The sequence below is a fragment of the Myotis myotis genome, unplaced genomic scaffold (assembly GCF_014108235.1).
Source record: "Myotis myotis isolate mMyoMyo1 unplaced genomic scaffold, mMyoMyo1.p scaffold_m19_p_5, whole genome shotgun sequence".
Taxonomy (NCBI): domain Eukaryota; kingdom Metazoa; phylum Chordata; class Mammalia; order Chiroptera; family Vespertilionidae; genus Myotis; species Myotis myotis.
In genome coordinates this window covers 9,909,870-10,022,253 of record NW_023416357.1, presented here as the reverse complement: position 1 = coordinate 10,022,253, position 112,384 = coordinate 9,909,870, and the positions used below count along the sequence as shown (strand labels likewise).

General features: G+C 46.9%; 4 protein-coding genes across 9 annotated transcripts; 2 read left to right on the top strand and 2 right to left on the bottom strand.

Annotated features, from left to right (window-relative positions):
* The first annotated feature begins 5,229 nt into the window (after nt 1-5,229).
* On the top strand, nt 5,230-21,959 carry HMGCS1 (3-hydroxy-3-methylglutaryl-CoA synthase 1). The gene is made up of 11 exons (XM_036309019.1): nt 5,230-5,370; nt 10,503-10,561; nt 11,895-12,352; nt 13,052-13,177; nt 13,678-13,842; nt 15,362-15,527; nt 16,336-16,506; nt 17,180-17,286; nt 18,875-19,000; nt 19,219-19,382; nt 20,266-21,959. The coding sequence occupies exons 3-11, from the start codon at nt 11,905-11,907 to the stop codon at nt 20,353-20,355; spliced, it is 1,563 nt and encodes a 520-aa protein (XP_036164912.1). The 5' UTR covers nt 5,230-5,370; nt 10,503-10,561; nt 11,895-11,904; the 3' UTR covers nt 20,356-21,959.
* Nucleotides 21,960-28,288: 6,329 nt separating this feature from the next.
* NIM1K (NIM1 serine/threonine protein kinase) lies at nt 28,289-63,554 on the bottom strand. 2 transcript variants are annotated; one of them, XM_036309886.1, is made up of 4 exons: nt 63,405-63,554; nt 43,170-44,065; nt 31,624-31,892; nt 28,289-29,153 (listed from the first exon to the last, which is right to left on the bottom strand). In XM_036309886.1, exons 2-4 carry the CDS (start codon nt 43,465-43,467, stop codon nt 28,404-28,406), a joined length of 1,317 nt encoding a protein of 438 aa, XP_036165779.1. In that variant the 5' UTR covers nt 43,468-44,065; nt 63,405-63,554; the 3' UTR covers nt 28,289-28,403. The 2 variants fall into 2 exon arrangements, with proteins under 2 accessions (XP_036165779.1, XP_036165780.1); XM_036309887.1 differs by lacking the exon at nt 63,405-63,554 and having other exon boundaries at nt 43,170-44,194.
* A 6,858-nt stretch (nt 63,555-70,412) lies between these two features.
* On the bottom strand, nt 70,413-96,031 carry ZNF131 (zinc finger protein 131). 5 transcript variants are annotated; one of them, XM_036308512.1, is made up of 7 exons: nt 95,815-96,031; nt 94,805-94,943; nt 93,767-93,868; nt 85,195-85,339; nt 79,572-80,254; nt 73,152-73,282; nt 70,717-72,565 (listed from the first exon to the last, which is right to left on the bottom strand). In XM_036308512.1, the coding sequence occupies exons 2-7, from the start codon at nt 94,926-94,928 to the stop codon at nt 71,879-71,881; spliced, it is 1,872 nt and encodes a 623-aa protein (XP_036164405.1). In that variant the 5' UTR covers nt 94,929-94,943; nt 95,815-96,031; the 3' UTR covers nt 70,717-71,878. The 5 variants fall into 5 exon arrangements, with proteins under 5 accessions (XP_036164407.1, XP_036164405.1, XP_036164404.1 ...); XM_036308511.1 differs by lacking the exon at nt 95,815-96,031 and adding an exon at nt 95,446-95,714; XM_036308513.1 differs by lacking the exon at nt 95,815-96,031 and adding an exon at nt 95,152-95,376.
* Nucleotides 96,032-104,661: 8,630 nt separating this feature from the next.
* LOC118655933 (porimin-like) lies at nt 104,662-109,794 on the top strand. Its single transcript, XM_036308516.1, is given in 3 exon segments — nt 104,662-104,857; nt 108,144-108,377; nt 108,380-109,794. Coding segments are annotated over 3 exon segments (948 nt in total). The 3' UTR covers nt 108,898-109,794.
* Nucleotides 109,795-112,384: the final 2,590 nt, after the last annotated feature.

Sequence of the window (112,384 nt, the reverse complement as noted above, 5' to 3'; positions counted from 1 at the left end):
GATTGGCTCCTTCGCATCCTTCAAGTGTCATTAAGCCAGAGAGATCTTTCCTCACCACCCCGTGCACTTATCCACCCCACAGTCATTTTCTCTCTCATTCCTCATTGTATTATCACTGCCTGAAGATACCACAACTGGCTACTTTTCTCACATAGTGTGTAGTTTTCTTCCACCAAGCTTCCCTGGATCAGAAATCGTGCCTGTCTTGTGTACCACACAGATCTCCTGAGCCCAGAACAGTGCCTGGTACACAGTAGTGCTCAATCCAGATTTCAGCATGTACTACATGAATGAAGATCACATGCTCTGGAAAGCCTTGACTGCTAGGCTGGGTTAGATAACCCTCCTGTGAGCTTCCTTTGTCCTTTGGGCATGTTTCTTTGTGTAGCACTTGAATTATAGCTAATTTTGCTATTTAAAAAGTGCCTTTTGCCCTAGCTGGTTTGGCTCCCTGGATAGAGGGTTGGCCTACGGACTGAAGGGTCTCCGGTTTGAATTCGGTCAAGAGCATGTACCTTGGTTGCAGGCTCCTAGCCCTGGTCAGGGCATGCAGGAGGCCACCAATTGATGTGTCTCTCTCACCTTGGTGTTTCTCTCTCTCTCCTTCTCCCTTCCACTCTCTCTAAAAAAATAATGGGAAAACTATCGTTGGGTGAGGATTTAAAAAATAAATAGATAAAATAAAAACTGTCTTTCATGCATCCTCCCTCAGTAGTAACCCTTTCAGGGGTGAGAGATGGGCAAGAGGAGGAATGAGAGGGAAAACCCTAGAGGGAAGCAGTGTTGGAAACCACTGGATTGTTGGGGAGGGAGTGCTAAATCAGAGGGGTTTTCAATCAAGTTCCCATTCAGAACTTTCCAGGGAGGTGAGTTCTGGAGAGAGGAAGATACCTCCCTGGGGCCCACCAGACCACTTTGGAGTGGAGCACATGTCAATGTGCAGGCAGGCCCCGCAGCTCCCAGGTTGTGTGGAAGGATTACAGAAGCTCCGTGTCATGCAGAGGAAAGAAGAGATCTGAAACTCTGGTTGGCAGGGTTTGTGGGCTTTTGCTGCAAACAGGGCTGAGTGAGCCTACAGCTGAGGGCGGACTCCTGGGCAGGGCATCAGATGAAAGCTGTGAAGCCTTAGGATTTGGCAGCACTGGGACAGCCAAGACGGAGCCTGGTCAGCAAAGGGAGGCTAGTACCAGAACCCACAAGTAGGGCTGAGCCCCCTCCTCTGATGTAACAAAAACCCAGTAAAAGCTCATAAAACCCAATGCCACCTTGCCAAGTGAAAGGTTTCAGGAGAAATAGCCCTGACAGGGAATTCAACCTGAGTTGATCAATATTGGGGCAAAATAAAGCTGTTTACACCTGAACAGATGACCATACCTTTACTGACAAATTTGAAGGGTCCTCCCAACCCTCCCTCTCCTACTCTTTAGTGAGTCAGAGGCTGGAAACCCAGCCCTTTGCTATATTTCCTTTTCTCTCCTCCACTCTTTAGACTCTGAACTCTTTAAAGGACAGAATCTGTCTTCCAGTTGTCCGGCACAAATGGAAGCTGCTTATGTTGTTTTACGTTTTCTAGCAGCCACATTCCAAAACTAAAAAGAAACTAAAAATAAACAGGTGAAATTAATTTTGAAAATATAGTTTATTGAACCCACTATAACAAAAATATTATCATTCCATGTAATCAACATAAAAATTATTAACAGGATACTTCCTTCCTGCCCGCCCCCACCCCCCAGTCTTTAAAATCTGGTGTGTATTTTACAGTCTTAGCACACCTCACTTTCAAATTCCAAAAAGCACCTGTAGCTAGGGTTTGCCTCACTCATCTAGCACAATCCCCGCCACAGAGGAGGTAAAAAAGTAAATATTGATTCAATGGCTGCATTTCTAATACTAAATGTTATCATTACATGTTCCTACCTCCTGAGAAGCATTTGTTCCTTTCAAAATAGGGCAGATTAGCGCTGTCCCTCTCAGGAGCTCACCCCCGCCTTTCCCATCCCCTCCCCACCCCACCCCCAGGTGTGTTACCTTTGCTTTCCCTTTTCCTGAGTGCCAAGGGCCCTTCTTTTGCTTCTGTAACTTGTTTCCTGAGCCTATTCGGCTCAGCTGGCTCACTTCTACTACCTTTGTGACTTTCTGAATAAGCTTTCTTTTATAATTTGAAAACACACACACACACAGTAGGGCAGAACAATAAATCATGCTTTGCCTTGGATGCATAGCATCTACAGGGCTTGATCAATACGACTTGGCATTACATTTAGAAACAGTACAATAAAACATACACCTTACCATGCCTAAAAAATGCGCATTCCAGTGCAACGTTGACTTCACTATGCTTGTGTCAAATTGCAGCTAAAAACCAAACAAATGTGTAGCCCCTCCCAAAATAAATATATTTTGTACTTTGTCCTCAATTGCATGGCCATATCTAATATTTGTGGAGCCTGGTATAATCTCTTATATTTCACAGAGGCTTGCTTTTAAAATTCAATTGATATGTTCTGTATTTAATCACAAACCAATTTTGTTATTCATTGTTCAGTGTTATCCAATGACCAATAACCATGTTCACTTTGCTTAATTGAAGATTAATTTGATCAAAAGGACAGTCTGTGCCTCGAGGGAATTTCCTGTTGTACGAGATGATCACCCTCATGACTGGCTAATCATTTCCCATGTGTACTCCTGACGTTGGAACTATTTGCTCTCCCTTTCTAAGGACAAGGCTGTATCCTCCTTCTTGTGTTTGTCTTTAACTGCCTTTCAATGCATTCCAACATGCCAAGAATGTTTAATTCCTCTCTCAAAATTGCTGCTGATCACAACCAGGCTGTGTTTCTCCCTTTATCACCTAGTTACTACAGGAAGGTGTGCAATGGCATTGATTCTGGAACAAATAGGCAATATTGTGGAGAGAAAACCATTATTGAATGGTCCTCTCCCCCAAATAACTTAACGTTACTACTTCATAGTGGTTCCATTGTCCATGTTGTTAACCTAAAAAACCATTGAAACCTGTAAAGAATTTTTGTGAGTTTATTTGAGCCAAACTGTCGACATATGAAGGGAAGCAGAACCTCAATGAATTGAGATAATGCTCTGGAGAATGGCGGGTTACATCTGTATTTATACATTTGCAATCAAAGGAAAGGGACATAGGTGGGTTACATGAAATCCATTGGTGATAGGCTAGAGAGGCAGGAGAAAACAAAGTGGGGAAACCTCTGGGATTGGATAAAAAGTAAAATGATAGACATATACTTAGGTGGAACAATTAACATGATAATAATGAAGGAATTTGTGGTATCTGTCCTGGCATATTAGATTGTGCCCCAAGGGGTCCAGAAAAAGGGAAGTTACAAGTTACCCAGACATTTCAATGGTATGTTATAGATGCAACAAGACAGATAGGCTCAGTTTAGGTAAAGGTTGACCTTGTCAGTAAAGATATCAGCCTAGGACGTAACTACCCACCGTAATTGCTCTTAAAGTTTAATTTCAGACCATCCTTTGTTACCCTAGGTCTCTGAGTTTGCAAGACCACCATGCAGGCCTTCCCTGAGCTTGTCAGGTTAGCATGTGGTCCCTTTCGTCCACAATGTATTTTGCTACCTTGCTGCTGAGAATGTCTCTTACTAGGTTAGAATCTCTAGCAGATAATAAATTTTCACATAGCAGTAGTTACACGATGCATCAGTGACCCCTTATCAACAGTTTCCCAACTCAAGTGTGAGAGATACAAACAACTCTCATGGTCCTCCACCAAAGCTAAGTATTAGAGCGTTCCTATCTGAGGAGGAGAGGAGGCAGAGTCTACCAGGGGTGGGCAAACTTTTTGACTCGAGGGCCACAATGAGTTCTTAAACTGGACCGGAGGGCCGGAACAAAAGCATGGATGGAGTGTTTGTGTGAACTAATATAAATTCAAAGTAAACATCATTACATAAAAGGGTACGGTCTTTTCCGGCCCGCAGGCTGTAGTTTGCCCACAGCTGGCTCTACCACCAGGCCAGAGTGGTGAGGGATTACGAATCATCCGCACACCAGGTGGCTGAGCCTGGATGGTTCCAGCACCCAGTGAAGGGAGTCAGCGGCTTTTAAAGGACTTTTGGCGGGATCTTTCTGGGCAGAGACTTCTTTATGCATACCCAGAGTGGAGAGAATGGAATGTGGTCACCACAAGTGAAAAGTGGTCTTCAGCAAAGGGAATGCCCATAGTGAAATGACCTTAAAGCCACTTAGGGGGTGGGGTGCAAGTTTAAGGCCCTAAGGTCCTCCTTTGGAGTCTCCTAAATAGTACTCCAGTGATTTCCTCAGTTGCAATTGTTCCTCTCTGTTTTCTGGGAGAGTTAGTCCCTATCCTGTGGATTCCCTACGCTGAGAATTATGGGGTGTCTTCCTTTTTTCAACAACCTTTTATTTGGCACCTACCACATATCAAACTCAGAAGAAACAGTGGGGAACAGGCCCCATGGAGCCCTTCCTCGGAGTGCCTGGGCTGGCAGAAATCCCAGACCCCGAACCACACCTCCCTGCACAGCCCTCGCTCTCCTCGCTGCTGCCTAACCTAACCCCACACTGTCTTCTTAGGCTTAGTTGGGAAGAACTGTCCCAATAGCATCTCTTAATAAGTCAGGATAGTTTTGAAAGAGGTGACAATATTGGGTATTTACAAATAGACTATTTACAGATTTATAAATTCTGGGTGGCATCTTCTGCTCCCACTTGTAAGGCAGGCGCACTTGGCTGCTCTGGAAACTAGAAAAACGTTAAGCTCGAATTCAAAATCGAGTTTTCAGAAATCGTACAGGTGAAGCCTCGCTCTGGTTGCTAGGCAACCTGACGGACTCTCCAGCGAGGACCAACTTGCCTCCCACACTGGACCATCTCTCCCCAGTGGTGGGACGCGGAGGCCCCATTGGCCCCCGTCTCCTCTCACTCGGCTCCAATTGGCCGCCGAACCTCTCACTCCGCTCCCGTTGGCTCTCGCCGTCTGGCGCCGCGCTCTCATTGGCAGGCCGGTTCTCGGGCCACTCGACGTCACTCTCTCACCCCATTTCCTCTGCCCTCCGACTCGGACACCGCCCCTCCTCCCGCCCTTCCAGCCACGAGGGAAAAACCCGAGCGAGCGCCCGCTTCTACCTTCCTTCTGATTGGTAGAAGCCCGGATGGGGGGCGGGCACTGCCGGGCTCGTCTGCCGGCTGCGATTGGCTGCTTGAGCCACTGCCCCGCCTCCCACCGCCTCCCGGCGCTGCCGGAGTCGGGCGGGTGGGCGGCTATAAAGCCGGTGGCGAGGGGAGTCGCCGCGCCCTGCGCCTTCGTGGCTCGCTCCCTTTGCCGCTCCGCCGCCCGGTCACCTCTGGGTGAGTGCCCCGCACGGAGGGCCGTCGCTGGACGGCGGAGGGGCCGCGGGCGGGGTGAGGGCCGGCGGAGGCGGAGGCGGTGCCCTTGACTAGGCCCGAAGAAGGCCGGCTCGGTCCGGCTCGGGGCAGAGGGGGACCTGGCCGCCGAGAGTCAGGGCCGAGCGAGGCTCCCTGCCGGGCATCTGGGCCCCCCCACCCCCCGGGGCGGGCGTGGGGCGGAGCCGGGGGCTCTGGGGTGGGCTGGTGAGTTGCGGAGGGGAGCGGGCGAGAGGGCGTTGAAGGTTATGGGTTCGAGGGACACAGTTGGCCAGGAGTCGGAGGTGCCAGGGCAGGGGCCGGGCGTGGGCATCTGCCGGGGACGCGACCGGAGCTGGGTTGCCAGGGCGCTCCTGCCGCCTTCAGTGAAGGGGACGCCCGGGGACGGGGAAGCTCACCCGCGGGCTGTGGCTTGGCAGGGGGTGTGTCCTGCCACCCCAGGGGCAGTTGCTGGGAGGAAGGGGAGTGGGCAGCATCCCCAGCCGAGCGCAGGGGCAGGACGGCATCGCAGCCGCGAGGAACCTGGCCGAGGGCTGGCGCTCTTGGCTGCTGCTCACGGCGCTTGCTTCAGAGACCAGATTCCTGCCTCCCACCTTCCGCCTCTGTCATTTTTATGCCCATTTGAAAAACAGGGTTTCCCCGTACCTCCCCCCTGCCGGCAGCTTCAGGACCGGCCTGACCTGCCAGGACGATGTGATGGGCCAGGCACCCACAGGGCCTGCACACACCAGAGGTTTTGGGTTAAGTCAAGGACATTCCCAAAGCAAGTCCATGGAGCCTTTGCAAACGCATGTCCTGCCGCGGCCCCCGGTAGAGAGGGGGTGGCTCAGGGCCACGCGGGGGAAGGGGTTTGAACCACAGGTAGAGAGAGGCTGCCCCTGCTTGGCGTGCTTGCCTGTGGCCTGGGCCTTCGGGCTCCTCGGGCCTCTCCGGGGCTCGGGATGCTCTGGGCAGCCTGCTGCAGCCGGGCCAGGTCTGCTGCCGCTGAGCACCAGCGGCTCCGTTTCAGGGACAGACAGGTCAAGAGAAAGGATAGCGAGATAAATGACCAAATCAAGACGAATGGAGGGGCTCACGCAGCTACCCGACTTTTCCTTCTGAGATGGAGCGCGGACCTGTATTGCACAGATTCTGTCAGGAGGCGGATTGAAAGCCCTTAACACGGACCTGTGCCCAGTGGGTCTTTGCAGCTTGAGACACCTAAGCAGTCTGTGTTCATTCTCTGATCAAAACCTTATTTTTAAAATTTCAGTTATTTTCGTATGGACAGGAAGAGCAGGAAGAGCATGTTTTACGGGAGGGTGGACTAAGACATTCTTTTTGTTTTGTTTGTCCTTTGTAGGTTTCTCTCTTCTAAGTTTGTCCCATTTTCAGTTCTAGTTTAGTTCAGTTCCATGCTACCTTAGTCTGTAACTCCAGTTCTCAGAGGGTGTTTGCCTTTGGGGAGAGTTAAATGGATGTGACGTTTGAGGCCATAGACGGCCATATCATCTGCTAGGCTAATTCTGGCGCTTGCTTTTGATCTTGTTTACTTAAATATTCCTCCAGAATGCTTTCACACCTTGTTTCTCTTCACTGGGATTGGTTTTGAGAATTTTTGGTCAGTATTTTAGATAGCTTTTCTCACAGGAAATGCAGAACCCTGATGTTGATGTGACGTGTTTCCTTGGTACCCTAGAATTATTTAAAATCATAATCCAGTGGAACTGAATGTGGGGAGACACAAGTTGGTTGTGGAGGGAGGAGCTTGATGGGCTATATGTCAGAATCACTATTTAGTTTCGTTTAGAAAGGGATATCAAGGCTTATAATTTTAGGTCGGGTTCCTAAAGAACCAAGTATAGAAGGGTGTGATATTTCTGTGTTTCTCAAGAAGGTGATATAGATTGAAAAGGTTGAGAAATGTGTCACCCAATCTAATGGGAGGAGGGCAGGACTCGTTCTTAATCACCTATTCATCCCAGTGCTTGACATGTGTGATGCTCACTAGCTGTCTATCAGCTGAGTATAGCTAGTTAGAGCAGTAGAGGAGAAGCTAATCTTCCAAGCTCACAGTCTTCTCTGCAGGGTTTGTGCTTGGGGATGTGTGCATGTGGAAATGATTGTAAGACTAACAAATGTTCTCGTCTGATTCTGTTTCGATTCCTTTCATTTTTCGGGTTAGGATCTGGGAACAGTGGAAACCTACCATTTGCTTTGAACAACAACAGTAGAGAGCTAATTTTCTGAACACTCTTTGGTGCTGCCGCTCGCCTTAAAAGTGATAGCAAAAAGAACTTACTAGTGAGGGCAGCTACAAGTACTGAATCTACAAGATTTGTCCTGTAATTGCTTTAACTCCAGATTCAGCCCCTTAAAAAATGGCAGTTGAATGCCCTTTACTCCAAGGTCTCAAAGGGATTTCAAAAGAATAAAAATACAGTCCTTCCCCCAAGAGGAGTCTAGGAACCCAGGTGGGATAGGAGGACCTCTTTAGTTTTCTTTTGAGGGTAGAATATGGAGACTTTGGTGTGAAAGACGTGCCTGCTGCAGGAGTGCAGGGCCCTGATTAGAAAACTCTAGGAAACTTTCCTAGAAGAGGAATCTTACAAGAAGGTATTGAAATATGAGTATACTCTCTGATAGCAGACCAGTAACTGAGGTGGGGGGCTAGGGGGGTCGGCAGGGGTATCCATGTTTTATACTTAGAGAACCAGCCAGAGTGTACGCGCAGGAAGGCTTTCTTCACAGCAGTCTTGTTTGCTTGCTCCTGTGGTGGAAAGGCAGCTTATTCTCAATTGCCTGGATTCCTCTCCTGTAATAGTGAGCAGGTCGCCAGGTGACTGCTTATAGTTTATCTTGTACCCAAATGTGTCCTGAATTTCTCTGACCACCTGTTGGAATCAAGCTACAGGGGAGCCAGGAGGAAATTCAGAACAACTGACTAAACCCCAGAAAAAACATGGTTTTAGGAACATGGTTGTAGGAACTAGGCAGCCTCATCATTTTAATCTTTGCCAAACTCATTGCCTCAGGAGTTTGCAAACACCCTTTGTGGTAACCTGCCCAGCCGCTTGTGATTCATTAACCACGTCCTGACCCTGAGCCATGCTGCTCGGCTCTGGCACTTGCTCTGAAAACACCTTCTAGGAGAAGTCTGTCGGAGACTTCGGCAGGGCTGTTGCAGGCAGAACAGAACCTGGCTAGCGATGACAGAAGAGGATGGAAGCCTAATCCCTTTCCCGTGGACTCTTCCCCACAGTGGCATTTACTGCCTCCATTTGTGCTCCAGGCCTCCTTCTCCAGGGAGCCCAGCGGCGCTGCACTCTGTTTCTTTGCCTCTAGTGCCTGCTCCCCGCCTCTTTCTCTCTACTCCCATTCCCCTCCTCTCTTTCCCCTTTCCTCTTCCACCTCTCCCAACATTCATGCCCAGTTTATTTAGTTATTGTTATCTTTTGAATTTTTATAAGAGTTTATCTGAGCCAAACTGGCGACATATACTGAGGACCAAGATCTCATATGCTCTCCTTCTTCCCCAGTTTGAATAATTAAAATTGAAAGAAGGAATATCAGCAGTTAGGGGAAATTTCCTTGGCATAAATAGTGTCGAATGCATTTGTGTACATGGCTTCAAGAAGAAGTATTACTGCCCTAACCGGTTTGGCTCGGTGGATAGAGAGTCGGCCTGCGGACTGAAGGGTCCCGGGTTCGATTCTGGTCAAGGGCATGTATCTGGGTTGCGTGCACATCCCCAGTAGTGGGTGTGTGGGAGGCAGCTGATGTTTCTCTCTCATCGATGTTTCTAACTCTCTATCCCTCTCCCTTCCTCTCTAAAAAATCAATAAAATATATTTTTTTTAAAAAAGAAATATTACTACTATTTAAGTGGTCTCAACATACAGAGGGAATCATGCTTCCCCCCACCAGTGAGAACTGGTCTGCATGGTCTGCTTAATTTGCAGACTACACAGCATGAGATGAGAGAATAAAGAACAAAAAATAGGTTATTTTTTCAAAGTGTGTATTTAATACTTTAATCAAAGAGGTTTTGTGGAATTTTAGAGAGAGGAAGAGAGAGAGAAACATCAACATCTATATGAGAGAAACATCGATCAGCTGCCTCCCACATGTGCCCTGACCTGGGGATTGAACCTGCCACCTTTTAGTGCACGGAGGTGACGCTCCAGCCAACTGAGCCACACTGGCCAGGGCAGGATTGATTGATTTTGGGAGGTGAGGTTAAACGTAATGAAGTAAACGGTACGAAGTCTGTGAAGAGCTCTTAAATGATCTGATGTGAAGAAAGTAAAGCTTTACTAAATAGCATCTCATTGTAGCCTCTGGGCCAATGCCAAGTTGGCCAGTACTTAGAGAGCAAAGGAAGCTGTTACACAGGAACTGTTGTCTCAAGTAACAACCCTACAGCACACGTGGACTAAAGGAAGTGCTGCAGGTCATCATCCCATTTTCTTTCCACTCTGTTTATTTATTTAAAATAATCATTGTTGAAAGTATTACAAATGTCTCCCTTCTTCCCCCATTGACCCTCTCTGACCTGCCCCTGCCTCCCACCCCCACCCCGTCTTCACTACCCTATTATCTGTGTCCTTAGTTTTTGCATATTTGCATACAAGGTCTTTGGTTGATTACCTCACACCTCCCTCCCCTTCTCTTTGAGATTCTGCACTGTTTCTACTCATTTTAAATGTTGATAAATTTTGATGTTCCTTGGCCTTGAAGTGTCAAATGCTTGTCTTTTCAATACAAGCACTAAGGGGAAATCACTCTAAAAGGTTGGGGCAAATGAATGTGGCTGAATGCCGCAGAGTTGAAAACTAGAAGCATGAGTGAGTAAATGAGGATAATTACATCTTGCTAGAAAGATAAGTATTTTGTTTGAAAAATCCTGAGGTCTGAACCTGCCCCTATAAGAGCTAATACAATAAAGGGGGAAAGGTTTATCTATAAGCGTTAGGTAACATTTTTCCTAAGCAAGGTCAAATTCTGTACTACATTATGTAATTGGATAAGGAAATGTTTAACTCACTTTGAAGTTGTTCTTTGAATTCATGTGGTAATTTATGACTTTAAACGAAGTTCTTATTTGAAATTCCTAGTGCCTGAAGGAGGAAACAGTGACAGACCTGGAGACTGAAGTTCTTTGTCGCTCACACAGGTATGGCACCCTGTCCTGCTGCTAAGGAGTGTCCTCTCGAAAGGAAGGGGGAATTTAATTTTTACCCCAGGGCAGATAACCATTCCTTTGTGCCACACAGTCTCAAACCCTGTACAGGGTTACACCCTAGCTTGAAATACTAGTTAATGCTAATTTTGTGTTTAATGGACTAATGTAAAAATCTTTCGCTGGGAGGGTTGAGCCTTTGCTTTAGAACAGACTTGAGTCTTGTTGGTACTTTCTTGTTGGAAGATAGCTTTAAAGGTTTCCAGAGCTGTGGTGAAAGTGTACCTTTCCTTCCTCTTTAAAGAAATTTAGTCCAGCCAGTGTTGCTCAGTGGTTGAATGTCAATGTATGAACCAGAAGGTCATGGTTCGGTTCCTGGTCAGGGCACATGTTGGGGTTGCAGGCTCGATCCCCAATGGGGGGTATGCAGGAGGCAGCCGATGAGTGATTCTCATTGATGTTTCTGTCTCTCCTTCCCTCTCCCTTTCTCTTTAAAATCACTAAAATATATATATTTGTAAAAGAGCCTGGCTGGCATGGCTCACTGGTTGAGCATTGACCTATCAACGAGGAAATCACATTTCTGTTTCCAGTCAGAGCACATGCTCAGGTTGCAGGCTTGATCCCTGATCTGGGTGCCTGTGGGAGGCAGCCAATGGTATGCTCTTACATCGATTTTTTTTTTCTTTCTCTCCCTCTCTCAACTCAATAAAAACACTTTTTATTGTTAATCCTCACGCAAGGATATTTTTCCATTGATTTTTAGGGAGAGTGGAAGGGGGAGAGAGAGAGAAATATCACATAGTTCTTTACAACATGGAAGAATCTTATTTGAGTTTCCTTTATTTCTAATAATCATACTTTAAATCTAAAGATGTATAGTTTTGGCCCTAACTGGTTTGGCTCAGTGGATAGAGCATCGGCCTGCGGACTCAAGGGTCCCGGGTTCGATTCTGGTCGGGAGCATGTACCTTGGTTGCGGGCACATCTCCAGTCAGGGGTGTGCAGCAGGCAGCTGATCGATGTTTCTCTCTCATCGATGTTTCTAGCTCTCTATCCCTCTCTGTTAAAAAATCAATAAAATATATTAAAGATGTCTAATTTTGAATAAAGTGCAAGCTTTTCTGAAAGATGATAATTTTGAATAATAGTACTTCATTCTTACTATAATTGCTATATTTAAAATTGACTGCCCTAAGTAAAGTATGATGAACTTAAAAGTAAACTAATATTTTAGGTGATAGTTGAACTCTTAATGACGATTTCTCAAATTTGAACTTAACAGTTTAGAACCTGAAATAATGTTCTTCTCTTCTTCTCCCTGAAGCTCTCGCACCATGCCTGGGTCACTTCCTTTGAATGCAGAAGCCTCCTGGCCAAAAGATGTGGGCATTGTTGCCCTTGAGATCTATTTTCCTTCTCAATATGTTGATCAAGCCGAGTTGGAAAAATACGATGGTGTAGATGCTGGAAAGTATACTATTGGCTTGGGCCAGGCCAGGATGGGCTTCTGCACGGATAGAGAAGATATCAACTCTCTTTGCATGACTGTGGTTCAGAACCTCATGGAGAGAAATGGCCTTTCTTATGATTGCATTGGGCGGCTGGAAGTCGGAACAGAGACAATCATCGACAAATCCAAGTCAGTGAAGACCAATTTGATGCAGCTCTTTGAGGAGTCTGGGAACACAGATGTAGAAGGAATAGATACCACAAACGCCTGCTACGGAGGCACGGCCGCTGTCTTCAATGCTGTGAACTGGATCGAGTCCAGCTCCTGGGATGGTGCGTTAGGTCTCTATTCCAAAGAAACAATCTCTGAGGATGAATAGGCCCAGATGACCTTTTTTAAAAAAATTTTTTAAATATATTTTTATTGATTTCAGAGAGGAAGGCGGAAAGAGAGAGAATCATTGATAGGCTGCCTCCTGCACACCCCATACTGGGGATCGAGCCCGCAATCCGGGCATGTGCCCTTGACTGGAATCGAACCCATGGCCCAGATGACCTTTTAATTAATGCCATATGCAAACGTTACCACTTACGCTTGTTGGCATATGTTCAGGAAGATAGCTAAGACTTGTAGCATATCTGCATTATGAATCTGTTATCTTTATCATGTAGGATATTACCTTATCAAAACTTAGACCATTTTTTTTTAATCCTCACCCCAAGGATATGTACTTTTTATTGATTTTAGAGAGAGAGGGAAACATTGATGTGAAAGAGAAACATCAGTTGGTTGCTTCCTGTACATGCCCTGACTGAGGATTGAATTCTCAACCTAGGTATGTGTCCTGGCTGGGAATTGAACCAGAAACCTTTTGGTGTACGGGACAATGCTCTAACCAACTGAGCCACCCGGCCAGGGCCCATTTTCCAAAGATGGGGAAAGCATATTCTGGGGGAAATGTAACACTTCAGTTTCCACGTGTAATATTTACAGTATGGATCACCTTCTTTTGCACTGACGATGTTTTTCAGGACGGTACGCCCTGGTAGTTGCAGGAGATATTGCCGTGTATGCCACAGGAAATGCTCGGCCTACAGGTGGCGTCGGAGCCATTGCTCTGCTCATTGGGCCAAATGCTCCTTTAATTTTTGAACGAGGTGAGTGGGAATGTTTTTTGTTTTTTTTAAAATTAGCACAGTATGCTGAGAAATTTGAAAATAGAAGCTAGTGCTTACTGAGTGGTCATTCACAGCAGACACTACTTGCTAAGTGCTTTCTTTGTATTATCATATTTAGTCTTCATAGCAGTTGTGTGAGATGAGCAATGTCATGCCCATTGTGCAGAGAAGTAAAATGGGTTTAAGGAATAACTTAAAGGAAGCACTTGCCCGTAGTCACACAGCAAGTGGCAAGCTTTATTTCAGTTTAGTAAAGCAATCGATGTCTCCCAGTTAGATTTATGAAGCTTGCATGAAAATGTATAGCCAAGGAGGCCTATTGTGGATACAGTTGTTTCAGTTACTATTGGCTCCACCTTGTCATGCTTATGCTGCAAGAGGCGAGAGCTGACTAGTTAAGGAGGGCCCAGTAATGCTTGCTAGCATGCTGACATCAAGAAGCAGAAATCCATGGACATCTTCCTTTTTGGTTCTAATAGGACTTCGTGGGACACACATGCAACATGCCTATGACTTTTACAAGCCTGACATGCTTTCCGAATATCCCGTCGTGGATGGGAGACTCTCCATCCAGTGCTACCTCAGTGCATTAGACCGCTGCTACTCTGTCTACCGCAAAAAGATCCGTGCCCAGTGGCAGAAAGGTGGGTTTCCGCCGCTCTCCTCAGCTTGGTCTGTGTAGACAACCGTCTGGGTGTCTTCAGTGAGAAACTGCTCATGGGCATGCCTCATCAATCAGAGTCCTTTAACCATGTCTTCCTCACCCGCCAGGTGGCATTTCCTGTAGTTTTGGGGAATGTGTAATTTAGGAAAAGAGGTAAGCTTTGGCAATGAGATATCTCTGCACAAGTACTTAGGCCGACTTATCCCCAGTAAGAAAACTAAAAAGTAGGGTAAAAGAAAGTAGCTTGAATTTTGTTCATCTTTTGTGAAAGGCCCTTCCACGGGTTTTCGTTTGTGACTGTGCCCAGAGAAAGCTGTAAGAAGGTCAATTTCTCCCCCCATTTGTACTTGACCTGTGGGTTCATATTGGCTTTTTTATGTCATCATTAATCTCCATCTTTAACCCTGAAAAGGTTCTTTTTTTCTCCCCAGTGGTATACTTTTTAATAGTTTTCAGAATCTAGGCTGAATAGCTTTTTTAAAGCTGCGTAGCTTTTTAGAAGGAAAGTAATGATGATATAAGCTCGGGCACTTGCTTTGAGACCCTTGGTGAGCCACAGGCAGTCTGTGTCTTTGATGACCACTCAAAAGGGTGGCAGACTTCGCAGAGTAACTTGATTACAGTGTGGAGGAAGATGGTCACGTCACGGCACATTGTCTACGAAACAACATTCTGTCAGTCAGAACTTCAGCAGGACACAGCACAGTCTTAGGTATTAATTCAGGCACTGCTTTCTGACCAGTACAGACTGCCTAAAAACCGGGCATGTATTTTGACTAGGGAAAGAAATAGACATAGCTGCTTATTTCTTCTCCTGGATACAGCATATCTTTTCCAGGAGGAGACAGGCTCAGCCAAAGGAGTTCTGAGGTACGGAAAAGGGCAGTATTGAGTCAGTGCTGTTACAACGCACAGTATTATCAGATAAAATATACTTTTCCCATAGTCCAGCTTGGCTTTATGAGGTTGTGAGAGAGGGTTAGAAGTATATTCAGACACCTGATGGATCTGGACAAGCAGCATTGCTGCAGTCTGTAAAATGGGCACTGCTGAGCAGCCTGTATTGAAGGCTACGGTGATTCTATGACTGTTAGGACACGCAGTGAGAAATACACTTTACATCCTTTGTGTGTGCTGAACCCAAAGAAAAGTGTCATGAAATTGCTTATCCATGCTGTGAATTATGCATCTTATTTTCTATTTAATTTTTTTAAACTATAATTTTTTAAGATAAAAAACTCCTAGCCCTGACCCACTAACTTGATTACGCAATCCACTAATGGGTTTTGACTGTTACCTCTGAAAACCAGTAATATGGTAGTGTATATTCTATCTCTGACTGTCTTTTTGATAAGCATTTTAAACCACACAGGTATTTCATTGTACAGTATATTTTTGTTTGTGATTTAAAGATATAAAAACATCCTAGCCCTGTTCAAAAATAAAACTTCAAAAGTCAATTACATGAATTTCATAATGTCTTTGGATTTCTTTTTCAGAAGGAAATGATAGAGATTTTACCTTGAACGATTTCAGCTTCATGATCTTCCACTCACCATACTGTAAACTGGTTCAGAAATCTCTGGCTCGTATGATGCTGAATGACTTCCTGAATGACCAGAACAGAGATAAAAATAGCATCTATGGTGGCCTGGAAGCCTTTGGGTAAGGGGAATGTTAGGGTTTTTTCCTCCTATATGAGAGCATTTCTTATACCTATCTGTTAAACTATTATTTGTACAGTCCTGAAATTTTTAGAGTCCAAAGGATATTAGAAGTAATCTAGTCTAACCTATTTGTGTCATCAATGAAGAAACTGAGTCCCAGAGAAGTGGTGGCTTACCTACAGGAATTGTTGAGTCATTTCTACTCAGCTTTTCTGATTTCCCCCTTTTGGCACCCTCTGTCATCAGCATGATAATGTGGCCTACCAGCACCTATACTTACAACAGCCTCTTCACTCTCTTCCTGCCTCTCCCCAGCCCTGGGCTCCAGATTCATCTGCTCACTGTCACGGTCAGAGTCGGCCTCCCTGCCATAGCTTCCACACTGTTCAGGCTCACTGCCAACCTCCTTCCACTTTTCCTCACCTACCCCTTCTCCATCTGATGAAATTCTACTCACTTTTTAAGACTTGGCTCCTGTAATACAATGATTCTCCTAACTCAATAGACATTATTATGGACTCAAAATAGTATATTCTTTTTGGTGACAGCAACACTTTAGTGTGTGTATTAACCCGTTAGAAGCAAGTTGTCTTAACTTGGTTATTAAAAACTTTGAGAAAAAGGATTATCTGTTTACAACTGTTAAATCTTCCATATCAATTAGCATGCTACTACCTGGCCTTTAACAAATGGAATCATAAAGAACAGAATCATACACACTTGGAGATGAGAATAGTAATTGGGTACACTAATACAATAAACATGGAGTCTTTGAACACTAAAGCTGTCTTTTACAAATCTTTCAGGGATGTTAAATTAGAAGATACTTACTTTGATAGAGATGTGGAAAAGGCATTTATGAAGGCTAGTTCTGACCTCTTCAATCAGAAAACGAAGGCATCTTTGCTCGTATCCAATCAGAATGGAAACATGTACACGTCATCCGTGTATGGCTCCCTTGCCTCTGTTCTGGCCCAGTAAGTATCACTTTCCGCTACTAACTCCCCTTATTCAGGGAATGTTAGGATTCTAAGACCAGCTTCGGTGCCACGTCACGGAAATTGTACTTCCAGGCTCTCTAGCCTATTGTCCATTGACTTAAAGAATATATGGGGTGAGGCTACCATTATTCCATAGTATTTCATGTCAACATGGCTTTAAAAAAAACCCACATATTTTTATTGATTTTAGAACAGGAGAGGGATAGAGAGACAGAAACATCAATGATGAGAGAATCATGGATTAGTTTCTTCCTGCAAACCCCCCACTGGGGATCAGGCCCACAACCCAGGAATATGCCCTGATTGGGCAAACCATGACCTCCTGGTTCATAGGTCAACACTCAGCCACTGAGCCACACCAACTAGGCACACTGGCTTTTCTGGCTCCTGTTCTCATGGTTTTATTATTCCTGACCAGCAGTTGAACCAGAAATGCCCGGTTGACAAGGTGACTTATTTTATGGTAAAATAACTTTCATAAGCCCCCTCCTCCTCGAAGAGATGAACAGCTTGGTTCGGTGGGCTAGCTGTCAAGTCAAGCTTTAGGTTAGGTCCCTCAGGCTATAGGACGAGTTCCTAGTCCAGCTCAGAGCTTTCTGCACACTGTTGTTTCACATCAGTTAAGTTTCCTGGCTCCTCCCCTGCACAGGTACTCGCCTCAGCAGCTGGCAGGGAAGAGGATTGGCGTGTTCTCCTATGGCTCTGGCTTGGCTGCCACCCTGTACTCCCTTAAAGTTACCCAAGATGCCACCCCAGGTAAACACCAAGTCTTTCAACAAGAATATGTGGGAGCCTGTTCTGGGCAGGTTGTCCAACAGCTTCTCAAGCACGCTCCGTCTGTCCCGCAGGGCGTCTGTCCCACAGGGCGTTGCTGCATTTCAGTGTCAGTATTTCTTCCCACACAGCTGGGTTTTACTCTCATCTAGGAATCTGCCTTACCTGGGTGAAGGGCAGCTCTGTCTGCCTGAGGATAGCTTCTCTCCACCCTTCCAAATCAGGAAAAAATGCCAGTTTAAACATTTTATGGTGGAGTGTTTTGATTTTTCCTTTTTTTGGCAAATAACTTTACCTTTCATCTCGTGTTCTCAACATGTAGTTGGGGGAAAGGAAGCATATCTACTTAAGGCAGGCAGCTTTTTGAGTGTTTAATGATTGAGTCTGATCACATGAGTGAATAACAAATCATTTCTTACTGTTCACTAATATTTAAGTTATCTAGTTTTCCTAACTTTATGGTCTTGGCTACTTTTAAGGAAACTTCTGTGCCTTCTCTGTGGTAGAAGGAGCAAAAACAGAATGATGGTAGACTTGGCACTGCTTTAAAAACTGCCTCTATACAAGTTATTTATAGTCTCAACCTCACCTGTTTAAAAACTTGTGCACTGGCTGACACTGAACAGGTATCTAGTCAGAGGTCATAAAAACTGTGTCAGATAGATACCATCTTATCTTTAAATATCTATATACACTAGAGGCCCGGTGCACGAATTTGTGCACCAGTGGGGTCCCTCAGCCTGGCCTGCAGGATCGGGTCAAAACCAGCTCTCTGACATCCCCCTAGGGGTTCTAGATTGTGAGAGGGTGCAGGCCAGGCCAAGAGATCCCACTGGGTATCCTACAGGAATTGTTGAGTCATTTCTACTCAGATTTTCTGATTTCCCCCTTTTGGCGCCCTCTGCCATAATAATGTGGCCCACCAGCACCCGTATTTACAACAGCCGGGGCCAAGGAGAGACTCGGGATGTTGGCCAGCTGGGGAGGGACTGTGTGTCCGCCTGTCTTGCTCAGTCCCTATTGGCCGGACCCCAGCAGCAAGCTAACCTACCAGTCAGAGCGTCTGCCTCCTGGTGGTCAGTGCACATCATAGCAACCAGTTGACTGTCTGTCCCCTAGTGATTAGTGGACGTCATAGCAAGCGGTTGAGCGGCCTTAGCATATCATTAGCATATTATTCTTTGATTGGTTGAACAGCCGACCAGACAACCAGACACTTAGCATATTAGGCTTTTATTATATAGGATAGTTTTTTAGAATTGATTTTTAGAGAGAAAGAGAAACATTAATGTGAGTAACTGCTTGGTTGCCTCCTGTATGCACCCCAACCACAACCTGGGTCTGTGCCCTGACCAGGAATCAAACCCATGACCCTTTGGTGCACAGGATGATGCCCCAGCCAACTGAGCCACACTGGCTGGGGCGGTAGATACCATCTTATCTTTAAACGATAGCCAGTAGTTATAACAAGCAGTGAAAGTGGGTTTTTTTAACATTTGGCAACATTTTGCTTAGGCTTTCGGGCATGCTATTTTTAATCTTTTAATGTTGGAATTCTTTACTATTTTAGGTTCTGCTCTTGATAAAATCACAGCAAGTCTATGTGACCTTAAATCGAGGCTCGACTCAAGGACGTGTGTGGCACCAGCTGCTTTTTCAGAAAGCATGAAACTCAGAGAGGACACTCATCACCTGGGTAAAATATTCTGTTGTTAATATACACACATATACACCCCAAAGCCTGTAACAACATGAAACATACCACATAAAGATACGGTTATCCACAGATCTAGGCTGTATTCAGTACAAACCTGATGTTGGTGAAAATTGTAGGAAAATACGCAACTCTTCAGTTTATTACCAGGTAAGTTGTGTACCATAACTAATTGTTCACATTCTCCGCCTTTCCTTCAGGCAACTACATTCCCCAGAGTTCCATAGATTCCCTTTTTGAAGGAACATGGTACCTGGTTCGAGTGGATGAAAAGCACAGGAGAACTTACGCCCGGCGACCCTCTCCAAATGCCAACACTTTGAATGAAGGAGTAGGACTTGTGCATTCAAGCACAGCCACTGAGGTACAGGGAGCGTGTGGTGGTTGGTTGTGGGCTTTGGTGGGGGACATTTACATCCCCAGATTGCTGGGCGTGGGGGGCCTACCTGTGGGAATATCAGAAAGAGAGATTCAGAGCGGGCTTGGGGCTTGGGTTCCAGCTGTGCCCTTTCCCAGTTTTATAAAGTCCTTGCATTTAAATGGTTATCATTTTCAAGTTTTAATAATACCAGAATTGAGGGGAAGACGGGTCTAGAGAGAGGCTCATTTGTGACACATCTTGGGAGAGCACATAAGGATAGGGTGTTGCGGCCCTCACCTCTCTTCTCTTGGGCCGTTGACAAAGTGGTCTCCAAAGTTGCCAGGTGGTGGCAATAATAGCTGTGCTTTGAATTCCTACTGTGCTCGGTACTTTATTTTCATTTTCTAATTTAATCCTTATCAAAATGGCCTTTTGGTTAATGATACTATGCCCATTTTAGAGATGAGGGTGTAAGAAGTTAAATGGCTTGACGAGGATCATTGCCAGGTTCAAATTGAGGACTTTATAACCTTGCAGTTATTTATTACATCTCCTCAGCACGAACTTGGTGAACATAATCTTGCTTCTTGCTATTATACAAGTTAGGTAGCAGGTCAACCTTCCGGCGTTTGGGTTGTGAATGGGAAATGTAACAAGTACAGGCCGTGGCTGGTGGGTCTCTGGCCTCCCCCTCTCTTGCTGTGTTGATAGTTGCATGAGTTCACCATAAGGTAAAGAATGGTGTTCCGTTCCCGCTGTGAACAGTTATATAGAATATATTTAGCATAAACCTCCAAGGTTGCCTCTGCTTTTCTACTGGAACCTGCATTAGCACCATGACTCAAAGCAGCAGTGACCTGAGGCGGCTTCTCCCATTGATTTGTAGCACATTCCAAGTCCTGCGAAGAAAGTGCCACGGCTCCCGGGGACGGCAGCAGAGCCAGAAGCAGCTGTCATCAGCAACGGGGAGCATTAACTGCCGTGCCATGCGGGGAAGGCCCGTGTGGGCGGGTGGGGTGGGCATGTATGGGAACGGTTGGGAATGGGATGTCTGGGACAATATTAAAGGATTACATGTTGCTTAAAATTTTGTGACTGACATGGAGCCTGGAAAACTATCGTGTTCTTGGGAAAGTCTCTGCTCAGTTTGCTAATTCGCTTCCTATTGAGTCTCGCTGATGCTTGCTGTACTCCATGATGTTAAGGGCTCTGCAAAACTTCATACCTCTCCGGCCATTCGTATGCATGAAGCTTAGTTTTTAAATGTGGTTTGATGAGTCGTTTGTTTCTGGCAGAAAGGAGCAGAGGTACTGGTCTTCGATTTTAATTTTTTTGAATGGATAAGAATTTTATACTTTGAACAAACAAGATTACTGAAAGTACCTGTGGTTTTTGATAAAAAGTTTCTAGTTTAAGGAATGTGCTCTTACATGTGATATACACAAACCCTGTTTGAAAATGGCAAGACAAACGTTGTTTTTCTAAACTCTGTACATTCTGGAGAGAAGAGTTGGAAACTGGAATGTGGCTTTAAATCCAGGCAGCAGTGGCGAGTGATTGCAGGGCCTGAGCGGAGAGGCTGGCCCTGAGCAGGCCTGGGAGGGCGGCCTGGTGTGTTTCAGCTCTGAGTGTGGCTCTAGGTCTGCCCTGAATCCGTTCATGCTGGACGAGGCGGAAAAACACTGAGATGTTACTGGAACTTGTGTATGAGGAAGCTTGTTGCTGCAGTCCTTCTGTGTACCCTATTTTGAAGAATAAACAAAACATTTTTCTGGCTGCCTTTTAAAAATTTTAAAAAGGAAGGATAGGGCAAGGCGCTAGTTACTCTGATGCGTCAGTGTTATAAATGCAACCGAAAGACTGTGTAAGTATTCTTTTCCTTTTTTAAAAAAAATCTGTTTAATGAAAATAAAAAGGTAAAACCCAAGTTTTTACATAGTTTAATCAGCCAAAATGAGTATTCCGCTTAGATCTGGAAGTAGGATCTATAAAGCATTTTCTCAGACTTCCACCTTAAGAAAACTATCACAAGGTCCGAATAAGACTGGCTAGACAGTTCTGTAGATATTTTTGGTGCTGAACTATGACATGAGCCTTATAGATTGTAAAATAGAGCTAGTTGGAACTAATGTACAGAATTCAATTTTTAAAACTTTATTTGCTGTTAAATTCTGTGAAGTCTCAGTTATCTAAAATAAACGTACACAAATATGAAATGTAATGTTTCACATTGCAAGGTAATATGTAATGTAGTGTTTGTAAAATACTCTTGTCTAATATTAACTAGTGGTACTTTGATTTGTACAGTCATACTTTGTTAAAATGACTTCATTGTAACATCCAGATTAATAATGGAAGTTCAGATTTAAAGATCGATGGGAAAGTGGTGCATGCAATACTTCCACAAGTATTGGGAGTTCGGTATGTTTTGAAAAGAGTAACTTTTGGTGTCAGAAAAAGGGTTGTCTCAAAGTCCATTGCCAGCAATGGGCAGGCCCAGTAATATGGCACAGAATTAACTGTACACCTTATTGACAGTGAGGTGAATAACTTTGAATAAAGTTTTCGAGAAATATGGCAGATATTTGCGTCTTCTTTTTCTCTCCTAAACTAACATTTAGGCAAGAAATCAGCTGATAATCTGATAATCTATCTTTAAATATGGGCACTTTGCCCTAGCTGGTTTAGCTCAGTGGATAGAGCGTTGGACTTTGGACTGAAGGGTCCCAGGTTCGATTCCAGTCAAGGGCATATGCCCGGGTTGGGGGCGTGCAGGAGGCAGCCGATCAATGGTTCTCTCTCATCATTGATGTTTCTATCTCTCCCTCTCCCTTCCTCTCTGAAATCAATAAAAATATATTAAAATAAATGAATGAATGAATGAATAAATATGGGCACTTGTGTTACTTAAATTTATTCATTCACCAATTCATTCATCATTCAATAAACATTCCAAAATGTGATATAAACAAGGCACTCACTTAAGTCAGAAATAAAATTTATAAGATATATGGTCTTGCCTTCAAGGGACTCTCCCTCTAGTGTGGAGTGATTTATACTGATAATTTATTATTACACTTTAGACAAAGAAAGGAAGTCCCAGGTTGGGTGATGAGCATGTATGAAGTTTGCTATAATTTCTTTTAAATATATTTTTATTGATTTCAGAGAGGAAGGGAGAGGGAAAGAGAGATAGAAACATCAATGATTAGAGAGAATCATTGATTGGCTGCCTCCTGCATGCCCCACACTGGGGATCGAGCCCGCAACCCGGGCATGTGCCCTTGACTGGAATGGAACCCAGGACCCTTCAGTCCGCAGGCCGATGCTCTATCCACTGTACCAAACCAGTGAGGGCTATAAATTTTTTTAAAAATAGGTTTTTATTGATTTCGGAGAGAGAAACATCAGTGGTGAGAGAATCTTTGATGGGCTGCCTCCTGCATGCCTCCTATTGGGGATTGAGCCTGCAACCCATGATCGAAATCGAACCGTGACCTCCTGGTTCATGGGTCAGTGCCCAACCACTCACCCACACCGACTGGGCTTGCTATAAATTTTTATATAGAGAGTTACTTTGTGTTCCTTGAAACAATTTAAGATTAAGAGTTAGCAATTAAGGATTCAGAGCAAATTCTATAGCTCAGCGACAGCTTCCAGCCCAAGAGTCACGTGTATATGTCCCTGGTGCTCCCGGGGGTTTTACAGAGAACTTCTGCATTGGCAGTAATTGGACTAGGTAGTGAGTCCTATCAACTCTTTTGGATTGTATGAATTAGGGAGTACACCTAATTTTATGGCACTGATTAGCTCATTTTATCATGTCATGTCTATATTCAATACTTTCCCTCTGGGTCATTCAGAAAAAGGCCAGTGTTCTGTTCTCTAAGGTCACTTTTGCAAATTCTAGAACCCTAGGGAATATGGTTTTAAGAGTCCTTACCCTTCTCAAATGAATTTGTGTACTTTCCCCCTCACCTCTGGGTTTTTGTTTATTATGAACACTGATAATTCTGAGATTTTAAACACTAGGAGAAACTCAAATAGATGCAAGCAACCACTTTGGTCCTCTTGTAACTTAGTTGAAATACTTTCTCTTGTCCTGCTGTTTGAAATGGCCTAAGAAACAATGAAGTGGAAATCAACAGAACAAGGAATGTAGCATGATCTTTTTAAAAAATATATTTTTATTGATTTCAGAGAGGAAGGGAGAGAGAGAGAAACACCAATGATAAAAGAATCATTGATCAGTTGCCTCCTGCACCCCTGGGGATCAAGCCCACAACATGGGCAAGTGCCCTGACCAGGAATTGGACCATGACCTCCTGGTTCGTAGGTTGATTCTCAACCACTGAGCCACACCGGCCAGGTGTAACATGATTCTTAAGTAAATTAGAGCTATGTAATCTTGACACAAACATGAACACTTCCTTTAAAATTTCTAGCAACTGCTCTTAATTGAACATAGGCTCCTCATTTTATTCCCTCTAATTGGTGGTGGAAGAAAATAGTTGACCTGTGATCCTTCCCCCCCCCCCCCCCCAAATTGTAAAGATAGTAATTTGATGCCGGAGATTATGAATACCAATCCTCAGGAAGTTTCTAGATCATCAGGGCTCTAGGTTATAATTTTTTTAAAAAAATGCATTTGTATTTAAATGTTTACAAGTAAAAAAAACAAGGAAATCTTATTTGTCCTATTCCATCTTTGTGTAGGCAATAATAGTAAGAGTTACTGAATTTTGCGAAAGCTCCCAACCCACCTTAGCAAAGTCTTGTTGGTCTTCAGGGTCCAGCTCAAGTTGCTTCCATTCTGAGAGCTGCCTGGGCTACCTTACTTGGTAGTGAGCACTTTTCACCCCGGAGGGCATCACGTTCCTTACTCAGGCTTGTAAACTCCCACGGGATCTGGTCCCTGCCAGCACCACACTCAGTCCCACACTCATCTTGCCTTTCCTCCATTCCTCAAACATGCCAAGGTACTCCAGCCTTCCAGCCTTTGATCTATGCATCTGAAACCTTGGGCCCCACTCAGACCTCTGCCCTGTGGTCTTCACCAGGGTCTCAGAGAATATGAGAGCACCTCCCTTTGGATTCCTGCTACATACTCCCCTTTTTGGCCCCACTGTGATGTGGGATCCCCACAGAACTCACTTGGTACACAAAATTTCACCTCCCGGAAGGGCAGAGCGGTCAAGTTCCCCTGGGGTCACTTGCTGGTGACCAATGGCGGACACTCACTGGTGGGTAAATGCTTTTTCCTTCCATCCCCTGGGCAGACAGTTCTGAGCAGCACTCAGATCCTGCAGATCAACGACCAGTGTCCTGTGGCCGATCCAGCAACACATCTTATGCTGGCTTTCCTTCTCTTCGTTGTACTCCTGTGTGTCCCGCACCCTGGGTCATTTCCCAAATAAATGACTTGCCTGCCAGCTTCTGTCTCAGGCTCTGCTGTTTTGGAGAATTCAGGCTACGACCATTGATACCCGGAACAGTCATAAAATGGACCCTCGGGATGGGAGGTTGGAGCTGGTTCACTCACCAACCATGCAAACCATCCCATTCGGTGTGTAGTTGACAGAGTGATGGCCCCACCCCCAAAGATGACCATCTCTGGCCCCTGAGAATGTTACCCTGCATGGTGAAAGCAGATATTAAGGTTAAGGACTGGGAGATGGGAGATTTCCCTAATGGTCCGGATAACCCAAACCTAATCACATGGGGCCTTAAAAGCAGGACTCTTCTGGGCTGTAGCCTGGTGGCCATGGGAGGATGGGCAGTCAGGGAGATGCATGTTGCTGGCTTTGAGGATGGAGGAAGGAAATCACCAGACAGGGAATGTGAGATGCTTCTAGAAGCAGGAAAAAGCCAGGAAATGGGTTCTCCCTGGAGCCTCCAGAAAGCCCAGACCTCAAACATTTCAGCGCAATGAGGCTCATGCTGGGCTTCCATCCTACAGAACTGTCAGGTAATACATTTGTGTTGTTTCTCGCCACCAAGACATCACGGCATCAGGGGAACCGAAGGCACCGCTGGTGGGCAGGGTGCAGTCACCCTGCAGACAGGGGCAGCAGGTTACTGTCACTACAGATGCAGGTGGGCCAGAGCCGGATCATGTAGCACCTGTGGCACTTGACCAGTACAGGGCGATGATAAAGGCCGGGTTTGGCCAGCTTTCATTAACTGCTTTGGAAGCCTGGGGAAAAAACTAAATAAGATGCTTTTAAGTCAGCCAACCATCAAGTCTACTGTGAAAGTCTGAGGGCCTTGGATTACCGCAGAGGAAAAGCACCTGTGAGGCCCAGGGCCTAGTAGGGAGGGTGGCTGAGCTGCACAGGAGGGACTTGACCACCCTCTTTATCAAAGTCAGGGACTTGATAGGAAGAGAGTGGGAGACTAGGGTCTAAGTAACAAAAGGGAGGATGAGCCTGAAAATGTTGAAAACTGGCTCCCCACACGCGGGTCTTCCTTGTCTGAAGACCCCGCTGAGGTCTAGGGAGGCAGATGCCTGCCTACAAGTTGCTGCTTGACCTTCTCGAGATGCTCTTCCAATACCTTTGTTCTCCAAACGGAGAGCTGGGCCGGTCCCCACGCATCCCCCGCAGAGAACTACAACCCTGTCCCGGAGGAGGTAGCTTAGACACTGAAGGAGCTGCGGAACCTGGCGGAGGCGCACTGTCAGGAGCCAAGGGGGAAGGTGGGGGAGCGGGGGAGGATCCTGAGGGCATTGGGCCAGGGGTGGGGGTGGAGGACAAATATGAGGCAGGATAAAGGGCAGATTATAATCATGGGAGCATTTAACCATGACTTGGAGTGAAGGGCGCCTGAGCTGGTCCTTATGTCCTGCGGGGACGGCTGTCGAGGTTGGCCATGAGCTTGGCTCACAGTGAATGAGGTGCACAGAGTAGAGCTGCCATGGCGTAGTGTTCAGGGCAGGGACAGGAAGTTCCAGCAGGTGTGAATGTCAGAATGGACTTATTACGTGAGACTGGAGAACCACCTGTTTCCCAGGAGCACGTTCCCTTCACTGAGGCAATGAGAGTGCGCAGCACCTGTTCGAACATCAGGGATTGATGGGGAAATGCTGCGTGGAGCCGGGCACGCTTTTGCTAACGGGACAGTGGGATTCCAGCATGGCAGAGGCCATGTGGTGTAGTATATACATGTCAGGCAAGGTTGACATAATTGAATGGACATAAGGCTGGAGTGGAAATCAGGGTGTCTTGCCCTGCAGGGGCTTGTGACAGTGGCTAACAGATCATAGAGTTCTGAGTGACAGCTGGCTGGAATGTTAGTTACTTGACTTGCAAAACCAAACAGAGAAAGAAAGGAGGCAAGTCGGTGAGCAGAGCCTGGGGTAGCCGGTCACCATGAGAGAATCATGGCCCCAGGGGTAAGTTGATTGACAGGTCCCGTGCAGTGGGAGAGGCCAAGTCTCTCTGCTGCCACACGTGTATGCAACATATACACCCAAAATTTTGGGGGACTGTTGGATAAAAGTCTACGCTGGAACGATACCAGGGAACAGATGATCAAAGACAGTTCACGTTTCTCTGGGATGGACATCGATTGTCATTTACTCTGTTGCCCCCAGGTGGTGACCAGTCTCCTGCTCTGTGTCAATAGAGTCTGAAAGGACCTTGACATTCTGCAGAACATCATGCCTGCCCACTGTATCAAGGTGGATCTAGCATCTGAAAGTGGCAGGTAGAGAACCAAGATGTTGGTGTAGGCAAACACCTGTGCTCAATGCCTCCCACAACCACATCAGAATTACTACTGAAATACAGAACCACCATCATTCAGAACCACCTGAAAGGTGGCTGAATGGAAGTCCTACAACTAGAGAAGTAAAGAAGAAAGCACAGGAAGGGAGGAGGCATGGAACGGGCTGGTCCGACACCCACGTTTGCCATTATTTTAATCAGGAGAGAGATCTTCCCTGTCCCTGTGGAGGCCACCCGTGAGGAGCAAGGGGTCCCAGTCCCACACCAGCCCCCAGCCCAGGATTCCAGAGTTGGGAAGAGAAGGCCCAAAACTACGGGCTGTAAAAACCAGGAGGGCTGTGGCTGAGAGATAGGGAGACTGCTGGAGACCAACTTATAGGGCCAGTCCACAAACTTACTCAGACTCCCAGCACCAGGGAGGCTTTGGGGGACCCAGACACATATGGGGAGGAACTGGATTGTCTGGCATCAGGGCAGCTTTCTCCCAGATGGGTGTTTGCAGGGGTCATTGTTCCCCCATTGCTGGGACTTCCCCTGTCACAGGGCTGACTGGCAGGCACCTTATCTGAGTCTCCATCAGCATGGAGCACACTGCGTGGCCCTGAGGTTTCCGAGACCCCACCCCATCCAATTTTCAGTCCCACCCAAGCTGTTTGTGCAGCTTTTCCATATGAATGGCCAGTCCTGACTCAGGCTTCAGACTTTGCTAAAATCTCTTAAACAAGCTGCAGCTGGAACAGCTTGCCCCACACCTATCAATAAAAGGTCCAAGTCCCAGCACTAGGCACTAGCACCAGCCTGCCTTGCTTCATAGCTGGGCCTCGCCTGGGCACCTCCAACCCCAATACAAATAACAAATAGCCATCTGAAGATCCCTCTGTAGCTCCTGCCAGGTGGCCCCAGGCAGTGGCTGACTTTGCACTTCCCTGGAGGCCCTAGAACCAGTACACCCGGTGGACAGCTTCAGACCATACCAGATTACAACTCTACACACCCACAAGCAACACACTCAAGGGGCAGACTCAGTGAGCTAAGCCCCACTGAAGCAAGTCTTGCTCCATAGGGGTGTCTCCTACACAGCAGCTCTTCCATTGTAGACACAGCTGGCATTTTGGAACAAGAGGAGATTGTAAATCAAGCCAGAATCTGAGTTAATACACTTCTTTGGGGGGAAAGAATGTATACCTTAAATTTAAATTTATTTAGAAATTATAAAAATGTCCCCACCAAGTTGACCGTGAAAAAGTTTAAAAGCAGCAACAATGACCTTGGTTAATTACCACCAGTCTGACGCAATTTATAAAATTGAGCACAATTTGGATGTGTGTCTTATGCCTCTGTAGGCACGGGGCCCTTTCTTTAGGTCCCGTTCTTTAGGGTCTGGTAGTATCATTACTGGGACATTCTCCAAAGCCTTCTTCCTTTGGACCCGATGCAGAATGATGCGATAGACCCCGGTGATGGAGCTGCGGGCATCTCGCCCTTGGTTGTTCCGAATATGCTCTTCTGTGATACCCAAATGTTCTAAGGTGCTTTTGACCTCATTTTCTTCCTCTTTGAGGGTGCTGGTTTCTGACAAATGTCTGGGGTCAAGCTGGAAAGGTTCCAGAGGGGTGGGGTATGGCACCCCTTGCATCCACTCATGGTTCATGATGGAGTCGATCCCGTACCGCTCAGAGGGTATGGGCTGGAGGACTCCCCGGATGAGGCGGAGGCAGGGCTCCGACATGTGGGGAGGCACGTTGTACGTGCCCTCGAGGATGCTCTTCTTCAGCTTGGCCACGGTCTCTGCCCGAAATGGCATGGTGCCAGTCACCATGAAGTAGAGAAGCACCCCCAAGGCCCAGATGTCCACATACACGCCCACGTAGTGCTCGTCTCGGAAGAGTTCGGGCGCAGCGTAGGGAGGGGACCCACAGAACGTGTTCAGCATCTCCCCTTTTCTACTCACTGTGCTGAACCCGAAATCGCCCACCTTCACGCAGGTGTTGCTGGTGTAGAACACGTTTTCTGCTTTCAGGTCTCTGTGGATAATTTGGTTTTCGTGCTGTGGGAGGAGACAGAGGGGAAAACGGTCATTTCCAGAGTGAAATACCAGCAGGAAACATGCATCAGCAGCTCTGACACAGTGAGATGGCGTAATACCGGAAATTCAGTGGAGATTAACCACGTCAGCAAACCTGGAGAGCTGCCCTGCCATGACCTTTAGCCAAACAACACCCACAGGCCCCCTAGGGATGAAAGGCTTCATTTTCCTGTGGGGTGAGGTTGGAGTCTGTCCCCCACGTGTGAACTCGGGAATCAGAGCCAGAAATAAGACCCAAATCCTACTGAACTACTATTCCAGAACATGTTGAGACAATAGTCCTTTGTTTTGAGGTCATAGATGGGTTTTTCTGGCTGAGCAATCTCTTGACTAGGGTCAACCCCAAGGAGGCCTGGAGCCCTCCCAGCTTTCCCACCACACTCCGCCAGGAGGCTCCTCCATCGCACAGAAGTCAGTAGAAGGGAGGAGGTGCCAGCAGCAGGAGTGTGTGGGTTGAGCCCAGGCCCGACACCCACCCTGGCGTTCTGAATCCGGACAACCTTCACCTGCTCAGTCCCAACGACTCCTGGGATGTGCTTTACTATCCCTCTTGCCGATGGGCCTCCTGGGTAAGCATCCAGGCTTTGGAGCCTGACAGCTTGGCTGTAGGTTCAACGATACCAGCTGTGTCAGTTCGCTACCTTGTAAAATGGGATAGGGATGGGCACCTCATGGGGCGTTGGGAGAACTGTAAATCCGCTGCGTCTGTCCCGCTTGGCAGGGTGCTGGTGCAGAGTAAATACCCTCCATGGAATTTGGAACCCTGTCTGCGATTCATCCTCTGGAGACCAGGGCGCCGGGAGGAACGTCAGGGCTCCGAGCTCCGGAGGACTCGGTCTGCACCCTCTACTCCTGGGTCTTCCGGTCTCTTCTCCAAGGAGGACGTGGGAGACTCCTTTCCCAACTGCTCTGTCGTGTGATGTGTCTGGCTTGTTCCTTGGCCCGGGAAGGTGCACCACAGCACAGGCCACTTAATGACTGGCTAAAGCGCCCGCCGCCACTGGGACCAGGCTCTTCTCCCGGCTCACTCCTTCCTCCCCCGTTCCTCCTGTCTGCTCTCTTGGGTCCCCCAGGTCACTAGTTCCCTGCTGATCATTTGGCCAGGAGGTCACTGACCCCACAACAGCCAGGCAAAGGAATGACCTAGAAACAGCCTCTCAACTAAGACCCCAGACAAGTGTCTCTTGTCTGCCCACTGGACTGAGACCTGGGTAAAGAGGGCAGCCGAACATCTGTGCTGATATTTGTGAAAGTGGTGGTCGGGTCTGCAGTCAGTTCCTCCTGCGCCCAGCAATTCAGCCAGGGCTACAAAGGGCACCGAAGCGCAGCTCTTCAAAGATCTAGGCGTAGCTCAGGAATTGAGTGTTGATCTACTAGTACAGCGGTTCTCAACCTGTGGGTCGCGACCCCTTTGGGGGTCGAACGACCCTTTCACACGGGTCGTCTAAGACCATCAGAAAACACATATTGAATATATAATTACTTATTGTTTTTGTGATTAATCACTATGCTTTAATTATGTTCAATTTGTAACAATGAAAATACATCCTGCATATCAGATATTTACATGAAGATAGCAAAATTACAGTTATGAAGTAGCAACAAAAATAATTTTATGGTTGTGGGTCACCACAACATGAGGAACTGTATTAAAGGGTCGCGGCATTAGGAAGGTTGAGAACTACTGCACTAGTATGAACCAGGGGGCACATCCCCAGGTTTTGGGCTTGATCCCCAGTAGGGGGCGTGCAAGAGCTAGCCAGTCAGTGATTCTCTCTCATTGTTGATGTTTTTGTCTCTCTCCCTTCCTCTCTGAAATCAATTAAAAATATATATATTTTATTAAAAAGATCTAGGGAATGTGCTTTGGGAGTCCAGGTTTAGCTACAAAAAGAATCAGGGACTAAAATAGGACACCAAAGTCTGAGCACAGAGGCAACAAGAGGTAGAGGAGTTCACGGAAGTTGAGAAAGATGGGTGGGAGCTGCTGTGATATTGAAGGGAGTTTCAGAGAGACGGGCCTGAGCTGGGTCATGAAGGGTGGATGGGAGTTGGAATGTGAGACGTGTTGATAGAGGAGAAGGCATCCTCAACACAGAGTTAGGAAGGCAAGGCCAAGAAAGAGCGAGGAGCTCTGGCTAGAGGAAGATGGGGTTGGAGAGAGAGGTGTGACCAGAGTGGGTGAGTGTCATCGAGCTGCTCAGAGTGACTCCTGCTAACTTCCAGAAGCCAGGAGGCCGCGCTGTCACTGGAGATTCCTGGGTGATCCTTCAGAGGCAAGGAGAATGAGCACAGCCAGGCTTCTGACCAGCAGAGAAGGGGCTACTGTCTGCCCTGTGAGACAGCCCTCGGGGCTGCTGCATGATGGTAAACGGAAGCCGCACGCTCTCACTGTGGGTAGAATGAGAGCAGACTCTCCTCGCCCACTCACCATGTGCTTCACAGCAGACACAATCTGGGAGAAGATGAACTTGCTTTCTGGTTCCGAGAGCTTCCCTTCGGTGCTAATTTTCCCGAAGAGCTCCCCGCCCCCCGCGTACTCCATCACCAAGTGGAGCTTGGACAGGGTCTCCACGACTTCGTAAAGGCGGATGATGTTGGGGTGGTGCAGTTTCTCCATGCTGGAGATTTCACGGGAGAGCAGCCGCTGGGTTTTCTGGTCTAACTTGGTCTTGTCCAGGATTTTAATGGCCACCTTTTCTGGAAAAAAAGAAAAGAATGTGCCAGTGTTCGCAGGCTCATAGAAATTTAGAACTGGCTCGGCTGCAGCGGCTCGTGGTTGAGCGTCGAGCTATGAACCAGGAGGTCCGGTTCGGTTCCTGCCTGGCGGCATTGTGGGCTTGATCCCGGATCGTGCAAGAGGCAGCCAATGAATGGTTCTCTCTCATCGTTGATGTTTCTATCTCTCTCTCTTCCTCTGTGAAATCAGTAAAGATATATTTTTTTAAAAAAAAGAAATTTAGAACCCAGAGGGACTTAGATCAGCCCCTTTATTTTATGAGACAGAGGTTAAATGGCTGTCCCCAAGCTCACAGAGCTCATCCCTGATCTTCCCTGCACAGGGCCTGATGCCAACTCCTGCCTCCCAAGGACGTTGTAGTTGATGATCTTTACCCAGTTTTCTGGATGACATTAAAGGTCCTTTGCTTCGCCAAGAAAGCCCCCCTTAATCAGACCCACTCACCTCCTCAGCCTCACCATCCATCACCCCTGTCCACCGTCCTCACCACCTTTTCACCATACTCACCTCCTGTCCACCATCCTCCCCTCCTGTCCACCATCCTCCCCTCCTGTCCACCATCCTCCCCTCCTGTCCTCCATCCTCACCACCTTTTCACCATCCTCACCTCCTGTTCACCATCCTCACCATCTTTTCACCATCCTCCCCTCCTGTGCACCATCCTCCCCTCCTGTCCACCATCCTCCCCTCCTGTCCACCATCCTCCCCTCCTGTCCACCATCCTCACCACCTTTTCACAATCCTCACCTCCTGTCCACCATCCTCCCCTCCTGTCCACCATCCTCACCACCTTTTCACAATCCTCACCTCCTGTCCACCATCCTCACCTCCTGTCCACCATCTTCACCACCTTTTCACCATCCTCCCCTCCTGTCCACCATCCTCCCTTCCTGTCCACCATCCTCCCCTCCTATCCACCATCCTCCCCTCCTGTCCACCATCCTCACCTTCTGTCCACCATCCTCCCCTCCTGTCCACCATCCTCCCCTCCTGTCCACCATCCTCACCTCCTACCCACCATCCTCCCATCCTGTCCACCATCCTCACCTCTTGTCCACCATCTTCACCACCTTTTCACCATCCTCCCCTCCTGTCCACCATCCTCCCCTCCTGTCCACCATCTTCACCACCTTTTCACCATCCTCCCCTCCTGTCCACCATCCTCCCCTCCTGTCCACCATCCTCACCTCCTGTCCACCATCCTCACCTTCTGTCCACCATCCTCCCCTCCTGTCCACCATCCTCCCCTCCTGTCCACCATCCTCACCTCCTATCCACCATCCTCCCCTCCTGTCCACCATCCTCACCTCTTGTCCACCATCTTCACCACCTTTTCACCATCCTCCCCTCCTGTCCACCATCCTCCCCTCCTGTCCACCACCTTCACCACCTTTTCACCATCCTCCCCTCCTATCCACCATCCTCCCCTCCTGTCCACCATTCTCACCACCTTTTCACCATACTCCCCTCCTGTCCACCATCCTCACCACCTTTTCACCATCCTCCCCTCCTGTCCACCATCCTCACCACCTTTTCACCATCCTCCCCTCCTGTCCACCATCCTCCCTTCCTGTCCACCATCCTCCCCTCCTGTCCACCATCCTCCCCTCCTGTCCACCATCCTCACCTCCTGTCCACCATCCTCACCACCTTTTCACCATCCTCCCCTCCTGTCCACCATCCTCCCCTCCTGTCCACCATCCTCACCTCCTGTCCACCATCCTCACCACCTTTTCACCATCCTCTCCTCCTGTCCACCATCCTCCCCTCCTGTCCACCATCTTCCCCTCCTTTCCACCATCCTCCCCTCCTGTCCACCATCCTCCCTTCCTGTCCACCATCCTCCCCTCCTGTCCACCATCCTCCCCTCCTGTCCACCATCCTCCACACCTGTCCACCATCCATCATCCCTGACCACCATCCTCACCTCCTGTCCACCATCCTCACCTCCTGTCCACCATCCATCACCCCTGTCCACCATCCTCCCCTCCTGTCCACCATACTCACCTCCTTTTCACCATCCATCACCCCTGTCCACCATCCTCACCTCCTGTCCACCATCCTCCCCTCCTGTCCACCATCCATCACCCCTGTCCACCATCCTCACCTCCTGTCCACCATCCTCACCTCCTTTTCACCATCCATCACCCCTGTCCACCATCCTCACCTCCTGTCCACCATCCTCCCCTCCTGTCCACCATCCATCACCCCTGTCCACCATCCTCACCTCCTGTCCACCATCCTCACCTCCTTTTCACCATCCATCACCCCTGTCCACCATCCTCCCCTCCTGTCCACCATCCTCCCCTCCTGTCCACCATCTTCCCCTCCTTTCCACCATCCTCCCCTCCTGTCCACCATCCTCCCTTCCTGTCCACCATCCTCCCCTCCTGTCCACCATCCTCCCCTCCTGTCCACCATCCTCACCTCCTGTCCACCATCCTCACCTTCTGTCCACCATCCTCCCCTCCTGTCCACCATCCTCCCCTCCTGTCCACCATCTTCCCCTCCTTTCCACCATCCTCCCCTCCTGTCCACCATCCTCCCTTCCTGTCCACCATCCTCCCCTCCTGTCCACCATCCTCACCTCCTGTCCACCATCCTCACCTTCTGTCCACCATCCATCACCCCTGTCCACCATCCTCCCCTCCTGTCCACCATCCTCACCTCCTGTCCACCATCCTCACCTCCTGTCCACCATCCATCACCCCTGTCCACCATCCTCCCCTCCTGTCCACCATCCTTACCTCCTTTTCACCATCCTCACCTCCTTTTCACCATCCATCACCCCTGTCCACCATCCTCACCTCCTGTCCACCATCCTCCCCTCCTGTCCACCATCCATCACCCCTGTCCACCATCCTCACCTCCTGTCCACCATCCTCACCTCCTTTTCACCATCCATCACCCCTGTCCACCATCCTCACCTCCTGTCCACCATCCTCACCTCCTTTTCACCATCCATCACCCCTGTCTACCATCCTCACCTCCTGTCCATCATCCTCACCTCTGTCCACCATTCATCATCCCTGTCCCCTCCCTCACCTCCTGTCCATCAGCCTCACCTCCCATCCACAACTTGACTCCAACTCTTACAGAACCTTTTGTTGTTCCTTGAAAAGGGATGAAACTCGTATGCCTGGAAGCTTTCCTCTGCCTGGCTCATTTATCTGGCGCATGACCCCTTTCCTGTCCGTCACGCAATTTACTCCTGACGGTCTCTCAAGGCCAGCCTCCAAACCACCCTCCTCCAGGAGGCCTTCCATGACTCCCATTCTATGAAGATCTCTGTGCCCCGATTCTGTGTCTCTCTGTACTGTAATCTCAGCTCGCTGACCTGTAAATGTTGACTTCTGGTTGGTCTCCTCCTCCTGCCCCGTGCGTGTGTGGGCTGTGTGCTATCTGGCTTTGTCAGTGCCTGGACACACCAGTACTTAGTGTGTGGGGGAGGATTAATTGGTACAATGGTCCTAAACTATTATACCAATTCATGGTAGTTTGATATTAATGAATTGAGATGTGAAAAATGGTTGTACCCTTTGACCCAGCCATTTCACTTCTCAATTAATCTTAAGGAAATGATCTGACATCTGAACAAGGGTACATGTGTGCCTAAGAAGACTTCTGTGATATTGGGAACAGCTTAAGAGTCCAGCAAGAGATGGTTAAACTACAGTGTGGTTCAGTGACCTATATCATGGTATGCTGTGCAGCTATCAACATAATGACATGAAAAGATGTGTAATAAGCATGTCTAACATAGCATAGTCAATACTATGAGCAGTGGTCTCCTCAACTCCAAACCTGCTCCTCCTACAGTCTTCTCAGTTTCAGTAAATGGAAATGCTATTTTTGCCATTGTGCAGACAAGAGCCTTGAGCATTTGGCTCTTCTTATCATGCCATTTTCAGTCTATCAGCAAATCCTGTTATGTCTACTTTCTAAATAGCCCTCACCGGTTTGGCTCAGTGGATAGAGCGTCGGCCTGCAGACTGAAGGGTCCCAGGTTCGATTCTGGTCAAGGGCATGTACCTTGGTTTCGGGCACATCCCCAGTAGGGGGTGTGCAGGAGGCAGCTGATCGATGTTTCTCTCTCATCGATGTTTCTAACTCTCTATCCCTCTCCCTTCCTCTCTGTAAAAAATTCAATAAAATATATTTTAAAAAATAAAATAAAATAAATCGAGCCAGCACCCAACCACTCCTCGGCATCGCAGGGTACTGTCCTGGTCCAAGGTACCATTCTCTCTTGCCTGGATTATTGCAGTAGGCTCCTAACTGATCTCTCCTTTTCTGCCTTTGACCCCTTGCAATCTATCTTCAACAGAGATGATCCTCTTAAAGCAGCGGTTCTCAACCTGTGGGTCGTGATCCCTTTGGCGGTCGAACGACCCTTTCACAGGGGTCACCTGAGATCATCCTGCATATCAGATATTTACATTACAATTCATAACAGTAACAACATTACAGTTATGAAGTAGCAACGAAAATAATTTTATGGTTGGGTCACAACATGAGGAACTGTATTTAAAGGGCCAGAAGGTTGAAAACCACTGTCTTAAAGCAAAAGGCAGATCATCTCTTGTCTCTGCTCCTGCCAAGGCTCTGGTTTCACTCATAGGAAAAGCCAAAGTCCTTATGAGGACATATTGGCCCCTCATGATCTGGTCCCTGCTATTCTCTATTCTCATCCCCCTTGGCTGTTTCTAGAGTACAACAGTCACACTCCTGGCCTGGCGCTTTGATACTTGCTATTCTCTCTGCCTGACCACTTTCCCTCATATGCATCCATGACCAGATCCCTTATTTTTTCTTTCTGTTCAATGATCACCTCCCTCAGTAAGGCTGTCCCTGGCCAACTTACCTCTAAAGCTGCAGCCCTCGGTGCTCCTTCTCATCACTACATAACACAATGATATTTGACTGACTGGCTTCTGTCTGTCTCTCCCCACTAGACCATAAGCTCCATACACCAGAGATTATTGTCTATTTTGTTCATTTCGGTATCCCCAGTCCCTAGAAGAGAACCTGTTACCCCATAGATGCTCAACAAATATTTGTTGAATGAATGATCTCATGCAGTCCTGACAAGAACACAGGGAAAGCATTAGCCTAACAGTATGCACACAATTTTGGGTCTTGCTTTTTCATTTATTGTTGGTCCAATGCATCTTCCACATTGCCACTCACTCTTCATTGTCATGATTGTTAATGGCTCCGTAACTTCACATCCAATGTGTATGTTTTAGTTTACTTGACTATTCCTAATGTTGTTGGATTATAGAAATGATTCCAAGTCCTTTGCACTATAAATAACGCCACAATGAACATTTTTTTGGGTTATTGTATTTCAAATGTTGGGCTTGTTTTTAGGATGGATTCACAAGTCACTTACTATTTTTAAAATAAGAACACATGATTTTTAATTGCTGGGTTTTTTCTTAATGTTTTCAAGAGGAGGGATCACTTTTAAAAAATCAATGGGTCTTCTGTATTAAGCTTTAGTAGAGACTGAGTTAGTTCCCTGTTGGGTCCTCCTAGGAGATTACAGTGTAGAGAACCTCCCAGAGAGTACTGCCCTGCATTGCTCCCTCTAATATCTCTTCCCCACCAATACTACATTTTCATGAGAAGTTAGTATGCCAACAATTCAGCAAACATTTGTTGAATGCTTATCCTATATAATAAAAGGCTAATATGCAAATAGACTGAATGGTGGAATGACCAGTTGCTATGATGTGCACTGACTACCGGGGGGCAGATGCTCAATGCAGGAGCTGCCCCCTGGTGGTCAGTGCACTCCCACAGGGTGAGTGCCATTCAGCCAGAAGCAGGGCTCACGGCTAGCGAGCGCAGCAGTGGTGGAGGGAGCCTCTCACGCCTCCATGGCAGTGCTTAGGCCTGTGAGGAGCGGGCCTAAGCCATCAGTTGGACATCCCTTGAGGGCTCCCAGACTGCGAGAGGGTGCAGGCAGGGCTGAGAGACACACCACCCTATCCCCCCCGCCGAGTGCACGAATTTCATGCACTGGGCCTCTAGTTACTTATAATGCATGTGGGGGAACTCCAAGGATCAATATGATACAAGATCTGGCACCAAGGAGCTTGTGACCAGGATACCCAAGACTTTTAGCATACCATGGATTTGTTAAGCTCCAAATCTTGATTTTTCATCCAGACGTTCCCTTGCGCTCCAAGATGGCTCCTGGACTGATTACTTCATGAATTCCACGTGCCTCCAAGTCAGTGCCTCCAAATCTTTACTGTCAAACCCATTTGTTCTCCTGTGTTCGCTACTGACTGCTAACTATCAAAGCCAGGGACCTGGGAGTCCTCCCCAATTCCTCCTGCCCCTTGTCTCCCTCATCCTCCCCCCTCCAGTCAACAACAAGGTTCTCCAATATTCTAAAACTTTTCTCAGATGCATCCCCTTTGCTCCAATCTCATTGCCACTTCCTGAGTTGGGATGGACATCATCATTCATCTGGACCATTAAAGTAACATTTTATTCTGACTTCCCTGAGTCTTGTCACACCCCAACTTCAAGTTCACCTTCCTCACTGAAATCAAATTCTATTCATCCCTTGTATTAACTGCTTGCTTTAAGCTCTTCAATGGCTCCCTGATACAAAAATGGCAAAATCCAGATACGCACGAAGGCTCTCCATGATCTAGCCCTGCCTGCATCGCCCAGTGCATCGCCCACATTGGTGGTGCATCGCAGGCTCCAGCCTCACCGAGCTGCTTTCAAACCTACAAATACTCGCCAGACCGGCTCACGCCTCCATGAGCTTGACAGCTTCTCTCTGCCTGGAATCCCCTTATCCCTGTGACTTGGATAATTTCTCCTCAGACCTCAACACCCAATCCCAGCCTTTCCTGGTCAACTGACCCTTTCCTGACACCCTCAGGGACAGCTGAGCACACCCTTTGTACCTTACCGGGTGACATCACTTACTGATTGTTTCCTGTCTGTCTCCATTACATAGTGTGGGTCTCTATCAGGCTAGAATGTACCTCATTCATCTCTGTTAAAGGCCCAGAGTGAAGTGAGGGTACGGGAGAGTTTATTATATTTTTGAAAAGAGGAATAAGTGAACTGATAAATAAATAAATTGAGAGAGAGGAGAAGAAAGCGTTCAGGAAACTTGAGACTAGAGTAGCGAGAGGAAGACCAGGGGAGAAGAGGCCAGGAAGGGCACACAGGGAAAGGGACAGACACCGCCGCCTCCTTCACTGTTCTCTGTGGCAACAGATGGGACATAAAATATTCAGAAGCCGAGCGCATCATCTCTTTTGAGAAATTTCTAATCAGCCTCATTCTAATCATGATGGCTTCAGGCACCCTATCAGCTTGCAAGGCCCGGGGGAACCTGAGCTGTTCGCCACAAAAATAAACCCCGGCCAGCAGGGGCCTGGATTGGAGCCTTTTTCTAGAGATTAGAGCAGCTGGCACCGGTTTAAAAACCACTCACTGTCCTAGGAGCTGGCCCACGGGAGCCCTCGGCTATCCCAGGAAAGTCGCCCTTATTTATCTCATCGAGCCCGTGTCCACGCTTCTTAGGACACCCGCAACGACCCAGCCAAGTCGGCTTTGTATGGGGACCATACTGATAGGAATGGCAACCCATATTGCCTACTCTGGCGTGGCCTGGCTGTGGGACAGGCATTGAAATTCCCAGCAAGTCTTCCCAAAACACTCGTCAATGAGTCACCTTCCTCTTTTAGACGTACAGCTTTTATTTATTTATTTTTATATTTTATTGATTTTATACAGGAAGGGAGAGGGAGATAGAAACATCAATGATGAGAGAGAATCATTGATTGGCTGCCTCCTGCACGCCCCCCACTGGGGATCGAGCCTGCAACCCAGGCATGTGCCCTTGGCTGGAATCAAACCTGGGACCCTTCAGTCCCCAGGCAGACGCTCTATCCACTGAGCCAAACCAGCTAGGGCTAGACGTACAGCTTTTAGAGGAACGTTCCCCCTTTCTTTTCATTCCCGTCCACTCAGAGTAGCCAAACGTCCCCTCTCCATTGACAGCCACGGTCTTTTCGCCCTGACTCTCTTTGTCCTCTTTTCATCCTCCTGCCGGAGATTGTTTCCCAGCGCCTGAACAGCCACCTGTCCTCATCGCCTCGCAGGCCTCTGCACCCAGGTTTCCCTTCCTGCCCCCCTTTCAGTCCCACTCATTCTCATTTTCCTACTCTTTCCTCCGCTCGCTCGGGGGGCGGGGGCTCGCTGATGGGTAGAAGCCCAGGAGAGAGGTGGGGCGTGGTGCCAGGACTAGGGCGTAAGAGTTGGGAGGTGAGGCTGGGATTCCTTTCTTCTGTTGCATCGGCCTAATGTGCTCAGTTAGCTGCTGGTACATTCTCTGGCTTGTTTGAACTTGCTGTTGATCTGATTTCCGCACTGCCTGTGCTTTTGACCTTCCTCCCCTTTGGCACATGGATCCCGTAACCATCGGGTGACTTGCACCTTTGACAAGAGGGCTGGTTAGCAGTGAGGATCTCATGCCAGTGAGGCCACCCAAGTGCCCAACTGCACCGCAGGAAAATGCCGTGCTCTCCGCAACTCAGGGACAAGAATGAACTTAATTTAGTGATACCACAGACACCTGAGGAGTCCAAGAAGGAAGTCATGTATAAATGCCAGTTGTTGCTTCTCTTTCTCCGGTCCAGCCCACGCTGGAGCCTGTCTACGGAATCAGATGCCGTCTTGTGGCTCCTGTCTCTATGGTGGACATGCCCTGTCACTCTGCTCACCTTCACAGACACACCTGTCTGGACCTTGGGCTCTGTTGAGAGAGTCATGGGGCCGCAGGACCTTAAGGCTGCTGCTAACTTGACACGGGATGCCCTTGACCCCAAGTTGGCCCATCATCGACTGGTTAGTGAGCAATCAGACAGGGGCGGGCAAAAGCAGGTTAACAATAGTAATAAATAATACAATAATCTACACTAATAAAAGACAAAGATGCTAATTGACCGTACCTTCTCTACGCCCTAAGCCACACCCACCAGCCAATCAGAGTGGCTGTATGCAAATTAACCCAACCAAGATGGCAGCCGGCAGCCACAGAGCTGGAGCAAACAGGAGGCTTGGTTGCCCTGGCGATGGAGGAAGCCAAGCTTCCCCTCTGCCCTGAGCCGGCTATGGCCTCTGCTCATGGCAACAAAGTTTCAATTATAGAAGCTAAATAAATCCCAGATACCTGCTTCCAGCCAGCCTCCACTGGGAGCTTGGGTGGCTGGGGGCCATGGCCAGCCTGCAAACAGCCATCAGCCCCTCACCCACGATGGCCACACCCTCATGGGATGAGGGTCCCCGCTGGGGGGCGTAGCCAGCCCGAAAATGGCCCTCAGCCCCTCACCCAGACTGGCCAGGCACCCCAGCAGGACTCCCCCCCACCCTGAAGGGGGTGTGGCCAGCCTGAAAACAGCCCTCAGCCCCTCACCCAGGCTGGCCAGGCACCCCAGTGGGGACCCCTACACTGAAGGGGCTGTGGCCAGCCTGCAAACAGCCATCAGCCCGTTACCCAGGCTGGCCAGGCACTCCTATATAATAAAAGGATAATATGCAAATTGACCCTAACAGCAGAATGACTAGGAATGACTGGTCACTATGACACACACTGACCACCAGGGGGCAGATGCTCAATGCAGGGGCTGCCAGTACAGCAGTGGTGGTGGGAGCCTCTCCAATCCCCCCAGGGAGTGGGCCTAAGCCAGCAGGTGGTCATCCCCCGAGGGGTCCCAGACTGTGAGAGGGCACAGGCCAGGTTGAGGGATGCCCCCCCACCCCCAAGTGCACAAATTTTTGTGCACTGAGCCTCTAGTGTATGAATAATAATACAAGAATAAACTCTGTGATTCACGTACTATAAACCTACTTTTGCCCATCCCTGTATTCTCTCTCTTTAAAATCTGAGCTGAAATAGAATGAAACATGTGGATGGAGATGGACAAGAAAGCTGAGAGCATTCAGTATGTGGCAGTGGGACACGCAACCATCATTCTTGGCCTTGTGCCTTCTGACAACAGGGCAGAGCAGCTCGGGCTGGGGCCTAGGAGAGACCATGTCAGGGCGGATTCTCGGGGAGAGGGCAGAGCAAGCCCATGGGCTTAGGAAGTTGTAAATTGTACCGATCGCAAGGGTTCCTTTTCTGTGTTGTAACTCCCTTTGATCATGTCCAGGCTTCAGCTCAGCAAGAGGTAAGCGGGGAAGAGCCCACACAGCCCGGCTCTCCTCAGGGTCCCCCCGCCCATCCCCCCTCCCCCCCCCCTCCCCAGGCCAGCGTGCTGGGCACTGCTGCTCTAGGACCCAGCGCGACTGGTACCCAGCAGGGGTGGGCCTTTGTTAGACAGCAAGGAACCCAGCAGCAATGAGGAGGGTGCAGAGCGGACAGTACGGAGGGGGCCAGCAGGGAGTGAGCAGTGGTGGTCCTGAGAGCAAAGCCCTTTTCCCCAAATATAACACAAGTAGCAGCCTCGGGTCAGGAGGGGAGACTGGAGGTCTCCGGGCCGTTCTGCGACATTGGTACTGACGCACAGATACAAACGGGAGGCATAAACAAAAGCTTGGACTGTGAGTTGCCTTGGAACCAAGCCACACTCCATGTCAGCAGGACAGAGTCCCCACAGGGTTTTTTTGTTAATCCTCACCTGCAAGTATTTTTCCATCGCTTTTTCAGAGAGAATGGAAGGGCCAAAGGGAGGGAGGGAGGGAGAGAGAGAGAGAGAGAGAGAGAGAGAGAGAGAGAGAGAGAGAAACATCGTGAAAGAGACACATCGACTGGTTGCCTCCTGCACTCATCCTTGAGGGGAGCGGACCGGCAGGGAGTGAACCCACAACCCAGGTACATGCCCTTGCCCAAGAATCAAACCTGTGAACCTCCATCACGTGGGCAGAGTCTGTAACCACTGGGAACACCGGCAGGGGCCCCACAGTGTTTGAGCGAATTCATTCGCATGGTGTAGGGGGAGAGAGAGTGTTTGGGGTCAGAATCATCTAAGGTTGAACTGCTGAGGCCACATGTAACTTCTGTGGGTCTCAGTGTCCCTATCTATAAAGCGGAAACAAAAACATTGTCCTCACCCCCTTACCGTGAAAATTAACTGAAATAACAGAGGGCAGGGCTCAGGTGACAACGTGTCACTGGCTTCCTGGCCCTGGGCTCCTGGCCCCGCCCCGCACTGGGTCCCGCCCCCACGGGGCGCCTGGGGCACAGGTCCTACCTTTGGTCAGGGAGTGAATCCCCAGCTTGACTTGGCTGAAGTTCCCGCTGCCGATTTCCCCGCGGATGCGGTAGAAGCCGATCCGCTTCCCCAGCGTGATCTCTCTCACCACCTTCTCGTCCTGGGACATGTCCCGGGTCAGCTTCTCGAAGGGAGTCAGCTGGCGCGCCTGCCCCTCGGCCTCCTCCTGGCTGCACTCCGTGGGGCAGCCACTCTCCACGCTGTCCCGCCGGTCCCACCGGGCGCAGTGCGGGCTCACCAGGCCGCCGCCATCCACGCACACTGCTGTCATCGTCATGGCACCGCAGCAGCTCCCGTCTCCATCTCAGCCAGGAGGCGCGGCGAGCGGCAGGTTGGGAGGCGCAGAAGAGGCCCCTTGGGTGGGCGAGGGGCGTTAGGGACCGCCAGGGCCCCAGCCCATCAGAGCCGGCCTGCAGGAGGCAGCGGAGCCCGCAGAGCTTCCCCGGAGGCCCTCACCTTCCTGTGCTGGACTTCCAGCTCTCACTGTGCAGGGGGGCGCACGTCCTTGCACCGCTGTCACCCCCTGTCCGGCTGCAGGAACTTCCTGGCCGCAGTGCAGCCTGATGCTCTGTGCTAGGCGCTGACCCTTTGAGGGTCAGAGGATCTATCACTGTGGAGGCCCCGGGGCCCCGGCTGCTGGCGCTCAGCTCTGACCTCCCTCATTTCACGAGGCTCTTGCCGGCAGGTCGCAGGGCCCGAGACCTAATCATCTGGAGCCCCAGAAAGAAGAAAGCTGCCAACAGCCTTCCGGCCGGGGCGGGCGGGCAGGCGAGTGGAGGATTAAGTCCTGCTATGTCACTTTAGCCGGCCTTTATTTAGATGAGCCTTCCCCTAAGCCGCGAGCTGTCTCAAAAATTTGGCAGGTGCTGTTCGCCCTAAGAACAGAGAGAGAGAAAATGTATTAGCGAGGCGAATGAACTGCACAGGGTAGGTGACGAGTAGGGGGTCTGCTCTGTAAGCGCTGACCTGAGAGCACTATGCGAATTTCAGCTCTGATGCAGGCCAGCGGTAAATGCCCGATTACATGTGACTTAGCAAGAGGAAAAGGTATGTGCACCCGCTCCTCTGGCCTCCTTTCAGAAAAGCCCTCACAGCCGGCAAGCACTTCTAGCAAAACAGGTTTTCTATTTTGTGATGTTTAGGAAAATATGCATGTTGCTTTGGGTTGCTTTATTTTATTTTATTTTTAAAAATATTTTTAAAATTGATTTTAGAGAAGAAGGGAGAGGGAGAGAGAGATAGAAACATCAGTGATGAGAGGGAGTCATTGATAGGCTGCCTCCTGCACGCTCCACACTGGGGGATGGAGCCCACAACCTGGGCATGTGCCCTGATCGGAACCGAACTGTGATCTCCTGGTTGACAGGCTGACACTCAACCACTGAGCCACACCAGCCGGGAGCTTTGAGTTGCTTTAAAACCAGATTTTTAAAATTATAATAGGATAGTCATGATGATAAAGATTTTCTGTTAACATCCGTTTTCAAAAGCTCTTACATTGATTCAAATAAAAATGTTATGCTTCCAATGTGGTCTCAGTTGTTAGGTTCTCCTACAACATTTTCTATGTTTTTTGCTCCTACTCGTTCTTCCTGTTGTCATTCTATGCCAAAGGCTAAATGTCCTCCTCGTCTTATTTCCTGGATATTTTTGGTCAGGTGTCCGCCTTCCGGCCCAGCGGCTCATTTTGAAGGTGCAGGAGCAGAGGGTGGAAATCCGTGGCATCCTCCGTGAGAGGAAGCACTGCCCGCTAGACCGCCCTCCTGACCTGCTTTCCTGCGCCCTCCGGGAGGAAAGACTCACTTCCTCCCTGAGCCCCCAGGGCACTTGGTGCATTTCCCACAATGTCTCGTCTCCATGAAGGTGGGGACTGTAGGCCCTGCTGCCCCCTGTCTCCCTCTGCTCAGCACGGGGCCTGCAGACAGAAAGTGCCGCTAACTGGGTGTGGAACTTGATTTTTGGATTTGGGCATTGCCTTGGAAACGTGAATCTCCACTTCTGTTGATGACATCACATTGCTACAGGTGAGTACAGGACTGCCTAAGGCACCTGCCCCTCATACTCCCGTCTCCCAGAGCTTGGCACCGTGCCAGGCACTTAGTCAATAAAGGTTCATGATGAAGGGATGCATTAACTTAGAATTCACTGACCGTTACATTAGGCAGGATTTAGTAGAGGCAAGTACCTTTATGTATCAACTAATGACACGCTCCCAGCATTGGCTTGAATTCTTTCAGAAGGCTGATTTCAGTCCCCATTCTCCCCGCCACCCACCCCCCACCCCGGCCGGGGCCACCTTCTACTCCATCAGGATTCCCGGCCCCACTTCTGCGCAGGTGAAAGCCAAGTTGGAATCCCACCTCCACAGTGAGAATTGCTACAGGACTGAATGCAAGAGACAGAAAAGCCAAGTGCCCCCCAACCTTGCCTCTTCCAAAGGCTCAGGTGTCCCCAGGCACCCCGGGCTCACGTCTCCTGGAACCTGGTCTCTGGCCCCCATGTGGTGCTTGCCCAGGACTTTCCTCTGCTCCCCTCCCCTCCCCCTCCTGACTTGGGCTCTGTATCTTCAACTCCATTCAGGCCTGCGACTGAGAATCAGGTTTTGGATTTGCTGATTAACTTCAGATTCCAATTGCACACGGAGGGGTCAGACTCAGCTGCCAAGTGTGGTCGGATTACATGCACCCGCAAATTACATTTCCTGCACAATGGCTCTGAAAAAATCCCGTCTTGCCTTAATGACCAGGAGACAGACAGTTAATCTGGCCGATGAGAAGGAGGATTTTACAATTTTAAAACATTGCTGTGGGTTTGTATTGAGGAAGATTTATAAGTTGAGACAGGTTGCCAGCCAACTGGGGGAAAATTGAACCTCTACCTCCTGCCAAGAAAAATGCCAACTAGATCACCTAAATAAAAGCAAATTAAATGAAACCATAAAATACTAGGGAAAAACCCCCGATTTTTTCATGACCGCGGAGGTCATAAAAGAGATCATTAAATTTGACTACATAAAATGGTAACTTTCTGTTTTCCAAAAGAAAGCACTAATGAAACAAGATCAATGGTAAAGTGGTAGGAACGCTTTCCAGCATGTGTGATAGACAAAGGGCTAATTTCCTAGATAAAGAATTTTCACAAATCGATAAGCAAAAACAATATCTTAAAAATTATAAAGAATGTGAGCAGACATTTCACAGAAAGTATAGGTGACTCTATACTATATAAAAAGATGCTCAATCTCAATTGCAAAAAAAAAATACACATAAATCAGGGAGCAAATCCATAAATTAGACACTGAAATTAGATTTTTCTACAAATAAAGTTGGAAACTACAAAAAAATGTGATAATGCACTGGTCACAGAGGGTTTGGGGAAACTCGTTGTTCCTAAGAGTCAGAATTCCTACAGCTGCCTGGAGGGCCATGGGCTGTAACAGCCAATGAAGCACAAGTGTCCATATCCTTTGCCAGGAATTTCGCTCCTAGAATGTATTTTCTCTGCATGCAGGGAGCTTCCAATCAGATTGCACTCAGAGTGAATGTCCCGTCCAGAGGCACCATATACCTGAGCAAAGGCTCCAAAATTAAAGAAAGGTATGCATACAACCAAAATAATAACAACCAAAAGGCACTTGAAGGAAACACCAATGCAGGAAACAGGAGGCAAAGATAAGATATTGCATCCATAAAACCAGAATAAAATGAGAGAAAGCAAGAAAGAGTTCTCTTGGAAATTGAAATTGAAGAATTGTAAAAAAAAAAAAAAAAAAAAAAAAAAAATTCTAGAAGAGATAAACAATAGTGAAAAAAGACAAGACAACCGGCTGATCGATTCCGAAAGTCCAGCACCTAATTATTAGACTTTCTAGTGACACTCCTGCCTGCCCAGTAAAGTAAGACACATGGTTTCTGTTGAACTTGACCTGCCAACAAACCTCAGAAATGTCAGAAAACTATGGGTTCTCACAAACTCCAGTAGAAGAAGAAGAGTAGATGGAAAAAACCTTCACGGAAAAGATAAATCATGGTTGCGTGTGTAAATACTCATTTTCACTTTGCTAAACGTGTTTTTCCTTCTGAATATGTTTCTTAGATGTGGGTGAATAGAAATCCTGATTATGGGCTGTGCGGTTGCTATAAATAGTTTATATTTTTATTACTTTCTAATTACATCATGTTGAAAAGTAAGCAAGCAATGGAAATGACAACATACCGAATCACAGATAAAATCTCCCTTTCTTTGATGCAACTGGGGTTTGTTGTCATTTCGCCTTTTGCCCTTTCGATGATTTTGACTAATGTTTATGGGCATTAATGAGAGCCCAAATAGGAACCCAAATAGCCAAAACTATGGGGCCCCGCCATTGCAGATCAGACCTCTGGTGAAGGCGGAATGTCCTTCATTATTAACTTACTGTGGCAGCACAGCAATGCATTAAACAAGATTAAAGAACACAGCTTGTGTGGTAATTTATTTTCTTGACTTGCAACCCACTGTGAAAATAATATCAAAGAAAACCATCTCGCCTTTGTTGTCTTTGTCCGAGTTTAAATGACAAAACTTCTGGGCAAGGCTCTCGGGCACCGGGCACCGTGGCAAAAGAAGGCAATGACAACCAAACCCTTCTCCCATCGGTGCGCCTCAGGGGAATGACTAGCAAACACGCTTCATTTGAAAATCGAGTTTTACCATTTAACAATCTTTTGCAACGCCTCAGCTTTTGGCCTTGGCTCTTTGTTTCTCACATGTCAAGATCCCCACGGGTGGAGGAGGGTGCAGCTGGGAAATTTGGGAGCAAATGGAAAATCAGGGTGAACCGGTTCTGCCTTGTGATGAACAGCAGCGCTGCTCCTGGGTCCTGCTTGTTCCTCCTGATCTCACGGGCTGCTTTCCTGGCCACTCGGCTGGTCGCCCTCATTCCATTGACCACCTATAGCCAGTCCACCCCGTCCGATGGGGTGACATCAGCTCTTCCCACAGGAATTCTCCCACACTTGAGGCTCCCTTGATGGTCAAGGTCACTGACTCAAGCACCGAGGTGGGCCATGCAGGGGCTTAGTACAGCGTCCACGCCCCTAATGACGAAGAGGCCCACACCCAATTGCAGCCAGCGTGGACATGCTGCAATGCTGGCTTACTTTTGCCGGCCTTTCAATTCTTTAAAAGCAACTGGAAATCAAGATACTTTGGGTGAGCTCTTCCAAGTTGTAGATGGTGGATCGAATGTTTTGAAACATTGTATGGTCCCGTGAACTGAGCCATCGGGCCAGATTTGGCCTTCAGGCTGCCAATTTGCAGACTGTTCTCGGTTTTCTAGGTACGTCATCAGGATAAAAGGGGAAGGCGGCCATAGGGCCTTAGTGAAATATATGCTGGAAAGGTGCATATTATCCCACTCTTAGGGTTTTGCATCAGCATCGTACAGTCTTGTGGTGTTTAAAGCACACGCAAGTAAACAATTTGTTTGTTTGTTTGTTTGTCTCAGTGTTCTCCAAGTTTAGTTAACCACCGAATTCATTCTCACAGGACACCTTTCTGTTATTGGCATTTTTCTTACAACTCGGACCTCAGAGTTATACAAAGCTGTAACGTACTCAGCTGCACAGAAGGGAATTGCGGATTGAATCACAAGCAGGTGGTGCTGAGCAGAAAACAAAATGTGTTCTTCCTCAGAAATCACTCTTCTAGAAAATTACCGTGAGGGAACAATGCTTGCCCATTGGCAGCGCGTGCTTTACTTGTAGGAGGCTGAAAATGACTGCAAGTCAAAGCAGAAACTGCTCTCTTGCTGCCTTATAACTTTCTTCAGCGCCAATGTCCCGGGCTCACTACGAACAGCGTCCGGGTAATGGCCTTAAGGATGTTAGAAAATACTTTCTTTCCATTTGAGCAGAACTCAGGAAAGTCTTGCAGCAGGAGGCTGGAGGCCGGTCACCGAGGAGGAAAAGCAGTTGCAGAACAAAGGCTCTCACTTCGACTATCACAAGAAGTTCAAGTGGAACTTGAAACCTTTGTGAAGAGCCTCCCGTGCCTCCTAAGTGATGCCTTCATGCGGGAGACGCAGCACATCTAAGGGTTCTTAAATACTTGCCCAGCCCTGGCTGGTTTGGCTCATTGGATAGAGCATCGGCCTGCGGACTGAAGGGTCCCAGGTTTGATTCCGGTCAAGGGCATGTGCCTTGGTTGCAGGCACATCCCCAGTAGGGAGATGTGCAAGAGGCAGCTGATTGATGTTTCTCTCCCATTGATGTTTCTAACTCTCTATCCCTCTCCCTTCCTCTCTGTAAAAAAATCAATAAAATATATTTAAAAAAAAAAATCCTTGCCCAGCGGTGGAGGAAAGCGAGGGGTGCTGGTGGCGGGCGACAGGAGAGAAGTTATTCGCTACAGAAAAGGGAGCGAGTGTCAGCGCGCAATGGCAGTCGGAACGAACAGGATAGAGATATTTTTTAAAAAATATGTCTTCGTAGATATGCACATTTAATATGTACCAGAGATAGCATTTTAAACCACCGGCAAAAGAGAGATGATTCGGTAGACCAGGAGTGCCAGGACTGAACCAAGAGGCGGCTTAGGTAGACTTCAGCTCCCCGCCATCTCAAAGTCTCCACCAGATCCCCTACTTTGATATAAATTATTCATATTTTTTAAGTTAATGTAAGGTGTCAGGCAAATGAACAGGGAGGCTCATGCTTTTCCAGCAATATTACTACCCCAATATTGGGTGTTAGGGCCCATGCATATATATGTCTGTGTTTATTTGTATATTCATAGAAAAAGGTTTGGGGGAGTATGGAGTTGTGAGAATTTTTATTCCTTTACAAGTTATGGGTACATGACACGACTTTGAGAAACTCTGCTTTTCAGGGAGATTCTCCCAAATTAAACCACAAATGGGGGGCACGGGCAGTAAGGACGGATTCAGAGTCAGAACGAGGTTAGAGTTTTGCTTTCACACTAAATGCCAGTGTGGCCGTAAGCAAGTCCCTCCCCATCTCTGGGCTGTGTCTCCACTGGCAAGTGAGAGCGGTGGACACCATGATGTCTAAAGATCCTGCCGGCCCTGGCCTCTGAGAGTCTCTACTCAACAATGGAGGGTGGATTCCAAAATGTCATGGAAAAAAAAAACACAAGAAAACAAAACACAAACCCTACTGAAGTTCAAGTATCACATTGCCCCCTTCTGGACCTTTCTAGTGTCCACATGCACGAGGTTATTAACCCGCAAGCCCTCATGGACATGCTGAAATATGACAGCCCAGATCCTTCCCCCTCACAATTTAGAAAGCCAGGTTTGAGGTTTTCTAATAGAAGGATTAGAAGACAACCCAGGAAAGGGGAAAGGAAAAAGGGTGCCAGAGGTCTAGGGGTCGACATGGGGGAGGAGCAGCTGCGCTCAGGAGAGCTTCACAGTTTTATCTTCATCAAATTCCCCCAATTTAATAAGCACTATTAGCTGTTCTTCATCAAGTGTCTACTATGTGCCCGGGACCAGTTCTTTAAATCCTTCCGATGACTTCCAGACAGGCCTGAGTGGCTCCTGCTTGTGCCCACCATTTTGCCTTTTCCCATCCTGTGGAGATGGTCTTCCTTCTAGAAGCGTTCCCTGCCTGCTCCTCACCACACTGCTACCACACGGTGGCACCTCACATCGGTGTCTCGTGATCTGGTCCTCGGCTCCGTGTTTTTTCTACTTGATTTGTGCGGGTCGAGCTTCCTCACAAGTTCTCCTTGTGTCCATGTGGCATGGTCAGGGCCTCCAACCATCGCCTGCATTCCGCATCACCTGGGACAGTGCTGCTCACCTAGGGCTGGACAACTCACAAGGTGACCTTATCTTTACCTCCTTCCTTCCTCGCTCCCCTGCAGGGAAAGTCACCTGTACTTTGGGTAGTAACCTCTCTTCTTTACTCTGAAGGTGGAAAATCAAGCTTCTCATTTTCTTCTCCAGATGTGTCCCCTCTCACACCTTGGCAAATGGTAAGCATCCTTCCTGATGAAACCACAACCCTTAACTCCTCTTTTTTCTTATGGCTCATGTTCAGCGTGTCAGCAAACTCTATTGGCTCTCCCTTCAAAACATATCCTGAATGCAATCCTTTGATCTCATTACTAGAGGCCTGGCGCACGAAATTCGTGCACGGGTAGAGTCCCTAGGTTTTCTTTTAGTTGCCTCAGTCTATCACCAATAGTTTTCACCTTCCTCTTCTCACTGACCACCCTCCACCCTACTAACTTGGTTAATGTTAAACTTCTTGTCTTCCCTCTGCTCAGTCCTAACCAATAGGCTTGTTCTTCTCATCCTTCATTGAGTGGACATCCTGCTCAGATCACACAGAGAGCTGACAGTGCAGTGGGGATGCAGCACACAAGGCAAGAACCTTAGAAGCAGCACCTATATCTATAGGTGTACCAGGATCAAAGAGTAAGCTGCTTTTAAAAAAAAAAAAAAATCAAATAAGTATTCACCTTAATGACCAACCTCTGGGGAAGCAGGAAATTCATAAACCATGCAGAGACAAGCAGTGAATCTAGGCTTTACATGAAAATACACGGAAACCGCACTGGCCTTCCATCCAAAAGGAGCCTGATAAATAATGACGTAAACCCATGAAAGAACATGAGTCACAAAGTCCAGGGTCTGGCAGGCCCACCGGCCTGGGAAAGACAAAATGAACTGCTCTTCTGAAAATGAGGCAGGGCCCTCCCGGGTCTGGCTCTGCCTTTCCTGCTCCAAGAACTGCCGGCACAGGCGTCCTTGCAGAGGACCGTGGTGACCTAAGGGAAAGGCAGATCTCATCAGAGCGGCTTTCTTCCCTGGAGCGGAACCCATCTGGGAACCACTGAAAAGTGATTACAGGTGCTGGAGAGGCTGCCTGAGTGCTGCCCGCTGGGAGCCCAGCCTTGGGAGCCAGTTCTGGGAACTGCACACTGTTCCCTGCTGCTTGCTAATTGACCGGGCACTTCTGGCTGCAAAACATCCCCCCAGGGAGGCGAGTGGAAGTAGGTAAGCAGCCTGTCTCACCTCAAGGGGCCTTTCCCCAGCAAAGCTTGAGTTCTGGAGACGAGAGAGGATTTCAATACATAAACTGCGAAAAGATCACAGACTGAACGTGCAAAGATTCAGAAGGGTGCATCCAGAAGGTTCTGCTGTGATGCGCAGCCCACACTCCTCCTCCCCGCCGCCCCGTACTCCTTCAGCCTGGGTTCACGAATGCTTTATCACTGTGAAGATAAAGGGCGGCTGTTTCTATGGGGCAGGCCCTTGGTCTTATTGATTTCAGGATTCTGGGCACCTGGTACCCAGGAGGAGTCTATAAATGCTGGCTGAATTGACTGGAATTGTACAGCTGTGTGAAAAGGTAGTGTGGGTTCTAGAAGATACAGAAATAGATATTTCTGTCTTAAGCATCCTTCTCTGGCTGAAGAAAAAAAAAACAACCACAACACAAAACCCAGCCATGACAAATGAGTGTCCCCTGATCAAGAAGAAAAGGCGAAAATGTAACAAAACGACAGACACTCTTTCAAGTGTTCAATCCTGAAACAAACAAGGGCTGGCTTATTGCGAGGGCCCCTCCCCGGAGCTCCTCCGGCTAGAAAACGTCTGCACCAAATGTCGGTGGGTTCGATGAAACGCCCCATTGTGCGCCGGTGAAGCATGCCGAGAATGTGGATAGACACTCCTAAGAAGGTTATTTGAATCGCGAGCAACAGAATGTTTACACACCAGCAGTTGCTCCAACCCACAGACAATAAAAACAACCCAATTATGGCTTTCCTTGGAGGGCTAGTAAGATTAACATGAGCACAGTGAGCATCAAAGAGGCTCCGTTTCTCTTATTTTATTTTAGGGTGTCAGTAGCTTGCAGCAGAATTTGCTTTATTTCAATAAGAAATAATCCTGCTCTATTTTCAAGACCTCCTTTGCACTTCTCCATTCCTCACAAACAGCTCTACAAATACACACGCCCATGCACTTGCCTTTGACCTTGTCCCTGCTCCTTGACTTCCTTGTGTTTACTCTTCCCCAGGGGAGCCAAAACCAACACGAATTAGCAGTGAATTAAATCCCACCTCTGGGATGCTGCGGAGTTGGTGTTTACTCAGGGCTCCAGGGCATCCTAGTCCCTCTCCTCTCAAAGACACTCCATTAAATACCCAGCCCTGAAGGCAAGTTCTGAGACCTGAATCAATTATACGATTTATGCCTCAAGTTTACCTTGCCTATCATAAAATAGCCTTTCGTGCCTGGGTAGTGTTAGTCCCCAGCTTGGCCTACCAGGAACACACTTGTTCCTTGTCTTCCTTAACCTTCAGACCCCACTGTAACATCACCGTGATGTTCTCTTCTCTCTGTTCACCCAGAAAAGGCGGAGGCTCAGAAGGCAGCAGGGGGAAAGAGGTGTCATTAAAGACCAAGGTTAAGATCATCCCACACCCTCGTATTCCCAATTACTATGTATGGATGCACAAACTGGAGAGTGAACGAAGCTGACAGGGAAAAGTAGATTCATTTGAAATACGGTATTGGAGGAGAGGTCTCCGGATACCCCGGACTACCAGACAGACAGACAAGCTGGACATTCAAGCGTTTCATGGCCTGGTCTGAGTTTTCCTCTTGCTTCTTACACATCCCTAAAGCAAACCAACCGGGGCTGCAAGCAGATTGGCTGTTTCATAGTTTCCCTTGATGACCCAAGCACATTCCTGGACTCTCAGAGTGCAGAGGGGAGGGTCCCACAGGGTTGTTTAATCTCTCATGTTGTGTTTGAAAAACAGATGCAGGGAGGTAAAAGAGGCCTACTGGTGCCCAGCTGGTGTGGCTCAGTGGTTGAGCGTCGACCTATGAACCAGGAGGTCACAGTTCAATTCCAGATCAGGGCACATGTCCAGGTTATGGGCTCGATCCCCAGTAAGGAGTGTGCAGGAGGCAGCCAATCAGTGATTCTCTTTCATCATTGATGTTTCTATCTCTCTCCTTTCCTCTCTGAAATCAATAAAAAAAAAATATTTTTTTTTTAAAAGAGAGAGACCTACTAGTTAGTGGAAAGAACAAGATTAGAACCAAGTATCTTTATGTCTTTCCACTATGCTAGTGAAAGGGCGAGGACTACGCCCTCCACCTTGCCCCAGGGTAAGGGCTACGCCCTCCACCTTGCCCCAGGGTAAGGGCTATGCCCTCCATCTTAACTTGGCCATGTGCTCAGCAAGCTTCTTCCCGGAAGATAGTCAAGGGAAGTGCACGCCATCACTATGACCACATCCTGTGTAATGAGACACCGACTCGCGCCTGGCCAATTGGCAGGGCCCACAGTCCTTTCTCCTCCCCTTACCCCAAACCCCTATAAAACCTCTCTCCACACAGATTTTTCTCTCTCTCGGCCACTGGAGCTTACCGTTGCATTGGTGAGTGTGGCAGGGGAGCCAAACCTAGGTTTGAAGTGAATGACTCTTTGCTTTTGCATCGGACTCGCTGGCTCCCTGTGGGTTCTTGGGAATCATGAAATCTGGGCACAACACTAGCCCACCAAACATCCCAACAGAATGAATGAATCTCTAAAACTAATTGTTGGGATTTAAAAACCAAGCTAGGAAAAAAATAAACAAACAGCTAAGTAAATATTTTTATTTGATATCAACTCAAAAGAAAATTTAGAAAATGTAAATATTTTCTTTTGACCAAAGAGGACTTCATTAGTAGAAGAGCTCTAAGTCGCACTCTCCTACATGTTTCACAAGAAAATAATTTAGAAAATCATTGTTCTCCTCACATGCAAACTTTCTGTGATAAGTTGTTTGTGATGATAAAAGAAAAAAGTATATATTTGGCTTAATAAATATCAATGGCTTTTTATTTTTTGCCATGAGTCCTCAGAACGCTCTTAGGCCACATCATATCTCAGCATTGAACCCATGTTACAAAATGTTCCCCACTCAAACAAAGGCAGCAGTAAAACTTGCCTGTTGTTAGTCTTTCCAAGAAAAGTCCCTGGCACAGAAACTGTACTTTTTCATTCTTTCAAACGGTGCCCAACCCATTTATCTTTCATGCCTGGTGTTACATTTCCCCCTCATGCTTCATCTCCATCCAAACCAGCTCACCCAACTCGTTTGCCAATTCACACTCATTCCTCTCTCCTGTGAGCCCAGCACGTCTGCGGCCTGTACCACACAAGCACTCACCAGGTGTGCCCTTGGCTTGTTATTTACATGACGGTTGCATTTTATCCTCCTTATTAATAACCGTTTACTGAGGGCCTACAATATGTAGCTACTGCTCAACAAGTAGATGAACAGAGAATTTGTCATTCAAACCAGGACACTTTCAAGGGGAGGAGGAGGTACTATTAATAATAACACTGGGATGGCAGGTGTGAACCAGGCATGCATGACAAATGAGCATAAGGCCACCCTCTCAATAAGTGATGGTGTGGCCCAGCTGGCATGGCTCGGTGGTTGAGCGTCAATCTATGAACCAGGAAGTCACGGTTCAATTCCTGGTCAGGGCACATGTGCAGGAGGCAGCTGATCAATGATTCTCTCTCATCATTGATGTTTCTCTCTTTCCTTCCCTGTCCCTTCCTCTCTGAAATCAATAAAAGTACTTTTTTAAATAAGTAATGGCATGGCAGACATTGTAGGCTGGCTCACTCAACGCATTTGCTAACTCTCTTCTTCCTTCCTTGCTGTCTCCTGTTATAAAGGCTGGAAATCCCAACTCCTCTTTCTCTCTCACAGCTAGAGCTGGCCAGGAGGCACCGTTCTGGACAATGAGACCTCGGGAGGGGTTTCTAACTAACTTGTGATCCTGATAAAATGGGATGCTTTTTTTAATTAAATCTTTATTGTTCAGATTATTACATTTGTTCCTCTTTTTTCCCCCCATAACTCCCCTCCTCCCAGTTCCCACCTCACCCTCCGCCCTCACTCCCCACCCACTGTCCTCATCCATAGATGCACGATTTTTGTCCAGTCTCTGCCCCCATCTCCCACACCCCTTCCCCCCCCCCCAAGAATAGTCAGTCCATTCCCTTTCTATGTCCCTGATTCTATTATAATCACCAGTTGATTCTGTTCATCAGATAATTTATTCACTTGATTCTTAGATTCACTTGTTGATAGATGCGTATTTGTTGTTCATAATTTGTATCTTTACCTTTTTCTTCTTCTTCCTCTTCTTAAAGGATACCTTTCAGCATTTCATATAATACTGGTTTGGTGGTGGTGAACTCCTTTAGCTTTTCCTTATCTGTGAAGCTCTTTATCTGACCTTCAATTCTGAATGATAGCTTTGCTGGATAAAGTAATCTTGGTTGTAGGTTCTTGGTATTCATCACTTTGAATATTTCTTGCCACTCCCTTCTGGCCTGCAAAGTTTCTGTTGAGAAATCAGCTGACAGTCGTATGGGTACTCCCTTGTAGGTAACTGACTATTTTTCTCTTGCTGCTTTTAAGATTCTCTCTTTGTCTTTTGCTCTTGGCATTTTAATTATGATGTGTCTTGGTGTGGTCCTCTTTGGATTCCTTTTGTTTGGGGTTCTCTGTGCTTCCTGGACTTGTAAGTCTATTTCTTTCACCAGGTAGGGGAAGTTTTCTGTCATTATTTCTTCAAATAGGTTTTCAATATCTTGCCCTCTCTCTTCTTCTGGCACCCCTATAATTCTGATGTTGGTATGCTTGAAGCTGTACCAGAGGCTCCTTACACTATCTTTGTATTTTTGGATTCTTTTTTCATTTTGCTTTTCCGGTTGGGTGTTTTTTGCTTCTTCGCATTTCAAATCTTTGACTTGATTCTTGCGCTCCTCTGTATAATATTCTTTATTTCAGTCAGTGTATGCTTAATTTTTAGTTGGTTGGTTATCACAACATCAAGGGTCTCATTAGATTTCTTGAGGATCTCACTATATTTATCAGCGGTCTCACCAGTCTTTTCGAGGGCCTTACTAAGTTTATCGGCGGCTTCTAGACAGTTCTTGAGAGACCTTAAAAGTGTGGTTTTGAACTCTATATCTTCCATTTCTGACATTTGTGTCCTGTTTCTTTGTCTCCGCATTTTTTATGCTTTCTTGGTGCACCCCCTAGTGGTTTTTGTGCGCAGTCTTGTTGTAGTTAAGCCTTGATTGTTGTAGGTAATACTGGGGGTGATTTGACCTCCAGGCCAATTGGCTGTGAGAATCAGCTGTGTCTGCAGTGGGAGAACTTCTGTCCTCTAGGGAGGTGCTAATCTAGCCTTTGCCTGAGGCTATCCAGCAAAAGCCTCCCTGCAGGGCTTGGGCGGGGCGGGTCCCATGGGATCAACAGGATCAACAGGGCGGGCGGAGTGAGCAGTTATGGCTGCTCTCAGTCCCGTCCCCAGAGGTTCTGCCTCTCAGTGTCCCAGCAACCGCTGCAAACCTCAGAGAGAAAGCTGCCCTCGAGTTCCAACCGATGCCAGACAGTCCCGCTTCTCCCATTTGAGTCTGGGTCCCTAGAGACTCACCCGGAACTGGAGCTCAGAGCCTGAGACTCCCTCCCGATTGAAACAGACAACCCCACCCTCAGCCGCCAGCCCGCTTTGCACGCACCTCCACACCTTTGTATTTTACTTCGGCACTGTGCCTCCTCTGAGTCTCAGTATGCTTTTCTCTTTCCTTCTAGTTGTAGAATTTCCCCTCAGCCAGCCTTCCTGTGGTTCTGGGTGATGTCCGTTCCGTCTTTTAGTTGTATTTTTGAAGTGGTTGTGCAAGGCAGCAATCTCTGGTGTTTACCTATGCCGCCATCTTGGTTTCTCCTCATAAAACGGGATATTTAAAACGAGCATAGCCCTTCCCCTTTCTTCTTCTGTGGAACGCCGCCTAAAGACCAAGACGTGAGAAATATGACAGCAAAAGGAAGGATGACAGAGTAAAAAGCAGGAATAACCCAGGTCTTCAGAGCAGTTAAAACAAAGTTATCAGTCACCTATTACAGGGATTTCCAGCCTTTTTCACCTCATGGCACCCATAAACTGATCACTACAATTCTGTGGCATACCACAAAATATATTTTTGCTGATCTGACCAAAAAAATAGATATAATTTTGATTCATTCACACCGGATGGCTACTGTTGTGTTGGCTGCTGTCATTATTGTATTTGACAATAAGGGAAAAGAGGTCAGTGACCCTGACTAAACTGGCAGGTATTGCATGTTTTAAACATTCTTGTGGCACACTGGTTGAAAATCACTGGCCTGTTACTATGTATGAATTGTGTTCCCCCAAATTCATATGTTGAGGACTTGAACCCCCCAAAGTGGAATTTGGAAATGGGGCCTTTGGGGTTAATTAGGTTTAGATTAGCTTGGATCATGAAGGTGGGGCCCTCATGATGGCAACAGTGCCCTTATAAGAAGAAACCAGAGAGCTAGGGTGCTTCCCCCTCTCTTCTCTCCTTCTCTCTGTCTCTCTACAATATGAGGACAAGGCAAAAAGGTGGCCATCAGCAAGCCAGAAAGAGAGCTCTCATCAGAACCAACCATGCAGGCACCCTGATCTCAGACGTCCAGCCTCCAGAACTGAGAGAGAATAAATTTCTGTTGTTTCCACCTCCTGGTCTCTGGTATTTTGTTATAGCAGAGTTAACTGACTAATACACCTGTCTAGACTTCCTCCTCTCCAAGAAAATGCCCTTCTTTTATCTGAGTAGAAAGGTTCTTTGATTACGTGCAGCCAAAAGCATTCTTAACTAAGAATAGCTATCCTTATTTTGTTCCAATTACTTTAGACAGGTTTTCTTTAATGCTTACAACAGCCCTGAAAGGTGCCTGCGATGAAGAAACTGAATTCAGAAAGGGCGTGGTAACTTGTCCAATGTCGTACAGTAGGGCATAGCATGTTGATGGCTAGTCTAGCCCGTCTGACCTCAGGGCCTGCGCTACCCACACACACAGGCAGCTGCTTTGACACCCGCCCGCCCCGTGAGCCAGAGCTGTGCCTGCCACAGGCAATCCCACTGGACGATGCTGCTAGAAAGGAGGACGGAAAAGACCTCATTTCCCCTACTTTCTGCCTCACTCCCACCCTACGCGATGCGAGGGTGCCACCCCTGACTGAAGTGGAGGCTCCATAAAATGAAGGCTTAAACCAAGAAAGGAAAAGCAGAGAACAGGCCAAGCAGGGACTCAGTGCAGAAGGGAAGGGAAGTCTCAGAAAGCCATGCCAGGGCTAGAACAGAACTGACCAGCCTGGGGAACTGAAGCTCCCCTCTGGAGGGCCCTTGTCTTCCTCACCATCCTAACTCAACACTCAACTCAACACTCAACCCCCAAATGTGTTTCCTTTTTCCTGTCTAAAATCCAAACCACCCAAACAACAGCTGCTAATCTGCAAGAACAGGTCCTCCCTCTTCCAAGAGCCACGCTTGACCAACTGTTGCTGAAACTCACTGAATGTTGGCTGCTCTGGCTAAAATGAGATGCTCCTGGTAGCTTTCCGATGCCTGGCGTCTTCAATTAAAGGGTTGTGCTAATGGTGCTCTGGCTGGTTTCTTCCCACAGACCACGTTGCAAAAGTAAAGGGAGAAAAGTTGGAAGGAATGGAATAAGAGACCTATGTCCTCCCCTATAATAAGGAAAAGTCGATAGCTTCTGTCTAAAATCGAATCAGGGACCAGCCATCGAAGCGAATTATTTGGAAATAGGGGGGTAAGTTGTCCGGCAGGTAAGAACAGAGAGTGATTGTATCCAAGGAGGGAACTGTTGTTTTAATGTGCTCTACTTCATAAAATTAGATGAATGCATTATTTCAACAACTAAGCAACTTTTTAAAAGTAAAAACTTTCCATTTAAAGCAAAACAAAATGCAATTACATAATCAAGTGTGTCTATAAATTATCCCAACTAAACGGTCCCGACAAAGAGAGACGTAGAAAGCTTTCTTGGTGGCATAAGACTTGGAAAGAGGGAGGTCTAGGGAGCAGCTGGTTTGGCAAAGACGGGGAAGCTATCCGACCCACTCCACTGCCATGGGAGCAGTGAGCCATGCACTTCCATCTGCCACTCAAGTCCCTGGGCACGCCCGGCGTCAGAGGACGTGGCTGAATGGGGGATGGAGGCTTTCTGGAAAAGTGTCTATTTCTGTGTTCTTCAAGGAAGATTAAGAGCAGAGTCCTTTTTAGCTTTCTGTTCTACAACTTGGGTTTCTTTCTTTTTCTTCCTTCTTCTCTTCCTTTCCTCTTTCCTTCTTTCTCTTTTCTGTGCAACTCTCTTTACACGGAACTTTTTCTGTTTCACTCCCTTCCCCTTAATCTGTGAGTTTCCTCTCACTCAGGACGCTTTTCCCCTTTGGCTTTATTTTTCTCTGTGATCATAAATTCTTCCTGCCATCCCCACCCTGTCTCTCTTCCCGTCTCCATGCTCTCTAAGTCTTGGCTGACGTGCATGTATTTTTGCCTTTTAATTTTCCAAGTGGTTAGCCAAAATGACTTCAGTCTTTTGACCGAAACTCATCCATCTGTAAAATTGGTTAATATTCCTTGGGATGCTTAAAATAATGGCTGAGCTATCTTTGAAGTTCTTGAGAGAAAATAATTTAAAAGCTGTGGCCTGCTTAATTCAAATTGTAGACTATTGTCTTCATAAGTAATTTGAATATTTCCTTCTCTTAATATTTATAACTTCAATTCTAGAGAACTTTTGCTAGAAGGACAATAAGAAATGACAACAATAGAATGAGAGTAATTTTTTTAATTGATTTTGGAGAAAAAGGGAGAGAGGGAGAGACAGAAACATCAATGATGAGAGAGAATCATTGATCGGCTGCCTCCTGCACATCGCTACTGGGGATCGAGCCCACAATGAGAGTAATTTTATGAAGTTTGTCCTTTCAACAACTGAAGGAAAATCAGCCAATGACTTAAGGCTCCTGACTCCCTGGAGAAATATTATAATGAGATTCAAAGAATAAAGTTGGATTTCACAATATTTTAATTCTTGAGTTTCTCAAAATGGAACTATGTATTTGGCTGAATATCTTAACCTACTAAGACAAAAGCTTTTCTTCTTTTAAAACTGTAAGTCTAGGGGTATTCAAATTTTCCAATCATATGTTACCAATGTATAAAATTGATTTATAGGATTCATTGCTCAGGAATTACGGCTGTGTAAAGAATGATGGTTCTTTAATGGCACAACATTTGCTAATTAAAGTATTTGAATGGTAGCTATACTTCCCCCCCCCACTTTTACCCCCCAGTTAATCCATTTTAACGGAAAATCTATGGTTAAACCAAGAGCAGCGAGGGCTCTAAGGCCTATCTGGGAAAGTTAGATTTTACACAAACCTGCCTTTATTTTAAATGTAGGTTAGTTATTAGGAAAAAAGCACACACCGCGAACTAAATATGCAATCCACATTTCTTCCGAACACAGAGGGAGGCCTCTCTGAAGGTTTTTCCAGGCTTACCACCGAACAGCGGTCAAGCCAAAAATAAGCCGAGGGCTTTACTGGGCAAACTCAACAGCACAGGAAACACTAGTCCATAGAGAGTTGGATGTAGCTTTTCCCCAGGAGCCTCTCTCGGGGACCCCCACCCACAGCCCCCATCTCCTAATTAGAAGGCTAATTAGGATTCCAAGTGAATGCTAAATGGGAGGGAGATGTGAGGGCAGGCCAGGATTCCTTTCCCATCAAGCACTGCCTTCTCCCTTCTGGGCTGCAGTGAGGTTAGTGCAGGGAGTGGGCACAGAGCTGGCCCAGGACTGGCTGGCTGGGGGGCCGTGTTTATTTTCAGCTGTCTGAGAGGGAAGATCTGTCTTACACATTGCAAACTCTGGAAAAAATAAAATTTAGAACAACAACACGCCGTGGGCTTTTAGCACTTTAAGGAAAAGAAGCAAGTATCTTGTAAGCTCAGTTATTGTTACCATGGTAACTTAAGGGGGCAAGAGGAGATCTCTTCAAGAACAGTTCCGGAATCCAGCCAGGCGGCGGCGTCGCCACCGTGCAGGGCGACTTCTTCAGTTACCATGGCAACCAAAAAATCAGAAGTGCTTTTGCAACACTAACAGAAACCATCTTTTGAAGCGCTTCTGTGAATCACGTTGAATACTGATGATGCAAGCCTGAGGGATACATATTTTTTTAGCAAAAAACACCCCCCCCCCCCCGAAAACACCATATCGCCATAAACACACGCTCGTTTCAGATGCCCCTTTGAAATCTTGGCTTGGCTGCGGACAGGCTTTTCGGTCTGGTTTTGTTTGTTGCCCTTTTGGAGTCCCGCGGCCTCGAGTGCGGAGGCGATTTGTTTAATTTCCAAACTTGTCTGAGCTGCACGGGGAAGAGCCGCGAACGCGGTTCCTTCGCTCCGACTTTGACGCGGCCGGAGGAAGAGGGCTGGGCAGGGCGAGGCGAACAGAGTCCTCCTGTCTCCTGAACTCGGGAGGACGCCGTGGGGCGCGGAGCTGGAGGCGGAGGGGAGCCGGACCGGGAAGGAGAGGCGCAGGGAGCGGAATCTCCGCTGCCCGGTGAGGCTCCGGCAATGTCCTCGGCGGCCTTGACCTCTCCACCTGCCCAGACGCCGCGTCGGGCACCGGGCACACGAAGCTGATCGGAAATGGCATCTGAAAGCCCCTGCTGGGATCTCTGCCCTTGCCTGTCCTGGCGCCGAGTCGGAGCTCCTACTATTCCTGCAAAGACGCCCGCGCGGAGGAGACCGGGCGCTTGCTCCCTTTGCTGCCTGTCTTCAGGGGGCGTCGCGGGGTGCGGCGCGGTGGCAGGTCCCCCCCCTGAGCCGCCGTCCTCGCCACCAGCCCGGGCCTCACAGCCTCCAGCCCCCGCGACAAAGCTGCAGACGCGGGTGCGCGCGCCAGGTGCTCCGGCCCGGGCGCAGCGGCCCCCAAGTTCACGTGCGGCGCGACTCAGACGCGGGCGCGGCGCAGACCGGGACGCGTGGCCACGCGCGCACATCCCCGTGGGCGCCACGCAGGCTCGGGCCCCGCGCGCGAGCACACGCCGCCTCCCGCCTAACGCCCTCTCCCCCGATGGGCCTGGGAGGGGTGTCCCCAGGAGCCCCTCGCCTTCTCCCGACCCCGACCCTGACCCCGACGCGGCCCTCCTCGCGCCAGGAGTGCGTCTCCCGGGGCCCCTGGGTCACGGCGAGGACCGGAGACCCTCCGAGCCCCAGGTCTGCAGCCGGCGGGGCAGCGCGGGGTGGGGTGCTGGCTGCGCGCCCCGCGGCCCTGCCTTACCTTCCCGGCTCCGCGGGGCTGCGGGCTGCGCGGCGGGCGGGGCGGGGGTGTCACTGCGCTGGGGGCACCCGGGCTCCCCCGCTGCCAGGGGCGGCGACTGGAGCGACAGCGGCGGCGGCGAACCCCGCTCTCCGCCGGGCCAGGGCTTGGCCGCAGGGACCCAGGCGCCCCGCAGCGGTTCCCCGAGGACCAATGGGGAGCGGGGGGCTGGCCCGGGGGAGGGGGCTCGGGCCGCTCTCGCCGGAGGCTCCGGCCCAGACCCAGGAGGCGGGTTTCCATGGCAGCCAGGAGGGAGGGCGGGTGGGAGGGGCGCGCGGCCAGGGACACCCATCGCGTGCACCGGAGGAAGGGGGTGGCCCTGCCGCGGCGAGGACGCCCCCCCCCGCCCCCCCCAACCGAGATGGGAAGCGGCCACACGGCCCGGCCGAAAGGGGTGGACGCGGCTCCCATTAGCTCTCGCCTGCACCGAGCGGCTGGGCCTTTGGATCCAAGGTTCCCGTGTCCTCCGGAGCCGCCCCCCAGGAACTGTCCCGACAGAAGGGGGTCCCCAGCAACGCTGAGCCAGCGCCTTCGGGCGGGGGGGGGGGGGGGGGGGAGTCTGGCAGCGCCCAGACTCTGAAGGAAGGGTGCGGCCCCTCGCGGACATTGGGGTGCCTCCGTGTCCCCGAGGCAGGGGATCCCGACCGCCCGTGCTCTCCCAGCGGCCACCCTCGGGTGCTGAATGGACGTGCCATTCATACTTTTCCAGTTTGCATACGAGGAAGCCAGCTCACTGACCTGCGTGCAGAGCGGGAATGCCATTCATAGAACACTAAGGCACGGCGTTATTCACTGAAGTCCCAGTCCTTTATTTTGCAGAGGACGACACTGAGGCCAGAGAAGTCAGTTAACTTAGCGAAGGTCACACAACTGCTTAAGGGCAGAGCCGAGACGAGGCACCCTCCCTCACAGCTCAGGGAGCGCTGTTCCCACCTCCTCCTCCCCCGGGACCCTGCATTCACGATGCCGGGGTAATCTTTACAGAAGCAAAAGTGCGGAGGAGAAAATAACCGAACGTCAAAGTCCTTTTGTGGTGGAAATGTGGGAACCCAAAGGTTCTTTTTCGCTCTCTCTCTCTCTTGGCCAGGCACTGTTATAAGTACTTTCACAAAGATGATTAAATCCTCAAAGTCGCCTAACCCGGTACTTAGGTACTCTCTTATTTCCATTCCCAAGGTGACAGATGAGGAAACTGAGGCCCAGAAAGGTTATTCGACTTGCTCAAGGTCACATAGCAGCCCGCTGCTAGGGCTGGGATTCAAACCCAGCCAGTCCGGCTCCAAAATCCAAAATCCGTTTTCCTCGTCTTTCCTACCCGCTGCTGCTGCCTCTTGGTACGATGATGAAAGGGGCCAGGAACAGGAAGGGCAAGAAACAAAACCCTGGACAGCTCCAGGGCCTGGCCCTTGGGAGTGGCAAGAAACCAAGAGAACTTGGAATGATTCTTCCTTGGCGTGTGCGAGCGGCTGTCCACCTGGTGGGATAAGATTCTCTGAGAAAGGTTTGTCTTCAAAGGGAGACCCTCTCCTCAAAGAACAATAGGAGTTTTACAAAAAGAGGAATCATTAAAACAGTGCATGCCATCCGCCTGTTTTCTCCCCTAAAGCAGCCCAATATAGGATGAAACTGCATTCTCAAACAATATGATATGAAATAGCCGATGAATTCTAGATTGTGATGACACACAGGATAGGATGTCAGGAAATGGCCTAGAAATCGAGAACCTCAAACACCCAACCTGACGGAGGCCCTCCCTTCGTCCCACGGACACCTGATGCTAGAGATTCTAGGGCAGTGATGGCGAACCTTTTGAGCTCGGCGTGTCAGCATTTTGAAAAACCCTAACTTAACTCTGGTGCCGTGTCACATATAGAATTTTTTTGATATTTGCAACCATAGTAAAACAAAGATTTATATTTTTGATATTTATTTTATATATTTAAATGCCATTTAACAAAAAAAAAAAATCAACCAAAAAAATGTCATAGGTTCGCCATCACTGTTCTAGGGGCTCGAAGGTTTCCGGAGACTATCAGAGAAAAGGAAAACTTAAATCAGCATCAGAGGCAACTTCTAAAGTCCACTGGCCTGACTCGATTCCAGGAGCCCCCCTGCACCCCCATTCCTCTCGGAGCCATACTGCTAGGACCTGCTACTTTTCACATCAGAACCTCTTCCTTGGGGGTCCTGGGCCCCACCGCCATGGAGGACTGACTTCCCATCCAACTCCCTACAGTTGGAAAAAGTGTTTTGCTCCCAGAAAGGGCCTTCAGCAATAGGCTGATTACATTGTAATAGAATACAGAGGTTAAATTTAAAAAAATATATATATTTCTTTATTGATTTCAGAGAGGAAGGGAGAAGGAAAGAGAAATGGAAACATCAATGATGAGAGAGAATCATTGATCGGCTGCCTCCTGCACGCCCCCTACTGAGGATCGAGCCCGCAACCCAGGCATATGCCCTTGGCCGGAATCAAACATGGGGCCCCTCAGTCCGCAGGCTGATGCTCTATCCACTGAGCCAAGTCAGCTAGGGCCAGAGGTTAAAATTTTTTTGTTGTGAATAGTATGAGGAAATATCTTCATATATATATACATACACACACATATATAAAGTGAAAGCACAAGTCGCAAAATAGAATGTTTTTCATTAGCTGGTAGATTCACAGGTGGTTTAAGTGATCTTAATATTTTCCAGTGTTTTCAGATTTTTTTAAATAATCGGTGTATGTCAGAAAAATACTTTAATGTCAGGAAAAGATTATTTTTTCCAAAAGAATGATGAAACTGTCAGATCTATAAGATAGAGAAGGTAGTTTCATGGCTATTGGGGAGCTCATTGAAACGTAGTCACCAAACCCTGCTCCCCTGCGTTGGCAGGACAGAAGGTGAATGCACACTTGGAAATACCCGCGGGTGATGCTGAAGCAGGAGGCCCTTGTTCTGTGCTTTGAGAAACATGAGCAGTGTTAACGCTACGCCTGGACTCTTAGCTCTGCTACTTGCCAGTTGTGTGACACCCTTTCGTTTCAAGAATCTTTTGACCTCAGTTTCCTCATCTCTAATCTGGGTGTTGTGAGAATTGATGAGATCAAGTTTCTGGCAAATAAAAAACCAGGTTTTCTCAACCTGGAGCCCATGGGCTTTGGGTGTTTGGCAGGAGGATCCCCTCCTGAAAATGTATTAAAGCACACTCCTTTTGTCACAATCTCCAAGTCGTGAGGCTCAAAGAAGGCCAGACCCCCCTTAATAGGCTTAATAAGTGGTAGTGAGCCCGGTCGGGCGTGGCTCAGGGGTTGAGTGTCGACCTGTGAGCCAGGAGGTCGCTGTTCGATTCGCGGTTCGAGTCCCGGTCAGGGCACATGCCCAGGTTGTGGGCTCGATCCCCAGTGTGGGGTGTGCAGGAGGCAGCCAATAAAATGACTCTCATCATTGATGTTTCTCTCTCTCCCTCTCTCTCCTTCTCTGAAATCAATAAAAATATATTTTAAAAAATAAGTGGTAGTGATGATTATGATTATTGTAAGTTCTGAGGGATCCTATGTCCATTTCTTCTGAAGTGGTTCCAGGACTGACAGCACTGCCTGGGAACTTGTGAGCAACGCAGTTTCTCCGGCCCTGACCCAGACCAGGTGAGTGAGCACGTCTGGGTGTGGGGCCCCGCAGTGGGGGTCTGAGCCGTCCTGCTGCCCACTGAAGCTGGAGAACCACCACCGGGGTGGGGTAGTCCCAGGGCAGGAGGTGGCAAAGAGAGAGATATCCGAACGCAGCCGGCTGCTCCATTCCCTTCCTTCCACCCCTGACCCCATCGAGGGCTGATGTGGATTCCAAAAGGAGGGCAGGTGTGTTAGCCTCGGATCTCACTGGGGCGGGGGGGGGGGGGGGGGCGAGACTGCATTTCAACGAGGAGGAGTCTGCTGAGCTAGCTCCCTGGTTTCCAACACTGGTCCCACTATTCCCTAGCCACTTCTCACTGCCCCCTTCCCTCAGGTTCTTCCACTTACCTCTCCCTCACGAGGCCACTGAGGCAATTAACTGTAAAGTGCTTGACGTATAACGAGTGACTCACAAATGAAGCTATGATGTTACAGTGACAGTTTTCACTCCTAGGCTATATCTTGGTACAAATATCAAGCTGGGCGGGCATTGCTTCGTTTAAAGAAGCATGTGTTATATTAGGTTACAGGAAAGTTCAGGAGAAAAAACACAAGGGATTTACAGGCTGCCTTCCTACTTAGCATGTCAACAGAATGAATGAAGTCACATTTATAGGACACGGGGCAGTTTTCAGATACGCTGTAAAGTCAGAATACATTCATGATGAACAATGTCAGCCTCACAGTTACCACTGAAAGCCCTGTGCTTCTAGGCCACCAGTTATAAAGGATCCCACTAAAGGGTGCTGGTGAGGTTTTGATAGTTTTGATTCCTGCTGCTTCTCATCTGAATCCTTTGTGACAAGTTTTGTCAGCGCCGCAGCACAGCGAGGCACATGGCACAGGAAAAACATGTCGCCGACGTTTCCATCTCCTGATGTCACAACACGGAGGTCAGCGTTACCCTCATGGCGGCAAAGCGCTTACATTTTCTCCAACAGAATCAGCCCAACACTTAAGGTCAGGCATTTTCTTGCACTTTTTGCTGTGACAGTAATAAAACACCATTTCCATGCGAACACCATGACCGTCTGATCATTTGTTTAGAACAATCAACACTATTAAGTTGGAGATATGCATTAAAATCCACTTGATTTCCTGGTAGAAAGACTTTTGTCTGCATTTAGGCCTCAGTCTCTACTGTTGACTTAAAGTATAAAGTGGACAATTAGACTCTAGAGCAGTGGTTCTCAACCTTCCTGATGCCGAGACACTTTAATACAGTTCCTCATGTTGTGGTGACCCCCAATTTCATTGTTACAAATTGAACATAATTAAGGCATAGTGATTAATCACAAAAACAATATGTAATTATATATGTGTTTTCCGATAGTCTTAGGCGACCCCTGTGAAAGGGTCATTTGACCCCCAAAGGGGTCTCGACCCACAGGTGGAGAACCGCTGCCCTAGACTTTCACAGACCCTTTTAATCCTGAAATCTTTACTTCCAGATTGAATGTGGTGGGGGCATTGCGGTCACCATAAAACTATTCCTGCTTCAAAATATAGAAGAATGGCAGCCTTCTTAAACTAGTCAGACTATAATGAGAGCCTTCTGGTTTTATACATATTCAGATTCCTAGGTTTTAAATGCATTGACATTAGAGTTCAGTTTAGTTTTCCTTTGAATCTCACTTGGTAGGGGTTGGTGTAATAAAAAATATTTGGGCCAGACCGGTTTGGCTCAGTGGATAGAGCATCAGCCTGCGGACTGAAGGGTCCCAGGTTCGATTCTGGTCAAGGGCATGTACCTTGGTTGCGGGCACATCCCCAGTAGGAGGTGTGCGGGAGGCGGCTGGTCGATGTTTCTCTCATTGATGTTTCTGACTCTCTGTCCCCCTCCCTTCCTCTCTGTAAAAAATCAATAAAATATATTAAAAATATATATATATTTGGGCCCTAGCCGAGTTTGCTCAGTGGGCAGAGCATCAGCTTGCGACTGAAGGGTCCTGGGTTCGATTTTGGTCAAGGGCACGTGCCCAAGTTACGGGCTTGAGCCCCGGCAGGGGTGTACAGGAGGCAGCCAATCAATGATTCTCTCTCCCACTTCCTTCCTCTCTGAAACCAATAAAGAAAAGAAAAAATTAGTCTTGGTCCCTGGTTCCTGGCACTGAGCTCCTAAAACCCATGGAATTTTCTGATTTGTATTCATAACAAGCCCCTTTGGCCCAAACCTGAGTTTATGCTAACAAGGGGACTTTTGGCCTTGGTTGCCCTCACATTAGAGGGCTAGATCCATCAGCCTCACCCTGAGATCCCCAAGGAAGGACAAGGGGCAGGATGGCTCAATAAACGCTGGATAATGATTTAACCCATCATGTCCAGGTGATAGGTCTCTGGCGAACAAGGTCGAGGGAGCTTCCAGGTTGGTGAACACCTGCTAGGAAGGTGAGGTGCCAGGAAGCGCTGCCCACCTCCCCCTAACTGCTCCCCGCCCTGTGCACCTCTTCCATTTGGCTGTTCCTGGGTCCTAGCCTTTACAATAAAACTATTATTATACGTGTTTCCCTGAGTTCTTGAGTCATTCTAGTGAATGGCTGAATCTGAGTCCTTCATTTGTAGTGGGCCAGGCAGAAGTGCGGCTCTCTTGGTGTCTGAAGTGGGGGCAGTCTTGTGATCACAACTTGGAGTCTCTGCTCAGTAGTGTCTGACGTGAATGGATGGACACCCATTTGGCGTGAGCACCGAAGAACTGCTGTTGGAAGAGTGGAGGATGGGGGTGGAAGAGGCTCCATCAGTCTCCAGTGCAGGTGGGACCCCTGTGGTGGGTGGTGGCTGGCACCCTCCTGCCTGGCTGGCACACTGCAGACTCGGCCAAAAACCTTAGCAGGAGTCAAGTGGGAGGAACGAAATACCCAGTTCAGTACTGGGAAGCTTTAGTAGCTGTGTCATGTGCAAAGTGCTTTGCAAACTGCAAGGCAACAGCAGGTTATCACAGAGGGCAGCTTTCCTCTCCTGCAATCAAAGTTGCTGGTACCTGGAGAACAGTGACATACCCTTTATACCTTTTTGGAAAAGTAACATGAACTGTACCTGCCCTCAAACCCACCCTAAAAGACCTTGCCAAATCTGAAAACTCAAATGATAATTTTAACACTTTGCTGGGCCTCTATCCCTGATCTCCACCTTGTGGTCAGAACTCTTGAAAGTGTTTAAAAATAAATCTTGCTTCATACCTTGGCTTAAGGGCACAGCCTGGGCTATTTTCAGTATTCAAAATTCACTAGGAATGTGCGTACTTGAGACCATTATGTGTCAGGGATTTTTTAAAAACTACAACTAACTCAGAAACATGGACATTCTAAGACAAATTGAGAATTCAATGTGATTTCAATTTATTCATTTCATCAGTATTTCCTAACTTCAAAGAGAAAAAAAATATGCCAAACAGAACAGACCTGAATTTTGTGCCCACTGTTCACCAACTGCAAATATCAACCTCTTTAAACTGGTTTTTGAGGAATGGAGGTGTGTATTGAGACTTTTATATCTCAATTCATGTGTCAATCATGTTAATATTGGTACATAAAGTCATGCTAATACAGATGAGAAAACATCTCTGACCACAAACCAACTTCCACACTGGTAATTAAAAAAATAAAGAGCCATGAATACTTAATTTTAAAGTTTACTTTAAAAATGTAAATATCTCCCAATATTTAACAGGTAAAGAAAATAGCATATTGGTTTATGTGGTTGTTATATTTTATTTTCCAAGTAATACTGATTAAAAATATTTACACACCTACTTTGAAGTCCACAGTTTAGCACTCTTATTTGTATGGCTTTAAAAGTTATAGCACAAGATCTTTACATTAAGGATCGGGGAAAAGATTCATTCAAAACAAAGCCTGATATATTATATACATGTTTTTCTCTGTACTTTATTTTAAATACATTAATTTTCAAATGATGCTCATCCTTTTTTTTTTTTAAATCTGGTGGTAAAATACTAGTGCAATTTTTCTTCAAAATAAAGGTTACCACAGACATAACTGTATTTTTCCAATTGAAATGGCCCCTCAGCTGCCATTAAATGAAATTTCTCAACCTAGCTTAAGTGAAAAAGAACTGGTAGCTTTCACCATAAACAAAAACGGAAAGCACTGCACTGCATCATCTACATCGCTCCTCACAACACAAACTTTGAAAGAACCAGAGATGCTTTAGAGAAGTTCAGTTGGTTTTGAAAGGCACGTGGGTGTAGATCTTTTTTTACATTCTGGACATTTTGCCACCATTTCTGTTGCAGAGATGACACCTGTGACTATCGGGTAGACAAGAACGCGTTCAAACTAAAGAAAGCCAGAAGCCAAGACGTAACTGCACAGTAACAATGCACTTTTCTTCATGCGGCCTGTTTCCTATGGATTCATTTTTTCTAGCATGCATTAGAATACCCGCTTGTATTCTAATGATTTTGTTTGACTTTACAATATGGAAAAACTCCGAGGAAGAACACAACCTGGGAAAGAGAAGGGGGGGTGGGGACCCTTACCACAATGAAAATAGATACGTTCGTACCCAACTACATATAAGAATATAATCCGTTTAAAGTTTCCAGAAATATACTTCTCAAAACTTCCCATTTGCTATGGGCAACATCCCTCCTCTGGGGCATGAAGTGGGAGGGAAATCAGCTTGTTTCAATAGAAACAGTTCAGCACAACAAGGAAGAGTTGAACTTTGGTCCGCTTGTCTGTCAGCTCAAGGACAGTCATGCCGCCCCACATCAGTTCAAAAGCCCAATACATACATTAAAAATATATTCGTTCTTTCACTCTAAAACTGGCCTCGGCATTCTGTCCTCAGTCCCTGGGCTTTCCGCTGGGCAATCCTCCGTTGGTTTGCTCTCTAAATCCTCAGCACCTCCCTGGTCTTCCGTGGCCGCCTCAGCTTCGTCTTCCTGGCTGGGCTCCCTCTCCTCCTGCTTCATGATGTCAGGGGCCACTTGATCCAAGTCCGCTTGGAGCAGCTCAGTGTGAACTTCCAGGGGCACCTGGTTTAGCCGTTCCACATGCAGCTCCTCCACGTGGACTTCAGTACCTTCTTCAGTCTGAATTCGACCCACTTCTAGATAGCTCACCTGGACCTGCTCCGGCAGCTCGCTCATATGGGAGTCATGCACTTGGCCGTCCTGGAGCAGATCTGGATGGACCTGCTCCACAGTCACCTGTGCGGAGTCCACCTGGACCTGCAGCAGCGGCAGCACATGCACCTTCCCCACCTGTTCTATGATAGTCATGGACGTCACAGGCTCCGTCTGCACTCGTGTTTCCACGGAAAGAACTTCTTCGGTTACCAGACGCTCCGTAATATTATGAGTATCGCTGAGATGCCTTCTTAATTCATTTCCTTGCATAAACCACAAATCACATAAAGTACAATGGTTGGGCTTATCTCCAGTGTGTATTACCAAGTGATCTTTGAACTGGTCCCAGCTGTTAAACACACTGTTACAGACCTGAAATAACCAAACATCTGGCGTTAACAATACTTATATTCAAACTAAAGAAAATATGGATTCATTTATTCTCTGTAAGGAAAGGGTTAAAGAGTTTTCTAAAAATGTTATATGATACTTGTAATATATGTTCCAAGGGATTTAATAATTCTTTTATTTGTTCTTTTAGCTGATGTAGCTAACAAATTAAATATATTTTGGGAAATATTTTAATTGTGCCCTCATTGTTTAAATTCTAAGAATACAAAGTAACAACATTATAATTTCTCCCAAAACAAAATTTAGAGCACTACATTATTTGGGGTAAATATACATTAATCAGTGAAAAACCCGTGATGGTCCGGCTCTCCCCGGCCCACTCCTCAGTTTCAGATTACTTGCTAGTTAGAACAGAGCTTATGGACTTTGGTGCCACCCAGGGTTCAGCAGAAAACACTACTGTAACCCCCTCGTAGAATTACGACAATGCGGTTCTTGACTCTCACTTCTTCCCACACTGTCAGCTCCCGGCTTCGGCTCCAGACCGGGACCCACGGTCACTGACTTCACACAGACTCTGCTGAGGACAGGACACACCTGCACGTACCTGACACTCGTAAAGCTTCTTTCGTCCCTTTTTTGCCCCCACTCCAGTTTGGCACGCAGTCAGGTGACATTTGAGGGTGCTATTTCTAGCAAATCGTTCATGACAATTTGGACATTCAAAAGGTTTTTCACCTGTTAGAATAGAAAAAGTTATACTGACAAATTAAGAAAAATCAAAAAATCGAAATAGAAAATGTGGGTCTAAGTTCTGTTCCATAATCTCGTATTTCTTAAAAATTATCTTCCCTTAAAATTAAGATTGATCTCTATTTTGGGGAAATACGTTACTGTCCATTCCACAGGCATTTTATGAGCATTTACTGTGTGTGCCAGACCATGCGCTGGTTGTGTGATGAGGACAGAAAAATAGTCCTTGTTTTTAAAACTTCACGAAGGTGAAAGACCTGGAAACGAACACATGCTGCACCACAGAAGGCCTGTTACAGACAAAGGGGCCATGGGAAATGTACGCAGAAGCAGAGAGGAGAGGGATCAATTCTGCCTGGAATGGAGAGAAGGAAAAAGAAAGTTTATTCTAGGCAGAGCACGGTGGGTGAGCAGTAAAGAGGGAGGTATCTGGCTTAGACCACCAGCCAGGATAAAGACACAGAAGTGCATATAGGTCTGGAGTGGGCTGTGCTGGGAGAAACTGTAAGTTCAGTTTTGTGTCTGTTGAGTTTGAGGTGCAGGGTTGTATAGTCAAATCTGGAGCCAAATAGAGGTGGAGCGGTACACAGATTAGCAGTGACATTAAGTGGTGATAAAAACTCTGATGTGGATGAAGCTCTCAGCCTGTTACGTGGTAACAGAATCCAGGACAGAACCCAATGAAATACTAAGTTAAGACTGCAGGTTGATGAGGCCGCAAAGGAAATGCAAACAGAGCAAGCAGAAGAAAAGAACACTGAGGGAATTTAAGGAAGTTCAGAAGATGAGGGTAGTCATCAGCGCCACAGTGAACAGAGACGTAGGGAGGAAAATGAGGGGACAGCAGTGCTCCAGCAAGAATGGCGTGAGTGTGTGGTGCGATGGGAAGGCAGAGGCAGCGGGAAGAGGCACCAAGTGAGGCAGGTCAGTGAAAAGTCAGTGCAGAAACTTTCGAGAGGGTTTGGGAGAGAAGAGAAGTGGCTAGAGGGGACAAGCCAACTAGCGGGAAGAGTCATTACCTCTTTGGAAAAGGAGAGGGGGGGGGAGTGACAGATGGAACAGTCTAAGAGGAGAGGGAAGTTGTGGGATCCAGAACTCAGCTCTGAAAAAGTACATTACTTGAGAAGCTCAGATGGTTAGAGCATCATCCTGCTACGCCAGTGTTGTGGATTAGATTCCCGGTCAGGGCACATGCAAGTCAACCAAGGAATGCATAAGTAAGTGGAATAACAAATCAATGTTTCTCTCTCTCTCCCCCTCCCCCTTTCTCTCTCTAAAATTAGTAAATAAAATTAAAACATTAACTTACTTAAACATGTACACAAAGGTATGTGTACAAGTATAGTTAGTGCTGCATGGTTTGTAACAACATACCAGAAACAATCCAGTATGCATCACCAGGAGTGGTAGCGGAAACCACCCCACACACACATACACCGAAATGCCCTGCAGCCACAATGAAAACAATGAAATAGATTGACAAACGCTTCATGTATTTAAACTCATTTAGGATAAACTGAAGAGCACAGCACCATACTACATGCTCCTCTCTGTTCCCTTAAAAGCTTAAAAGCTCTGTGTGCGTCTCTCTATGGTGACTTGAAAATGCAAAAAATGTATCTGGAAGGATAAGTAAGAAAATGATGGCAGTTGTGACTTCTGGAGAGACCTACTGAAGTAGGAAAGAGGTTCACTTTACAGAGCAGGTCATCTGAGCTTTGGTATTTAAAAAATCAAGTCTAATAAGCCCAGTAAAATCTAAACATAGCAACAGATTAATTGTATTTTGGCTGTGTGGTATACAGTCTTCAAAGTGCCCTGATCGTTTTCTCTTATTTGCCACAAGCCTGTAAAGTAGGCATCATTACCCTTATTTACAGAGACAAGGAGAGGCCCAGAGATAGAGTGACCAGCCAAGTGCCTCCCGGTGGCAAAGGCCAGGACCGGAGCAGGAGCCTAGCTCTGACTCCCAGTCCTTCCTGTGCCTGAGCACCACCTCTGGGAAACCAGGAGACAATCGCTGGCACACGGTTAGGGAACTTCTTTGGGTTCTCACACTGGTGTCCCACAGGTGTGCCGAGCTGCATTTTCCCGAGTGTATGACCTCCAATCACACAGCCAAGCAGAAGGTCGGAGCCACCCCGCTTTACTCCCACATCTAGCCCAGCACCAAATCCTGTGGATTCTGCCTACTTCACGCTATACTCGCAGCCCTTTTCCACCATTACTGCCTTTACTCAGCCCCTCATTCTTGTTCCAATTACTCCAAAAGCTTCCGAATTGGACCTAGGTTTCACCCATCCAACCTATCCAGGCAGGCCTCTCTCTAAAACATAAGCCTGAACAGACCTCTTTCTGGCTTACACGTCTTTAAATTGACCGGGCCTTCCAAGATAAAGGAACTCATTTACAGCACTTCTGAAAATACCTACATGATCTCACCTCACCTCCGTCACTTCCTCTTTCCCACTCACCGGTACACTATCATGGCGCCCACGTGCCTGCCCTGTGGTCAGCCGTCCTAACCGTTCAGCTGCATCTCCTGGCTTCCCGTCACTTGGACCCAATCCTCGAGCCATAATAACCTACTAGCAGTGCTCTGAGCGAGCTGCTTCCTCACTTTGCTCTGTGCCTGTGTGGCTTCATTTCGTTAGCCTGGAACGCTCCTCTCCTGGCTAACTTTGTTCCCTGGGAGTCACCATAGGGCGCGCCTCTACGAAGCCACCTTGTCTCTTCCGTCAGAGACAAAGAGCCAGGCAGGCATCCCAGGCTCTGGGCTTACCCCTCCCAGCACTCAGTCTGCTGCACTGTTATTCCCATGACCTAGCAGGTTGGCATTTTCATTACTATTTTCCAAATAGAAACGAAATAATTCAGAGGATGAGTAGCCAAAGTCGTAGAGTACAGTGCATACTTTAAGAATATATGAGAAACCAAATTACTAAACTAATAAAAACATGCAAAATATGAAACTGGGAGGGGGGTGCAATATGTATATTTTGAGGACAGAAAACAGGACAAGGATAGTTTTCCTTATTTTTACACTTGACTTAAGAGAAAAAAACAATCCATTCTTTATGAACATCAGCATAATTTAAACCTGTTTACTTGCACTCCTCTTGAATTCACTCACTCACTGATCACATCTACAACTTGCCACTAATTATTAGTGCAACAATTGAGGTTAAAAAAGCAACAAAGTTCAGTTTCCTTTACGCACAAACTTTTAACTGTTCCTCCAATGGGCATCTGGTTCTATACTCTGTAACAGCTACTTAAGTTCAATAAATTACTACACATCATTGTGAAAAAAAAGACAAAGACATCCAACAAGGTCTTTTAGCTCTACATCCTACTGTTCTACCGAAAACACAAAGTGCAGGACTTGGAAAGCACATTTTATAACTTCCCAAATGGCCTGAGCTGTCTTACTTTCAAACAGGTAATGTTTTCAGCAAAAGAGACAATTGCTTCTACTTTCACACTATCGGGAAATTACATGAGTGATGACCTGTTGCGGCACTGGAAACCCCTTACCCAAAACATGCTAGTTACCAAGTAACATTTACGTGCTAATTTAATGTGCTTCTGGTATGTTAATCCTTTCCCTAAACAACTGCAAGTACCACAAAAATGTACATCAGTAGACCATTAAAATAGATGAATGTTATTTAAAAACCGATAGCTCTAGGGGTTTCCAAATATGCAACAGGTATATACATATAATATTTGAAAATAAGAAAGCATTTCCCAAAAAGATTTCATAAATACCTATTAGTTACCCAAATTAGTGTACCTTAAATAAAGCCTTTTATTCCTGACAAGAAAAAGTTAAAGGAGTTCATCACCACCAAACCAGTGTTACAAAAATGTTAATGGGCCTCTTTAAGAACATAAATATGAATAATAAAATGGCAATAACTACATATCTATTGATAACCACTTTAAATGTTAATAGATTAAATGCTCCGATCAAAAGACATAGGGAAGATGAATGGATAAGAAAACAAGACCCATGTATATGCTGTCCACAAGAGACCCACTTCAGATCAAAAACACATACAGACTGAAAGTAAAAAAAGTAGAAAAAGATATTTCAAGAAAATGAAAACAAACAAGAGGGTGGGGTAGCAATACTTATATCAGACAAAACAGACTTTAAAACAAAGGCTATAGAAAGAGACAAAGGAGATTACATCATGATAAAAGGCCCAAAACAACAAGATGGTACAGCTACTGTAAACATGTATGCACCCACATTGGAGCACGTACACATCTAAAGCAAATCTTGATGCACATGAAGGGAGAGATCGACAGTAACAGTCACAGTTAGGGAACTTCAACACCCCACTGACATCAATTGACAGATCTTCCAGACTAAAAATCAACAAAGAAACGGCAGCATTAAATGACACATTAGACCAGATGGATTTAATTGGTATTTTCAAGCATTTCACCCCAAAGCAGAATATACATTCTTTTCAAGTACACACGGAGCCAATATTATTTACAAGTCAAGCTACGGAAGCAACCTAAGTGCGTATCAATGGACAATTGGATAAAAAGGCTGTGGTACACATATACAATGGAGCATTACTTGGCCATAAAAAAGAATGAAATCTTACCATTTGCAACAACATGGATGGACCTAGAAGGTATTATGCTAAATGAAATAAGTCAGACAGAGAAAGACAAATACCATATGATTTCACTCATACGTGGAATCTAAAAAACAAAAAATAAACTAACAGAAATAATTAGAAAACAAGTTAATAATTGGGGACGAGGGACTGAGTGAGAAAGGTGAAGGGGTTGAGAAGTACACATTAGCAGTTACAAAATAGTCACAGGGATGTAAAACACAGCATAAGGTACATTCTATATAATAAAGAGCTGATATGCTAATTAGATTGGACAGCAGAACCACCTTCCAGAGTGACCTTCCGGAATGACCAGTGGGCAGGGGGCAGGGCCATGAGGCAGCCGGGGCTGCGAAGGCCTACTCTTGCATGAACTTCGTGCATTAGGCCTCTAGTAGTCAATAATATTGTACTAACTATGTATGTTATGGGTGGGTTCTATTATTTACTAGGGAGGGAGTCACTCTGGAAATTATGTAAATGTCTAACCACTATGCTGCATACCTGAAACTAATATAAAATACTGAATGTTAATTGTAATTAAAAAGAGAAAGAAACACCTGTTAAATCTATACTGAGCCTGTAGTAAGAGATTCCCGTGCTATTTGTATTTATTCAGTTCCTGAGTATTAACATCAAGAATCTAAATAGTGAGGGATAAAAAAATTAGTTGAATCTATCAGGTTTCTCAGTTTCAAGTAGCGAGCAACTCTGAAAAGTGAAGGATCTATAAAAAAATTTCATCCAAAGTTGTCCAAACTCCAGCACCGGAGAGAAGGATTCTGAATAGTGTGAGATGGCAACCCTCTATTCACTGTGTTAACGGTCCAACAGCACGTAGCAGGAGGACTTGGAAACAAGTGTCCAGACGTCTGGCACTTAGTACACTGCAGCACTGCTGTCCCCACACCTTTGCTGCAGTGGGCGTAGGGACTCCCCAGGTTGCAAGTCATCGGTGGTAGTTCCTGTGTATGGCACAGGAGATATAACAAAGAATACTTGGGGAGTGGGAACAAGCATAGGGAATCCGACAGGGAAAAACAGGCAAAGGGGTTGGAGGCGGACTCCCTGGGACACTCGCTCACGCCTGGCGCACGGGATAAAGATAAAGACCTTATCCTTCTCATGTCCCTGCTTGACCATCAGTCCTGACACATTTGCCCATGGAGAGGTGGGAGGGAGATGGACCTGTACTGTCTACCTATCTACCAGGCCCAAACAGATGATCCGATGAACATGAAGGCACCAACATACCCAGGGTTGTTTATAAGTGCGTTCATCTATGTAATGTGTTAACATAAGACAGGAAATGCAAAAATAGTAACAGTGAAGTTTCACTATAATTAAAATTTCATAATTTATGACCCATAGGAAATAATTACAAACTGTACTTTACATATTTTTTTAAAAAATATAAAAATTGGCAAGGTGCAAGAGGGATGATCACTTCCAAAGTTGATACTGGTTTTGCTTTTAAAGCATCAATATTTCAACTATTATTATAAAGACAGTCTGCATATTATAAAATATGAGAGATGGTTTCTGTGGTACCAATAAAAAAGGACTTAGACATTTAGAATTGAAGTGATTTGAAGAAAATATACTTTTAACATAGGTATGTGCTAATTAATTACCTGTATGTTTTCGAAGATGCTCTTTAAAATGTCCAAAGTGGTCAAACTGTTTCTCACAGTACTGACATATGTGAATTTTTTTCCCAGTTCTTTGCTTCTTACTGACCCCACCTTCCTCAAGGTGGTAACAACTGAGGTGCTGTTTCCACGCGCTCTCCCGAAGATACCTTTTATTGCATATTTCACACTTGAAACTCTCAGTGGAGTGTGATTTCATGTGTTCCTTAAAATGGTAAAACAATTTAAATGAACGGTTACATTTCTCACAATGGAACAAGTCCTTCACATGTGACAGCTGAAGTTCCACAATTTCAATACCTTCTACCTGTTTGCTTGTGGGGTCAGATGCACAGCCTTCTTCGTTAAGCTGCCCTTTCCTATCACCTTGACGGTACTTGCTGGTAATGTCTGCCAACAGTGCCAGCGCCGAGTCGTCGGAGGACCCTGTGTTCTGAATGTACTTGATGGACTGCTTGGCAGAAGCCACGTCCTCCAACGTCTCCATGCCTTCGTCTTCCACTTCGATCGTGCCTTCAGCAATCTCCACCTCAATTTCAACTGGTTCTGATTCCACGGATGGCAACGACTCAGTGATGACATTAGAAGTTTCTGCAATCTTCCTTTTCTTGGCCTCACTTTTTCCTGTGCTATTGTCCTCTAGTGGAGCAGCGTTCTCTTTGTTCCTGAAATACATAATGTATGAATTTAAAAATCCGTAAGATCAAAATTCTAGTAGGCTTTTTTTGAAAAAACTGAAAAGCTGGTAATAAAATGTATATGAAGAGGCAGAAAGAAGATTGGAGAGTGTATCCTACCTGATTCCAAGACTTACTGTAAAGCTGCAATAAGTTAAGACCAGTGACACTGGTGAAAGGACACAGAAAATGAATGGAACAGAACAGACTCACATTCACCTACCAACTGACTTAAAAATAAGCCTGACTTGCCCTAACCGGTTTGGCTCAGTGGATAGAGCGTGGGCCTGCGGACTGAAAGGTCCCAGGTTCGATTCCGGTCAAGGGCATATACTTTGGTTGCAGGCACATCCCCAGTTGGAGGTGTGCAGGAGGCAGCTGATCGATGCTTCTCTCTCATTGATGTTTCTAACTCTCTATCCCTCTCCCTTCCTCTCTGTAAAAAAATCAATAAAATGTATTCTAAAAAAATAATAAAATAAGCCTGACTCATGTTCTTGTATCATACACAAAAAAATTCAAAATAGATCATAGACTAAAATATGAAACCCAAAACTTCTACAAGCAGGAGAAAATCTCTATAACAAATGAATTAGTGAACAGTCTCTTAAATAGCACACAAAAAGGAAAAACCTTAATAGCAAAAATTGGTAAAATGGATTTCATGAAAATTAAAAACTTGTGCTCTTTGAACTACACAGTTAAGAGAAAGGCAAGGAACACCTGCAAACATATTTGTCAAAGGTCCTGTGCAGAGAATGTAAAAAAATCTCACAACTCAATGAACACAGTCAGAGAAGATGCTCCATGGGTCTGTGTTTCTGCACGTCTTAGGAACTGAAGGCTATGGTTCTGGACTATCTTTTCAAGGATGTTTGCAATAAAGTCAGCTGCGTGGGAAGACAGAGCCAGCGCTCCCTCAGGGGCAGAGGAAAGCTGAGCTTACTGTCCCATATGGTGATGTCCCCTCTGGGACGAAGGGCAGGCAGGTCTGCTCACAGCCCATTAAGGAGAAAGCCAACCTGGCTTTCTAGGGACTGTGCAGTTGGCTGAGTCCAGGACCTTAGGGAATGGTGCATGGTTAAGCTCAGCACTGCAGGGTGGCCAAATCCTGCTGTTTAGAGTCCTGTTGATAGCTGTCTTCATTAAGCCCAGTGTGAGAAGAGATGAATGGATTAGCCCCTATTGGTCAGATTAATCAGAGTGGTCAGGGAGAGGTATGCTAATGGGAAAATTCACCAGAAGCTAAAGTATATAGAAACGAGGGCACTGCTGGGAGACATCTCTCCATGGAACTTTTATGTTTCTCGCGTCCTGTAAACAAGGACACTGACAGCCTCTTGTTCTGGACTATCTTTTCAAGGTTGTTCGTACAGCAAACAGCCTCAGAAGACAGAGCTCGCCTTCCTCCAGAGGACGGGCAGGTTCACTCTGGCCAGTGGACCCTCTGGGCAAAGGTCAGGCAAGTTTGCCTGCAGCTCGCTATAAAAGATTTGGGTTTCCTAAAGCTCCAGAGTCCTCAACTGTGACACAAAGCACCCAGAGTCTAGCACCCCCCTAGGCCACTGCGTCACCCTGTGGAACTTGGGTATAGAGGGTAAGAAAAATTGACATAGACATGAAGCTTATACTATGAGAAATAAAGTCCCTTCTCCATGACTCACGTCTTCTACCAGCATCTGTAAAACTCAGCCTGCAAATAGGATCGAATCTCAGACCCTTCACCGCTCTTACTAATAACTCAATTTTTAAAATGGGCAAAAGATGTGAACAGACACCTCACCAAAAGATAAACAGATGGCAAAGTAAGCATGTAAAAAATGCTCAACATCACTAGTCATTAGGGAAATGCAAACTGAAGCCACTGTATACCTAGGAGGGCAGCTAAAATGGAAAGGCTTCACCATATCAAGTGTTAGCAGGGCTGTGGAGCAACTGAACTCTCAACCCTGCAGGCTAGGATGTAAAATGGCAAGCACTTTGGTGTTTTAAAAAAATTAAACACATCTGTCATACAACTCAGCTATTTCATTCCTGGGTCTTTACTGAGAGAAATGAAAGCCTAAGTCCAAAGAATGTACACAAGTGTTCACAGCCACTTTATTTGTAAAAGCTAAACACTAGAAACAGCCCTAGCCGCCTTGGCTCAGTGGATAGAGCGTCAGCCTGCGGACTGAAGGGTCCCAGGTTCGATTCCGGCCAAGAGCACATGCCTGGGTCGCGGGCTTGATCCCCAGTAGGGGGTGTGCAGGAGGCAGCTGATCGATCTCTCTCATCATCAATGTTTCTAACTCTGTCCCTCTCCCTTCTTCTCTGTAAAAAAATCAATAAAATATATTTAAAAAAAAAAATACTTGCATACTGCAACAGTGAAAAGACACCTTATACACCTTCTGTATCTGAAAAAGTTATTTATACAATAACATCAATAAAGAGGTGCCTTAACCAGCTGATTTAATTATCACTAAATTAATTTTTGCTTATCTTTAAAAAATGTTTTTATTGATTTCAGAGAGGAAGAGAGAGGGAGAGATGGAAATATCAAAGATGAGGGAGAATCACTGACAGCTGCCTCCTGCATGCCCCCAGCTGGGGATCGAGCCAGCAACCCGGGCATGTGTCCTGACCAGGAATCAACTGTGACCTTCTGGTTCATGGGTTGACGCCCAACCATTGAGCCACACAGGTGAGCTAAAATTAATTTTTATTCTTAAATGTTATTATTATAAACAGCCAAATATGTAACAGTTATCTTCCTATTTTCAAAAAAAATAGAGTATACTGCACGCCTCACTGGTTCAAGAAACAATTCCACTCATTACTGTTTTATACTGAAAAGCACTGATGATTATAACTAGTATAAGGATCCCAGTCTATAATAATAAATCCTCTAAAAGGTTCTAACTAGAACTAGGAAATGGCTGTACTCAGTTGTTCTTACCTTCATCTCCCAGGACTCACACAAGAACTCAACTAAATGCCTCCCAAACCCAACCTAGAATGCATTCCACTGTTCTGCTGCCAAGGACTTTCCCTGCAGTGAGATATTACTCACTACCATGTACAGCAAAGGCACCGCACAGACACAACATTTTTTAATGAAGATTCTCATTTAGTATTTAACCACAAATTTGGTATTGCCCCATCCATATACAGGGAATCCCAAAATGTATTCACACATTGAGCTGATAGCTCAATTGATGTTTCTTTCTTTTCAGATTTAACACATTGGAATTAATAATTATTCAAAATATATGGACAGTTTTCTGGGACACCCTGTATATACCTCTAGTCTATCTCCACTTTGAGAAGATATGACCTAATGAGGTATGTATCCTTAATTCACTTCTATTTTGCTACCTAGTACTCTGCAGGAGAGTACTGATCTGTTTTAATCAGTATGCACTCATCCATCTCCAACCACTCACAAATATTTACTGCATATATATGTGCCAGACAGTAGGCATTAGAGAATATTTACACACTACCCTCTTAGCAGAAAAGTTTAATCTTTTTTTTTTTGCAGAGAAACAGTATTTTATTTATTTATTTATTTATTTATTTATTTTTATTGCTTAAAGTATTACAAAGGGTATTACATATGTCTCCTAGATAAGTTTAATCTTGAACTGTCATCAAACTAATTCAAAGCTCATTAGAAGAAATGATATATATTTTTAAAATATATTTTTATTGATTTCAGAGAGACATCAATGATGAGAATCATCGATCAGCTGCCTCCTGCACGCCCCCTGCTGGGAATCGAGCTTGCAACCTGGGCATGTGCCCTTGGCCAGAATCGAACCTGGGACCCTTCAGTCCGCAGGCCGACGCTCTATCCACTGAGCCAAACCGGCTAGGGCAAGAAATGATATTTATAAATGACAATTTTTTTAGAGTTATTCTAAATTACAACTTATGACTAAACCACACCAGTGAACTAGACTAAATTATTTTGCCTGAACTGCCCTTTAATGTTATGCCAATGACCTACACTGAGGATCATCATAAGGAACAGAGCAAGGAGAGTATTTACACCTTAGAGTATTATGTGCCAGACACCATGCTAAGCACTTTACATGCATTCAATTCATTTAACTCTCACAAATAAGCCTATGCAGAAAGTACCATTATCATCCCCATTTGACAGATAAGGAAACTGGGCTGCTGGCAGGAGGCTATCTTCCTTAAAGCCACACACACAGTGGCAGAGCTGGGATATTGCTCAGAGTGCTTGCTCTGAATCACTATATTACAACACCTCCATTCATCCGTGAAATCTTCATTCATTCTATCAGTTAATGTTTTCTTAATACTTCCTATGAGAAATTATGTGTTTTAATACCAGGAATCGCTCCTAAGCAATTAACTTATTCTCATATTATAACCATGAGTATTGTTAACTGAGTAGTTTTTCCTTTTTCTTTACACTAGGTGTTTCAGAACTCAAAGCTAGATTTGGTCCAACTAGCAAGTATACAGACTTCAACGGCATACACTTTGGCCACCATATTTCCAACTTCATAATTATCACCCATACTTGGCCTATTTTATTGTCACCAATTTCCTCACTTTCAAAGAGTACTATGTTAATTTGTGTAAGCTATTCCTTTTTTTAGAATAAGGCTTGATACAAATTAACAACTTGAATTCAACAGAACAGTTTACAGAGAACTCCTTAAAAGCTACCTACTCCTTACTGATGCAAAAGATGCTACTTTGTTAACCTTAGCGGTTTTTACATAAGGACAGGAAAGCAAGTAAAGAGGGAAAGAACAAATTGTAACCAGAATTTTATAAATCCCTAAATATTCTTAATTTGATAACATCAGTTTATATGGCATGACACACACAATAATTTCTTGCCTACCACGGTGAACATGACTGAATATTACTAACTGCGCCTCATTAAAGAGGCAAGTCATTACCTGACTTCAAGAGCTTTGATAGCTTCCAGCATTTGTAGAAACTCTGCTGCTTTCCACACATCATTGGCTTCTTCTTCTCCTTGGATCATTAACTTCGCTGTATATGTGAACTCGATTAAGTGACTAAAGGCCATTTTACTAACACCTGTAAAAAAAACGTGAATTAGAATGTACTCATGTTGATCCAAATCTTGTAACATTTAGTATAAAAAAAAAAACACCCAGTGTTTGGAACTTAACTGGTACTTGTCACTCTTGAAGATTATTTCCTGGCAGAATTTTCAGTAACAGTACAATACTATTGTAGCCAAGTTCTAGCACTAACTATCCAACTACCTTAAGACCTTCCCTAAAGATTTCCTGTGGGTTCTTACAGAAGAGTAACCTGAATAATGAAAAACACCACAAAATATAATGTAATATGACCATGTTACATGCTACCAAATAAGGAAACTGAAGTAACTGGATTCACTAAGGCTAATTTTTTTTTTTTTTTTGGGGGGGGGGTCCACTAAATCTTTTTTTTTCCTGGTTGTCTTTTGACCACATTATTCTTTATTATATGAGAACTAGAGGCCTGGTGCACGAAATTCATGCATGGGGAGGGGGGTCCCTCAGCCCAGCCTGCATCCTCTCCAATCCAGGACCTCTCGGGGGATGTCCGCTGGCTCCTAATCGCTCGCCTGCCTGCCTGATTGCCCCTAACCACCTCTGCCTGCTGGCCTGATGCCCCTAACTGCTCCCCTGCTGGCCTGATTGCCCCTAACCACCTCTGCCTCAGCCCCTGCCACTGAGGCTTTGTCCAGAAGATGTTCGGTCTAATTAGCATATTACCCTTTTATTAGTATAGATAGCCTGAAGATAGACAACTAGATTTTTGCTGGGTTGTGGTTTTTTAGGGAGTTTTGACCAAATGTTTCAAAGTGCAACAAACATCCTTTTAAAAAACAATGTGTAAATTTTTCCAGGAATGGAATGAAATTTTGACAGTTAATAGAACACACACATACACACACACACACACACACACACTATATGTGTGTGTGTGTGTGTGTGTGTGTGTGTGTGTGTGTGTATATATATATATATATATATATATATATATATATATATATCAGGCACAACTCCAAATACTTTACAAGTACTAACTTACTTATTCATTATAACAACCCTATTAAGTACTTACTATTATAATCCCCATTTTACAGATGAGGAAATGAGACACAGATAAGTTAGGTAACCTACCCAAGTCACATAGTTAAGTGATAATAAAACAAGGATCAAACCAATGGCCCACTCCAGGTCCATAGGATGATGGCAGGAAGCACTCCTGCCTAGAACAGTGTGACTGCCATGGTCTCATTCACTGCGGTCCCAGTCTCTTATAATCCCAAAGTCCCCCAATCTCTTAAAACCAGTTTCCCCATAAATTTGGCAGCAAAATTTGATTGGAACTGACATGAGGCTATTTATAGTTTTTACCCCAATTAGAATAAATAGTAATATGCTATGCTGCTGAAATATTATTTGGTTACAGTGTGTTGTCCTAGACCCCACGGAAAGTAAGCATTCTGCAATTTCTCTAGTCTTAGGGAATTCCCCCAATTAGTGAAAATTCTCACTCAAAAAGGATGCATGAACGTGTACTTGGATGTTCTGTCCTTGATAGTAGGATTAAAATTTGATGTGATGGTAGAGTTGCTATTAAGAGAAAACTAGGTGCTTAGGCATGTGGTTTCAGGAGGAATAGAGAAAGAATGGGTTTAGAAATTTGGAGGCTCAGGTTAAAAGGCTGTGTCCTGAACAAGGAAATTAACATTCGTTGAAGATTTGATGCAGGTGTGAATCCAAGTCACAAACCCCAAGGCAACTGGTTTTGAGGACAAGAATTTTTATTTGAAGCCAAAGGTGAACCTCTGGATCTAATCAAAGGTAACTTACTTCACCAGGGATCTAGCAAACAGGAAGAGTGGTAGCTCAGCCTGCATAGTGGTAGCTAATGACAATGTACAGTATACTCACAGAGCAAATTGGAAGTGAAACCTACTTCACATGCATGTCATCTGCTTTTACAAAGTCCTCTAAGACGGGGATTCCCAACACTGGCTACACACTGAAATGGTTCTGTAGCAGTGCTGCCGTACCTTTGCTGTACATAGGCATCATCTAAGATCCTAGACTGAGTCAGCAGGTCTGGGGTGTAGCCCAGGAGTCTACACTTCCAACAAGCTCCCAGGTGATGCACATGCATCATTGGTCCTCCGACCACACCTTGAATAATGAGAACCTAGACAACTTTAAACACAGATGTTTGGATCCCAACCCTCAAAGATGGGCTTAGTTGACCTGGAGATAAAGCCTGGACATTAGTACTTGCAAAAGCTCCCCTGATGTTTCTAATGTGCTGCCCAGGACGAGAACCACCACTACAGGTCATTATTTGTATTTTACAGATGGGGTGGGGGGGTGAGGGAGCAGTACGCTCCAGTTCCAGCTAAGATGGAGAGAGCACACTGTACCGTATCTTCTCCATTGATTACAACTAAAAATCCCGTCAGGATACAAAAAGCAAATGTAAAAGGACTCTGAAAAATCAATGGAAGCAAAAGGATTGGAGAGAGAAATCAAAACTGAGTCTCCTGGTTTTTATTTTTCCTCCCACATATCCCAGCTTAGACTCAAGGACAGTCCAAATCCCGTAACTGTGCAGCAGATACAGACAGAGCAAGCTTCCAGAGAAACTCTTCCTGGCTAGAGAACCAGGAAAGAAAATGGAGAGCTTGCGTGCATGCATGCGTGTGGAAAAAAATACTTGGTTTTTACTGTTCCATCTCAGCCCTCCAGAGAGACCAGCCCCAGTGCTGATGCTGCACACCTGTGGTTGGTGGCCACCAAGCAAGCGCCCAGGCTAAGAGACAGTTCTGCTCTCTGACAGAAAACTAGGGAACAGATCATATGTGAAGAGCATGAAGAGAATTCCTGCTATTTTTTCCTCTCCCTTTTCTCTCACCCTTTGCCTAAGAGGCAGATCCCATGGTGGGAAGTGTAGATAGCACAGGGAGGATAAAGCCCCCGTTTTCTAGCTGGAGGACCAGGAAAAACACATCCTGGGAGCTAACTTGCGAGGAAATCAGAGCTCTGTGTGTGCAGTTTCCAGCTTACCACCAAGCTGTGCACAAGGAACTGATCTGCGGAGACATAGCAAAAGCTCTGCCAACTGCACTATGGCGTGAACTACCACCCAGGTTGGCACTCCCGGACATGAATAGCACAACAAAGGTTCTGAAAACAAAATTGGAATTGGATCTACAGCCCACATAAGGCAGTCTGACCCTGACCAGGTTGCTCACCTCATAAAAGAAACCAAAACAACAAAAGCATTCACCAGGGTATTTTAACAGCACCCAGGGTGTGATGACTAATATTCAAAATATCCGTGTCGAAAAATTTAAATAAATAAAACAGACATATTTTCAGATAAAAAAAGAAAAAGCCAAGATATCCAAGTTGACACAACTGACAAATAGTAAAACCAGGACTACAACTCAGGTTTTCTAACTACACAGCCAGGGCGTTTTCTATAGCCAGGTGAGCTAGGCAGATAAGACCCCAATCCCAAAGTTAATGGCTTAAGACATTGAACCAGGATGGTGTGGCTCAATGGTTGAGCACTAACCTATGAACTGTTTTATTCCTGGTCAGGGCACATGTACAGGTTTTGCGAACACACCCCGGTTTTGGGCTTGATCCCCAGTAGGCGGCATGCAGGAGGTAGCCAATCTATGATTCTCATTATCATTCATGTTTCTAACTTTCTCTCCCTCTCCCTCTGAAATCAGTAAAAAAAAAATAAATTTGTACATAATCAGACATTGAGCCAAACTGATTCTTTTATATATATATACTAGAGGCCTGGTGCACGGATTCGTGCACTGGTGGGGTCCCTCAGTGTGGCCTGCCGGGATTTGGCCAAAACCGGCAATCCAACATCCCCCGAGGGATGTAGTAGTGCACCACTGCACCACTCCCACTCATCCTGACCCTGCTGGGCAGGCAGCCACTCAGTAGGCTCACTGCTGCTCTGCTGAGGTCTCCATTCGCCTATCCTGAAGCAATACCAGCATGTCCATGACCAAGAAGTGGTGGCGGGCTTATGCCCAGTCAGTTCCAATCCAGATGGGGGAGGGGCATGCAGGGGGAGTGTCCGTCGGAGAGGCTTGTACTGCCACAGCTGCACTTGTCAGTCATGAGACCAGCACCTAGCGCCCATAGGTCAGCTGAGCGGCGCTGCCACTGTGGAAGCACACTGACCACCAGGAGGCACCTCCTGCATTGAGCATCTGCCCCCTGGTGGTCAGTGCACATCATAGCAACCAGTAGAACAGCCGCTTGGGCTTTTACATATATATATACTAGGGGCCCAGTGCACAAAGATTCAAGCACGGGGGGGCGGGGGGGGGGTGTCCCTCAGCCTGACCTGCACCCTCTCCAATCTGGGAGTCCTCAGGGGAACCATCTCCAATCTGGGAGTTTCTGTCTTTGCAGTCATATGAGCAAATTGTCTGAGACCCCAACCCAGTTTGGTTTGTTGCTCACAGAATAGTAGAAGCATTTTTTTTTTCTTTGCTTCATTGGTGGAGATTTCCTGGAAGTTTTAGGATCTCTTCCCTTTCATTTTTCCTCGACACTCTGACTTTACTTATGTCTCTCACCTTTGCTTTCCCTCCATCCGCCACTGCAAGAGTAACTTGCTCCAGGCTCACTTTGCTCTAATGTCTAGGACAGGGGTGGGCAAACTTTTTGACTCGAGGGCCACAATGGGTTCTTAAACTGGACTGGAGGGCCGGAACAAAAGCATGGATGGAGTGTTGGTGTGAACTAATATAAATTCAAAGTAAACATCATTACATAAAAGGGTATGGTCTTTTTTTTTTTTTAGTTTTATTCATTTCAAACGGGCCGCATCCAGCCCGCGGGCCGTAGTTTGCCCACGGCTGGTCTAGGAGATCCGTCTGCCACCAGAACTATGATTCCCAACATTCCTGGTGCTCCCCATGCTCTGGGCTTCTGCTTCAGGTCCTGGGGCTGCCACCAGAACTACTATTCCCAGAATTCCTGGTGCTCCCCACACTCTTAGTTTTCCCTTTCTGCTCTGTCTCCATCCCATGGCCTCCCACTCTGCCAAGTCCTCCAAACTACCAGCTCTCCCTCTTTGCTCTCTGTCTGGCGGCTTGGGGAGCCAAGTTCCCCAAGCCGCTTCACTCTCTGCCAGCTCTCCCGCTCTGCTCTCCGCCCGGCGACTGTATAGGCAAATTAACCTGTCATCTTAATTTGCGTACTCACTCCTGATTGGCTGGTGAGTGTAGCGGATGGACGGTCAATTTACGTTTCTCTTTTATATAGGATACTAGAGGCCCGGTGCACAAAAATTCATGCACTGGGGTGGGAGGTGTGTGTCCCTCAACCCGGCCTGCCCCCTCTCAGTCCGGGAGACCTCAGGGGATGTCCTACTTAGGCCCATGGAGTGTGCCTAAGCCGCAGTCTGGACTCCCTCTGTGGGAGGCAACCGGCCGATCAGGGGAAGGCACTGCCCCCATCACCCTTGCTGCTACTGCCTCTGGCCTCCCTCTGTGGGAGGTGACCTGGCCGATCAAGGGAAGGCAACGCCCCCATCATGCCTCTGCTGCTGCCACTGCCGGCCACTGCGGCTGCTGAGTTTCAAGCTGGCCTTGGCAGTGGCAGCTGCCATCCACGGCTTGCCTGGGCCTTGAGCCAGCCCTCGCAGCGGCAGCTGCCATCCATGGCTTGCCTGAGCCTAGGGCCGACCCTGGCAGCAGCAGCCGCCATCCACAGCTTGCCTGAGCCTCGGGCCGGCCCTCGCAGTGGCAGCTATTGCGGCTTTGTCTGGAAGATGTCTGCTCTAATTAGCATATTACCCTTTTATTAATATAGACTAGAGGCCCAGTGCACGGATTTGTGCACCCCTCAGCCTGGCCTGTAGGGATGATGCCAAAACCGGCTCTCTAACATCCCCCGAGGGGTCTTGGATTACAAGAGGGCACAGACCAGGCTGAGGGACCCCACTGGTGCACGAATCCATGCACCTGGCCTCTAGTACTTATAAGATTTTTGGTTAATCTCTTCCCACCCTCCACCCTCCCCTCTGAGATTCATTAGTCTGTTCCACATTTCCATGCCTGTGTGTTGAGCGTCTGCCCCTTGGTGGTCAGTGCATGTCATAGCTACCAGTCGAACAGTTGCTTAGGCTTTTATATATATGCTACAGGCCCAGTGCATGACATCTGTGCACGGGGGGGGGGGGGGTACTCAGCCCAGCCTGCGCCCTTTAGCAGTCCAGGAGCCCTTGGGGGATGTCCAACTGAAGGCTTAGCGGGGAGTGGGCCTAAGCTGCAGTTGGACTTCCTTAGTGCTGCCGCAGAGGCAGGACAGGCTCCCACCACTGCCACTGCGCTCACCAGCCATCAGCCTGAGCAGTGCTCCCCCTGTGGGAGTGCACTGACCACCAGGGGGCAGCTCCTCATTGAGTGCCTGCCCCCTGCTGGTCAGTGAACATTATAAGGACTGGTTGTTCCACCTTCAGTCGATTTGCATATTATACTTTTATTATATAGGATACACACACACACACACACACACACACATATTATTGATTTCAGAGAGGAAGGGAGAGGGAGAGAGAGAGAAACATCAATAATGAGAGAGAATCATTGATCAGCTGCTTCCAGGGAATTGAACCCATAACCCAGGCACGTGCCCTTGACCGGAATCAAACCTGGGGCCCTTCAATCCACAGGCTGATGCTATATACACTGAGCTAAACCAGCTAGGGCCAAACTGGTTCTTTAAAACTGAATCTGGCAAACAAAAACATTTCCTTTCTTATCGGTCTATAGTTAAACACCGAAGGCTGTGTGTGCTGTACCATAATGGACACAGCCGGTCAGAGGTACTAAGAAATAGAGAGACATCCAAGGTGATTGGTCTTCCGAAGAGAAGACCCTACTTCTCCAGGTAGTTCGGTACTCCTTGCTGCACCAGCAATCCATAATCTGGCCTGGCGATTTATTTTACGTTCTTTACCATCTCTCTAAGGTAGACTAAACCACCCATTCTCCCTCCTTAGGGACACTGTTTCACAATAAAAATCTCTGCAACATTTCCTGCACTCCATTCTTTACCTGTTGCTTATCTGTGATTAAAATTGCAAATTTTAAAAAGGTTGTCTTATTCATTAAGTCTTCATTTAATGGGTCTAGCATAATGGGTAATCAACTGACAAATAGCCCCAATTTATTAAGCTTTGACAATCTACTAAACCCTATGCCAGGCACTCGGCATATTATTTCAATTAATCAAGTCTATTAACCCACTTTTCATATGAGGAGGCTAATATGCAATTGAGATAAAGTAACTTGGGGTCACACAGTACCTCAGGTGAATAAATGCATGAAACCTTAGCTTGTAATAGAAACCAATACCATCCAGGCCACTAGATTCCCACTTTAGTAAACTTTGTGGATTTCCATTATGCCTGTGCTCTCTGTCCATCACAGATAATCAGAAAATAATCTACCCATGAACAGAGCAGCTAGAATGCTAGATAAACTACAAGGTACCAAAATAAAAGGATATTCTTAAACTCTTTACATTTTCTTACTCCCCTAGGCACAAAAATTTTTCCAAGGGAATAGTGTTTCTAGGCAACTCATTCATAACAAAGAGTATATATGCCATTAAAGAGGTACAAAACCAAAACTCAAGAGCCTTGAAAGATGCTAAAATTCAATATTTATGTAGGTAAGCTCATTTATTTCCTCGTTCTGAATTGTGACTCTCTTGCTAGCTGGGCAACGTTGGGCAAGTAACATTTGGAGCCTGTTCTCTGATGTGTAAATTGGAAATACCACTTCAAAGAACTGCTGCTCTGAACCTCAGGAAAATGCACATAGACTACATAGCACAACACCTAATAGTAGAGGGCCATTATTACAGAAAAGTCAAGCAAGTACAAAACAATCACTTATTTTATTTCAAATCACTTATTATTGTAAGACAGTATCTAGTGGATAACCCTTTCCATCCCTGACCTTCTACAGCCACTGGAACTTCTGAATGCTACTACAGTCATCTTTTCTAACCCTTTCCATATTCTGGCAGCCCACCTCACACTGAGCGGGCCATCTACTCGTAAAGGCTTCTACAGAATCCTTCAGCGTCCCCAGGCTGAAACATAAGCCCACTGAACAAAGATGGGAATTTGCTTGTAATACATGTTTTCAAAAGACAGTGAATGGCCATGGGTTTTAGCAGTGGAAAAGACTCTTTTAAGAGACCAACACCTACCATCTAACACAGGAGTTTTTCCTGGCAGATCACTGTACTAAGCACTTTACTGAAAGTAAGAATTCTCAGGTGTCAAAAGAACAATCTATCCAGTCACCTAACAGGAACCACTGATAACTGTGTCCTAAGGCATCTCACTCAATTAACTGTTTAAAACAACATCAGTTATAATGTCTGCTAAGCAGTATTATTTAAAACAAGTATTTACCTTCTATTTCCACCAAAGGTTCCTGAGTAAATTCCTGAAAGAATTTGTAGAAGAACTTACTGCAAGCAGCCAAAACAGCCTTGTGGGCCTTAAAATGGTGACCTAGGTAAAAACAAAAACAAAAACACAAAATCAGACATATCCACAAAAATCAAACATATAACTAGAACACAGATTAGAAAACTACACAGTCAGTCTTTCTTCATAATATAACTATAAAACTATACACATTGCTGAACCCTTGCAGCTATCTTGACCAATTTTAATCTCAATTAGACACAAAGCCACATCTTTACCCCAGAGACCCCATGAAGTCAATTTTATAAAGGCCAGTTTACTTCCGGAGGTAGGAACCTCCTACCGCTTAAAGAGTGAAAGGCACATCCTATTCCGTTGAAATTACCAAACATAAACACCACTCAAAAGGCTACCGACCATTTGGGGAGGGAGGAAAAAGAGCCGCAGGACAAGCGGGAAGCTGCAGGTGTTTGCTATGGGAAAAACTTTAACAGGCCCAACGTGTGGACGAAGCCTATTTTCACTCAATTGGAGACACCCAAGCTGGGCTGGCTCCATTACAAATGACGGACAAAGGGGGTTCCCAAAGAGGGTACTGAGTGCTGCAAAGGATTCTCCGTCTCTCTCCAAGACCATCTGAGAAACTAGGAAAAAATAAAAATAAAAATAAAAATCCACCTTGTCCCACCTGGCTCCTGGGAGCTACTCCCCAAATCAGCTGATCCGGAGAAGACGACTGACCGAACACTCAGAGACACCCTCCCGGTGCCCACAGCGTAATCCCGCACGCGTGTGTGCAATGGGAAAACTTCAGCAAGTTCCAAGGCCACGGGCATGTGGACGGCGTGCCTGCCGCCAAGTCGCCTCTGCAAGCCCGGCCCGTGGGAGCGGACACCCTGGGTCCCGCAGACCCCGGGGGGCAGCCCGCCCCATCGGACGTGGGTAACGAGGCGGCTGGGGGGAAGCGGGGTGAGAGGGCCGATGCCCCTAATTCGCTCGGGCGCCCCCTCCGCTACCCACCGTCGACAATCAGGGTGATGTCAGTGAACCGGTCCTGCTCCCGCTGCTCATTCAATCGGTCCAGGATCATCTTGTGATGTTCAGGGAACTCCTGCAGGCATTCCATCGTCTCTTCGGCCTCCATGGCCGGCGGGTCGCTCTACAAAAGAGGAGCATGATCGTGTACACCCATGAGCTCGGGCTGGGGCACGGAACCCCGAAAGCTGCAGACAACAAAAACCAACACCCCAGCAACGTGAGCAGGAGGGGGGAGGGTAAGGCGAGAAAGGCGAGAGAAGAAAGGAGGGCTAGCCGGTGGCGGCGGCGCGCCGGGGGCCGGACCGAGGCCGCCCGCCTCCGAGCCTGACCTAATTGGAGCCGGGACACGCGAGCTGGAGCCGGGTGGGCGCCGCGGGAGGCGCCGGGCGCCCGGCGCGCAGGTCCGGCGGGGAGCGGGCCGGCAGCCCCCGCCGCCCGCTAACGGCCGCCCAGCCCTTCCGCCCGGCCCTGGCTCCCGCCGCCCCGGGACCCGGTCCGGCCCGCGGCCCACAACGACTCCCGGGTCGCCTCTCCTTCCCCCGCCTCCCGCGTCTCCCCCGCCCCGAACGGGCCGGCACTCACTCAAGGAAGGAGGAGCGGCCCGGGGCCTGCGCGTCACTTACGTCGACGTAATGCGTCACCGCGTCGGGCTTCGGCTGACGCGGCCGCCTCGGAGCGCAGACCGCGGAGGGCGGGGCCACGCCGTCCCCGCTCCGCCAGCGGCGGGAGGAGCCAACCGTGGGGACCGGGCGCTCGGCGAGAGCGCGCGCCCGCGGAGGAGGAGGACGTGGGGCTGCGGGCGCCGGGTTGGCGCCGGGCCTGGCAATGCCAAGCGGGGGATCCTCAGCCACCACCCGCCCCGCCCGGCCCCAGGTGTGCGCGCTCCCACCCGGACTCGGAATAAACGCGCCGGCGGGCTGCTCGGCCTTTAACCGCGCGCCGCCGCCCCGCCCCGCCCCGCCCCTCCTCCAGCGCCGGGCGGCCCGCCTTACCCCGCTCTCCCAGCTCGGGTCCGCCCCGCGCTCCTCCGCGGCCCTCACAGGCGCTCCGTCCCTGCTCGGCTCTCCCCTCCCGGGGCGGAGGTCGCCCCGCACCGGTCCGGACCCCTCAGCAGCGCCTCGCCCTCCATGGCCTCGCCAGGCCGCGCCGCTCCGTCCGCTCGGGTCCGGCCGGCGCACGTGCCGCAGCTCCGAGACCCCGGCGGCCGCGGCGCGGGCGGAGACGGGCGCGAGCACGTCCGGCCGCCGGAGGACCGTCCTCCCCGGTGCCCGCCCTCTCCGTGCCCGGCGGGCAGCACGGGTCCGGGGAGCTGGTCCAGTTCCTCGCACGTGGTGCCGTAACTACAGCTGTCCGCCCCCCACCCCCCACCCCACGGCGTCCCGAGGCCCGCGACCCACAATTAGCCGCGCGGGACTGGCTCCGTGAAGGGGAGGTGGGGTGGGGGGGTCGGATGGTCTTTAGGGAAAATGAGATCGTTGACATTTATTCTTTCCTCTAAAAAGAGAAGAGAGTGGGAATTAGGGGCGAACTCAAAAAGCTATGTGCAAAGGTGAATGTAACATTTGGGTTTTTGTTTGTTTTTTCAGATTTTGTATATATTTTTATTGATTTCAGAGAGGAAGGGAGAGGGAGCTATAGATAGAAACATCAATGAGGAGAATCACTGATGGGCTGCCTCCTGCACGTCCCCTACAAGGAATTGAGCCCACAACCTGAGCATGTGCTGAGAACTCCTCGTTCATAAATCCACGTTCAACCATTGAGCCACACCGGCCAGGCCTATTTATTTTTAATCTTTATTGTTGAAAGTATTACATATGTCTCCTCCCCACCCCCCCACCCCCCACTTCTCCTATTGACCCCTTCTAGCCCGTGCCCCGCCCCAGGCCTTCACCACCCTATTGTCTGTGTCCATGGATTATGCATATGTGCATTCAAATTCTTTGGTTAATCTCTTCCCACCCACCCACCTCCGCCTATCCTCTGAGCTTGGACAGGAATGTAACCCTTATTTAAACACATTAGTTGAGAGTCAAGGCTGTGATAGCACTGCCTAAGGGCCTGGGAAGTCCAGTGGTGAACAAGGCGTATTGCCTTCCAGAACTTGGTCTGATAGACATCTCGCACAGTTCATTGTTACCAGAACGATGTAACCTGGGGGTCAAGGAAGCTAGTGACTAAGAAGCAGCCTGAAGTCTGAGTGCTCTTAGCCAAGGCACACTGACATTGTAGCATTGCAGGAACTGAAAGAATGTTGCTGGGACAGACCCTCAGGGCCTTGCAAACACTGTTAAAGGTGTAAGGTTTTCTTACTGGCACAGGAAAGCCTTGAAGATTGAGCAGAATAGTGTCATCTTAAGATTGGCCTCTTAGAGTAGGAATTCTAGCCCAAATATGGAAAATGGATTACATGAGACCAATTGGGAGGCTGTTAGTGATCTAGATGAAACCAGGGTGGCCATTGGGATTAGAGAACTGGATGGAATCCAGTGATAGAATCAACACTGGCTGGAAGGTATGTCACTGGTACTAGATATGTAATATTGAATATATTCATGACAAGAAAAGGACAGTCAAGGATGGCTCCTAGATTTCTGGCTTAAGCTGGTAGATTATTGATATCATTACCCCCAAAATGGGGAATATAAGTGGAGGAACTGGTTGGGGAGAAGGGGAGGAGAGGGATAATTTTTTTTTAAAATACATTTTTATTGATTTTTTTACAGAGAGGAAGGGAGAGGGGTAGAGAGTTAGAAACATCGATGAGAGAGAAACATCGACCAGCAGCCTCCTGCACACCCTCCACTGGGGATGTGTCTGCAACCAAGGTATATGCCCTTGACCGGAATCGAACCTGGGACCCTTCAGTCCGCAGGCCGACGCTCTGTCCACCGAGCCAAACCGGTTTTGGCAAGAGAGAGGGATAATTTTGAGGAGACAACTGAATGGAGATGATGTCAACAAGGCACATTATATATGGACCTGAATAGAGTCTAGGTGAGAGAGCTAACCTTAGAGATTTTCGGTATAAAGTGGGTATTGAAGCCATGGAAATAGATTAGATTGTTTAAGGAAAATTGGCAGGGATAATAGACTAGCAGATTGTAGGTTTTAACATCACCATCATCATTATTACTCAGTGTTTTTTTTTTAAAGTTAAAGAAGTTGTGTATAGAAATAGATATTTTGGAAATTCCAGCATATAACGCTCCTTTCCTGTATAACAATTGGATGAAGCCAGATGGAGACTACTGTGGGCTATATGGGACATGAGCTATCCAGTTTACCACGGCCCCCGTCACTTTCTAATGTCTTAGACCCAGATTACATCATGCTTTTTTATTTGCCTTGTTTTGAAAGCATTGGAGTTTGACCTCTTGGTCTATAGAGACAGAATACAAGAGTGTCGGACTTTATCCCTGAGAAGTACCCATGTGTGTGGGTTGAGTAGGAAAGTAAGATACTGAGCCTGAAAGGACAGCATTGGCAGCTGGAGATAGATGGAAAACCAGAGGAGTATGACATCAAGGAGGTCAACGTTGCAAAAGAGAGGGTATGATCAGCAGTGCCAAATGCCACCAAGTGGTCAAAGTAAATGAAGTTTAGAAATGAACCATTAAATGTAGCATCATGGCTGCCTTTGGTTGAAGACTTTAGTAAGAACAGTTTTAATTAAGTTCTTCGGGGGCCAGGGAAAGAATTCTATATCCAAGTAGCTTAAGCAATGATTAGGAAAAGAAATGGGGATAACAATGACAGAACTCTCACTAAAAAAGTGAGGGAAGTGAGGAAGGAGTACCTACAGAGGGTGATGGGTCAAGCCAGTTTTAGGTTTTATGTTTTGGGATAGAAGAGACTTCAGCAATGTAAATGCTGACAGGGAAGGATCCAGCAGAAAAAGATGATAAAAATAGAAGAGAAAAGGAGGCTAATTGTGCAAGAGAGGAAGAGCCTAGAGAAGATGAAGATGAGACAGGTGAATGAATCAGCCTTAGATAGGAGAAAGGACACTTACTATTCCTGAAAGGATTAATGGATTAGATGCTCTTAGGCATGTAGATTTGCTTTGAAGTTGAGAAAATTCCTAACTAAAGAAAGAAACACACAACTATTTTTTCCATGAAATAGGTGGCCAGATCACCTACTACAATCCAAGATTAGGAGAAGAAGGGTGTGTACGTGTTGGGAAGAAGATGTTTGAGATTGGAAGATGTATTAGTTATTTAAGGCTGTGTAATAAATTGCCCCCAAAATGTAGTGGCCTGAAACAATATTATGATTTCACAGTTTCTGTGGGTCAGAAATGTGGCCATCACTTGGCTGGGTTTTCAAGGTCTTTCTCAAGGTTCCGATCATGATGTCAACTGGGACAGCTGGGGGAAGATCTGCTTCCAATGCCACTTACATGATTGTTGGAAGAATTCAGTTCCTCCTGGGCTGTTGGACTGAGGACTTTGGTTTTCTGTGCAAGTTTTCCCTCCACGTGGGGTTCACCATACAGACTGATGGCTATATTCCTGCCGGGAGCCGGTCCATGCTTGTTGTTTCAAGGGACCTGGCATATATGGCATACTGTTCTTAATATGTTTGCTTACCTTCTTGGCACTATGTGTTTTAACCAAGGTCTCTGAGAAAGGTTGTTTCCCCAGGTAGGGATTTTCCCCTGAAGTTAGGGAGGGAATAAAACCTCTTAACTAGTGCCAGGTGGGTAATTAATCACTTTAACTACGAACAATCATGCTTAAGCTACATAATCTTTACTCCCTGGAATGAAGATAAGAAACGCCCTAACCTTTGTAATAGAGATTGATAGGATTGAATCAACTGGTATAAATACAGATGTAATAAGACAGCTAGAGACAGAACTTAGAATACGGAACTAAGAGAGACAGAACCTAGGCACAGAACCTACACAGAACGTTCTCTAGAGACAGAAGAACTTCACTGGAGAGAACATGGCAAAAGATATTGGACAGAAACTGGCCTCAGAACCTAGAGACAGAACCTAGCGAGAGAACATGGCAAAAGATCCTGGACTGAACCTGACTACAGAAATTGGCAAGAGAACCTGACTAGAATCTGGTGACTGAACCTGGCTGGAGAACCTGGACAGAACCTGGCTGGGGAACCTAGCAAGAGAACATGGACACAGAACCTGGCTGGAGATCCGAAGCAGAACCTCTCTGGAGATCCAGACCAGAACTTGGCTGGAGATCCTGGCTAGAGATCCTGGCTAGGCTGCTGATCAACTGAACTCCGTCTCCGTGTCCTTCCTTCTTCGCCGACTCCGTCTACGCCTTTGGGAACCCCTGGACCCGCTGGGGTTGGACCCCGGCATATTCCATTAGAAAGAGCAAAAGGCCGAAACCGGTTTGGCTCAGTAGATAGAGCGTCGGCCTGTGGACTGAAGGGTCCCGGGTTCGATTCCGGTCAAGGGCATGTACCTTGGTTGCGGACACATCCCCAGTGGGGGATGTGCAGGAGGCAGCTGATCGATGTTTCTCTCTCATCGATGTTTCTAACTCTCTATCTCCCTTCCTCTCTGTAAAACATCAATAAAATATATTTAAAAAAAAGAAAAAGAAAGAAAGAGCAAAAGAGAGTGAGCACGACAAAAGCCAAAGTCTTTTTGGAACATGATCTCAGAAGTGCTGTTCCATCACATTTCCTGTATCCTACTTGTTAGAAGCAAGTCATCAGGTATAGCCCACAGTCCAGGGCACAAATCCTAGGAGGCATGATCATTGGGATCAATCTTAGGAGCTTCCTACCACAGAACAGAATGGAAAAGATTTGAAATGGATCTTGGACATAGTAATACAGTGATGGCGAACCTTTTGAGCTCGGCATGTCAGCATTTTGAAAAACCCTAACTTAACTCTGGCGCTGTGTCACATAGAGAAATTTTTTGATATTTGCAACCACAGTAAAACAAAGACTTATATTTTTGATATTTATTTTATACTAGAGGCCCAGTGCACAAAAATCTGTGCACTTGGGGGCGGGGGGGGGGGGGGAGGGATCCCTCAGCCCGGCCTATGCCCTCTTGCAGTGTGGGACCCCTCGGAGGATGTTCACCCCAGTGAGGACCCTGACCCCATGGAGGTTTGGCCAGCCTGGGTGAGGGGCTGATGGCTGTTTTCAGGCTGGCCACACCCCCTTTAGCATGGGAGGGGGTCCCCACTGGGGTGCCTGGCCAGTCTGGGTGAGGGGCTGAGGGCCGTTTTCAGGCTGGCCAACCACCCTGGCAACGTAAGCTCCCAGCCTCTCCTTTTTTTCTTTTTTCTTTTTTTTATTCTGGGATTTATTTACCTTCTATAATTGAAACTTTGTTGCCTTTAGCAGAGGCCTGCAGAAAGCTTGGCTTCCTCCATCGCCAGGGACAACCCACTCCTGCTCGCTCCAGCTCCGTTGCCACGGCTGGCTGAAAGCAGGTATCTGGGGTTTATTTACCTTCTATAATTGAAACTTTGTTCCTTTCAGTGTAGCTCAGAGCCGGGCCGTGGCAGGCGGAGAACCTTGGCTTCCTCCATCACTAGAGCAAGCAAGCCTCCTGCTTGCTCCAGCTCCGTGGCTGCCGGCCGCCATCTTGGTTGGGTTAATTTGCATATAGTCACACTGATTGGCTGGTGGGCATGGCTTAAGGTGTAGCGAAAGTATGGTCAATTTGCATGTTTGTCTTTTATTAGTACAGGATATTTAAATGCCATTTAACAAAGAAAAATCGACCAAAAAAACGAGTTCACATGTCACCTCTGACACGCGTGTCATAGGTTCGCCATCACTGCAGTAATATCACAGTAGCATCAACAGCATCTGTAAACATTGGTGACCAAGAATTTATATGATAGCCGTCTGCTGGATATTGTGTTTTCCTCCAGAGACATTCAGTAATCAAGTGCCTACAAGGACAGATGATCTAAGAATGTAGCGTTCAACACAGTTCTCTTTGGTGTGGATTTTTAAAAAATTAAATTTATTGGGGTGACAGCCTATATAATAAAAGCCTAATATGCTAAGTGTCCAGTCAGCCATTCAACCCATCAAAGCATGATATGCTAATGATATGCTAAGGCTGCTCAACCACTCGCTATGATGTGCACTGACCACCAGGGGGCAGACAATTGACCAGTTGACCAGTCGCTATGATGTGCACTGACCACCAGGGGACAGATGCTCTGACCGGTAGGTTAGCTTGCTGCTGGGTTCTGGCCAATCGGGATGTGCTGGACATGCCCTGGAGCCCTCCTTGGCTATTATTTCCTCCTTTTCTCCCTTCAGGCAGCGTGCTGGACTCAGGACGGTAGTATGTGGTCATATGTACTTGAGAGGAGTTAGTTGCTGCCCAGCTTGTGGATGGTGGCTCATAGAGCAGTCATGGAGGGCTGGCTTGGAAACTCCAAATGAGGGGCTCACCCAATCATCTTGTGGAGCTGGGGAAGAAGGCAGGACAGTGGCCAGGGAGCAAAAGTCCCTGAGGATAGCAAGCTAAGCAAGGGTGACACCAGGTCCAGAAGTTTCCTTTTCGGCACTGTGGTCCTAAACAGCGGCTGAATCTTGAGTGTTCAAGTTCAGCAGCTCTTGTCCCATCTTGGCACAACAACAATATGAAATATGATAACATCCGGGTGTGGAAAGGTTACTGTTCTCCTGGAAGTTGGAGAAACTCCAGAATGTTGTTATTGTGAAAGGATCTTTTTTTTTTTTCTTACAGAATAATTTTGAATGTTTATTTTTTATTTATTTTTCCCATCACCATTTATTTCCTCTATACCCTCTTTGTAATCCAGCCCCCAACTCCCGCATTAAGATCCAAGTATGGCTGCTGCTTCTATTTTTTTTTATATGTTTTTATTAATCTTTTTAGAGAGAGAGGAAGGGAGAGGGATAGAGAGATAGAAACATCGATCAGCTGCTTCCTGCAGGCCCCCTCCTGGGGATCTAGTCCACAACCTGGACATGTGCTCTGACCAGGAATCAAACCGGTGACCTCTTGGTTCATAGGTAGACTCTCAACTACTGCATCACACTGGCCAGGCTCTATTTTTTTATTTCTATTGAAAACATGGAATTCGCCAGACCCTCCTTGATATCTCTGTGGATCTTCCTTTTTTCCTTGACCTCTTAATATTAGAGCACCCCAGTCTATTATGTTTAATGTTATGTAATATATTTGGGATTAAATTTATTATGTTTTCTGCTTGTCTTTCTGTTCTGTGTTAGCTCTCTCTCCTTTCTTGCCTTATTTTGGATTGATTTTAAAAATTATTCCAGACTCTCGGAGGACTTCCAAACAGGGCCAGAACTAGGGTGAGGGGAAGGAGGTATTGCCTGGGGTGACAAATATAAGGAGACCAAAACTCAGAATCAAAATAAATAATATTTTTATACAACTTTTTTAAAAAAGCAAAATGAATGCAAGACTACCACTTCTAGGAAGATGGAGCCAGTGTACTTTTTCCTACTTCTCCCACTAAGCACAACTAAAAACCTGAGACATTATATAAAAGCTAGAAGCCTAATGCATGAAAATTTGTACAGTTGGTGGTGGGGAGGGGTCCCTCAGCCCAGCCTGCACCCTCTCACAATCCAGGACCCCTGGGGTAGGGTCCCTAGGCCTGGCCTGAGATCAGGGCCTATCGGGGCTTTCCTTCCCCCGGCTGGAGGCAGCTGGCCCCACCCCCGCTACTGCCACTGCTTGCCATCTGTGTAGCACTGCCCCCGCTCCCCTGCCACTGGTGGCCTCCCTCTGCAGGCGACAGGCGTGCGATGGCTTGGCTGGCCTGGGCCTCCCTCTGCGGGGTGATCACTGGCTGGCCACTCACCTGCCACAGAGTCATTGCTGGTGGCCTGGGCCTCCCTCTTTCTTTGCTGGGGGGCGGGGCTAGCCCTGCGAAGGGGCCGTTTGCCTACCTGATCACCCCTAACTGCTGGTCTGACTACCCGATCACCCCTAACCACTTGCCTGCCTACCTGATCACCCCTAACCACTCTGCATGCCCACCTATCGTCCCTAACCATTCTGCCTGCTTGCCTGATCGCCCCTAACTGCTTGCTTGGGCGAGGGGCGGTGGTGGTTCTGGTCACTGGTCGTTCTGGTTGTTCCATTTATGGTGGCTGGCCTTTTATTATATTGGATAATCTTCATCCCTTTCTTCATACCTCCTGTGGCTGAATGGTCAGCGTGGCCATGCCTGCAGAAGTCATCTCAGGCCCTTGAATTATTCTGCCCAACCTTGTAAAGACTTGCCCTCTATTCTTCTCTTTCCCCTGTCCAGCAACACTGCTAGGCAGACTGGCCCCAAATCAGTTTTCAGAGAAGTGACGCGAGCATCATGGTGGAATAAGATGTTTGTTGTCTGCCCTTCGGCAACATTGACTCGGTGTTCATACACAGGCAAAAGTGCTTTGTGGGGGCCATGGAATCCAGCACCCACCTGTGTCAGGTAATAGGCTTACAGACCTGCTGTAGGTCCCCCAGTGGCCAATGAGCCAGCTCAAGCCCTCTTGCCGGTGGTCTTGCAGCCCGTAAATAACACTCTCGGACAATGGCCAGTGGACAAAAAGAGCCTTTGTGCAGGTCCAGGTCTCCAGAGGAGAAGTTCCAGCACACTGGAACCTGTGGACACAGTTTGGGAAAAGAGAGTTTGGATGCATTGGAGAGAGGAAGAAAGCAGTTTTACTTTACCTGCAAGACCTCTGACCGCAAGGCAGCACAGCTTCAAGTCAGAGAGATATTAGCAGCAGCTGGTTATTTCTCTTGGGGGGTGGGGAGGAGATGAGAGGGGCGTGAGCATGTGTGCCTGAGCTTTGCGTTCCCACCTGTGGGGACGCCCACAATGAGGCACTTCTCAGACCTTGAACTTAGGCAGAAAGCTGGCTGGACTCTGCAAGCCAGAGAAAAACCAAACTTGAACTTCAGCGCCACCTTTGGGAAAACTAAAGAGAGGCTGACAGTGCTAGACCCTGGTCCGTCGCAGGATCCAGAGAAAGCATACAAGCTCAAGACTTCTGCCACAAGAGGGCGCAAGAAGCGTGGGGCAGGTGTACTCACAGGCCAGCCATAACCTCAGGAGCTCTGGTTTCCTTCCCAAAGTCAGGGAGGACTGGAAGAGGTGACTGCTGTTTCAAATGCAAAGACAGAGATGTAAATCTTCTGGGGACATGAATAATTAAGGAAACGTGACTACCATGGGTCACAATAATCTTCCAGTAACCAACACCAAAGCCATGCAGATCTGTGAGTTACCCAATAAAGAGTTCAAAATTGCTATTTTAGGACAGCTCAGTGAGCTACCAGAAGACACAGAAAGACAAGTGAAGGCAATCAGGAAAACAATGGTCAAGGAATATAGAAAGAGAAGCAAAAAGTCTTCAAACAAGCGAAAATGGTAACAGTCAAATATTGAATCAATCCATCTGTGAACAGTTTTATAGCTTTAGCATGTGTTTACCTGTAATGATTTTGAGCCTCTCTTTATACACTCTTTAGCCAATTTGTATTACAGATTTCCCCACAATCTGAAAGCACAGTGTTCCTATGCAACTTTTAAAAACTGAAATGGCATAAAACGAAGAAGCAGTTATCATCAATTTATCTGGAAAATGTTTGAGCCATAATAGCCTACCAAATTATAGCAAATAACGTATAAAACCTAAAATAATACTAACATATAGTACAAGCAGAATGATATTGTGGAACAGCTGGGAGCTTTTCTGAAAGAAAGGATTTACTGAACCAAATGCCAGCCAGACAAGGCCCAGGTCCCGGGGATGAGGCACGTCCGCGTGGAAAAGAGGAACAAACCCTCTGTCCTGGCGTTGACGGGCTCTTTTATGGAAACCGTTCGGGGAAGAAAGATGAACACTGTTCTGGAGAATTTACGCTGGCTGTAGATGAAGGGGGTGGGTGGTGAAGTGGGCTAGTTCTGAGGTAGCTCCTTAATCCCTAAGGCAGTATTTGGTCCTTTGGGTTGCTGGTGGGCAGCAGTGTGGAGAGGTCATGGGTAAGCAAGGAGAGAGGCACCTGGCCTTTTCTTTAGGTAGTCACAGAACTAGGCACCTAGAAGTTAACTCAGTTTCTACATACACTCAGGAATGTAAGCAGTGTTTTCCTGGTTTTCCTCTGCAGTTGTTAACTGGTTAGCTTCTCCTGTCTCTTCCTTCCATCCTCTGGCCTGCTGTAATTTATTTATTTATTTACACCCCAGAGGGGATGCTGCTGGGGATCTGGCCACTTGCCAATGGACCAGGGACTCTTTTAATATATATATATTTCAGAGAGGGAAGGAGAGGGAAAGCTGGAAACATAAACGATGAGAGAGAATCATTGATCAACTGCCTCCTGTATGCAACCAACTGGGGATGGAGCCTGCAACTTGGGCATGTGCCCTGACCAGGAATCAAATCATAACCTCCCGGTTCATAGGTCAGTGCTCAACCACTGAGCAATGCTGGCCTGGCTGGCCTGCTGTAATTTTATTTAGGGCACTTCAAATTCTTTTTCTTGTCACTATCATACACATTACAGACTGTATAAAGTAGAAATAATGTGTGTGCAGGGTATTTCACTTCTAAAAAGACTGACTTGATTTCTCCTTTTTAAAAATATATTTTATTGATTTTTTACAGAGAGGAAGAGACAGGGATAAAGAGTTAGAAACATCAATGAGAGAGAAACATCGATCAGCTGCCTCCTGCACACCTCCCTACTGGGGATGTGCCCGCAACCAAGGTACATGCCCTTGACTGGAATCGAACCTGGGACCCTTCAGTCCGCAGGCCGACGCTCTATCCACTGAGCCAAACTGGTTAGGGCAATAGACTTTTCTCTTTATCTATTACCGAATGCTGACTAAAAGAGACGATTTAGCAGAACCCAATAGTAACTTCAGCAGCTTTTTGGATTCTTCCCCTCTGCTTGTTCAATGCATGCACAATGTCTTTATTTTATTCACCAGGATGGAAATGCTCAATTACATCAAATTTTACTCTAAGTTTCACCCTCCACAAGCTTTCATAGGCATCTTAGGTACCTTAGGACACATCTTGCTCACAGATGCGCACAGAAGCTCACAGACACAGCTCACAGCCATGGTAGCTTGATACTGAGATGCTGAGTGTAAGTCCTGAGAAAGGCTTGGTGAGGACTCTCACTGCTCACTGCTGCCTCGCTAACAGCTAAAATAAATAAATAAATAAAATTTTAAAAAATCAAACAGTGGCATACTGCAAGCTTTCAAAAAGCAAGGTTTACCTGTATTGTGCTATTCCTCTGTGAATTACCTACTCATATCCCTGAGCATTCTCCTTTGCATTTCCTGCTTTATCATTTTGATTTGTAGAGATTATATGTGCTGTCTGCATAGCTATTAATTACCTGTGAACGTTAGACTTTGAAATTATTTTCTCCCAGTTGTCATCTGTCAGTTTTTCCCGTGTATTATCCCTCCAAAGTGTTACTTCTTCCTAGAGACTGTCTTCCTAATCATATTTCTGATAGTGCACTTGGTCATTATTTCTAGCTACTTTGGGGAACTGTTGTTCCATTGTTTAATTTTAGTTCTACATAGTTTTTTCATAATTGAGATTTTATTGGCTGCTTTGAGGATAAGTACACAGATAGATTTGTACACATTTCTTACCGTGCGCACCAAAACCTAAAACGTCAATTAGTTGTGATTCTTTCCTAAACAGTTATTCCAGTGACATCCCAGCGTAAAATTTAGAGGCAAATTTTCCTTCATAGAATATCAGAAACCGAGCTCTTAAATGGAAGCTTATACTGAAGCATGGACTTACCTGGAAGCTTCTAAAATAATCTCCCTGTAGTGTATCTCCTGGGTTCTCAGGATGCTCAAAACTATCTGTAACATCTAAATGTGACCGTTATTATAAATTTATGATTTAGGGGTGTTTTTTCTGTGAAAAAAAAATTGTATATCTTAGATGTGTCTACTTAAAAGGACGGGGTACAATTATCAACAAAATAATTTTGAGCATATCATTGAAAAAAGGGTGGTTTCTACATTTCCCAATAAATGGCACTAAGTTTCCTGGAAAAAAGACTGATTGCAGATCGAGGGAAAGAAAAATAAAATTTGTGCCTGAGGTAGTTTATTATACCAGAAAACAGGAAACTGGGGGCGGGGGAGAGGGGAGTGAGATTAAAGGGCTTTCATGGAACTCAAAAGCAACAAAATTTGACTATCAAATAGAATAATAAGAACAACTAGCTTTTGGGGGGCAGATGGCGGGAGGGAGGCGTGCGCGGTGGAAGAGGACGAGGACGGGCTCGCGTGCAGAGGGCCTTTCTCGCTAGCGCCGCGGCCACCTCTGCTGGGGACCCTCGAGGCCGTCGTGTCCCGCCCGGAGAACAATGGGGCTCCGCGTGCGCGCGCGGGGGCGGGGGGGGGGGGTGGGGGCTGGGCCATGTTCATCGCGGGGACGCTGCTGGTGCTTGCGCTGCTGAAGGCGGTTGTGGACAGCAAAGACCTGGCGGGCTCTTCAAGCAGACAACCTTCCACATTCCCCCGTACCTCTACTACGGAGCCAGCAGGAATACCACATTCGTGTCTTCCGTCAATAAAAGTGAATCTTCCCACAGCACTGTGGAACCCTCTACAAATCCAGTTTCCCCAGTGACAAACACCGCTGCGAAATCCTCAGCAAAGCCATCAGCTCCAGTTTCTTCAAAAAGTGTGACAGCCGTCACCTTGAAACCCACAGCAACTTCTCAGATGACAACACAAGGGGTCTCAGCAAATATGTCTTCCACCACCTTAAAGTCTACACCCCAAATAACAAGTGTTTCACAACACACATCCCAGATGTCAACATCCACGATGGCCACAACCCACAACAGTTCAGTGACATCTGTTTCTTCATCAGTAACAATCACAGCAACTATAAATTCTAAAGAAAACAAAGGATCAAACTTTGATATTGGCAGCTTTGTCGGTGGTATTGCATTAACACTGGGAATGTTATCCATTCTTTACGTTGGATGCCGAATGTATTATTCAAGAAGAGGCATTCAGTATAGAACCATTGATGAACATGATGCCATCATTTAAGGAAATCTAAGGACCCACAGAAAGAAGATTGATGCAACCCTATCGATTAGTTTAAGCCAATATTCTCTTTTATAAAAGAGTATGAACAGGTCATGCACATAATGTACAATGTTTTACATAAATATTCCTCATGATTACTAAAGGTAAAAAAGGTTTGGTTTGGGTTTTTAATGAACATTTGGAGCGTACAGTTAACACAATGGTTATATTCACTTTTAGAAAATATGGAAGACAAGTCCTGTCGCATTTTCTTGTGGCATTGGTCACACAGGGCCAGTAACTGGAAGACATTTCAAATAGGAGCTCGTCACACACTCAGGATGTTGACTGTCTTTAGAACTCAGTGCTGCTCAGAGCTGGATATAGTTCACTAATGCCACACAGCAGAAATGTTACGAGTAAACCAGGTCATAAGCATGATTTTAGTTTGTGTCTCTTTAGAAAGCATCAGTATTTTATGTTTTAAAGCATAATACTTGGTTTAGAAACAAAATGCATACAAACTCGAAAAAAAAATCAAATAAAAGCAGAAACCTTACTGGGGCTTAACCCTGTTAGTCTGTATATTTTTTTAAAAAACTCCTTTCGAGCTTTCAATGGCAGTTGATATAATTATCTTTTTTCCCTCTGTGATTTCAGCAAACTGCAGTGTTTACCGTAATAGTGTTTTAAAGACTTAGTTGTTAGTATTAAATAAGTTAGATTATTTGCTACTGTGAGAATAGCCTCACTACTGGAAATTGCTTTTTTTATACCCAGCTATTAATTACATGTTTGGTGAATATTTAAAGATATGTAGAGCTGCTTTCAATATATAGAAATGTTTAATGCAGCATAAACACACGTAATTAAATAGAAAATATTTAAAAAAGAACAACTAAACTGTTTTTTTTTTTTGTTATTCTCACCTGAGTATATATTGTTTTTCATTGCTTTTCAGAGAGAGTAGAAGAGAGGGGCAGAGGGCAGAAAAGAGATAGAAAGATAGAGATAGAGATAGAGGTACAGATATTGATAGAGATAGGAACATCTAAGTGAGAGAGAAGCGGTCACTGGTTGCCTCCCAGCCATGCCCACCCTGGGAACTGAACCCTGGACCCTTCAGTGCCTGGGCCAATGCTCTAATCACTGAGTGACACTGGCCAGGGCAGTACAACTAAACTTAAACAACTGTCTCCAAAGGGGTTCTAGAGGATGCAGGAATGAAGTTAAGCAGGCAATTTCTTTTTTCATTAAAGAGTAACACCTCTGAAAGGAAAAAGGAAAAAGGAGAATTGGACAGTGAAGCTGTCAGGCTGCTGTGCAGACGGGGCTCTGACAATTCTGCTTTGGCCTCACTCTCCTACCCTCCCGCAGCACTCCTTCATGCGCATTCTCAGGCTCCGTGTCCCAGCCCTCAGCTCAGCGCACTGTCCCAAGTAGCTCCCTGAAACCCTGCGACTAGCTTGAGCTGTCAATCATCTGCCACCTTCACTATCTATTAAGTTGTTTTTCTCTTCTGTTGTTATTTATTTATTACATCTATTGCGATCCCCCTTCAGCCCCGCAGTTAAGCAAACAAAATGTGACTTTGAAGAGAGGCATCAGGTTTAGAATGTTCCTTTCTGATCCCCAAATCAGCTACCGCAGTGCTCACAGAGCTGGCTGTCTTCTGAATGGTCTACTGTGTTTATTCTCTCACTGGGATGGAAGGTCTGAAACCTGTAGCCAGTTCTCCATCTCTGTGTGTAAGGCACCCATCACAGCCCCTGGAACATGGAAGGATGAGAAACTGCTTCCTAAGGGTTGGGGATGAGTGAACTTGAGGACAGGAAGATAAACATGCCATTGATGTCCAGACATACCTGCCTCAACCGGCTATTTGACCCAGACAAAGGCTGTATTGCAGTGGAATACACTGTGGATACGATGTGCTGAGGGAAAAGAGTCCATTGAGAGAAAGAAAACTTCCCAGCCCAGGCCTCCCAGCCCACCCCATGCCTCTCTCTGCTTGCAGACCTGGTTGTGATCCCCTTGCCCAACACTAGCAGGATGCTTGGGGGCTTTCTACCAACCAGTGTCCAGCCCTAATTCCACCTGTCCCGCAGAGAGTTTGACTCTGGATCATTTAACCCAAAATGAGTGGGTGATTCCATTTTCTCCCAGGATTAATGTCACCACCCCACTTCCCCCTATCCGGTTAGCCCCCCACCCCATGACCAGAGGAGCACAACAATGCACCGGCGGGGGGGGGGGGCCTTCTGAAACGCGGATCCCCTGTGTCCTGGTGGGACCCACAGGAGCGCACAGCCCTCCCCGGGGTGAGAGCTGGGCCTGGACCGCAGACCTGAGATGCACGGGCCCTGCCACCATGGCTGCCGTTCAGTCCACACCTGCGCGCTCTTGGGGACCAAGGCCAAGGCCCCTGGGAAGAACTATTTGTTCCCTGCGGCTTCTGCGCTGAGATGGTGGAAACCCACACTTTACCTCCCTGGGCTGCAGGGTGACCCGGCTCCAAGATAAGCAGGTGGCCTCTGAGACCTCGAGGGTGGGGACCGTTTAGAGAAGCCGTTCTTAACCTGTGGGTCTCGACCCCTTTGGGGGTCGAAGGACCCTTTCACAGGGTTCTCCTAAGACCATCGGAAAACATATATAATTACATATTGTTTTTGTGATTCACCACTATGCTTTAATTATGTTCAATTTGTAACAATGAAAATACATCCTGCATATCAAATATTTACATTATGATTCATAACAGTAGCAAAATTACAGTCATGAAGTAGCAACGAAAATAATTTTAAGGTTGGGGGTCACCACAACATGAGGAACTGTATTAAAGTGTCCTGGCATTAGGAAGGTTGAGAACCACTGCTTTGGAGCGTTTTCCTTCTCCAACAGCCACCACTGCACCTCCCAAATAGTGGATCCGAGCTCAGTGGCCCAGAAGACCCTGGCCCCCAAGGACCCCTGCGATTCTGTTCCGTCCCCTCGCTGCTCCATCCTCCCCAGCACAGGATATGTGGCAGTAACACCGCTGCGTTTACTCCATGACTAGGAGGCAGTTTTATCCTCAGAGTCAGAGACCCATCAGCTACACAGGAAGGTGACAAAAAACAATGTGAGTCCTTTCTCCCTCCCGCCTGCAACTGTTTTGTCTTGGGGAACCAGGAGGCAGGGCCGGTGGTGGGTGGTGCTGGCTCCAGGGAGGACTCTTGGTCGCTTGGGAGCCACAGATACAAATGTACCTATGGCGAGCTTCGAAACTTGCAAATGAGTGGAGAATGAGGAACACATCAGGTACATGCATTGATCCCTTCCTCTGAATTTCAGATACATGCCCACAAAAGAATGTATTACAAAACCGATACACAAACACACATCAAAATGTTCCTAATGGGAAGAATTGCAAGACAAGGAAGAGAGCGGAGAAAGGGGCATCACTAGTAATAGAATGCACATAATTACATAAAACAGAACAGGGATTTGGGCGGAGAAAAACCACTGG

Excerpts from the sequence above, each read along its gene's own strand:
- HMGCS1 (XM_036309019.1), top strand. The coding sequence starts at position 11,905 with ATGCCTGGGTCACTTCCTTTGAATGCAGAAGCCTCCTGGCCAAAAGAT. Across the intron at positions 13,843-15,361 it reads CCGTGCCCAGTGGCAGAAAG|AAGGAAATGATAGAGATTTT; the intron begins GTGGGTTTCCGC and ends TTTCTTTTTCAG. Across the intron at positions 19,383-20,265 it reads ATTCAAGCACAGCCACTGAG|CACATTCCAAGTCCTGCGAA; the intron begins GTACAGGGAGCG and ends ATTGATTTGTAG.
- NIM1K (XM_036309886.1), bottom strand. The coding sequence starts at position 43,467 with ATGACGATGACAGCAGTGTGCGTGGATGGCGGCGGCCTGGTGAGCCCG. Across the intron at positions 31,893-43,169 it reads GATTCACTCCCTGACCAAAG|AAAAGGTGGCCATTAAAATC; the intron begins GTAGGACCTGTG and ends CTTTTTTTCCAG. Across the intron at positions 29,154-31,623 it reads TGTCTGCTGTGAAGCACATG|CACGAAAACCAAATTATCCA; the intron begins GTGAGTGGGCGA and ends CTCCTCCCACAG.
- ZNF131 (XM_036308512.1), bottom strand. The coding sequence starts at position 94,928 with ATGGAGGCCGAAGAGACGATGGAATGCCTGCAGGAGTTCCCTGAACAT. Across the intron at positions 93,869-94,804 it reads CATCACCCTGATTGTCGACG|GTCACCATTTTAAGGCCCAC; the intron begins GTGGGTAGCGGA and ends GTTTTTACCTAG. Across the intron at positions 73,283-79,571 it reads GCATCTTCGAAAACATACAG|GTGAAAAACCTTTTGAATGT; the intron begins GTAATTAATTAG and ends CTATTCTAACAG.